Source organism: Clarias gariepinus, chromosome 21 (assembly GCF_024256425.1).
Source record: "Clarias gariepinus isolate MV-2021 ecotype Netherlands chromosome 21, CGAR_prim_01v2, whole genome shotgun sequence".
Classification (NCBI taxonomy): Eukaryota; Metazoa; Chordata; class Actinopteri; order Siluriformes; family Clariidae; genus Clarias; species Clarias gariepinus.
The window spans coordinates 14,929,245-15,048,056 of record NC_071120.1 but is presented as its reverse complement, the minus strand read 5'-3'; the positions used below and the strand labels follow the sequence as shown (position 1 = coordinate 15,048,056).

The following is a 118,812-nucleotide window of genomic DNA, read 5'->3' as shown; positions in this document are numbered from 1 at the left end:
TATGATTTTTTTTTTAAAGGGTTAATTGTTGCAGCAATGTGTAGTATGTTTACTTTAAAGATGGGAAGTGATGGGAAGTTTGAATCATTTTAGTGACTCGGTTCTTTGAATCTCGTTCATCAAAATGAACAAATCTTTTTTTGAGTCATTTAGTTCATTTCGTTCTTTTGAACAGAAATAAAATAAAATGTTGCATTTTCAATAAACAGACCTCCAATACGTCTACATACACAAATTTTGGGTATAGTTTCAGTAATCAAAATATTACAATGCAGCTCAGGACATATAATAATAAACAGAATGAGTAGCTCACCTCTTATATCTTCCAGTATGAGTCGTTTGTTCTTTTGAATCTATTGCACTGCAAAGCGTCTATGCGAGTCACGTGACAAAAGAACAAACGACTCGGAGTTGAAGAGTCATGGAGAAAGAATCACTCAATTCTGCTTCCTGTACATCACCCAACGAAGGTTTTGCGCATGCGCCCCCCGTAGAAAATGAATGAATCACTCTCCGAGACTACTTGTTCTTCTGAGTCACGTTAAAGATTCGTTTAAAAAGACTGACTCGTTTATGAACCCATCACTAGTGGCAGCATGGTGGCGTAGTGCTTAGCGCTGTGGCCTCACCCTTCCAAGGTCTGGGTTTGATTTCCCCATTGGGATCTGTGTACATGAAGTTTGTATGGAATTTTCTCCAGGTGCCCCGGTTTCCTCCCACAGTTCAAAGACTACCATGTGTATTAGGTTAATTGGCATTCCCAAATTGTCTGTAGTGTGTGAATGACAATCAGGCATTGACCTGGCAACTCCGAACCCCCTTTAAGTAACTGGCAGTGACTCACCATAAAAATATACATAAAAAAATGTCATTTGTCACACCACTGTTGATGCCACCGTCAGATAGAGACCAAAGAGGATTGTGTAGGAGTTGATTTACAGTAGAAATAATATACACAAAAAAAGTACACAGTAGTCACACCATGATTGATGCTATCATGGGGTCAAAAATGAAAAGAGCCGAAGAAAACGGCAGAGGATGTGGTGTACCATAGAAAGGAAACAAATAAAGGATTGAGTCTCCACAGGGATTGCTCTGCACGATACTTCAGTTTCTTACTGAAGAAAACCACCTACGCTTGCTGCACTACGGGAAGAAATTAAAGTATTGCAGAGCAGGCCCTGTGGACAAAGTTGTCAGTCTTGTTCATACAGTAGTTCAACAAAATCCAAAGTGTCTGGATGCTAATGGGGATCAATTTAAGCACCTAATCTAATCGCATAATTCAAACATGACTTTCAAGATTCAAAGAACTTTATTAATCCCAGAGGGAAATTGCTTATGCTTGGTTACAGGTGCTCACAGTTGTTATCCAAGGAAAGGTAATAAATAATAATAATCATCTAAAAAAAAAAAAAAGTTCCAAAAACAGTAAGTACCAACAGAATATGACTCAAGACCACTTGTAAGTATTTCACAGTAATCTAGTATTTGTATGTAATATTGTATTATTATCTATATAATCATATATAATTATGTATAATAATCTTGTATTACATATTTTATTGAGAAGTAGTATTGCAGTTATCATATTATTAATATGGGTAAGTATTAATGTCCTTTTGTGCAACAGTTAGTGAAAAATCCACATACATGTGTGCATGAGTTACAGAGAAAAGTTGTAAACTTTTATGGCCGTTGGGAGAAAGGATCTCCTGTGGCGCTCTGTAGAAAACTTGATAGTAATCAGTCTCTGGCTGAAACTGCTCCTCTGTTCAGCAAAGACACTGTATAGCAGGTGAGAAGGATTGTTCAAAATGGATTGTACTTTGGATAGAATCCTCCTCTTCGCTACTACATCCACAGAGTCAAGCTCCATGCCTAGCACAGATCCGGCCTTTTTAATTGACTTGTCCAGTTTGTTCTTATCAGACACCTTAATGTTATCACCCCAACAGCCCACAGTGTAAAAAATGACACTCGCCACAACGGTTTCATAGAACATCCACAGAATGGTGTTACAGACGTTAGAAGACCTGAGCCTTCAAAGAAAGTACAACCGACAAGGTTACAGCTAACCTTTAATGTTTATATAAATTTAGATATAACAATCTATAACAAAAATGTTACAATCAAGTTAGAAGCATACAATTTTCTAGAATGTCTTTGTTTGCTGTAGCAGTACAATTTCCCTTCACTGGAATTAAGAGTGCAAACCCACGAATCCTGTGCACAAAGCAAGCTTACATCTTTTATTGAAGATTGTTCTAAGAACATGTTTTAAATCTGGTTCCAATATTGTTCTATAGGGTTTGTTCTAAGAATGTCACTCCAGAGTCTGTCCAAGTCAAAATCTGGGTCCATGAATGATATGATATTCATATAATGGTGCAGCAAAGCTTTTTAAACACCTAAAGGAATGTTAGTGAATGTAATCCTGGCTGGGATGTCAGTTCATCACAGGGCACCATGCAAACATTCAAACAGAGCAGCAATTTATCTCAACCTGCCTATTTAGTCATGTCACTGTTTCCTTCAGTGTAGTAGGAGTAACTGTGTTACTGAATTATGGATTAGATTCCTACAGTATAAGAGCATATTGAATCATAGTTTCTGTTGAATCTTATCTTACATAACAGTACCTTACATAACAGCAGCTCTAAAAGTAGTGCAGACTGCAGAGCAAACAGCAAAATCAAAATGTTAATGTGTCCATTCTGATAAAAAAAAAAAAAGGTGCAGATCTGGGGGACTTGTAGACGTAGAGTATTATGATGAACTGGTATACAGTATTTACAAGTAGATTCCCCTCCTCTCATAGATCACTCAGGTTTGCTGACAGTGAAGTGACTGGTTGCTTTATTTCCCAAGTAGACCTCATATCTGTTTACGTCTGGCTTTAGTTATGCTCTTATAATCAGTCCTGTAGTTAGTCTGTTTGTACAGTACATTGCACAAAATATGCATTCACCTTATACATTATGTTAATGTGACCATATCTAACTCTCTTCTCTCTTTCTCTTTCTCTACATACAGCACTCCTCAGCTGCCCATGATCCAGACCACTTCTGCTCCTCAGATCTGTGTGACGTATCCAGGTGCCCTGCTCCTGTATAGAGATCTCAACGCATGGAGGACTCCCCATGTGGACTGCTTGGGATGGTTCCACTTGACCATGAAGATGGTCTTGGACTTGGCTGATGCAGGCATTTGTTGTCTTCATATTAACGTAAACACCTTTCCTGTAATACTGAATTAAAAAGCTGCTAACACACAGTATGACAGTATAACACATCAGCTTCCTAAAGTTGAGCAATGTGTGCAGGGCATAAGAAATTGGATGCTTATTAACTTCCTTCTGCTTAATCCAGATAAGACAGAAGTTCTAGGCATAGGACCGCATACAGCTAGAAGTAAAATTCTAGATTACACCGTAACTTTAGATGGCCTTTCTGTTCCATCAAGTGCAACAGTAAAAGACCTTGGTCTGATTATAGATTCCAGCCTTTCATTTGAAGCTCATGTAGATAATATTACCAGGATAGCATTTGTTTACCTCAGAAATATTGCCAAGATAAGAAATATATTGTTGCTAAACGATGCAGAAAAACTGTCTGGTTGTTCGGCTAGGTGCAAAAATAAGCTTCAGCTAGTCCAGAATGCAGCAGCGAGAGTCCTCACTAGAACCAGAAGATATGAGCACATCACCCCTATCTTATCTTCACTGCATTGGCTCCCTGTGAAATTTCGCATTGATTTTAAAATACTACTCTTGACATATAAAGCATTAAATGGTCATGCACTGCATTATCTGAGTAAACTGCTAGTGTCTTAAGATCCGCCACGCCTACTTCGATCAAAGGATGCAGGCTTTTTATCAGTACCGCGTATTATGAAAAATACAGCTGGGGGCAGAACTTTTTCTTACAAAGCCCCAAAATTATGGAATAGTCTTCCAAATAGTGTTTCGGGACTCAGACACAGTCTCAGTGTTTAAGTCCAGGCTAAAAAACTATTTATTTAGCCAAGCATGTTTATAAATAGATTTGCCATAGGTAAAGGAGCAGAACTGGAGGACTCATGGACGTAGAGTATTATGGTGAACTGGTATGTTTGGATGCTGTCTTCCTCACTCTCATTGATCACTCAGATTTGCTGACGGTGAGGTGATTGTTTGCTTTACATGTCAGGAAGCCCTCATGTTTGTGTTTCCTTCTGGCTCTCCCTTTTAGTTATGCTGTCATAGTAAGTCCTGCTGGAGTCTCTGCTTGCACTCTACAGTTAATATACATTCACATTATACATTGTGTGACTGTGACCATACCTAACTGCCATCTCTCCTCTTCTTCTCTTTCCCCCCCTCTTTCTCTTTCCTCTCTCCTCCTGTCTCCCCCTTTCACTCTTTCTCTCTCTCTGTCGAGCTACACATGTCGTTCCTGAGCTGCCAGTGACCCAGACTCCCTCTGCCCTCCGGACCTGTCTGACCCATCCTGGTGCCCCATTTCTGGTTGAAGATCTCGTCACATGGATGCCCCGTGTGTCTCTTTGGGATGTGTCTGGTGTCTGGGGATAATTCTCTCTACCTAGAAGATGGTTCTGGCCTCGACTGGTGTTGGCAACTGTTTCTCTGGGGACTTGACAGTTCGATAGTTCAGGACTGGAACTTCCTACAAGTCTACCTGGGTCTTCAATAACTACCTGGACTCCATATTAACATCAATTAGCATCAACTATTATAGCTGAACTGCCTGCCACCTAACACATTGTATAAATGCAGATAATTTACTGCTTTCTGTTTTACCCAAATGAGGATGGGTTCCCTGTTGAGTCTGGTTCCTCTCAAGGTTTCTTCCTATTACCATCTCAGGGAGTTTTTCCTTGCCACTGTCGCCCTCGGCTTGCTCACCAGGGACAAACTGACCATTTTGATTCATACACATTCACATTTCATACAAACTTAAATAATTCTTTTGATTGTGTAAAGCTGCATTGCGGCAATGACAATAGCTAAAAGCGCTATACAAATAAAATTGAATTGAATTGAATTGAATTGAGTATGACTGCAAATTAATCCCTGCTATTCGTTATCACCCATATGAGGTTCCCTGTTGGGTGTAGTCTCTCTTAAGGTTCTTCCTATTGTCATCTCTCGAAGCTTTTCCCACCCTCGCCCTCGGCTTGCTCATCAGTGACAGTCTGTGAATTATAATTTTAAAAATTTTCAAACTCATTTCCTTTTATTTTTTTATTCTGTAGAGCTGCTTTAAGACAATGACCATCATTAAAAGCTATATATAAATAAAACTCAATTGGATTTAATTGTATAATCGCAAAAGGCTGCAATTTATTACAGATAATATAAGCATATTTTGGAATTTGTGTAGAGATTGTCAATAATTTATGTATTTGTTTATTTTCTAAATACCTTTGAAATATTGACAAACATACTATTACTGAAATAATTATTTGCTGTTAGCAATTATTCCCAGTTCAGCTTTCCTTAATTTGCAATAGTTAAATATTGCATTTAAATCACAAACTAATGTCTCAAAAATAATTGTAATGTGATTTTTTTTTAACTGCAGCCCTATTTTTTTCTTATTTATAAGGGAGACTAAAGGAGGGGTAAATCTTAAAGATGCTATGCCATCTGATGGCAAGAACTAATTTATATCAATATTCAAATCACATTAAACTGTCATTCTTTAATAAATGTAAAATTGCAGTAGTATTTGCAACAAAACACCCCATTGCTGATTACTTTGTAATAACAGCACATGCCACAGTGATTTAATCCTTAAATTTCAAGCAGAAAAGCAGACGGTCGCAGACTGACAGTCACAATCACCACTCTTCCCTGCTGAAAACAAATGAACTGAAACCAGTTTCATAAATGTCAAACCCTTTTATTTGTAATAATACAAAAACAAGGCTTTCAGTTTCTGTGTAGGTATGTGTATAGCAAACACATTAATGTGAAAAAAGACACTTTTTTCACACTGCTTGAGCAGAGATTCTTTGCGTATAGGAAGCTGTAACGCTGTTTTATTTATCCAGGGCACCATCATTAAATATGACCAACACACAATCAAGCATTTTAACTCAGTGTTTCTAACATGATGAAAATCCCAAAGCTTAAAGTTGATAACCCCCTTTAAATAAAAAAAAAAAAAAAAAAAACTTTAAGCTTGAGGCAGCGCTATGGTTTTACAGCCAGTTAGTTCACATTACATTATGAGACACAGTGGGATTGTTATAACACAAAAACAAGAAATATATACTTTTGTGATGACATTAATAAGAATCTTTTATGGACAGGGCATGGATAAGTTTTGCATATTGTTCAAAATGTTAACTGGTGCAGAGAAAGAATGACAACAAACACTGATGATTGTTCGTTAAGAGAAAAAAAAAACCTTCAGGAATAAGACTGATGCCACATTTTTACTGAGTGGCGAGGAAAATGCATGATCGACAACGAAAAGTGATAATGCGTAAACTGATGTCCTACAGGAGGTCTTTCTTAAAAAAATCTGTTGAACTAGCCAATACAGATGCATTTGACAACACAAAACACGCTTTAAAAATAAATAAGACACACAGGTACTTAAGAGTGTTTAAATAAATCCAAATATTACATTTCAGTATGTTAACTCACTTAATGTGCAGTTCCACCATTTGTCATTTGTTATATATATTTCAGACTGTTACAAGATCTCACAACCCCCTGAGCAAACATAGCAAAAACCTTTTAAAATACTGAATGAGTCCAGAAAAGAAAAAAGAAAAAAACATCAAGGAGGATAACACGAAGTGAAAATCAGCATACACATTCACATCATGACCAGAATGCAGAAATCATGATTACTTTGGTATCCAAGTGTTTCTGATAAAGAGTAACTTATCCACAAGCCAGCTAGGCCATCACATGCGCAACCACAAACCATTATAATGGATTTTTACTCCCCATAGTGTCATGTACACACTCCGAATACGCAAGTGTTTGGATTTCCTAAAAAATGTTGGTTACAAGATATTACTATATACTTCCCTTACAATTCGGACAAAAGTGTTTTTTTTTCCCTCTTGAAACAAATATCTATTTTGTGAAGTGCCCACTAATACTGACCACACTTGAATTTTCTACTTCAGCATTATACGACAACTGCGATATCAACTTGGTGTGACTGGCTACTAAAATGCCAGGTAACCTAAGCTAGAATATCAGGTAAACATGCAAAAAAATAAAAAGCCTAATGAGACATGTGACCAGACATCCAGAGCGCAAATCATTTCTCTTTCCTTCAAAACAGGTTTCTCGAACGTCTACTGAGCAGCAGGAAACAAATAGAGCGGATCCAATTTATGAAAGTCGGTTGGGTCAATAAACACAAGTGTAAATGAAATGCTCATCTTCGCACCTAGACCTGAACATTTGCGATTCAAACTAAACAGGAACGGGATGAAAAACCAAACGTGTACCCTGTTCCGAGTGAAGAGGCAACGCCCATACATACCACATTGTATGATCTGAAATATAAAAGAAACGTGATCCATTACGAGGAGGAATCTGGGATGAAAAGGGCAATTGCATGATCTGTGATATTAATGCTGCTGCAAAGTTATCTCCGAACAAGTGAGTGAAAAGTCAGAAACTTTTCACAGTGCAGCTTTCCTTAATTTGCATATTAGATATTAGATTTTTTTTTGTCTATTTAAATTAAACTAATGCAGATGTACTATGGAACTCACGACTACTGAAGAAAAAAAGATCCTGAAAAAGCACCAGCTACAGGTTATGTGGTTTACCAGAAAAAAGAAAAAACATGACCTTGAATATTGTACCTTTCAACTTGAAACAAAGATATACCTTTGAAAATAATCCAAGGTACACGAAATGTCCAAGTTTGAAGGAAATAATACATGCACCTTTCTTAAGCTACAAAAGATGAACCCGTGTTGACGGCATCACCTCAATAGAAAAAAACAAAAACAAAGTATTACCATTATTTCCTGACAGTGTACTTACACGGACCTGAAAAGAGATTAGTCGCATTATTTCTGTCGGCACAATGGGATTGTACAGTGTTTCTGAAGCTGTCCGATACCGCAGCTCGTATAGACTTCCGAATGGAATATGACACATTTTTTTTGTTCTCACTCGTGTTACAGCAGAAAACAGTGCCAGCAACTTTAGTTGCACATATAGTACTCTAAATCGAAGTAATGTTCTTATACTGTATACGATAGTCAGCTGGAAACATGTTTTCTGATCAAATGCAACCATACGAAGAGACTAAGAAAAACACCTGCTTAGAAACATCTTTCAAGTGTTTCATGAAGTGTAAACGTTTTTTTTTTCTTTTCTCTGGATGCCTTTATGTTTACTAACATCATGGAGAAAGTATCTAAAATAAAATATGTACTTAGTATAATTAAAAACACCTCAAAAATTGTAAAAAAGAAAATAAGGGGAAAAAAAGAAAAGTTAAACTAGCATTTATCAGTTGTTAAGTTACTGTTTTCCTTTTTTACAAGTGTTCTGTCAATTATAAATAGATATATTTATTTGTATAAGATTCACAACTGAAAAAAATCCCATCCGGTTGTTATTATTATTATTATTACATTCATTGCTCGTTGTAATTCTACAACATAAAATCATACACAGCCAGCCACACAGCGCGCGCACACTCACCCACGCAGTCACTCATAGTCACACACGCTTCCCTTATTAGTGAATAAGCCTGTCCGGGTGCAGAAGCTCCGGAGAGAAGATGTGTTTCATGTGCGGTTGAGTGTCTGGAAGATTCTGGATATCTGGAGCATGACAGGGCCAGTCTCAGGGTCGTTCATCCACTGTGTGCTGTTCAGTGGATTCTCTAGCATGTCCTCGAACGCTGCAGGATTAAAACGCAACACGCCACCAGGATTAAAACAACACCGTTAAAAACAACCACTAGGCAACATCAGTAAAAGTCATATCTGGCAAACAAGTAGTGGATTTTGAGAAACCGCTTTTCTGTACTGCTCTTTAGCAAAATCAGTCACATTGCAAAGGGGAGCTGAACAGACATGCAATAATGCAGTATACTAAGAAGACAGGTCACCTCAAGACAGCACATGACCACCATGGACGCTGACTAACACTTGGCATGGTTTTATCAAAATGAATAGAAATACCAACAAAACCTTGTGTTGGTAATTTATTGTGGGTCAATACAAATTTATGCAAAACATTACAAACTCAAGCATACAGTGGTGGCAAAAAGTATAAGTGAAAGTTAGTGTTGTTTAATGAGAAAACAAGATAATATGTACAATTTGTTACTGTTCTTTCATGCAATGAAATGGCTGTACAACATCCATGTTTAGTATGAAGTACAGAAATTCACCAGAGTACATTATTTTACTAGATTCATTTCACAGTTTACTTGCAGAGGCAAACACCCCGGCTTTAGAAAGTGAAAGTCCTGGAACACATGAAAATGGCTGTAATTCCTTAATTTAATGTCACAGTTTTGTCAAAGCCCTTAAATTTAAGCTGAAAGTTTTCACCCAAATCTAGTGAGTGTTTTATTAAAAATTCAACATGTTAGTGTACAGATGATAAATGTAAAAAATAAAAAAAAACTTTATCTTTGTTCTAAATTTTTATGAACATTATTGTAATTCAGCTGACAAAAAAAATACAATCATTTTTCAAAAGAGAGATACAGTACTGTGTAAAATTCTTGAGCCCCGCATTTTTCTATAATAAATGAAATGATGTAGATTAAATGAAAGAAATAAAAACAAATGTTTTAAAGTGACAGGCTGCAAAGTCCCAAAACAATTAACAATTTAAAAACTGGTTCTTTAAGTAACCACCTCAGCAGCAACCTCATTTCCCCTCTCGTCTGTTCCAACCACTTAGTATTCAGCATCAACCAGTACACTAATCACAGGCCTGATCATCTGTCATCATCTGCACCTGTTTGTTAATGGTCCATGCTTTAAACTACATGCGCCAACAGAGCCAACCACTAAGCCACCATGCCGTCTTGGGGCTGATCACTGATCACAGAAATCAGAATCAGCCGAACTGATCTCTGATTCACACAGGTGTGTGGGGATTTTGGGGCTCCTGCATTTAAAGGGTTCCATTTATTGTGTAGTACTTTTTATTAATGTACTATTTAACGGGATGTTTAGTACATCTAACCAGTTTGTCATGCATGTCTTTATTCCAACATTGCACGTTATTAATACATGTTAATCCAAGTTATTTAAAATTAAACCAATTTTTCTTTTGGTAAATAGCTCTTACCAACACCAAAGTGTTTATCTAAAAATGCGTCTCTCCTGCTATACTCACTTGCCACAACATAAAGCACATAAAACAAGGCCTGCATCAATAAATTACGAATGGAAACTCTCATTTATAAATGAACATCATTCACTTTGTAATCGGCCAATCATGGCTACTCATTAGTAACCAGCTAGGGCAGGCATTTCAGCGAAGGCAGGCATTTAAGAGAAAATCTTTTGGAAGAAAGTCTTTCCCTCTAAACATGCAGAATGTGATCAGTAATGCTGAATAGTCGCTCAACGTCAACCTGCATGCATGAAGTGGTAAGGTAAACACAAGCTGCCTTTTCATTTATCACTTATTTTTGTTATTTTTGTTACAACAATAATTAGCCTTACTTACTCTTTGAAGAGAAAGGTTCAAACTTTTTGAAAGCTCCTGCTATAGGTGGTTGAGTGAGAGACGACTTACAAGAATTAGCTGCTGTCTTTGTGGATAACTCTTTATACTCAAATTATTCACGCTGCGTTGTTCTAAAGAGGCGAATAGGGTTTGTTGTGTTAAAGCCTTTGGCAGACATACCCACACATGGTTTGCTATAGAAAAAAAAAATGCATATTGCAAATTTGACCTTTTTTTAATGAACTTGGAAATATTCCTAGACTGGCAACAACATGTTGATGTGACTGTCAACTTGTGTTTTTTTTGTGCCATCACAACAGTACTGGTTTATGTGATCATCCAGTTAAAAGACAACCGATCTGAAAAAGTTAAGTGATTATAGGCCGATTAATGTGCTCTTGGATAAAACTGGCCAGGTTCACGGACTGGACTTAAAATAAAATACAAAGGACTTCCGGTTAGCAGCCACATGGAGTAGACGTGTAAGTTAGGTGCTCCGACAATTTTACATTCCTTCACTCCCTTATTCGTTTCTAAATGCTAAACTAAATCTTTAGGATACAATAACTTTGTACTCTTCCCCACGGTTACATACTTTTCACATTTAAAATGGCTACAAGGAGTGTTAAGGCCGGGAAAAAAGACGACACTGTGACCCCTCTAACAGTCGAGGCCATCTCTGCGCTGTTAGATAAACAACGTGAAGCGTTAGTGGCTGAATTTAAATCTTCGTTAAGTTTACTGGAAAGTAAACTGGACCAAATTCAATCCCAAGTAGAGGACCATGGACAGCGCTTACCTTCGTTAGAACTCGCTACAGATGACCTGAGCCAGCGTGTGACCGAGTTAGAGAACATCTGCTCCGGACTTCGGGAAAACAACACTAAGTTAACGGCCAAAGTCGTAGACCTAGAAGGCCGGAGCAGGAGACAGAACCTGCGTGTCCTGGGTCTTCCGGAGGGTACTGAGAGTGGACTCCCTACCGAGTTTTTCTCGAAGTTTCTGTGCGAGGTGTTTGGAAGTGAAACGCTCCCATCCCCGCCTGAGATTGACAGAGCCCACCGCATACCTGCATCCAAACCCGCTTCAGGTCAGCGACCTCGGCCGGTCATTCTCCGTGTGCACCGGTACCAGGTTAAAGACCTTCTGGTTCGGGAGGCTCGGCGGAGAGGGAAGCTGGAATACCGCGGTCAGCAGGTTCGTATCGTGGAAGACTACGCTCCCGAAGTTTTAAGCCAGCGAGCCGAGTATAGAGACGTTATGTCTGAGTTATACAACCGTGGACTCCGGCCTTCTCTCCTGTATCCAGCACGGCTCCGGATCACTCTCTCTACCGGACAGAAGAAGTGGCTTCGCTCGGTAGAAGAGGCGCAGAAACACATAGACAGTCTGCCGAAAACTACCTAGTGCACTATAGTTTTATTTCTTTTTAATACTACAATTCTCAGGAAAGTACCCTTTTTAACTTTAAATCCAGCCATTTTTACGTTTTTTCCTGGTAAGAGTATTGTGTTAAACACGTGTAGTTGTTGTTGGTTTTCTATTATTATTTTCTCTATTTCTAGTCACGTGTAATTTACATGTCTGTTTATTTTTTTAGAGTTACAATGTGACGTGGGGGGAGGGGGGTTGTTTTGTGTTTTTCTCTTATTGAGAGATTTCAGTATTGGAGTGGGGAAATGTTTTATTTATATATTTAATTCTTAGTTTTTGTAAACTGTGTCGGAGCAGAAGATGGTGTGGTTAGCGGCAGGAAGATTGGTTAGGTGGAAAATGGAAGGATGGAAGAGCTTGCTGCTTTGTTTCCTAGCAGCTATCTTTGTTTGTTTGGGGGTAGTGGGGTGTGTGGGGGAGGGGTGTGTGGGGCAGGGGTGGGGGTTCTCCAAAGCCAGTATTGTGTTAGTTCAGTATACACGGTGTATCTTTGATAGGTTGCTCTGTGTTTTACACTTCTGTTTTAGGACTGACGCTGGGCATTTCATTATTATTTATGTTTATCTATGTGCATCTCCTCTCAGGGAGAATGAATAGTTCTTTAAACTTTGTGAGCTGGAATGTTAAGGGTTTAAACCATCCGGTCAAAAGAAGGAAGGTGCTCTCACACCTTAAACAACTTAACACTGCCATCGCATTTTTACAAGAAACTCACATTCGCAGTTCCGATAATTCTCGTCTTATGTCGCGTTGGGGAGGGCAGCACTACCACTCGACCTTTCAGGCCAAAGCTAGGGGTGTCTCAATTCTCATTAATCCAAACATTTCTTTTGAGCAGCATAATATTATTGCAGATATACATGGTCGTTATATCATTGTTTCAGGGAAGTTATTTAATACTAATGTAGTGTTGGCTAATTTATATGCCCCTAATTACGATGACGTTTCCTTCTTTGAACATTTCTTCTCTGTTCTACCAGATCTGAGCTCATACTCTCTCATATTAGGGGGAGATTTTAACTGCTGTTTAGATCCATCACTTGACAGGTCATCTCCCAATCCTATACCTCTGAGTAAATCCGCCATGCTACTTCAGTCCTATCTTTGCAGTTTTGGTATCTCTGACATATGGCGCTTCCTTAATCCAAAAAAGAGAGAATACTCCTTTTTCTCACATGTTCACCATACTTTCTCCAGAATTGATTATTTCTTTTTAGATAATCAACTGATCCCCATGGTTAGCTCCTGCGCTTATCAGAGCATTGTGATATCGGATCATGCACCAGTTGTTATGTCTATAAAGCTCCCCAATCTTCCTCAAATTAATAAACATTGGCGCTTTAATTCTTCATTATTGATAGAGAATGATTTTAAAAAATTTATGGAAGACCAGATAGTTTTTTACTTGAACACAAATGAAACACCTGAAGTGTCATGTTTAACTGTTTGGGATGCTCTAAAAGCCTACCTCAGGGGACAGATAATTTCGTATACTGCAAATATGAAAAGGAAGGCATATAAAGAACGAAAAGATTTGACCAACCAAATTAAAGAAATCGATCAGCAGTATGCTCTATTTAAAAACCCTGATCTGTATAAAAAACGCATAGAATTGCAAACTAATTTTGAACTCATCTCGACGCATGTAATCGAATGCCAATTATTAAAGAGTAGGAGCCAATTTTACATTCATGGTGATAAATCTGGGAAACTTTTAGCTAATCAGTTAAGAGGTTTTAGAGCACAACAACACATTACAAAAATTCAGATGGAGGATGGTACCATTACTACCGACCATTCTAAAATTAATGATGCATTCAAGAATTTTTATTCTCGATTATATACTTCTGAGTTTCCAAAGGACTGTAATTCACTTGAGAATTTCTTGAATCAACTAGATATCCCAACACTGTCCCCTGATTTTAGATTAAGATTAGAAGAGCCCATATCACAAGAGGAGATTAGTTCCGCTATCTCATCATTGCAATCTGGTAAGTCCCCGGGTCCTGATGGCTTCCCTGTAGAGTTTTTTAAATCTTTCTCCTCATACCTTGCACCACAACTAGCTTTGGTTCTTTCTGAATCTTTTAAGCAAGGTAAGATGCCTGCGTCATTTAATGAGGCTCGCATCACTCTTATAGCAAAGAGAGATAAAGACCCAACAGAGTGCTCTTCATATAGACCAATCTCTCTTCTCAACGTGGATGTTAAAATCCTTGCTAAAGTCTTGGCTCGAAGATTAGAGATTGTTTTACCCTCTATTATATCTGAGGACCAGACCGGTTTCGTCAAAAATCGCTTTTCTTACTCTAACATTCGACGTCTTATGGATGTCCTGTACACACCATCAGAGGGGATCCCTGAGTGTGTCCTTTCTTTAGATGCTGAAAAGGCTTTTGATCGTGTGGAATGGGAGTATTTATTTAGGGCTTTAGAAAAATTTAATTTTGGTCCAAGTTTTATTACTTGGGTTAAATTATTATATTCAAACCCTACTGCCTCAGTTCTGACAAATGCTCAGCAGTCCCAACCTTTCAGCCTTCAGCGGGGAACTCGTCAGGGGTGTCCTCTTAGCCCATTGCTCTTTAACCTTGCCATTGAGCCACTAGCAATTGCATTCCGCAGTTGTAGGGATATATCTGGGATTTGGAGGCAGGGAGAAGAACATAAAGTTTCCCTTTATGCAGATGATCTTCTACTTTTTATATCAAATCCAATCTCCTCCCTTCCACCTGTGCTGTCATTGCTTAGTGAATTTAGCTACTTTTCAGGGTATAAATTGAATTTGCACAAAAGTGAACTTTTTCTGCTTAATAATACAGCAGTAACAACTGGTATGTACAATTTTCCATTCAAGATAGTGAAAAATCAGTTTACCTATCTCGGTATTACAATCACAAGGAAACATAAACACCTTTTTAAAGAAAATTTTACTAGGTTGTTAACCCAAACTAAAAAGGACTTGGAAAAATGGTCACCACTGTCCATGTCCCTGGTGGGCCGCATTAATGCCATTAAAATGAGTATTCTTCCTAAATTTTTATATCTCTTTCAGTCTGTACCTGTTTTCATTCCCAAATCTTACTTTGGTGCTTTAGACTCAATTATATCCTCTTACCTTTGGAAAGGTAAACATCCACGATTAAATAAGTCCCTACTTCAAAGATCTAAAAGAGATGGTGGCATGGCTCTGCCTAATTTTCGCTTTTACTACTGGGCAGCAAACATTCGATCTGTCATCTTTTGGGCATATTTTCATAACCAACCTAATCGGCCTGCCTGGGTGGAAATGGAGATAAAGTCTGTCAAAAATCTCTCTGTCTCTGCACTCCTTGGATCTGCACTCCCCATCCCCTCAATAAAATTAATCAATAACTCAGTTGTTAGGCACACCTTGAGAGTATGGGCTCAGTTCAGAAAGCACTGCGGTCTTCTGGGCTTCTCTCTGTCCAGTCCTATTGTCTCTAACCATCTCTTCCAACCCTCCTTACATGACTCAGTGTTTCAGGAATGGTACAACAAGGGTATCAAGCTTTGCAAAGATCTGTTTGTTGACCATAAGTTTGCATCGTTTGAGCAGCTTTCTGAAAGGTTTAACCTACCCAATTCAAACTTTTTCAGATACCTGCAAGTAAGACACTTCATTCGCTCTTTAATACCGAACTTCCCTGAAGCTCCTGCTGCAAATATTATAGATAATCTCCTATGTTTGTCCCCGCTGCGTAAAGGCCTAATATCCACTATTTATGGTGGATTGATGGGTTTGAGTTACACCCCTTTAAGTAAAATTAAAACTGCTTGGGAGAAAGATTTAAATCTCTCGCTGTCAGATGATACTTGGAATTCAATTCTTAAACTTGTCAATTCAACTTCCTTATGTGCCCGCCACTCTTTATTACAGTTTAAGGTTGTACACAGGGCTCATTTCTCCAAACTTAAACTTTCCCGTTTTTACCCAGACATTGATCCTTGTTGTGAGAAATGTAAAAGTGGAGAGGCGTCTCTTATTCATATGTACTGGACATGCCCGAATTTGGAAAAATTCTGGAGGGATGTTTTTAAAACCTTGTCGTACATATTGAAATGTAACCTTGAACCAGATCCTCTGATCGCTCTCTTTGGTGTCACTGGAGAGGAAGACAAGCGTTTAACTCCAGCTAAACAGCGTTTGTTATCTTTTGCGACACTCCTGGCCAGGCGTTCTCTTTTATTCAAATGGAAGGATGCCACTTCACCCACTCACGCCCAGTGGCTAAGAGATATTATGTCTTGTCTGTCCCTGGAGAAGATCCACTACTCAATCCATTATCCAGACTTAAAATTCCAACAGGTGTGGGGGCCCTTCCTTCGCTTTTTTCATATACATCTATAGTTTGATTCCTTTTCTATTTAATCGTTTGTTTGTTTGTTCTCTTTTCTCTTTTTGTTGTTGTACACAAAACTAAAAGACTTCCAGCTCCAGGTTCTTTTTTCTTTTTTTAGTTTCTCTCCTTTGTTGTGCCTGGCGTCTAGCCTTTCCTTGTACTTTTAAAGGTGGCTTGGAGCTTGGGTGGGGTGGGGTGGGTGTTATAGGGATTTATAAGGAGGTTTTTAACATTACATGTCTACCCTGTAATATCCCTGTTATAAAATCAATAAAAATATTGTTGAAAAAAATAAAATAAAATAAAAGACAAAAATTTGTCAAAAAAAGAGCGAAAGGCGAGAGTGTGTGTGTGTGTGTGTGTGTGTGTGTGTGTGTGTGTGTGCACGCCTGTGTGTGTTTGTGTTTGTATGTGTATATGTGTGTGTGTGTTTGTGTGTGGAAAGCCCAGAGGAGGAGGGAGTGGGATGGGGGTTTTAAAGGTGAGAGTGTGTGTGTGTGTTGGTGTGGAACTCTCTCGCCTTTACAGCACGCCCACCACCCCCTCCTCCACTTGGCTTTCCAAACACACACACACACACACACACACACTCTCTCTCTCTCTGCCTTACACAGAAACTCTGCTCTGTCGCAATTCTTTACAAAGGTAAAGTGCAACACGACAGGCTGATACAAAGAGAAAAAAATGGATCTTTACCCTCTAATGAGACTTGCTCTTGCTTTACACGCGCACTGTACAAACACGCTTGCAAACAAAATATGTTTTACACACACACACGGTCACAGTGTTGAAGCAAACAGTACACGAGTGCACGGATGTCGGTTATACCAGTAAGAGACGAGCACTAAAACCCAGCAGGGAAGACGATTACCTACAATATTGCAGTGCAAGAGAGAGAAAAACTGTTGGTTCAGTTGTGATCATGTGATCACAAGATCATGATCATGTGATGTGAACAAGAAGCGTATGCGTGATAACCAAGACAATGCTCGTTTTTCAAGTCAAAATTTATAAAAAATCTTGCAGAACACTCAGAAACCGCGTTACTCATAATCCGAGGTTCCACTGTACAAGAAAGTCTGTTTGCGCAAAAAAAAAGTTAAAATAATAAAATACCAACTATTTATTTGCCAGTTTAAAAAAGGAAATTGTGCGTGAGACCTATAGGAGCTTTAACATGCAAAAGTTTTAACATGCAAGACTTACCTAGAAGTGTTTTTGGGTTTGTGAGGCCGAGCTGGACCACAGGATTCTCCAGTATGGCTTGAAACAGAGGGCTGTTCGTGTCGATGCCCTTATCGAGATCCTCGGGTGAAGGCTTTCTGTCACCGAGCAACCACTCACACTGCATAAAAGCAGCCAAAGGGTGAAAAGCAGAAAGATGTGTTTTAATATATTCATAAATTAGTATCTCTATAGATAAAATGTATGTTTTTTTAGTGTACCTACAGAAGGACTGTTTCCAGTGCTAGAAAACTCTATTAATCTCAATGAGCACATACAGATCTATTCATTAATAAAAATAAATTAAAAAAATCGGTATACTAAATAGTTAGACGAAATTTGTGAACCTCAACCTCAGGCTCAACAAGATCTCATACTGATACGCTATTCCAGTGTGCAGTGTGAGATACAGCAAATCCTCAAATTACAAACGTTCCATTTCGGAAGCACGTTCGTAAGTCGAATTCATTCATAAGTCTGACAAAGTGAGTCCTACACCCATTTCTCACCTACCTTTGTAAGCGGCTTCGTGCGGTGGCAATTTAGAGCACGTTTTTGCATTTTTGCAGTAGTGATTACATTTCCAATCTTTCCACGCTAAAAACTAAAAATGTTTAATTGTTTTAATTGGCGGAACATCGGGTGAGGGGAATTCTGGTGGTGCAGTGGGGATAGCTGACCTCATTTAAAGGCAGCCCCAGGAAGACAAGGCTACATTTTGTCCTAGCTGTTTTGGGCTGTGAACTGTGAACTTGGAACTGTGTCTCATTGAGGATTACAGAAATTGGGCTTACAGTATTCACCATTAGGACAGCTTTACAGGTCAGCATACACCTGAGCTATTTCCGCAATTTACGAATATTCGTAGATCCACGGCCCCGTCCAATTCTTGATTTGCATGTTCCTAAGTCGTGGACTAACTGCACTGACTTTACAGCAAATTATACTGCTGTGGGTATTAATCACCAAAACTACAGTAATACAAAAGAATGCATAGTATGGTCAGGAAACATTTGTGATTTGAGGTGCACACATTGCAAGCAAATTCTACTGGGATCACTAATAATTTTTTGCAAATCAAGCATGAGGTTGTCCGAGCTTCTTTGAACAGGAACATTTGGAACAGTGTGTTTAAATAGCATTTAGACAGCTTTAAACAAGTACGCAAGTATTTACTTTCAACCTCAGAAAGGGAGTTAAAGAAATAGAAAATGTAGATTGTAGAAGCTGACTACAATTTCTCCCATTTGCTGTCAACCAATAAAACAATATAATATAAAGACAATGAAACATTTTAAAGAGACTAAGAGAAAGAAATATTAAGTTAGGTGTCTTAGTGGTAGGCTACTGTAAAACTCTGTCATGTTAATTGGAAGGCCCCAGTCCAATTCCCGGCCAATACTCAAACCCAGACATTCAATGCAGGGCATCCTCAGTTCGTGTCCAAGATAGAATGTGTCGAATGCCCAGAATTATGAAGGGCATCTGTTTTGAAACCTGTGCCAAGTTGTATGAGGATTGAATCGTACACATTGGCAATCAGCAATGGTGGGAGCAGGAGAAAAAACATGATGATGAAATATGATGGAAGAGAATCTAACAGTAGCCTAGTACACTATTACTTATTACTGCCATAATACTTCTGCAAGAATTAATCAACTATTGCGGAATAATGGCAATGATTTAGTAAATTCAGCTCACCCTCCTATAAAGAAACTACGCCCTAGCTGATCAAGCGCTCATCAGAAATGTTTTAATTTTATCCATTAAAAAAATTTGTCCTAGGACTACCATCAGAGAGCGGCATGTTGCCAATATCATGCAAGAAAATGGTCTCTGTATTTGGCAAACTCTGTCCCACATGCATAAATGGTGCTTAATTCCAGTTACGTTAGATGTGTCAGAGTTCAGTATTAACACGGCGTGCTTGCTATTAAACATCCTGAGTGACTTACAGCAGCATCCTGTTGATTGTTATTGACCCGGAGAGCGTCAATTACTTCCTTCTCATCAAACCCCATCTCCATCAGTGCAATCACTGCCTGTACATAAGACACAGTGGTAAAGAGATCAATCATTTCTAGATCTTGCCAACAGGAGCATAAAAAACAAAACAATTTAAAAGTCTGTGTACAGCCAAAGCATAAATGCAATTTCAAGAAAGGAAAAAGCCAAATTTTCACTAAACAACTGCTTGTGAAACACTGCACTAACCCGTGAGTCTGGTCTGAACTCTCGTTTCCTTCGAATCCTCTTAAAGATCTCGGTCAGCTCATCCTGCTTGGCCTCGTCCAAGCTGGCCTGAGAGGAGGCAGCGGCTGCTGCCTGAAGGCTCGGACCCATGGGAGATGGACTTACAGGTACAGGTGCAGGTGCAGCTGCTGCAGATGCAGCCGCTCCTTGAGCTTCCTGGCCTGGCAGAGGCGTGTCGACGGTGGGGTCGTCCACGTGCTCGATCAGCCATTCCATTGCCTGCGTCACGGACATGCTAAGAGAGAAGTGCCTGTGATTAGTGCACATGAACCAGATTATTCTGTATTAAATAAAATATGAATTACAGTTCAACCTTCGCACAACCTAGTCCGACTCGCAGTTTATATTCTTAAAACTACTTATGTTGCATAAGTAAGTTTAAATTAACCTTCGAATGAGATAAAGGACACACAGAGCGAGTGTTTGCTCACTGGTTAAGACGCAGTGCCTTGACAGCACGGTTCTCTGGGAAACCCATTTCAGTCAGCTGCTGCAGGGCATTCTCATCCACACGCTCCTCATCATCCTCATCCAACATCGCTAAAATTAAGAAAAATAACAGAGAGAATAATGGTAAACATTAATGGTTGAGAATGGCTGTAAAAAAAACAGGAAGCATTTGTGCCTGTATTATTTCATTCACGTACCATTGGCCTTTTTGAAAAGCTCAACAGCATCTGGATTCAAGGCAAGGAGTTTCTGGGCAACCTCAATTAGCGACACCAGAATTTTCCTTAGTTCTGTCTGGAACTGGAGAAAACAGCATACAAAACACATTCAAGTCCAACAAGTTGCATTTATTTAAATAAATCAATCTAATAACTGACACTGACATCAGTAAAAGCTGCATGATAATACTGTAGCTAAATGAGGCATGGTTTTCTTAATCACAATTATTCAGTCAGTTCAAATCAAGTTAATAAAATGTATTTATATAGCACATTAAAACCAACCACATGGTTAAACTACGTGCTTTACAATGTTAAAAAAGGTAATAAAAAAGAAATAATAAAAAAGAAATAAAACATTGATTAAAATCAAATAAAATAAGAAATAGAAATGTCACACAAAATTAGTATGATAAAACTGAAAAAAAAAAAAACCTAAAGACAAAAGCATATAAAACATAACTGTAAAATGAACATTTACTCTATTTTATTCGATTTTAAAAGAACATCTGATAAGAATACGTCATAACCAGTAGACACGTTAATTCACAGTATAAGCTTAAAAAAAAGTAAGATAATTTATAGTCTAAATAGTTTAATCAGTTATGATAGGTGTTCACGTCAAACTGGGACTTATGATAAAATTTTTAGTGAATTAAGACCTAAATCAGATTGTCATTTTTAAAAAACTTTAACAAAGGAGGGTGAGGACATTTAAAAGGATACAAACGTTTTAAAGAAGGTTGCACATCCATGAATAACTATCGCGGCTAAGGTGCTTACTGCACGAAGCCCACTGAAATTGTTCCTGCGAGCAATCAACAAGTGGAACGCCTGTCCCGCTTAAAAATCGACATATAACTTTTTGCAGATGCAGAGGAAACATTTGTCTGTGGGAACTGTACACACACAATCATTCAAAAACACCACAGGCACATTACAGAAACTCAGCTGGAAATTATTGCCACATTCCCCAGTACAGTCGTGACCTTGCACCAAGCCACTTTCTACATTTGGGTAATTAATGGAGTTCCTGAGAGGCCAGTGCTATAGATATGAGGCAGGCAGTCCGATCATGGCTCAGGCATACTGAAAAGACTTTCTATCTTATTTGTATCTAAGCACTAGTGAAATGCTGGAATAAGTTTATCAGTGAAGCAGGGGATGATGTGGAAAAATAAAGGTAGTTTTTTCTCTCATAACTGTGTTCCGTTATTCTGCACAATCAAAAGTCCCGGGTTGACTTCCCGCTGTTTTTCCTACAAATAAATAAATATATTCCTTCAAATAAATAAATATATGAATTAAAATAAAGCTGTTTGTTTGTTTTTTCACTTTGAAACAGAAGTTCAACTTTCAGCACCAGTTCCTGTCTAACAAATCTCCCCTGCTGTTCTTACTCACGTCTCTAATGTTGTGCTGCGTGACAGTGCGGTCAGAGTGACGAGTCGACAAATTTGCTGTGGCTTTGAGGATAGCATCTTTATCAGGAGCCTTGCTCTCCTGCTTCTTCTGTCAGAATAAAAAAAAAAAGAATGACAGACAATCATTTCTGAGTAAAATAGGATTTACAGGTTTGACTCAATTCACAATAAATAGCAGGATTTTTTTTGTGATGGTGCAAATCATGCATAGTTACTTTCTCTTCTGCAGATATCTCAGTCATTTTCGGATGTGGTAGTGGCGCTCTCTTCTTTATTAATAGTAAGCAGTCTAAAAAAGAAATCAAATAATATTAATAAAAAAAATAATAATTTAAGCTTTAAAGGGTTATGAGTAATATATTGTGATATACTGGAATATGTAGGCAGGGGTAATGGAAAGGAAAAAAGATGGTAAGTGTAAAAAATTATGCTGATACCTTTATCTTTAAGGTTTTCATCTGCAACAGTTTTGGTTTCAGTGAGAATCCTTTCTGTAGCTGCATGAATGAGTTTGTGGTGCGTGATGGTTTTGGGATCCTCAAGACTCCCCGGGGTGCACTGTCAATTAAAAAGATATATTAAACGACAGTAATTAAACAGTTTTTACATTATTACACTTTTTAAATTCTTGTCTTTATTAAAACAAAAAATATATATCTTTTTGAAACAACTATTTTATTTGACCACTTAGGACACACACCTATTTTCATTATATGACAAGGGGCGCTCAAATCAAATTCAGACTTCTGATTGTGCAGAATCGCAGAACTAAGTTAAAACTTCATTTATTTCTCTACGTAACTCATTGCTACATCAATGCACTTATCCAGCCGTCCATGAGTGTATGTACATTCCCCACAGACAGATTCGTCTCTTCTGCAAGTTGGCAACAAGTTATTGCCAATTTTCAAGGACCAGGTGTTCCACTCGCTGAACATTCACAGGAACGAGGGCAACGTGCTCCGAGCCACCTCTGTCGGGATTGTTATTCACAGATGTATGGCCTTTTTTTAAATGTTTGCACCATTCAAATCTTTTACTGAGGCTGAGAGTCTCATTACTGTACTGTGCTTGAAATCATCTGTAAATGTCAGTCGGTTTTTACGCCTTCATTTATCTCAGTTTCACAAAAAAATTTTAATTCAAGCCATTATATTTTGTCTCAAACTGTAAAACACACGCTTTCTTTTTTTTAAGCCAAAAAATAATAATAATAATTCTGACTAATCAGCATGCAGCGCACCCTATTGTAATCATCCCAGAAAAAAATTTTTTAAGTACACACATGAACATAATCAGTAAGAAATGTTCCTTTGCTACCAAAAAAAAATAAAAATAAACAGGTCCTTAAAATGCACTCATATCATAAGCAGACTTTGCATTACGCATTGGACCGAGTACAATTCTCATGCTGCCAATATAATAACAGAAATACACAGATCTCAGGGGACAGGGATCAGAGTGGATTATTATATTTAAAGGCATGTCACTGACAGGTTCATACTAGTGCCCTGGACATGAACACATTACAGTACTGTTATGATCACGACGAGTAACGCCGGTCCTGAACATTTTATTGGTTGATCAGTTGGAAAACCAGGACCTGGTTGGGATCTTGTGATAAATAAGTTGTAGTCTTAGTCTGTAGCAAAGGCAAGGGTACAGCTTGCTTAATTATAAATAGCACTGTGTCTACTCGCATACTTGCTAGAGTCTAAAAATACATTGCAATGACACTGGCAGATCTAGTGGGCCTTGCTGAAAGCTTTGGGATTCAGAGATGGATGTGAGCCAAGTGCACAGAACCAGCAGCACCTGACAGCTCGTCAGTTATCTCTCCATACATACAGTACGTACGTGCTTCAGGCATTTCTCCTTCAGCTTCTCGATAGTAGTGTCCTCCGTGACTTCCTCCAGCCACTCCGTGCCCTCCATGGTGCAGATGTGGATCTTCAACACGTTCCCTGCGAAGATCTTCTCCTCTTGCACGAACATGGCTGAGACCAGACTCTCCTGTCTAATGCGGCTAGCGCGCTAACTGTTTATTAGCTAGCTAGGCTACACTGACTCTCCTTCAGCCCACTACAGCCACACCAGCTCCGCGTAGTTATTGTTATCCGATCATTTTGCAGGCTGTAAAGTATATCCAGTCCTTCCTTAGCTCATTCCCTCAGCGGAACTTAATATCCCCGGCTCCCCCGAGCAGCTCCAGCTGAGAGCCGTTTTGTTTCCACCTGTGATACAGAGACACGGAAGGAGAGCAGGGCGCCTCATCTGCGCATGCGCGCTGTTCATACAGCCACAGTCCTACTCTACACTGTTCTGTATGGACAAAAGTATTTGGCCAAACATGTTAATTAATCAATTCAGGTGTTTCAGTCAGGCACATTATCCCCAGTGAAACCCCAGGCTCATGACTGGACATTGCTTTTCGATTTCAATTCCATCTCAATTCTATTTCTATTATTTGTACATACAGTAGTGTAAGCTTACAGCTAGACTTTTTATAGTTTCTATATTGTATCATTTTAATTTTTTATTCTTGTTTCATATTTTCTCTATTTTTCTTTTTTATTATTATATTTTTCTTTTATATTCTTTATTTGTATATTTAAATACTCTGTTTTTTTTTTTCATTTTTAAGTCATGGACTTCAGGCATAATGTAAATGTAAAAGCATTTCACTGCATATCATGTTGTGTTTGACTGAGTATGTGACAAATAAAATTTTAATTTTAATTTTTAATTTGAATTTGAAGAGCAATCTTAATGCTTCAGCATAACAAGCCATCTTGGTCAATTTTGTGATAACAGTTAGATTTTTCTGTTCCAACATGACTCTGCCCCAGTGCACAAAGCAACGACTATAAAGACATGGTTTGATGAGTTCCATGTGGAAGAACTTGACTGGCCCCAGCACAGAGCCCTGACCTCAACCCAAATATGCACCTTCAGAATTAATTGGAACGGAGACCTTCTCGTCTAACTTTTTCCCCTTATCATATAACACATTTTTCCTAAATCCATATAATTTTTTTTACCTGCCCACAGACAAAGAATTTGTGTAGTCCCTCCTCTCTACACTTTACACATATATCTGGTACATTGGGAGATATATGCCTTAGTCTAGCTAGTCGATAGCCATTTATATTGGAATCATAGTAGTTGATAATAGTTAATGGATTGAGTTTGAGCCTTAAAGCAGACTGTTTCCCAGTCTGCCACCTGAATGTCCTCATGTAAATATCAAGGAATAAAATGAAGAAAGCTGACCTTTAGCAGTCATATGAGTCAATTTTTGACGGTATCGACAGATGTTTATATATTGGCTAAATTGGATGTTTTAGCTTTGAGTATTTTTTTTAAGTCTTTTAGGAATACTGTATTTCTCATATAACTGGGTAAATTAATTACATTGACCTATATATATATATATATATATATATATATATATATATATATATATATATAAATCTGGGGACTTGATCCATAGGCATGTTTTTGATATCACTCAAAAATATGTCTATGATATACAGTACAGCATACCAAAACAAGATAGCATTTCTGAGATCTGGGTAATGCTGTAGCCGAAGCCAAACATATGTTAAGTTTGCGAGGGAGCCCTGATGTTGACATCTGTTTATTACTAACCCAGGCTGGGGAGTCTGTTTTAACTACGTAGTAAATGGCTGAGCTTGATTGAGCAGTTTAGTGATACCACTTCATGTTAGGAAGCTGGAGACACCTTTTCATAAGGTAATTTTTTGGTTGGTATTTTGGTCCCTCCACGTGCCACCTTGCACATTGGGCAACAGATGCTCCCCACCCTGGAGATATATTATTTCTGTGGCAGATACATAAGGGGTCGAGTTGCCAGACCGATCAATCACACACTACAAGCAATTTTGGAATGCCAAATAGCCTAACTTAATTTACCACCCATATGGTAAATATAATAGTCTAAGTTGAAGCCTAGCTTTTTTTTTATTTTTTATAAATATTCCAATAAATCCTTAATGTTGTGCAAGAATGTGACCAGATAATAGGAGTGGGAGCAGTTGAAATTAAATGTAAATATTTGTGTAATAGTGTTATCTTTACTATACATATACAACTAGTCAGGTATATGGACATAATGGTCCATTGATTTAACATCTCTTTTACTAAATGTGCCAAAGACTCGTTATTGGCTGCAACGAAATTTCCAATCTCTAGCATTATTTTAATTCCCATTTATGTAAAATATTCCTTAGTGACAGTAAAAAGGAGTATCTATAGTAGGTTTTATCATTCCTCTTCTTTTAAAAAATGTATACCGATTTGGAATTATTTATTTTGTACCCTGAGATGTCTCCAAAAACTTTAGCAGCACAGGGACACTATCTTTTATACTGTTTATCCCTTGAGCTGATTAAGTACACAAACGGGAAGACAGTTCACTTAACATTGTTCCAGAATTTAATCATCGACACCTTTCACAAGGAGGGAAAGCTACAGAAGATAATGTATTGAAACATATTCATATAAGAAGTTCACTGGAAGGGAAAAAGTGCAGTAGGAAAAAGGGCCCAAGCTCCAGGGATTTATGTTTATGTTATGGAATGATCCCAGTTTTATAAACATTTTTATTACCAGTTAAAAATATCTTGCCAGACACCAATTACCTTGACACACAACCAAAAAGGATGAGCAAGGGTACTTTCTTGGCAATTGCATCTGTCACAAATGGATAAGATTGAAGGGAAAAATTTTATTAAGCTTAACTATTTAATAGTGCAGTTAGTGAGCATGTGTGAATCGTACACAGCCCTCATCCAATTCTTTCACAGAAATCCCACCGCCAATATCCATCTCACATAATGTTTGTATATGATCAAAAGAAACCATAGTGTGCTGAGGAAATAATGAAACAAATTGAATAACCGTTTGTCTAGAAATGTTACGCTATTACGTGAAAGAACTTCAAATTTAGAAAAACTCTGTCTAACAAAATGCAGAATCTGAAGATAATAGAAAAATTGAGATTTGTGGAGATTAAATTTGAGGGGTTCAAAAGATCCAAAGTGTCAATCAATGTTTTATCTCAAACTGTTTTAATTTTGTCGTCCCTCCACCGTAAAACAAAAAAGAACTCAATGAGACCAGGCAATTGATTGTGACACATAGCTCTATTATTGACTGCCCAATAACAATGTTGGAACCCTGATAGGGTGTAATCTTTCGCTTGGAGCGCACCACAGAAACGCAGACACAAGGTGCGGTCTTACGGATAAAGGGTAATTTAATTAGGAAACATGGGAAAAGGAAAGGGTTTAAGAAGGGAGAAGGGAAAGAAGGGGAAGAAGGAAGTGAGGGTGTGCAAGTACAGGTCCAGAGGCAGATCCAGCTGGCAGGTAGGCACTTGGCTGGTGAGTGATGGTGGTGGGCAAAGTTGCAGAGTGGACCTTGTGGGCAGTGGCTCCTGCAGGCTATAATGTGCTTCTTGCAGTCGCAGCCAACTGGCCCTGCCTATTTTTACTACATTAATGTGCACTACTAAATGTCAAGAGAGATTAATGCTGAAGTAATATCTTTGCTTGGTTTGGAATACATTATATTAAAAATACAACATTGGAGAAAGAAAGACTACTTTGGATGAAACCATTTGATCTGGATACATTATTTCTGCCACATGTGTACTAAAATTTGTGGTTAACACCTTGGCCACAAGCTATTGATCAAAATTAAGCAGGCTGAGGGTGCACTAGGGTCTGGGAACTGTTTCTGGGAACTGTTTCTGTAAACACTTGGCCGTGGTACCAGTTGATTTTGGTCAGTGAGAATGCAATCATTCCATGCTCCGAAATCAGTCTCTGGACCACTTGCAGAGGTGGTCTCGGAAACTATTCACTCATTCTTGAGGACGGTGGGAGGGACATGTGTACTGTAGGCACTTGTGCTTAAAAGAGAAAGTGATGTAATAACTATTTGACTCTGATATAATATAATGAAGGCTCTGTATCCTACTTACCTTTTTTTTTTATATGAAGCATATGTTAGTCTCATGTAAAGATTGTGAAAAAATTGTGTTACAAATTTCAACACCAGAGTCATTTGGACCTGGAGTTTTCCTATTTGGGAGGGCTTTTATTGCTTCTTTCATCTCTTTTAATGTAAAGTCAGCATCTAACTTTGCCCTGGCCTCATTTCTAGGTTTAAGAAACACTTCTGTTAAAAAAAAATTAATTATCAAATCAGATGCATTACACCTAAATGTGTAAAGTTTAGTATACAGTAACATTTAATGTAACTATCATTCATATCTAAATATATCAGCTACATATATCAAGAATAACCCCATTAATGCTGAGAGAGCTGAGAAGCTGCCCGGTCTTTGGGTATTGAACTATACTGCCAAGAGTTTTTGTTTCGAGATATTAGATTATTACTTGTCTATTTGGAGCAGAGTGTGTAAGAGATGCTGATGACTGGAAAGTATGAATATATTTATCATCTAAAACCCTACATCACTAAAACAACAAACTTTCTGTTCACTTGGGTTGTCTCTTATGGAGACAAAAAGTAATCATTCCACTGGTGCTGGTTACTATGGAATGATCCACATGAAAGAGCTGGCTAAAAGCTATTTTTGGTGGCCGGGACACAGAGGAAACAGTGAAAAAATGTTGTTCATGTCAAGAGGTCAGTAGCATGTCACAACAAGTTTTACTTCATGTGTGGGATCAGTCAGATAAACCATGGCAGGCGCAATAGATTCTGCTGGTCTATTTGAAGAAAATATGTTTCTGGTGGTTGCTCAGAGTAAATGACCAGAGGCGTTCATCATAAGATCTACTACAGCTGAGAGCACCACTGAAAATCTGGATGAAACAATTAGTCTATTTTTCTTTAAGCCACTACAGGGTGCATGGTATGGTGAGGTGTTATGTACGAAAAAAAATGATTCTTTTAAACTATGTTATTTTACCATTTCTTCTGATAAAACTAACATTTAATCTCCAGTAACTAGAGAGAGGAAAGAAAAGTGAGTGTAATAGGTGCATAATCACTAAATATTAGTATCTCCTATAGCTCCCACCACCATTATGTATCTTCCCAATCACAACTGTGATTGGTGTGTTCTTATTAACTGAGATTAAGACTTTCCTTTTCTTACCATTCGAAGCATGAAGTAGTTGGTTAACCCATACCCTTTTCAATTTTTTTATGTTCCCTCTCCAACAAATGTGTTTCTTTTTGTAACACTATTTAACTTTTTCAGTTAGGGCAGTATCTTCTTCCTCTTTATGAGATGATTTCGAAGAACATGAACAAGAACATATGATTTCCCAAAGCAACATAATGAGAGAGTTGTGGCTTCTCCTCTCTGGGTAAAATGTACCATGTGCACCAGAAACTTCCTAGCTGTTTTAGATTAGTAAACTGAGTTTAAATTTAGATGTATGTTTCTGTAAGTTTTAATCCAAAAATCCAAATAACTTTACAGATCTTCATTGTAAAGGGTCTAAACAATGCATGTTCAATTAACTATAATCAATTAATTAACATGCACCTGTGGAATGGTCCTTAAGACCTTAACAGCTTACAGAAAGTAGGCATTTAAGGTCACAGTTCTAAAAACGCAGGACACTAAAGAGACTTGTCTACCGACTGTGAAAAACACCCAAAGAAAGATGCCCAGGGTCCCTGCTCATCTGCGTGAACGTGCATTAGGCATGTTGCAGGGAGGCATGAGGACTGCTGATGTGGCTAGGGCAATAAATCGCCATGTCCGCACTGGGAGACGCCTAAGACAGCGCTACAGGGAGACAGGAAGGACAGCTGATCATCCTCGCAGTGGAAGACCACGTGTAACAACACCTGCACAGGATCGGTACATCCGAATATCACACCTGCGTGACAGGTACAGGATGGCCACAACAACTGCCCGAGTCACACCAGGAACACACAATCCCTCCATCAGTGCTCAGACTGTCCGCAATAGGCAGTCCATGAGGAGGAGATGCACTGCAGTACTTCAAGCAGCTGGTGGCCACACCAGATACTGACTGGTACTTTTGTTGAAAGTCAGAGGACGTTTCTTTTTTTTGCAGTGTATATATATATATATATATATATATATATATATATATATATATATAAATTTTTTTAATAACATTGGGCAATTATTTTAATAACATTAGGCATTTGTCTATTTTGCCTTCTCGTTCTTTCCCCTGGAGTTTGTCTGACGCTGAGTCTCCTGCCAGGTCAGTAGGTGGCGCTGTTCATCATCTCCACTGAACTCTGACATGACAGAAGAAGACACGCAGCAGCAGAGAGCTCCTTGCAGCTAGCCGAAGTTACAGTGAAATGACTATTTTATTGTATTCCTCTTTATGACTATAAGTATCTGGAGATGTTAGAGATTTTATTTGGCTTGTGTTGATTTACGAGATGTCAGCTACACGGCTTTAATACAACACTGAGCAAATATTGGACATCTGAGCAACACAAATGTGTTAGTGTTGTGTTTATTAGCTAATAGAGCACTGTACAGGAAACATGTCTAAACACAAAGCATCCAAGAAGAAGCTTATTATTGAAGATGGTGAGTAAAGACTTTAGTTGTTTTGCACTACATGTTGTCTTTCACACACAGTGGGACCAGAGGAAGAGATGTCAAACTGATGGTCATTCTGTGTGATGCTTTTGGGATGAATATATATATAATGAATATAAAATTATCCGCACTTAGGTAATATTAAAACTTCTGTTGGCTGCATTGTCTTATCAGCTCTTTCAATTCAAGGCTACTGTCTCCCCAGTCACTGCTGTGTAGGTGTGAACGTGTTACATCAGTTCATTTGTAACTGCGGTGTGAGCAAAAATGAATGCCCCACTTACACGAAAGAAGAGCAGTGATTATTTTTTTGTGGTCTAGGTGTTTACCTAGAGCTGAAAGAACTCGCAGAAGAGCATAAACAGAAGCGTTTGGATATCTGTAAACAAAATTTGGACCAATACTCTAAGGAAGGTGAAAGTTTCTTAAAGATCATCATTACTGGTGATGAGACATGGATTCATCTCTACGGGCCTGAGAGTAAATGGCAGAGTACGGAACACAAACATGAACCATGAAAAAAATCCAAAAGTCAACCAGTCAATCAGCTGGAAAAATCAATTCTTACAGTTTTCTTGGATTCTCCGAGGTATAGAACATTATCAGAAAAAAGGTTCAACAATCAAAAGTACTCATTACAGTGAGATGCCTGTTGAAGAGCTAAAATCTAAACTTTGGATTAAACAGAAAGAAGTGTATTGAAAAGCAAGTAGATTGTTTAGAAAAAAAGTCAATTAAAATAAATTCTAAATAAATAAATTGACTCGCCCTTGTAGTCCTTATTGATCTTTTGTTCCCATGAGTTGGGAGTCTTTTACACTGTTAACACTTTTTGTACACCTACTACAGATGAGCTGAAAAAAGAAGGAGAAGAACTGAATCCCTTCTCCTTTAAAGAATTTATCAGGAGCAAAAATCATCACTCTGGCAGCGTCGAGCCTGTTGAGGTAAAAACACATTTTCTGTGCTTGACATTAATTGACATAATACAGTGGAACCTCGGATTACGAGCTTAATTCGTTCCGGAAGTGGGCTCGTATTCCAAAACACTCGTAAACCAAATTTAATTTTCCCATAGGAAATAATGGAAACTTAAATTATTCGTTCTACAGCCGAAAAAAATAAATACATAAATATAATTAATACAAAATATAAAGTAAAAATAAAACAAATTAACCTGTACTTTACCTTAAAAAAATTTCTAATTAAACCCCGACAGATAAGGGTTTTCGTTTGTGCATGCAGAGTGTATGTGTGTAAAATGTGTGTGCGCGCGCGCACACACACACATTAACGGATAGACCGTTTTTAAAACCATTAAAAAATTAGCAAGGAACATTCCTAGTCACACTCACGTGAGCGCATACTAACAGGATCACTGCTGTAAGTAAAACAACAACAAAAAACAAATTAAACAGCTCCTCACCTTTGAAAACAATCGCGACAGAGAGGAGTTTGTGTGTTTATTTGGCAACCTGAGAGGAGGGAGGATGAAGGTAGACTCGCTCGCGTTTACGGACCCCTTCTCTCAGGTTGCCAAACAAACACACAAACTCTCTGCCTTACACAGACACAAACACACACACTCAAAAACACTGCAGGCACTAAGACCCAGCAGGGGAGACGATAGGTCTCGGCTTTACAGCTCCCCTTCTCTCAGGTTGCCAAATAAACACACAAACTTCTCTCTGTCGCGACTGTTTTCAAAGGTGAGGAGCTGTTTAATTTTTGTTGTTGTTGTTTTACTTTACAGTAGTAATCCCGTTAGTATGCACTCACGCGAGTGTGACTAGCGATGTTCCTTGCTAATTTTTAAACGGTTTTAAAAACGGTCTCTCCGTTAATGTGAGTGTGTGTGTGTGCATTCACCCAGCAGGAGAGACGATTACCTACAATTCTGCTGCAAGAGAGAGAAAAACCGTTGGCTCACTTGTGATGACGTAACGCTCGTTGTTAAAACAAGAAGCGCATGCGTGAAACATGATACTCGGTGCTCGTTAACTAAGACAATGCTCGTTTTTCAAGTAAAAAATTATTTAAAATTGTTACTCCTAATCCGAGGTTCCACTGTATTTAAATAATGCCTCTATTTTGCATTCTTTTCTAATTTAATACACCAACTTTTATTACTTTTGCTGTAAATTATAAAAATCTTTTGTTGTTCAATTATTTATAAAATAAAAAAATCCCAGAATTTGAATGTGGTTCCAAACTTTTGGACTTTATAACAGATTTTACACATTCATTTTAGCTTATTTAATAAAAGTGACTGAGGGTTAACCAGAGTAAATAAAGATGCTACAAAGTGTGATACATAAACACGTGATACCTCCTATCCATCAATTTGTTCATCTTCTTTTTTTTTTATTTTTATAATTATTTATATTTTTCCAATTTTCTCCCCAATATTAGTCGTAGCCAATTCCTCCCCGTCGCTAAGGGGCTCCCACACTACTACCACTCAGTCGGGAGGGCGAAGACTATCCCGTGTTTCCTCCGAACCGCATGACGTCAGCCGACCGCATCTTTTCGAACTGCTTGCTCACTCGGAGGAAAGCGCTAGCCGCTCCTTCTGCGTGCGCGAGCTCACAGACGCCCATGATTGTCTGTAGAGCCGTGATTAATGTGGGAGCGCAAGTACCTCTCATCCCTTCCACCTGACAGAGCTCGGCCAATCAGCTCTCTCTGTGCCTCCGGCTGTGAGAGGAAAACAGCATCACCCGGGGTTCGAACCAGCGCTCCCCGGATGATGGGGCGAGCGCTTTACCACTGCGCTGAACCACTCGGAGGCTCAATTTGTTCATCTTTAGTAAGCGTTTTATCCAGGTCAGGGTCACGATGGATCCTAAGGTTATCCTTAGCGCGGGGGGGGGAATCATTGGAGGAAACTCCACACAGATGCATGGATATAAGAAAATACTCTATTTTGTGCCTATTGTACTTGATGATGATGTGATCAAAATAAATGGGTGTAATTGTTAAAATGAATTGTTAATTTGGCTGGCAACCATTAATCAGTCATAAGGCAAATATGTATTCTGAGAAGGAATTATAAACCACAAGAAGCTAAACACCCTTAAGAGTTAAACAGTTATGGTGTTTGCTGAGAGAGTTGCATTTTGATCTCATGACTCATTGGTATTTTTGTGGTGATGTTTTGATGTTTCTTGTTCTAGAAAGCATCTGATGGTGCTTGTTCAGTGGAGGATGAATACAAATACACCAGAGACTTTGAGAACTGCCTTAAGGCTGACTTTTTCACAGATCCCACCCTTCTTGACCAGTCGTTTGACTATAAACCCGAGGACGAGTGGACCGACAGCTACCACCCCTCGGCTATTGACGGAGCACATGATTTAGGACTGAGTGGCGCTCTGGATGGCGGCGCTTATTTGGATCACTCTTTACTGTCCTGTGAAGACAAGGACGAGACAGTAAATGAGTGGGAGCTGGGAGAGGACTTCTCACCACAGCCTCACTTCCACAGAAAGAGCACGGGTAGCTATGAAGGAGATGAAGAGACCTCGGTTATTGATCTCACCTTCCACTCGAAGAAAAGAAGTACAGAAAATGGAATAAGTTACCAGCAAAAGGTAACACGATCTTGAGTGGTTAATTTGTTACTCAGTGGTGTTATTGTGTCACATTTACACATAAAATATTTTTTTTAATTTTGTTTTATATCTCATGCTTTTCTAGCTAAGAGAAGAAAATTCTCAGCTTCGGAAGCATATCAGAGAACTGATAAACAAGTCCGAGGCTGATTCTTCTAAGTAAGATGCACACATGAATACATAAATAATGCCTCTGGATGATAACTGATGTACAGATATGCGAGGGCTAGTCAAAAATTGTCCGCACTCAGATTATGTTAAAACTTCTGTTGTCTGCACTGTTTTGTAGGCGCTTTCCGCTCGAGGCTACTCTCTCCCCAGCCACTGCTGTGCAGGTGTGAACGTGTTACATCAGTTCTTTTGTAACAAAAAAAATTTATGCCCCGCTTGTGATTTGCAAGAAAAAAAGAGCAGCATGCGTGATTAGTATTTTGTGGTCTGAGGGTGCTGAAACAGCTAATAGAAGATCATAAACAGAGGCGTTTGGATATCTGCAAGCAAATACTCTTTTGGATCAATGCTCTAAGGAAGATGAACGTTTTTTAAAGAGAATCATAAGTGATGAGACACGGATTCATCACTACAAGCCTGAGAGTAAATGCCAAAGTATGGAATGAAAACATCCTTGATCACCAACCAAGAAAAAGTTCAAAAGTCAACCATCAGCTGGAAAATTGATGCTTACAGTTTTCAAGAGGATAGTATTGGAACGTTTATCAGGAAAAATGTTCAACAGTGCTCGTTAGATATGCTTATTGTAGTGCTGAAGCCTAAATGTCGGTTTACATGCAGCCCTACAAGGATGAAGACTCACTTTTGATGATGGCAGCATTTATTTCGTGGCTCGCAGCTCAGCCTAAAACAGTTTTCAATGAGAAAAGGCGAAAGTTTGTTGACGGATGGATATAAAGTGTGTTAAAAAGAAAAGAGATCATGTTGAAAAAATATGTACAGTATTTGTTTTTTCTCAAAATTAATTAAAAAAATTCTACAGCCAGGGTGCGGATAATTTTTGACTCACCCTTGTATAATATTTGATAACAGACTGACTTTGCGTAACACTCACACAGAAGCATGGTTATTGTCCGCATGTACTGTACAGCTCTGATCAGAAAACATGTTTTTGGTGTATAGAATCAGAGAGCTCACAGACGAGCTGCACAAGCGAAATTTGCAAGAGGAGAGAGAAGCCAAAGCCTTAGAAAGAATGGTGCAGTCTGTGGAAGAAAATCTCCAGCTCATGACCGTATGCATGTTTTTTTTTATTATTTCAATTTACATTGATGTGAATACATCAACCCTCGCAAAATAGAACATCTCCGAGTTCGAATTGTGATTTCTTTCCAACATAGAAGCGCGCCGTTAAAGCTGAAAGCAGTTTGTCTAAATTGAAGCAAGAGGTCCATCAGCTACAGGTTTGGCTTTTGAATGCATTATTGTATCACATTTTTGCAAGAATTTGTTTACTTTAAACATGACAGGGCATGAATTCTCAAATGTGATTGGTGAGAATAGGTTTTTTTTTTTTTTTTTTTTTTGGCCTAAATAAAATCACAGGTGCACTGTTTATGTTCTTGTTTCTATGGTAATTGTTTATCACCTGGGCTTGTATGAGACTTTTAATCATTCTGTAAGATGACATTTATTGATATTTTTTGGAAGGAGTCTTCATTTTTTGCCCTTCATTCAGGAAATTCCTAACAAACGATAAAGGATATTTTTCAGGAGAGATCATACTAAATAGTAACATAAGGGATAGCCTGTTTAAGGTGTTGGACTACTCATCAGGAGGTCGTAGGTTTAAACCCCAGCACCACTGCTGGATAAGAGCGTCTGCCAAATGCTGCAAATGCAAATAAAGAAGTATATACATACTGTATATTTTCTTATACAATCTTATTAACAGAGAGAGAGAGAGGCTTGGATGTACTATAACTATAAGCAGTTAAAAGTTAAAGAATTGACAGTGTTGACAAATTGCTGTGAAAGACTAAGAGGAATAAAACACTTTGGGATGTCCTGTTTGTTGACTCTACTTCATTTCATGTCACATCATCTTTGTTGATTATTTTTCTATAACTTTACATATTTATTATTATTATTATTTTTATTATTTGAACTGCCTGTGTAGCAGCTCATACATTTTCCTCCTTTTTCCAGAGCCAGCTAGAAACATACAGATGTGAAAATGAACGTTTCCGTGCCGGAGAATCTGCTGCCATGAGCTCAATGAGACAGAATGCACAAGTGGCATCCAAGTACCTCAACAAAGTTGCTCAGGATGCTGAGACTTCCATTAAGTATGTCGGGGGGGGAGGGGGGGGAGAAAGATTGTAACTGATACTCATCATATCATTTCCTAAACTTTAGTGATTAGTCATATGACATGATGGATATTACTGAGTGTGTATTCTCTTTTTACAGGCAGTTGCTGACAGGTCGAGAGACTTTGTGCCTCGTATCAGAGCTGCTGCGGTCCATAGACAAGATCTCTGAGATTCCAAAATAGCACCTTCTCTAATTCACCTTGTCGTGCCTTAACCACCTCTGTTATTCTTTGCTTTTTCGAATCAGTTAATTTTTTTTTTACATACTATTCCTTTCTTCTGCCAATTTAATCCATGTTAATCTATATGGCTGGACGGATCACATGATTATTTATGGTTACATTGCAACATTTGTCTATGAAACATGCCATAAATCTCATCATAGTCATTTACTAAAGCATGCTATAAAGGAATTTTATCATGTTTGGTTTTCAACATTTAACTCTCTGGTTGGGAAGTTAAAAAAAAAGAAAAGAACTTTCCCCTTTTAAAGCAATCGTTCCTTCTAATGGTTGTCCTCATTTTAATTTCAGCTCCCCAGAATGGTAAACAAGTCTGTTCTATCGTTTCCAGGCCAGTGCCCCGTGAGAGCCGGGGTTTAATTTCTGACCCAAAGAGCATGTGCATCTCTGCTCTATAAATGAAGCCTTTAAAAATGAAAAAATTGTATTTCTTAGAAACAGCTGCCTTTATGTTCTATTATTCAAATGTGATAAACGTGTAAAGCTATGTAGTGTCACATCTTTGTGCAATTGATTTTTGTATAGCGATTTTAAACAGCATAGTGCTTTTATACATGATAAATATCTAAAAAAAAAAAGTCAGTACTGTGCACAAGTATGTATACTGTACTGATGGCATTTATTAAGCCATATATATGCAATATATATATATTGTGTAGAGACATAGACACATGATCAGCCATAATATTTTATAACTTGACCTTTCTGAAGTGACGACTTTTTTGGCTGAGGAGTGTGTGTGCGTGTGTGTGTGTGTGTGTTAATGTTTTAAAATAATTATTGTATGGTTATATTAACAGTAACTTAACTAATTTCTACATTTGAAACTTAATACAAGCTACACAAGCAATCAGCCATAACATTTACAATACTTTGACTTTATCTCCCTCTCTCTTACACTATATATACTGAGAGAAGGAAAGACCCCAAAAATTTATACAAACTTTAAGTTATCATCAAGCCTTTTTTTTAACTGGAATTTAATTATTCCAGTAGGTGCATTATTGTGTAGAACTGTATTATGTTTTCTCTAAGATGTCAGTAGTTGCATGATTGTCGATGCTCTCATGTGACTGTCAGGGGAATTTATATATTTTTCATGTCCCTCTGTGTATGAATGCACACACTTTCTAAGTTCCAAAATAATTCAGAACATATAATGAACAGTAACAACAAATTTCTACCTTTCTAACTTTATGTTTGGACAGTTTTAGAGAAATTAGCTGTTAGGTTGTTGCAGGGTGTTCTCTGTTGGTCATATCTCACACAGTGAATTTTTTGTAAATTTTTTTAGCAGAAACAGTCTGTGATCCCTGTAACTTTTTTTTTTTTACTTAAAAATTGCTGGATTGTTCAGACTGTAACCACAGTTTTGCAATTTAGCAAATAGAAAACATTCACATTCATCTGTACTTGACATATGCATAAACATCCTGTTTTTTTTTTTCTTTTCTTTTTTTTTGCTTTAACTTGATAATTTTTACTATGCTGGTTTGCTGCATACAAGATTTATGAGAATTTAATTACAGAAACTGGACATACGGTTACTGAGGGGTACAGGGGAGAGTGTGTCAAACAAAAACCATATGTTTTTTAAGCCTTCCTGTAATCTCACACCATTTTTGTGATTTTAATGAAACAAATGTACTAATTTTATTTTAGAAACTAATATAAAAGTATTTTGACTTTTTCTTTACTAATCAGCAGATATTTATGTGTTTATATTAGCAGACACTGCTATGACTAAAAAATATTGATATACTCTGTACGGCTTTCAATTTTTTTTAAGAAATGAAAAGTTGCTGATTGTTATTATATTAAACAGCTGTTGAAGTCTTGATTTTGATTGAGCAAAAGGTTTATTCTTTTTTAATAACAGCATCTCTGACAGTGCTTTCAGCTCTGAAGCAAATCACAGTGTTTGTATTAATTTTTGTTTATTAGTAACCTGTACATTGTATGACAGAGACTTGGCATAATCAAATTTAATGTCATAAACAGATTTTTGTAAAATGTTGCGATTTAACAAAAAACATAAGCATTGCAATTGTGAGCCTTTTTGTTAGGAGACATTAAGTTACATGGAAAAAGTCTCCATTGTCACTGCTTACAACTTGTATAGCAAAAGTGATACAACAGAAGGTTGTTTTCTGAACACTCCACAACCTTAGATGTAACTGTTTATGGTTAAAAAGACATATAACATTATAGAGATTAAACTACTGTTACTACACCTCTTTGATGGGTAAAGAGTTTTAAGAAATAGTTAAAAGGTTAGAGCAAAAAAATAGGATGATTAATGTAATCAGTAACATTATTATTTCAGGTTGAAGTTCACATAAATGTCCGTCTGTCTTTCTGTCCAATAGAACTCTCTGCCTAACTTATTAATAGAAAAAAATTTTGTAAGGTTGATTAACTTACATCTTGTTTATGCCCAGCTGCACTTTATTTGTTGTCAGCTAAATAAACCTCTTTAACACTTTTAACATTGCATTGTTGCAAAGAAGCTTTACAGAATCAAAAAGATCATTAGGGGAATGAGTATGAAATGTGTAAGAAAAGCAAGCGGAGGGCAACGTTGTCAAGGAAAAACTCCCCGAGAACACATTAGGAAGAAACCTTAAGAGGAACCAGACTCAACAGGGAACCTATCCTCATTTGGGTGATAACTGTTAGCAGGGATTGATCTGCAGTCATACTGTTTATTAGGAGGCTAAAAGTTCACTGTAACAGGAGGGCACTCACTCACTCATTACCGCTTAATCCTGTATTCAGGGTCGCGGGGAGTCTGGAGCCTTAGGGCATGAGGCGGGATATACCCTGGACAGGGCATCAATCCATCGCAAACTCCTTGCACACAGTGATGGGAATCGAGCCTGGCTGGTTATCAAACCCAGACCCTGCAGGTGCAAGGTGACAGTGCTAACCACTACACCACCGTGCCGCCTAACAGGAAAAGTTCTAGTTTAAGTTAATATAGGCGTTTAAGTTAATATAAAGTCCACACTAAAGTGGCAAAGGGGGTGTGGACGACTGTAAGCTCAGATTGATAAAAAAAAAATACAAATACAAAATAATCAACTGTACCCGACATTTCGCAAGAAGCTACATTACACCATACTGTTGATTATTCGTCTGTAACATGTCATTCTGTGTTTTATTTCTGAATTAAACATTTTTAGTATTTCCCTCAGTGACCTCGCACCTCCTGGGTTGAGGGTTCGATTGCTGCCTCAGGTCTGTGTGCATAGAATCTGCATGTTCTTTGTGGGTTTCCTTTGGGTTTTCTTCCACAGTCCAAAGACATTTAGATTAGGCTGATTAACATTCCTAAATTCCCCGTACTGTGTGTGTTTTTGGCTTGCAAAGGACTGGTATAGACTCTCCTTGTATAGACTCCTGATCCGGTATAGGATATAAATGAATAATTCAGTTCTCATTCTTTAACTTAAAAGTACTTTAAGGGGGTAATTAAAAGGCTTTGTCGAGACTTTTATTTTGAAGTCTGTTTACCCAACGGCGATACTGTGTTCCTGTTTCCCGGACGGTGTCTCGACGGTCTGTTGACGTTCCGTGCGCGAACTTAATAAAGCACTGTCAGTATGCCGGAGCTCCTTTTTTTACTTAACTATAGTTGAAGTTTTAGTAAAAGTTTCTATATACAGTATTAAAAACATACATTTTACTTTGTTTTTGTCCTTGTTGATAAGATTGTTTCGAATTCCGCGAAATGCATGCTGGGTAATATGCTAACTAGCTGGCTTGGATGTGTGCAGTGAGAGCGAGGAGACGGAGATGCGCTCTGTGCAAAGTGCTGCTGTGTCCTTTTCAGCATTTTTGGTACGTACAGTATTATTTTGAGCAGAGTTAGAGGTGATGTATCTGTGAAGAGTGTAACAGCTACTGAACTCCTGTCCCTGCTAGAGTACATAATTCACAGAAGGGATGGGAATCACCAGTCACCTCCCCATACGATATTATCACGATACTAATGTGCTGATTCGTTCAGTATTGCGATTCTATAAGTATCAAGATTTTGTGAATATCCCGATTCGATATTACATTTCCAATGATTTTCAAACCTTTTAAAAAGTGTAGGGAGTAATTAAATGTAGCCTTTCCTTATTACTTCAATTTTCTCACTTAAAAAAACAACCGCTGCATTTAAACAATACAAACTCACTTCGAATACAAGAGTTTAACATTGAGCTTTAAGTTAAATGAAGCTAAACAGATACATTGTTACTGAGCAGCACACATCCCTAACATTCACCATAATTATTATTTCGAAATAAATGTAGCTAATAATTCACTTCTACCACACAGGATAAAAATGTGTTCATAGTACAGAGTGCGCTACCTGTAGGATTATAAAGAAATGATGTATAATTAATAGTAGGCGTATTATAGAATACTGTAGTATTGTAAAGAAAAAAAACATTCGAACATTTACCTCCTCAAATGACTCCATCATCTTGAAACTCAACTTGACAGTAAGCATGCGGGTTGAGTGGCTGCGAGCGCGCGGGAACGTGCAGCTTCTAACATGCGATTTTAGACTAATTAAAAGTTGCTGTGTTTTGAGACTGGTGTAAGCGATTACACCAGTATTGAGATTACACCAGCGAGTTGAGATTAATTCACTCACAGAGTTGGGGGGGAAAAAGCAGATTGGACGTTTTTAACCATAAAATGCATTTCTGGTCAGTACATAATCGTTTATATCTGAGGCTCGACGATCACCGGTCACGGTCAGTCAAACTGAAAAGCCAATTCTGGTCACTGGCCAATCAACTGTATAGTATTTTTTTTTTTTTTAATCGATTTTGGAGATAATGTTCAGTATGAGATACAAGTTACCTTGGTTTGTAACTTTGGGAATGACTGGCTTGATGCAGTTGTTTCTACGCGTATATTACACACTTTTTGTGTCTTAGACAATGATTTAATTTTAATTTGACATATTTGTATATGTAGGTAAAGTAAAAAAATGGCATCAGAAGACCTGCTGGCTCAGAGAAACAAACTCCAGCATCAGATTCTGGCTCTGGAGCAAACTCTGGGCAATGACCAAAACATTGTAGACCTCCTGTCTTCAGACAACGACAGTGGTAAGTTGAGCATGATCACAACAAGGAGTCATCCAAAAACGTGCACAGTATCTCACACACACATACATCCTTACACATGACTTTCTCTCCCCTGTGACAGCTGAGGAGTCTGATGACAGTGGACACGCACAGGACAATGTTGTATGTACATTTATGTCCAAGATTAATAAAGAATGTTGCAGCAATTTAGGAAGGCTTACCTGTGTACACCTTGATCCCTTGCAGGCACACGAGAACCTGGAAGCAGAACGACAGCAAATACAGAAGGAGATAGAAGAGTTGGAGAGAACCCTTGGTGCAGACGCAGCTCTGGTGGATGCCCTGACAGGTAAACGTGGGCGTAATGTCACAATTATGAGAAATTATTTATTATAAGTAAATCTCCATACACTTTGATGTTAGCAGATGACATTGATGTATACAGTGGAACCTCGGATTGTAAGCCTAATTTGTTCTAGTGTGCTTGTATATCAAAACACTTGTATATCAAAGTTTCTCATAAGAAATAATGGAAACACAGATGATTTGTTCCACAACCCATAAATATTTATATAAAAATAAATAATACAAAATATAAGGTAAAAATAAAATAAATTAACCTGGACTTAACCTTTGAAAAAAATGACAGAGCAGTGTGTTTGTGCACATGCGTGCGTGTGTAAATAAGAGGAGAGGAGGCGGAAGGGGGCTACTGTGTATAACTTTCACACACATAAACACACGCACACACATACACACACACACTGCTTGGAAATACTGCTCTGTCGGGATTTTTTCAAAAGTAAAGTGCAGGTTAATTTGTTTCATTTTTACTTTACATTTCATATACTGTACACACAAACACACTAACGGAATCACTGCTCTGTCGGGAAATTTCCTTAACAAGGAACCTCTCTAATGACACTTGCTCACACACACACACATACTGACTGAATCACTGCTTTCTGCTTTAACCTCTCCAATGACACTTGCTTTTGCTTACTTACTTTACGAGTGACGCATGCACACTGATTTTTTTCATATGATAGGTTATATGGAGACAAGATTACATTCTAAAACTTTAATAAACTGTTTATCAATTATTTTTTAAAACCATCCTTGGACATGTCAGTTTTGGTTTGTGTTAATAGCTTTAAATTACATTTTCAGGATGACTTCAATATACATATTAGTAAAAATGTATGTTCTCCCTTAACTTGGCTTAACTTGTGTTTACATGTTTTCAGACAGCGAACATGGCAGTGTAATAGATTCTGTGAGTATTTGAATATCTGTACAAATAGAATCACTATTCATTCCTCAATTCATTAAAAATCATTAATTAGTTTTGATTTTTTGAAATATTAGGGTGGTGAGAAGAGTGATGACGATTTGGATCTTCCTCAAGATTTGGAAACCTGTCTTCAGATGAATTTGGTTTATCAGGAAGTGCTGAAAGAAAAACTAGCTGACTTGGAGAAGCTTCTTAAAGAAAACCGGGAACAGCAGGTTAAATTCTTTCATATAAATATAAAATAAACTGTGTTTTATTAACTCAAATAATCTGGTTTAACACACTGAAGAATATTAGATAAAAGTGTAAGACCTATTTATTATATATATGTATATTTTTTAAACAGAAAGATCTTGAGGAGCAGCTCTCTGGTCCTTCATACGTCAATCCTGGCCTCCCTCATCTTAAACTGTTCCTTGGCAGCTTTATGAAACCGTATTTCAAAGACAAGCTGACTGGTTTGGTAAGATCTGGAAGTTTTACATAATGTGAAAAAACATTTAAAGTGTTGTACCCATTCATAATCCCGATTAAATAAATGTTACTCTTTGTGTGCACAGGCCGATGAATTAGAAACTTGTCTACTGTATACATTTGTTTTTTTCTCTGTTTAGGGACCTCCAGCCAATGAAGAAACTAAGGAGAGGTTGACTAACGGGACGAAGCCATGTGACGAAAAAACAATAAGGAGATGTAGGTCACTGGATTTGTCTGGCCAAATTTCCGTTGACCTGCTTCATGTAGATAAAATTGATGCATAGTTTTGCTGTCTTTTAGGGGAGCCATGGCAAAAAACATTGCTTATCAACTCCGTAGTTACAGACACGATGAAACGCATGCTGCAGCCCAAACTCTCAAAGTATGTTAAAACATATCTACAAATTTCCCACCGTTGTGTTGTTTTGGAAATTACATTGAGGCTCCATGTTTATGGCTTGTTTTTATATGTCTTATAGGATGGAGTACTTAACTGCAAAGATGGCTAAAGCAAAAGAGCCTGAGAAAGAAGAACTACAAAACCAAATTACTCTCTTGGAGAAAGACATAGAACGAATAAGGTTCCTTAAATGAGTTGCAAGTTGTTTTCTTACTCAGCTGTAGGGGGCATCATTGCTTTGCTTTACTCAAGTATTTATTCTTGATTTCACTGTAAAACACATGGTGATCTTTTGCACCTTTTGTTTTCGCAGGTCATTGAAGGAAGATCAGCTGTATGGGGATCGCAATGGTGATCATGATTGGGACAAAATAGCGAATATTGATGTATGTCTTAAGTTTCTTGTAAAGCATATTTCGTTATTGACCATCGATAAAGTCAAATTTATCTTGCAAACCCAAAATACTTAACCTTATCCAAAATACAAATGACTATGGTTTTCCTAATTTTCTCTATTTGCCTTTGTCATTTTAAATAGGATCAGCAAATGAAAAACATGCAAATATAGTCTCACAATGATGTCAAATTAAATCAGAGAAATCACTGTCCTTTGTGTTTGTCTGGGACACTAGGTGTTGCATCACATGTTGATTTAAGCTGAATTTTTACTTTAAACACCTTCCACTCAGATCCTCATTATTAAATCTGAATATGATTATGATGCAGTTTGAGGGCTTCCGGCAACCTGATGATTTGATGAGATTCTGGCAGAATTACTTGCATCCCTCCATTAACAAATCAACCTGGAATCAGGAAGAGATTGCGAAGCTGGCAGAAGTTGCAGAAAAGCATAATTACTGCCACTGGGACCAAATAGCAGAATCACTTGGGGTAAGTGTAACAACAGACGCTGTTATGTTTTGTGTAGTTAGTAACGCATTGAGGATTGGATTTACTGAACATATCTCTTAAATGTGTGACTGTGTCACTGCCTGCAGTATATCCTGATTTATCTTCTTACTCTTTTTCTTTATAGACCAATAGGACAGCGTTCATGTGCTTCCAGACATATCAGCGCTACATCTCTAAATGTTTTAGAAAGAGAGCATGGACTAAAGAGGAGGACCAGGTGTTCAGAGATCTTGTGGACAAGATGAGGATCGGCAGCTTCATACCATATACTCAAAGTACTTAAAGATGACTTATTATATACAGTATAAAGCAGTCGTGGGATTTATTAACCGGCAGATTTAAAATTTTGTTCAGTTGTATTGATGCACAATGCAAATGCAATTGATGTATTTATTTTTTAAATCTCCTCAGTATCATACTTTATGGAAGGACGTGATAGTTCCCAGCTCATCTACCGTTGGACGTGTGTTCTGGATCCTTCCATAAAGAAGGGACCTTGGACAAAAGAGGAAGACCAGGTAGGCACTTTGGTGTCTTTGAACAAGAGAAAATCTTTAAACCCAAATTTGGAGGCCCTTGGACAGCGACTTTAAGCTCCACCCTATCCACAACCCCTTACCACACCAGTGTTGGAGTAGAGTCTGTGCTAAAAAAAAGTCTTGTTTTACCTACTTACTGTGACCCCATAATCAGCCCCCCCACCCACCACCACCACCACCAAACCACCAACACATTATCCATTAATATACAAAGGTATGCTAGATACAGAAAATAACCAGTATTACCCAATCCTGCATAATGTGTAATTTCTATTTTTATGTACTTCTGTATATTAAGTTCATCTACGTTTACACAGGGTCTTTTCCTCCTCTTTGTTCTTGTCTGTTTTTTTGTTTTTTTTTTGTTTACTGTCCAATGTCTGTCTGCTACTGTGTTCTTACTATAGTGTTTAGTGCTGCTGCAGAGCTGTAATTTCCCACAGAATTTAATAAAGATAATTTTATCTATCTTCTCCTAATTTTAAAGAACAGTTGAGGCAGCTGGGATAATGGATCTGGAGTTTACTATATAAAAATTGTCAATAAATACTAAGGAGCAAGTTTTTTTTAACGTCACATTGCGATAACTTGAATTTAATTCCAGTTGTTGTCATTGCAGTTACTGCTGAAGGCTGTAAAGAAGTATGGCTGCAAGGAGTGGTGGAAAATTCGCTTAGAAGTCCCTGGGAGGACAGACAACGCATGTCGAGATAGGTGTGCTAATACCGTCTTTTTTTTTTTTCTCTCTAGCAGGTGCAATTATATGAAAGTGTGTGTTTGTGTGTGTGTGTATACAGTATATATATATATATATATATATATATATATAGATAGATAGAGTTGTTTGATTCTGTAAATGTACAATAAAATAAAAATGCATTCCTTATTCACTATCCTTAGATATCTGGATTGCCTTCGAGATGATATAAAGAGAGGTGCCTGGAGCGATGAAGAAGTGGAACTGCTGAAACAACTGGTAGAAAAACATGGTGTTGGTGAGTAATTACTTTAAAGCTGAAGGTTTTGCTTACTGTCAGTTGAAGAATTAAAAACCCTCAGAAATTTTTTTCTGTATGCATTTGCCGGCTAACTTTTATTCCTACTGTGTATTTTTCCCCCATCATTGTTGCACAATTTCTTCAGGAAAATGGGCTAAGATTGCCTCTGAAATTCCAAACCGCGTTGACAGCCAGTGTTTAAACAAGTGGAAATGGATGATGCAGCTTGCTAATGTAAGTATTTGTCGAGTATTAGGTTGTATCACTGTGCTTTTGTAAAGCAGTTTTAAAAGTAGAGCCAGGTCTAATTTATAGCACTTAATGCTTCGTGTAAAGCTGATAATAAATGGATTTTACACATCATATTAAAATCATTGATATGGTGAAGCTGTCTGTACAGAGACACTGTATTTATTTAACATTAATGAAAGGAGTCTCCACTCCACAGCACTTCGTAACAGTTCTTCAGATTCTCTTTAAAATTATGCCCTTTTTTTGTCTTTGTGGCATCAGAAATTAACATAAAATAAGCAGTTGCCAGGATTTTTATATCTGTAGTGATTGTACTAGGGGCACAGTGTCATTCGGTATTTGATGTAATTGATCCCTTTTTGAAAATCAGCACTAGATACTACATATGCTTCACTTTTTTTCTATACAGAGAAAAGGTAAAAGGAAAAGAAGAAGGAGGAAGACATCAGCAAGTGGTGCGCCGCAGTTGAAGAGGAGGCGTTTGCGTCGGAAAAAGGTCAGCAAAGAAGAGTTTGGGACTGAAAGCGACACCTCCGAAGATGAAAAGGAACAAGTGCCGTACATGGACGATGTCGTTGAAGAGGAAGCAGTAGTAGAAGAAAATGTCTCGGTAGATGAGGACTGTAGATTAGAGTACGTCCAGCCAGATATGAAGGAGTGGATTCCAGCACGGAGGAACAATCTGGGACATTCTTTTGGAAATCTGAAAACCACATGGGTAAGATTGCCAACTGAGGCAGAAGGGTGTGACAGCGGTTCTGTACACATCACTGTGCTGGACAAATTGGGGAACGCTGTTAAGACTTACGTCGGTATGGAGCCACCTGCTTTGCAAAAATGGGTAAGTTACAATACTCGGCACCTCAAAGTTGCTTTTATTCCTCTTCTACACATTTCATTTTTAATTTATTATTGAGTGCATGTCATTTTTTTTAACCATTTATGCTCCTCAGGTCTTTCCAACTTTAATACTGATTAGTTTTTACCTGTATTTTACTTACAGAACTCAAGCAATGAGCATGCCATGATCATGGTGTCTGAATGTGACATTAAAAGCATGCTGATTAGCATGAAAGCATCTGTCATTAAAGCGGTAAGATACCTTAAGGAAACAAATACATAAGATTTTGCTGTTACAGGAAAATAATTCATAGTGCTATGATGCCGATGGAGATTATTTCCCATATCCTTCTCTACCACAGAAAATTGTCAACACATTCAAATTTTTATATATTATTGAGGCCATATCCTGTTTTTTAACCATTTTCTACCTTTAATGGTGTTGAGCATCTACAAGATTGGTTCCTGTTATTACTCGGTTATAGCAAATAAAACCTTCTATGTTAAAGGTAAAAACACAGAAAGGCACAGTTTTTTTTGTGACTAGTAACTGGACAGTCTGTTCTGAATGGCTGAAAACAGAAAGACAGGAGATTTCTTTTAAAACAAGTTAAATAAAATGATACTTGCAGAAATATTTATCAAAGAAACAGTTATGCATGGATCACCCACCATAGTCCACCAATGTGTATGAGTAATTACTATAACAACAATAAAGTATTAGAACCAGCTAATTGATATTCATCTGTAAGTTGAATTATGGGGAGAATTCAAAGCTGTGCTTTTGCCATTGAAATAAAAATATATTATTTTCCCACCAGAGGACACCAAAAACCAAAACAAGCTCATCTTCATGTACAAATCAGAACAGTGCCGAAACCAACGAGGAGGTGGATAAGAGTAAAATGGAAAGCGGTCAGAGAAAAAGGCAGAAACCTATTACCAAAGCTGTAGCCACCAAACAACTGAACTATGATCTCATGTTAGCCATCACTCCATGGGTTGGCAATGTGGTAATGCCTTTATCTTTCAGAGAGAGGCAGGTTTGTGAAGGTAATTATGTGATACAATGATAAAATATGAATTCCTTTGTGAGTTTTGTGGAAATTGTTTCCTTTCTTCAGCAGCGATGTTGTCTTTGTCTCAATACAGCGGACGTTGTTCGAAATAGAGCAGCAGATGTTCCGCTTTTAGTATCACCAGTGTTTTTGTTTTTTCTGCAGGTGAGTGAAAAATGCTCTTTCTAATATTACAGTATGTTATCATAATGAGTGTTAAAGATCGGCTACACTTTAAAAAGTGTGTTGCTTTGAAACAGGCCCTAAAAGTTGATGTTGATGGCTGCAAGAAAGTTATTGAAGCCCGCAAAAACAAAGTGTCCATGGTAAGTTGTATACCTTTTTTGTTATTTGTAGCTGTCTAAATCTCCCTCTCTCTCTCTCACTCTCTCTCTCTCTCTGCAACATTTGTTGTTTTATACTATTCAGAGCAGCAGCCTTCCTTCCTAAAATACATAGCCTGTAAAAATAATAAAAAATGTCTACTTTTTAAATGTTTATAAGGCTTTGCAGATGTTTGAAAAATATTCAGTGACATTTTGTTCTCTTCTGCTCAGACACCAGGACCTGAATCAAGACCGGATTCAGGTATCTAAGCTGTCATTTGTGTTTCTTTTCACATTCAGTTGCTGTAAATAAAACCTGAATAAAAACAAAAATCTGTTGTTTAAATTTTTTTTTAGTCAAGAAGCCCACTACAGGTTCCCGTCGCCGTGGTAACACCGTAGCGGACTTACTTGCCAAAAGAACGGAGCAAAGGAAACGTTATAGGTCCCTTCAGTCCCCTGTGTTTGTCGACTCTTTGTTGTTTCCGCAGACAGCCAAAATTGCAATTCCTCGAAGGCCTCAGCCACAAAAGAAAACAAAACAGGTCATGCAACCTGTTAATCAGAAGCAAAATGCTGCTGTGATACCCCAGACTTTTGCCACTTCACATAATGTGACACAGGGAATTTTACCTCTTCTACAGTTAAGTGATACATCAAAAAATTATCCACCTGTAGTCCTCCTAGCAATGCCAGTAAATTCTGGGGGTGCCACAGAGTCAGCATCATGTCCCACAACCTCAGCGTCCACAACTAAACCACCTACAGAGACAGTAGAGAATGTGAGCGCCCCAAAACGCAAGCACAAACCCACAATAAAAGCTCAAGCGTTGATGGAAAATAAAAGAGACAAGCTCTCCAAGAAAAAGCAGCTGGAAAAAAACAAAAGCCGAGCAGCTGCAAAACAACAAAAGGGAAGTGTACCCCAGACAGTGACTGTACTACCACAAACTACAGCCTGGATTGTCACTCCTGCTGGTTTAATGCCTGTTGCTGGAATTCAGGTGCAAGCCCCTGGCATCTCTGGTCCCCAAAACAATCTTCAGATGGTATTTCAACCACCTGTCATAGTCAACCCGAGTACTTCTGTTACACTTGATGATGGCTTGAAACTAAGCAATCCAGCACCGGATATACCCGGAAATAATATTATATCTCAGACTTCTGGATCGAATCGTGGTGAAAACTCTAGACCTTCCTCTGTCTCGGATAACACTAACGTCTCCTCATTTCCCTCTTCTTCTAACTTCCCCAGTGTCAATTCTGGTGCTGTCGCAAAGAAACCTGGTGTTCTTCAAGCTCTATCTGGCACAAATATGCCAACATCTATTACAGGATCTGTAGCCCAAGTTACTTCTTTTGAAACTGCATGTCATGAAAACAAACCTGTGACTACCACGAACCCCATGTCCTCTCTGGTTCGTGATTCATCCTCCAGTGTGGGAGCTAGTCAAAACCTTACAGAATCGTGTATTTCAGATACAACCGACAGCATTCCCAAAGTTTATGCTGCCACAAGCACATGTGTTCCTTCTGCCCATCCCTTGAACATTTCTGTTTCTGGTACTGTTTCAGGTCCTCAAAGCCAACATCATGTTTCTGAAGTTCAACCAATCATAGTAAACCAAAATGGCTCTTTGGCCCCCATAAACCCTTCAGGAGCCTGCCTAATTAATAATGCACCTTTGACTCCTACTGCAAATTTTACTAGGGTTTTAACTAACTCTACGTCACCTAATATCAGTGTTGCAGAACCCTGCTTAATTAAAAATGCCACGCCAACTTCTACTGCAAATGTACCTCCACCTAACTCTACCATAACTAAAATCGATATGACTGTACCACCATATTCTACAAACAGCCCTGCTACATCTTCATCTTATTTAATAATCCCCACTTCTGCATCCCCCTCTGTGTTAAATGCAATTCCACCATCCAGTATTGTGAACAGTTCTGTTCCAATCAGTGTAGGTGGCCATCCAACAGATCAGTTGTGTGTTAATCCAGCTATCACTCCTATGAACACTAATTGTCAATTTCCGCCTCAGACTATGGTGCAGCAGATGACGTCCCAAGCCAAAAAGCAACCTGTTCAGGGAGAAGTTACCACACCTAATCCCACACCAAAACCAATTACTTTTGATCCTAGCTTGATGTTCCTTGAGCCACCAAGCCAAGTCAATAATTGGAGAAGGGGGATGGGTGGAATTATACTGCCTAATCTGAAAGACAAAATACCTTATCTTCCCCCATTTGTTAGCAGTATCAATACACTGACCACCTTGCTTAAAGGACGAGATTCTTTGTTGATGTCAGCAGTACAGCTCCTACCCGAAGAACACAGAGATTCCAGTGACGATGAAGCCAAGATAGCTGCTGTCCGTAAGATAGTGTCTGAGAGGTTTAAAACCAACCAAGCATATTTGCTTATGAAGGCTCGCTTCTTGTCATGCTTTACCTTGCCTGCCCTCTTGGCCACTATCAATCCCAACAAAGAGTCGACTGATGATCTGGATCAGGAAGATGATATGGACAAAGTCGAGCCCAAACTATTTGGAGATGAAGCTCAACCACTGGTGAGTTTTGTGGGCTACTAACCTGGTTGTTAATGTTATGCATTTTTGCCCCTTTGTTTACAATTCATTGTAGTGTTTTACTTGACTTGACCAACTTTTTTAGGGGTCTCTGCTCAACGTGGAAGAAGGTGAATTAACAGCAACACAGTTTCCTGGGGTTGAACCAAGGAATGACAATCATATAAGTGCTACAATATAATAATAATAATAATAATAAGTATTATGTACAAATATAAATGTTTATTACTAGCAGCAATTTATTTGTATAATGTTTTGCCTGTGTGACTGTTCAGCTAAACATCTTCTTAAATATCAAGTTTGAAAACATGTAATGTATTTGTTCCCTGAGAAATATAATACTTGAGTATATAAAAGGTACATTACAAATTATTTCTTGCAATATTTTTCTAATAAAATAATTTAAACTAAATATTCTTCTTGCATTGCCTTTATTTTAACTGTATTTTAAAATAATTATAAGTTATTATAATATATTATTATATTAATTATAAAAGCGTGACTAGAAGTTGAAGATAAGAATAAAGAATGGGTTTAGAATTTGTGTGTTCATTTCCACTGGATGTCACGAGTTAAGCATTGGCACAACTGAATTGGGAAATAGAGGGAAATGAAAAAAAGGAACTATGGTTGATTTAGCTTGACCAACATTTCCTTTTTTGCTTCTGAAATACTGTAGTGAAGTCAGCCCTATTACCAGTTTCAGTTAAGAAGTAAAGATAGAAACATCTACACATTAGGATACAAGCGATGGCTGATGGACCAAACGCTGTTGAGTTTGATGACGATGAAGAGTGCTGGATGCAGCTGGATGACTTCAGAATGCTTCTCATCAAAACCATTGAGCCTTCACGAATTATACCATATCTGAGACAGTGTAGAGTGCTCAATAGCGAGGATGAGGAACAGATTTACAATGATTCAAGTTTGGTTATAAGACGGCAAAAAGTAGGTAGGTAACATTTACACTACCTGTATCATTAGCTTGTTCCATTTATTCAATTATATATTTCCTTGAGATATGTTGTGTTCTTTAGGTATGCTACTAGATATTTTACAAAGGACAGGTCATAAGGGCTATGTGGCATTCCTTGAGAGTTTGGAACTGGACTATCCTCAGCTATATCAGAAAATAACCGGCAAAGAGCCGTCGAGGGTTTTTTCAATCCTTGTAGGTAGGTTTGCTGTTGGTTAAAATGCCATAATGATAAATAAGTTTGTGATTTTATAATAGGAATGAGAAATAATAAAAGACAATGTTTCATTTAAAAACTCAATTGACGTGACTATTTTGTTGTGCCAATTAAGATACTGCAGGTGAGTCAGGATTAACCGAGTTTCTCATGAATGAGGTGACTCGGCTTCAGAAAACCCTTCAGGATGAGCGTAAAGCAAGACTGGCAGCTTCTGCACGTGTTGCTGAGCATGCTAACACAATTCGCCAGCTGCAGACTCGTGAATGCGAGCTTCGCAAACAGCAAGAACGTGTACAGCGTATGCGTGGAGAATGGGAACAGATGTGGGACGAGGTACGGCACTTGAAGGATGAGAATTACAAATTGATGAGTGACATGAACCGACTGTGTGAGGAGAAGAACAGCGCTCTCATGTGTAATCGGGACCTTCAACTGGAGGTTAGACCATTCAAGAATATAGTATATCTTGCAGCTATGTTTATGATGTATTTTCATAAGTAGCGAGAACGTTCTTCTGTTCTCGATCAGATTGAGAGGCTGAAGCACAGCTTAATGAATGCCGAGAGCAATTCAAAAATTCAACGAAAACGTACTATTACCCTTAAAAATGCTATGGAGCAGAGGCCTAGCCAAGAAATGATGTTGGAGCTTCAGAAAGAGAATGATCTACTGCAGGCTCAAGTGCAGGAGCTTTCTTCCAAGGTAAAATAATAATAATAAAAATAAAAGAATAATACAAAGGTTGCACTCAGGCCATAGACCCTGTAAAGTCAAATCGATGATTTTCCATAAGGTTAAAATTCCAGATGAAAATGAGAAACCAATAACTGAGTCACTAGAAGATATCAAGAAGCAAACCCAGGCACATCAGGAGCTGGTCAATGAGCTTTATGAATTACGGAGAGATCTACATGAAGCTGAGTATCTACGAGATAAGGTTTGTGAAAAAGGTTTACTTTTTTTTTTAAGACTGTAGGTTTCTTCATTATTGTCTATAGGAAGCTGTTTGCCTGCCTATTTATGAAAACTTTGTGTTTTCAGTACCTGGAAAAGAAGGATGAACTGGAACTAATGTGTGAGATTTTAAAGAAAGATTCAAAAATGTACTGCAAACGCATGGAAGACATATTAAAGCAGCTGGATGAAGTCATTAAAGAAAGAGACAAGGTAATAAAATTACTCATTTAATTCTGCTCCATGCACACGTCTGTCTCGCTGTAAGAGCGTCCCTTTTTTTTCTATTCATAAGGCCATTTCTTCACGAGAAGAGTATCACGTGGAGAACTGTAAAAACCTCCAGGATAAGGATGGTTACCGCAAGCAGCTCCGAGAGATAAGAGAACGTTACGATGAGCTCCAGGTCCAGCTCTTCCGCAGTCAAGGAGAAAGTCTTGCTCTTCAAGCAAAACTCCGGAAACAGAACCACTGTTACAAAACACTAAGAGTAAGCACTCATGATATTTGCAGAACTCAGTCACTCTTTTGGCATATGACATGTGCTTTGATCAGGGAAGTAACAATTTCTGCAACAAATTTTTAAGCATATGTATTCGTACTGGATGAAACAAAAACTCAATCTTTTATTTAATCCCTAAAAAAAAAAGTCTATTTTTTTAGACCTAATCAGCTGCTATGTATGTAGGAGGGACGATCAAGTCAAACTGGGACTTGTAATGAAATTTCTCATTCATGAAGGTAAAAAAAACAAATGGACATTTACAGAAGACGTATCACAATACGGTGATGAGTCTCTTAGTCGCAGTAAAACATGTGAATGGTGTAAACGTTTTAAAGAAGGCCGTACATCAGTGAATGATGAGCATGCCGAGGCGGCTCTGAGCCCACTGCAGTTGTTCCTGTGAACATCCGATGAGTAGAATGCCTGATCCGTGAAAATGAATTGCATAACTTAATCATCGCTTGCACATTACAAAGTCTTGGTTTGCCTTTATTTCAACCACAAGGCTACCACATTGACTATAGAAGATCCAATTGAACTTATTCTCATGTACACAAAACAGGATTATTCATATGAAGAAATTTTACAGCATTTGCTTGTTTGCATATGGATCCAGGCTTTTGAGGCACCTTATAGAATATAATATTAATATAGTCTTACTATATTATTATGTTTACATATTTTCTTTGTTTTTTCCTCTTCCAGAGTACAGAAGGGGACTCTTTTCAGGGCACCGTGGAGGTTAGTATATATTTTGTACCATAATTAAGTATACTGAGCAGTTTAGATGGCACAATTAGGCAGAAAAAAAATTAAGGTTTTTCACTTTTGAAAATATAAATTATATCACAAATACAGCAGCTTCTTTATTTTTTTTCCTTTTGTATAAGAAGTGATAGTGTAAAATTTTATGCTTAAATACGATCAGCAGTTCTGAGAGCTAAATAAGGTGAACAAAAACTGATGTGTCAGTCTTTAAAAATTAATCACACTGTAGTTACAGCAGTTTGTTCTCCTTTTTTGCATTTATATGAGAACTGACTATGCTTTTTTCCCTCTTTAGCTAAAAAGCCAGACAAGTGAGGAAGATTTCAAGGAAACATATGACAAAAGTACTTTCTTTTTGTGATTTTATTTCTATTTAATTGCATTTTATTTATTTTGTATTAAATTTGTATTATATTGTATTGTATATTGTATTAAATATTGCTAGATAGATATGTTAGAGAGTTTACATAAATACATATGTTCCAATATGTCTGTAGCTGGTCTTTGTTTGTACTGATCTGCTTTTCTTCCATAAATTCAGTCTCTTTACCATTTAATCAAACACAGACATTGAAATGTTTTGAAACATTTGTATTCCTAATTGCCTCAGTGGTAAAAGTAGTCAGACCAGACGTACCACAAAACCTCGTTCCTTTTTCTATGGTTGGTTGGTATTACAATAACATTTTTTAAACCTCAGGTATAAGTGATGATCCCCAAAGCCCAACCTCAGGGGAGTACAGTGTCTGCATAAGTATAAAAGACCCATGCACCTCAGACAACAAGAAAGAATCTTTTCGGGTAATATAAGAAGTTAATTATCTTTATTTTATAAATAACATTACCTGTATTACATTAAAAGGGGAATTGAGCAGTGCTGATTTGGATGTATTTCAATATTACTATTCTTTCTATTACAGGAGAGGATGTTTACTGAGGAGGAACTGTCATCCTGCCACTCACCCAGGCCGAGATGCAATTTTTATTATAGAAGGTTGGTATAGGCATTTTCTACGACATCGCTGACACATGTGGTGTTATGATACAATTATATGCAAATATACAACAGTTATTTCTGACTGTGGAATCTAATTGGACGAGAGGCCTTCCACAAGTGATGATATGGAGCATTACAGCACTGGGATGTTTAACAATTTGTATCACTCCACCTCACCTGTGTTCTAAAAATCTAAAAACTGTCGATCACCGGCATGGCTGAAAGCAGGTCGGTACTGTCCGCAGTACTGGAAAGAGGGGAGAGTAACTGCCTGCCAAAAAAACTATTTCAAAACCAGTCACAGAAGCACTTGCAACAAGGAAACATATCTGATTATGTTGTCATCTTAAACAACACTTTGTCTCTTCTAAGTCATTCCAAATTAATTGCCTCTGAACCGTCCGTGTTGATGTTGTCATGGCTAATGCGAGCTACAACACTAGTTAGCTTCTAACACAAGGCTGAATCAAGGGGACTACTTGTTGTGTGGCACAAGGGATTATATCCCCTACATAGCACACTAGCTTTCTATCTAACACTATTTGAAATTTAATCCTGGCACCCTGGAGTTAGCTAAAATTCTACAGTGGAAAAAAATGAAAATACTCGGACTGTAAGTCTCTTAAGTTTGTGAGGACTGTCCACCACCTCCATGGTTTACTTTCCTCACATTTCCTTCATAGCACCAGTAAGAATTTAAATACTTAAGATAAGATACTGTATGTGTTGGCAGAGGCAAACAACTGGTCAAATAAACAAGCAAATCATAGTCTGGTAATAATTAATTGTCCCCGTAAGGATGGGGTGCTGTTGTGCCAAATATCAGCACAGCTGTGATGCCTATGGCTGCCTGATTCTGACCTGTTTTTATATTCTCTTCTCACAACAGGAAACGTGCCTTGAGAACAAAAGCCACTGTTAAAGACTGTGCTAAAGAGTGCACACAGTGTGTTCTGGACAACACCAGTGCCAGTGATAACACAGACACAGATGGGATTTAATATAATCCTACCTAGGAGGTGCCATTTTGCAAATAGACCGCATGACCTACAAAGACTACAGATTTATTTTTGTTGTTGTCGTTGTTGTTATTATTATTATTATTATTATTATTATTAAGTTGTTGTTTTTAAATACATTGCCATTTGTGGTCAATTTGAAAGCCAGTTAGTTGCACTAGTCTTACTGAGTTAAAACATTTGACATATTAGATATCACACTGCCTGCTCAAAAAAATTGCAGTTTGTATTTTAATAAACAAAAACTTAAAAGCATTTGATTGGATAATTACTGCACCAATCAATATGCTTCAGCTGGCAACAATTCCTTTAATTCTAACTGATTCAAGTTTGTAGGTTCCCATTTTTTAATCATGCTAGATTTATCCTGTGGTTACTTGAAAGATATTACCATGTTTCAAAAACTATTGGCCGGCATTAAGCAAAGTGAATGACTAAGGTGATGGCTGAAAATACTGGAAATGGATTAAGAACTGCCCGACACTTCATTTTAATTTATAATGTTAATCTGGTTTATCTCAGCTAGCCAGCTAATTAGATTTCTTAGTTAGTTAGCTAGTCAGTTTTTGTTAATTTATGTTGTAAATTTATGTTATATGTAGCACCTTGGTGCTGGAGGAGTGTTCATTTCATCATGTACTAAACTGTATACTGTATGGTTGAAATGACAATAAAAGCCTACTTGACTTGACTTGACTTGATTAAAACCTAGAAGGATAATGCTGATATGTCAATCAAGAATGACGGTAATCACATAAACGTTTACTGAAGTTACATTGTGAACAATCAACAGTAGAAATCACAGCTGTCAGTACGAGCATTTCCACATACAAAGAAATGTGAACTCACAGGATTGAGAAACCCACTAGTTAGATTAAGCAGAAAAAGCTTCAGTTTGATCTAGAGTTGCTTCAGTTGGTCAGGTTAAGGTCACCACAAAACCTAGTTCCTTTTTCTATGGTTGGTTGGTATTAAATTTAAAAATTTTTAACCTCAAGTTTAAGTGATAATCCCCAAAGCCCAACATCAGGGGAGTATAGTGTCTGCATAAGTATTAAAGACCCATGCACCTCAGACAACAAGAAAGAATCTTTTCGGGTAAAATACCTTTTTTTTTTCTAAAATAACACACTGGTAAAATACTTTTTTTTTAAAAGAACCGTACCATAGCAGTGTTTCGATTAGTGTGTGTGTGTGTGTACACGCTCAAGTGTCATTAGTAAGGTTCCTTGTTAAAACTTTAGATTTTGTATAAATTATTTTTATATGAATATTTGTATATTTGTAGAAAAAAATCATCTGCGTTTCCATTATTTCTTATGGAGAAATTCACTTTGATATAAGAGTGTTTTGATTATTTATGCTCTCAATCCAGGGTTTACCTGTATTCCACAAATTTTCTGAAGATCCTATGACCATTCTTTTTCTTTCGTTTTAGTAACACAGACTGTTGAAATATTTGCACAAAGTCAAAGTCAGGTGTTACCTAAACTATATAGTTCAAAGTTAACCATTATTTTTAGAACAGCCTTAATGTTCTTATCCAATTAATACAGATAGTTTGTGTATTTTCTCTTGCTTCATCTGAACATAATTTGTAAGCATGGTATTTGTTTCCACTGTTAAGCTGATTACCACTGTTACCATATACATTATGTGAGTATGATCAGTTATAGGTCTCAGCTGTTACATGCCCGTGTGTGTGGCATGTAGGCGTAAATGCGCGGATGCTGGTGGCGGTGTGCACGCGCGCTCTTTCCTCTCTCTCTCTCTCTCGCTCTCCCTTTCCTGCAGGTGGCCCCGCCCTGATTGGACGTGCGTGACGTGCGCCAGGATTGGCCGTCGTTGGATCTGCGCGTCTTTTTAAGGTCGCGGAGGAAAGCCGGAAGCGCGCGCTGTGTGATGTTGTCTGGGAGATGTTGTTGGTGTATTACAAAATTGAGCTGTTGGTCGCGCCTGTGTTGTGAGCTTGTGTGGTGTGTGTTTTGGTCTTTTGTGTTAATGTTAATTGTTTGTAAATATTGTAAATAGTTATTTTTGTTAGTTTATACATTTTCGTTTATGGAAGCAGTAGGGGTTGGGTGCCATTTTAGTTAGACCCGTTTTCTCCTGTTTTGAATGTTTAGTTAGGGAGATAGTTTAGCCCTGTGTTTTTGGTTTAGTTTTCTTTGTAGCTTAGTTAGTTTTTGGGAGGAGATAGGGCAGGGTTTTTGTTTATTGTTTTAGCCTTGGCCCAACCCTGAAGCCGAGAGCTTCCGGTGCGTGTGTGTAAAAATAAAAGAGTCAAAAGTAAAGTTGGTTGTTTAAGATTTTATTATTTATTACGCCCTGGGACCCTAGACCTGGGGACGTAACACAGCAAAGCCAGATAAGCAAAGCCAGTTAAATAAAGGTAAGCAATGTGTTTAGGACATACTGTAAGAGACTGGATGCTTATCAACTTTCTTCTTCTTAAGCCCTGATAAGACAGAAGTACTGGTATTTGGACTACATGCAGCTAAAAGTTTTTAATCACACAGTAACTCTGGGTGGCCTTTCTATTTCATTATGTACAACAGTAAAAAGACCTTGATGTGATTATAGATGCCAATGTTTAATTTTAAGCTCATGCAGATATTACAGTATGTGCCAAAATATACAGTACTAAAATGAAAAGACGAATAATATTACCATGGTGTCATCTGTAAGTTTAGATTCTCAACCTGGATTCCTGGAGCAAAGGTTGCTGTGGACTTCTGCAAAAGGAGACGATTTGCTCTAAATATTGGCAAGATAGAGAATATTTTTTCACTAAGCAATGCAGAAAAATTATTTCATGCCTTCATTATCTCTAGATTTAATTATTGTAATACCTTCTTGTTCAACTAGATGCATAAACAAGCTTCTTGATAGTTCAAAATGCAGCAATGAAAGTCCTTACTAGAACCAGAAGATTTCACCCCTATTTTATCCACTCTGCATTGGCTTCCAGTGAATTTTTGCATTGATTTTAAAATACTACTATTGACGTATAAAGCAATAAATTGTCTTGCGCCAGAGTACCTGAGGGAACTGCTAGTGTCTGACGATCTGCCATGCCTACTTCGATCAAAGGATGCTGGCTATTTGTTAAGTACAGTGTATTATGAAAACTACAGCGGGGGGCAGAGCTTTTTCTTACAAAGCCCCAAAGTTAGGGAATAGCCTTGCAATTAATTTTCTAGCCTAAAAACCTATTTATTTAGTCAAGCATTTTTGTGTATAGATTTGTCTTAGGTAAAGGAGCAGATCTGGGGGACGCATAGACATAGAGTACTATTGTGAACTGGTATGTTTAGATGCTGTCTTCCCGACTCTCACAAATCACTCAGGTTTGTTACTGGGGGAGTGACTGGTTGCTTTATTTCCCAGGGAGCCCACATGTCTGTGTCTGGCCCTAACTTTTAGTTATACTTAAAAGTTTAGTCATAGTTAGTCCTACTGGAGTCCCTGCTTGCACTCTGCACTAAATATACATTCACCTAATACAATGTGTGACTGTAACCATACCTAATTGTTATTTCTCTCCTCTCCTCTATTGTTAAAAGCGGTATACAAATAAATTAGATTTGAACATTTGCGTGAATAGCTATTCACTAAGCACCTTGTACAGTAAAATGCATTGCATATTTTTACACATACACATTTTTTAAATATAAAGTTAATGTTAAATGTTAAGTTAGACTTGCAAGAGATATTAAATCGCACCACAGTCAAAAAAATCATGTTCATTATAGGATAGAATAAAATAGAATAGAATAGAATAGTATAGAATATACTGTCATTGAAACATGTGACATGTCCAACAAAATGTACAATGTATTACTACGTGGTACATGAGACCCTGGTTTAATCCAGTTACAGTCTGTGTGGAGTTTCTGTGCATTGTGTGCACAATAAAAGCTTCTTAACAATAAAAACTGCTTTAACATTGAAAACTAACTTTCTTTATCACTAAAAAACCTAATCTTAATTTTGTACCTCAGAGTGACTTTATTATTATTATTATTACTGTGATGAGGGAATGCTGCACCACCTGCTGGCGCACGTGCTTGTATTTTAAACCTGCTTGCCTGGTCACCATGGTAACGTGGAGAAGCTGGAGCTGCAAGCCCTCGACAATCGATTTACTGTCTTACGGCGTTAAAAAAACTCCACAATTACATCAGCAAGAAAAATAAAAACAAGAAACTAACTTTTTCTAGTCTCAGCAACCCACTTTCTCTTTTTCGTAGAGTAGCATTACGTACTTAACGGATTTATTATCACCGAACACTGTTAGCAGCTCAGCTAAAGGGAGTAATATTAGCTGGAGTTAGCCACTGAAACAGCCATGACTGAGACTCGCGTTGTTCCAAGCGGGAAGGTTTACAGACAGATGTTTGACGCTCAGGTAAGTTATTTTAAAGGTAATTCAGCAAACAAAATAAAATTTGGAGCATCTTCAATAATGATAAAAATTCAAATTGAACACACACAGTACCAGTAAAAACTCTGACACAAATTTATTTTCCACATTCTAGAACAATACTGTTTTTTTTTTTTTTTTAACACTTGAAATAACACATATAGCATTAGTTAATTAAGTAACAACAACAACAGTCAGTTGTTATTTTAAGACAAGAAGGTCAACTGATTTAGAATAGTTTTTTAAGAACAGTATTGTCAAGTGCATTTGGGTGATTCCATCTCAAATCAACCAGTGGGTTCCACCACATGATCACAGATTTTGCTGATTTTTTCACCAATTGTTGATATTGCCATGAAAATAAAACCCCCCAATTTTTTTGTCCCAACTCCCACTCGTTAAAAAATGGCAGCCATCTCAATTTTTGGCCTCAAAGTGCTTCAAGACATGCCACGCCCCTTTTTGAAATCCTCTTTTCCTTGATAACTCACTTGCTATATGTCATATGGAGATGAAACTTTATGTAAGTTTTTATGTAGATTCAGATTCTGCAATCGGAATTTGGCTATCTGCTGTGGTTATGGAGATATTTCTGAAAAACCATTTTTTGGGGGTACCCCTTTTCGACCCCCCAGAACCCAAGGTCTGCATGTATATATGTTACTCAAAAAATAGGGCTTACTTCACATCACCTTATCTTGAAAATAAATAAAAACCAGGGGTGTGTTATGCCTTGTTTTATAGAAATCATCAAAAATTAATTGTCCAGGTTTTGCAACATTAAATGATTTGACACACAGAAATGTACTGCAATATCTGTAGAATACTTAATGCATACTTATAAAATCTGCTCCTTTCAAAGTAAAAGTTACCTCAAATTCTTCTGTAATGCATGTCTAGTCAAAGACTGATAATGACGTTATTCATCTCTCTACACTAAAAGGACTAATCACAGTTTTTTTTCATCACCCTGGGTATCTGATTCTGAAAGAACAAAGCCCACAAAAATGAGTTCATGGAATAAGACAAAAAGGTACATGTACATGTACGAGACCTGTCAAGTTGCAGTGACACAAATAATATCAACTAGGAAAGGCATGCACTTTGTAGCTACCAAAGTCATTTTGATAGGAAATGCCTCCACAAATTTATAAAAAAAAATTATAATTCTTGTACTGGCTGGCTGCACCATCTGAGAAGTAATGCACATGATTTAAATTTGGTAGAAGAACTTTCAGTGGATTCATGAGAACCTTAATAAACTTGTGAACAACAATAGCATTGTGTTCCCTTTCATTACTGACAACACAAAAACTTTTGCAACTTAGTGAACCATCGTTTACACTACCACCCCTATAGTAAACCACGAAAGGATGCAGAATCACGTGGGATGTATCCCAATGAAAACCTTGAACAGCATCCTGACAAATAAAAAATAACATTCTGCAAAATCCATGAGGATAACAGCCTCCTTTCCAATGGGAAGTTCCTTTTTCAGTTCTTTCAAATAAGCAGCTTGGGCCTTGGCTGTATAGTGATGAGCTGTGCAGGAGTCACATTTTTCACAAAGTCTCATAATGAAATCCACTGCTTGAACTGAACAGTGTCATCTGGGTCCAAATCAGCATTTTCAAATATACCATCAAGATTAGGGCTGGGCCATATTATACCTTTCACGGTAATTCCAGTACAATGTTAGGCAATGATAAGAAAATGAAATATTGCGATAGAATATGGGTAAAACATGCATGTGCAGTGCCTTTGTTTCCAAACGCTTATGGCGGAAAAAGCTTGGCGGCGGCGGAGAATAAGAAAGGCGAAAGCGGATCGTTGTATGAAACAGATGAACCAGAATTGGTTTGTAAAAATGGTGCAACTTCAGTGGTGTGGAATTTGCATTTGCACTGTTAAAATTTTATATAGCTTTAATGCACATACAAACAGCTGCTTTATCTCGTGTCAATCATATCGTCAGTTATATCATTATCGCAAATTTTCAAATATATATCGTGATAAATATTTTTGGCCATATTGCCCTGCCCTAATCAAGATAATCAGATAGTTTTGATTTAGGGGGGCACTGCTCACACCTGTGCAACATATAGTCACGAGAATCCAAAGAACAGACAAGCTTTGCCATCAGGTCTTTGTAATCAGATTGTGATTAAGATAACAAACTACATTGGAAAGCTTCAGTTAATAAATTAACATAAATGAAACACACTCACCTGCTTCTGTTTTTCTGCACTTAATTAGCACCAAGAAAAAGATGATGCAATCACCAAGTTCCTTGAGTGCGAGGTCACTCATGGAGTTGGTAGGAGATAATTCAACTTTCTGATTAGTATGAACCTGAATGGTTCAGTTACAGGATACTGTTTGACAGTGATACATGTATCTTACATGTACCACCATAAAATGACACATTTACTGGTAGATAAGGCCTATTGTGTAGATCCATGTACATTCTCTGTATATAAAATGTGTATCAAATCGTAAAACATTTGCAAAACCTGGACAATTAATTTTTGATGATTTCTATAAAACAGGGCATAACACACCCCTGGTTTTTATTTATTTTCAAGATAAGGTGATGTGAAGTAACCCCTATTTTTTTGAGTAACATATATACATGCAGACCTTGGGTTCTGGGGGCTCAAAAAGGGGTACCCCCAAAAAATGGTTTTTCAGAAATATCTCCATAACCACAACAGATAGCCAAATTCTGATTACAGAATCTGAATCTACATAAAAACTTACATAAATATACCCAGTTTCATCTCCATATGACATATAGCAAGTGAGTTACAAGGAAAAGAGGATTTTAAAAAGGGGCGTGGCATGTCTTAAAGCACTTTGAGGCCAAAAATTGAGATGGCTGCCATTTTTTTACGAGTGGGAGTTGGGACAAAAAAATTGGGGGGTTTTATTTTCATGGCAATATCAACAATTGGTGAAAAAATCAGCAAAATCTGAGAGGTGATGGTGGAAAATTTCTCTTTCATTGGTTGATTTGAGATGGAATTACTCATTTGCAAAACACATCAATGATGAAACTAGAAAGACCATCCCAGGATCAAAAAGCTAAATCCAAACTTACCTCTGCTGCAGAGGTAGTTACCTTCATTTGGAGTTACCAGCCTCAAAAATCACCAATTTACATTACCACAGGTTAGAGCCGTTACGGAGGCTTTACAGAGCATACAGTAAGTAGCAGTGAGTGGTTAGCGCTATCATTTGCACCTCCAGGGTTGAGGGTTTGATTCCCGCCTCAGGTTTGCATTCATATAGTTTGCATGCTCTCTCTGTGCTTGCTGGTTTCCTTCCACAGTCCAAAGATATGCAGGTTAGTCAAGTCACATTTGTCAAAGCACGTTTAACACACCACAGTTGACCAAATTGGTGTACAATGCTAAAATAGCAGCTTACAGGAGACTATTGTATATTTTGGATGCCTTCAGTATTGTTTAACAATGTAGTAAGAAATACAAATTAGGAAAGACCATGGAATTAGAAGGTGTGTCCAAACTTTTAATTAACTTTCATCTTGCTGCACATAATAAAAAAAAAATCAAGTTTGTTTGCTTACTTATTTGTTTGTTGATTAGCTTGTGTTATAACCTTGCACGACCTGTATGTACTGTATGTGTTGTATCTGTACACCTATTTGTAATCATTTCAGATTTACTCGCTGAATCCTGTTAAAATAACCTCCACCCTTCTGGGAATGTTTTCCTCAAGTTTTTGGAGCATGGTTGTGAGAAATTATGTTCATTCAGTCACAAGAGCTTTATTGAGATCAGGCACTGAGGTGATGTGGCCTGAAATGCAGTCAGTGTTCAATGTGTTTGGGATCAGTATCCAATGCAGATCACTAAATTTCTTCTCCACCAGCCTTAGCAAACCAATACTTAATAGAGCATTTATGCCGGAACAGGTTTGTGGCTTTAGTTCCAGTGAAGATAAATTGTAATTCTACAATGTACACAAACAAAGTATACAAGTTTATGTTTCCAACTTTGTAGAAAGGGTTTGGGAAAGACACATATATGAGTGTGAAGGTCAGATGTCTGTAAACATTAAGCCATAGAGTATAGTGACTTTTCCTCCTCTTCTCTCTCACTCTTGCTGTCTCCCTACAACTCTCTACGTGTCTTTGGTCCCAGTTTACCAATAAATGTATCATAGTTTGTCTTATCTATATATGTCTTATAAGAGGATAAGAGGACAAGAGTAGATGAGATTAATGTTAGTGTTAGTGTTGGCTGGCTGATTACCGTGATGAAAAATATAATTATATATAAAATAATAATGTTGTAAAAAAATATAATATATTTTTTGTGTTTTGTTTCTCTGTAGGCTCACTTGTCACTGTCTCTTCATGACATAAGGAGAAGGCGTGCTACACATGCAGGCTGTCTGAGTGGAGATGACCCCATTAGCAGGAGCACAGATACTGGATCCCCTCAGCATCCTCTAAAAAATCAAACTGGGGATGAGGGAGACTACTCTGAGGTCACCATGAGGTACAGTGGTAACTGCTAAATATGGTGCAGTAACAATAAGCATAGACTGATCTCTTGTTCACAATTAATTGTGGTATTATATTACTGTGATTGGTTGAGGCAGATGTTTTGACCTTTCACAGCAATAGCATTTGCATGCCTACAGTAGCTAACATTTGTTTATTCATCTTGAGTAAATGCTTTGTTCTGGTCAGGTTTGCAGTGGACCTGGAAACAGTGTTTGTGCGATGGGAGTAAGCGCAGACACTTGATATAGTCATTCACACTGATGAATGTATGTACCTATGTGTGTAGTTTATATACAACAATCAGCCATCACATCATTCCCACTGAGAGGTGAAGTGAATAACATTAAGTATTACAATGGCATCTGTATGTATGCAGGATTTACAGGCAGTCCCTGACTTACGAACAAGTTCTGTTCTGGGAGCACGTTCAAAAGTCCGATTTGTTCTTAAGTCCGACAAAGTGAGTCTTGTACGCCTTTGACATAAAAGCATACTAAGCCACTTCACTAAATCTGTCCCTTTTCCTCACACTGTCATCATGTGTCCAAAGACTGAAATAACGCCTAAGAAAATGAATTTTACATGAGAAATATCACAGTGTAGTCTATGCTCCATTTTGACTCAGAACTGTTTTTCACTGTATTGAACTTTGAACTCTGTTTTGTTGAGAATTTTCCAAAATTAAAATTACTTACCATAGGGACAGCTGTACAGGACAGTAATTTTCTATCATCGTGCTTTCAGACTGATTCATTAAAACTGGTGAGGCCGCACCCTCATTTCTCCCGCACCCCCACACAGATACAACGGGTCGGACTTTGAACATTTTAAACATTTACTTACACACTGAAAATATTGTATATAATTGTAAATATTGGTATCTGTTGCACTACAGTGTCTGTTTTTTGTACAATACAAGTAATCTACTTCTGTGATTGAAACGGAAGTAGAACCGTGGTCTGTTCGTATCTGCAGAAATTCATAATTCGAATGTTTGTAAGTCGGGGACCTACCAAGTGAACATGGCACTTGTTAAAGGATCTCAGCCCCTTATGCTTGCCCATTTTTCCTGCTTCTAGCACATCAATTTTGAGAAGTGAATGTTCACTTGCTGGCTAATATACTGTACCGCTCCCCTTGACAGTCAATATGAAGAGATAATAAATGTTATGTCTGATATAAGTAATTTCCTTGGCAGAAACCAGCTGTTTTCAGGAACAAAGCCTGTGGTAACAGTCGACCAGAGTGTTCATGAGGAGATCAGAGGACTACCTGACAGTGTCGGTTGGTGGATTTGATACAAAACAATTTTAAAACACACATCACATTCACATTGTTTTATAGACTGATAGTAGTCAACTTTTCTGCAGTTTCAGCAAAGACAGGCTCAGACATCATTGAGAGACTCACAAAGAAGAAACAAAGAGAGCACAATGAAGCTGCCATTCAGCTCAAAAGAGATCTTACTGCTCTCAGTGTGGTATAATATTACTTTCAGTAATATTGTTAAGGAAACTAATATTATTGTAATGATAATGCTTGCCTTGTATTGTGACTTTAATTCAATTCAATAGCACTCTCTATTCTGTTTAGCGGTTTGAGTCATTGTTGAGAGAAACTGGAGAAGATTTCCTTCTCAAACTGTCAGAATACGATGAGGAGGTGGAGAGATTGATACAGAAAACAGAACATATTGGTGATTTAGAAGCCTTTAGCTATCAGGTGATAGCATGTGCGGATTGTCATGTACCTTCTATACAACAAATTGTTGAAATTGTGAGCTGTTAATGTCTTGTTTGGGGAATTCTTTTTAGGATCTACATGAGCTTTGGAACTCTGTGAGCCATGTGAGTGCTATGAGAAGAAATTGTATCCAGGAGCTGGATAAGCTGTTTGTCAAATATGAGATTGAACGAGCAGAAATGGTAGCATATAAAAATAAAAATAAGGTTTTTATTATTATCTTATCCAGACTTTGAGTGCCTACAGTATATACTGTAGATTTTTTTTTGTTTTCTAGATTACTGCATTGCTACAGAATCACTCAGTGAAACTCGAAAAAATCAGTTATGTGATGCCCAGTGATGTCCACCGGTTAATTAATAATGAAGCTATGGTAGGTCACTTTTTATATATATATATATATATATATATATATATATATATATATATATATATATATATATAAACTGTTTGGTCAAACATGTTTTGATACATTTTTGTGCTTTTCTTTAAATATATATTTTTTTAAAGATGATAAATCAAGCATTGCTAGCAAACAAACGGGCTGTGGCCAAACTACATTTGAACTTAATAGAGGAGGATTTGCAGAAAAAGTTTCTTTATCACCAGAAATGGCAGACAAAGCTTCAGGAGTGGAAAAAAATCAAGGTCACTGCTGCAGTCAGCCAGTTTATGTAAGTAAGTCAACTGCAAGACTGGTCTCTCAAAGCTCATAGTTGGCTTTAGCATGTTGGATCTATAAAAAACTGTAGTGTTATTATGGGTACAACAATATTATAGTAACACAACATACTGTCTTGTTATTCTTCGTCCCCAGAGGTTTCATGAACAGCCCTGAGATTCAAAACCCCAAAAATGTACGAGACACTTTAAACACCATGAGGACAAAACAAGAAGCATACAAAGAGCAACGGCTCAAAATCCTTGAGGAAGTCAGGTTAGAAAAGTTCAAAATTTCTTAACAGTTTCAAACAATTTCTTAAAATACAGATAAATAAAGGTTATCTATTTGCTTATTTTTTGTTTCTACATAAAGAAATATGACTCCACCCCTCTGCTCGCAATCATCTGCTGCTAATTGGTTCTCCTCTTTATCTGCAGTTAATGAGCAAATTGGTAAAACTATGTTACTATACACATACACAGTGTGTTGTTTGTTTTTAAATCATGCTATAGACATAAGTTTAATTGCTGACTTTATGAGTGTGTTACTGTTTATTAGATTGCATGCACAGTGAGACCATAACACAACTGCGTGAATATTATATGAATACCTGGCAAGACTGTTTCCTAGAAGTGGAACGTTTTAAGGTTTGCACCCTAATTTTTGATTTCGTGTTTTGCTATTTTATTTGATTGTATGACTTTGAATAAATTAGCATGATGGATTCACACAGAGAGAAGTATCTAACTGTGAAATCACCTCAGACGAGATACAGGACATTGTTAATAGTGAGATGGTGCCTCTTATTGGCAAGTGCCAGACCCAAGCAGAGGAGAGTTTAGCAGCAATGGAAGTAAGTTAATACTATATATATAATATTATCTAGATCATGTGTCTGTATTATCTAGACAGCAATATACTGTATATGTATGTGGAAATACATAGTAAAACTTGCTGCTGTAATAATGAATGGTGGATTTTCTTACTGTACATTACAGGAAGCATTTGAGGGTTTGGTCAAAACTGCAGCACCCTTGAGTAAGTCTTTGTTAAAGTTTGTTCATGGGGCAGCTAATGTCTGGGAGGTGCACTGCGCAGGTCTGCAGAGGACAGAGCCGCAGGTGCAGCGTTGTCTTGATGAAGTCAGCAAGAAATATGAAGAAAAAAAACAAGTGAGACGGAAATGGTGGAACAAAAATAAAAGAAAATAAATAAATAAATTAATTAAAGTGAATAAAAAATAACTGCAAACCAAAAAACTGACGTTAAATTAAAATAATGTTTTCAGTTTCACGTCTGAGTTTTCTAGTTTCATTTCTAATTTTTTTTATAAATCTTTTAATAATAATAATAATAATAATAATAGTAGTAGTAGTAGTAAAAATATCATATTCTGCATATTTCATGTACAGAATATAGTTCATTTAAACATACACTGATAGACACTTTCTCTCTTAAGCACCAATCAGCAATTATAGTCTAATACTCGAGAATCTAATTAACTGTACGTAAAACTGTTTTGTTTGATGCTTTTTTATAAACCCTTAAAGAATGAAACAACCGATTAAGAAATATGGACATAATGTTCTTATTATAAAAAATAATGTTTTCTATGCAGGAAAAAATTAAACAGAGCTTTCCAAAATACTTGAGAATGAAATCTGATGAATGGAGTGGAGATTTTCTGAGCTACGTATCTAATGACGATGCAGCCATGTAACGCTGCCCACGCAGTAGTACAGTATGTTTGAGTCACAAAGACAAAAGTAAAACTCGAAAATTAAGGAACGAAAGGGGAAAACTGAAATGAAACTAAAAAACTCATCAGCAATTATCAACTGAAGCATTTAGTTTCAGTTTTTTGGTTTATAGATTTTTTACACTTTCCATGCATTTATTGATGTTTACATTTTTTTTTACATCCTTTTTGGCAAATAGTAGTAGTGCAAAAATGTTATGAACTTGTTAATTTGACATCTGAAGATGCAGATGAATGCATGGTGGTCTGGTTGATGTTTATAGAAAAAAGAGGCTCAGCTGGATGCGTTGATGGACAAACTCAGGCAGGAAAGCACAGAGGAGGACCTCAAAGCTAGACTGCAACAAATACTCAACCTTTTAGAAGAAATTAAGCAAGGGTAATGAAAAAGGATTTATTTATGTCTGTTATATTCACCATAAATACAGTATATTAGTATAATTAATCAATCACACAGCATTGTAGTGTATTCTTCTTCTAGAAACGTTTTACATGATTTCTTCTCTGCTTTTGCAGATGTGTTAATTTTTATAAGGAAGGAGTTGATACAGTGGACACTTACCCTGTAATGGTCCTAAAGGAAATACACACATACAGCATAGCAGTCAGTCAGTACTTCAACGTCAATGAAATATACAGTCAGGTACACTTCAGGCGATCACCGAGTCTAAATGTAAGTATTATTTGGGACTTTGACTAATTCTATGTCTGTTTGTATACTCTAGAACCCAGAGGAGCTTCAGAAACTTTATCCTTCACTTATCATCGGTGAGTTAGAAGATCTTAGTGTTGCAAATATATTAAGTATATATATTAGGTGCAAGAATAACAACGTCACCCTCATTAAATATTTGCCCAGGTGCTTTCCAGGAAGTTACTCCTCAAGAACACACTCCTGGTTTAGCTCATGCTGAGGTACATCTTTTATGAACCCCCCCCCCCTTGTAGTCTAGTTATCTTTTAAAAAACATGTGTTTTTAATTCCTTACAGGAGTTTAGAGACACACAGAATGATGAAACTTTCACAACAGTAAAGGGAAACATCTACAGTTGCCCTGTAATGCAGTGTGATGATGCTGAAGAGCATTTGAATGCTATGGAAGTAGAAATGCTTTTGTATCCAAGTCTCATAGCTGAACTGCAAAGAGAGTAAGACTAATATTTCTCAAAAACTGGGTATACACCTACCAAGTGTTTTACACTAATTAACCTTAGATTTGTGTCTCAATGTTATAGTGTGAGAAGAAAATTCTTTAATCACCTTGAGGAGAGGAATCAGGAGGTTCTGAATGACACAGTGGCCATCATGGAAACCAAGAAAGAGAAGCTGAAGGCTGAGTTGGATCTCCACCTTCATGTTCATCAGCTTCGAGCCAAAAGAATTAAGATGGACGTTTATAATGTCAGAGCAGGTGGAAAATCATTCTTTTATGTGAATGTTTGGTTTGTGTTTTGAATGTGTTAATTTCAAATCCTGTTCATCTTTTTTTGTAAACTGTCTATGGTGCTGTTAGTTGAATTGGTCTTGCATCAAGATCATGTGGATCGACACTGCAAAGGTATTCTACAGGCTCTATCTGATTTCCGTAATGACTTCAACGACTTCCAGGTCACAAAGCGCAAAATAAATGAAGAGTTTTGTACTAAAGTCTGTGGCATGGAAGATGCACTATACAGTGCAACCAAGTCTGAGACGTAAGTGCTTCTTTGCGAACAGCAACGGCATAAAATCATTTTGGCTGTGCACTAATACACTTGGTTTTATGTTCCATGTTTTATCCAAGTGCTTATGTGTTTAAAAGGTTGGTGAAACTCAGTGCTTCACTACAAATCATCTTGGCTGAACATTTAGATGACATCCAGGAATCACAGAGGCAATTTAGACGGGATTTGGAGAATGGATTTAAGGGCCTTAGAGAGGCAAATGCACAGTTGCTGAAAAATTTCAAGTATGTTAATAATATTTTTCTTCTTCTTTTTTTTTGACAATATTATATTTGCGTTTTAGACAACTTCTGATACAACCTTTATTTGTACATGCATAATTACCATTCATGTAAATATAATAATTAACATAAACACAAGAGCAGAGCTCACCCTGTTTTTACTAATGACAAATAATAACAAAATAAATCTTAATATTTCCAATTGTTTAAAAAAACAAAAACATATATAGTAGACCCCTCACATTTCAGCAACCACTTTATTATACAGTATATTCTCAAGGGACAATACTATAGAATTGAAAATTTTATATACTTTATCCAAGAGAACACTCAATGTGCAGCTTGTAAAGCAGTTTTATCAGTTACTGTCCTCTAACAATAACTCAATATACAGACTTTATTATCTAAATAACTGGCAACGAAAATGAGTACACCCTAAATGATCATGTCAAAACTGCATCCAAAGTGTCAATATTTTGAGTGAGCACCATTGTTTTTTAGCACAGCCTTAATCCTCCTGGGCCTGGAATTCACCAGAGCTGCACATGTTGTTGCTGGGATCCTTTTCTACTCAGTCATAATGATATCACGGAGCTGCTGGATGTTAAACACATGGCACTTCGCCACCTCCCGCCTGAGGATGTCCCACAGGTGCTAAATAGGGTTCAGGTCTGGAGACACACTTAACCACTGAGAAACACATGAACATGATGAATTACTTTGCATAGTTAAAGATGTACAGCTGTTATCACGTAGGGTGTACTCACTTTTGTTGCAGCTATTTTGACAATGATGGCTGAGTTATTTTCAAAGGACAGTAAAGCTGTACTGTTATACAAGCTGCACATTGACTACACTAAAGTATATCCAAGTTTATTTCTGTAGTATTGTTCTTTAAGAAGATATACTAAAATTAGAGGAGTGTAGTCATGTTTATGAGTAGGTGTATGTGTACATAAACAGTATGTATAACAATAAGAATAAAATAAAATCAAACTCAAAAGGCTGCATGATTCATAGAAATTAGTTACAATAAATTAGTTTGTCTCATAAATCCAAATCTATTACATAGTTGGTAAAAAGGTGTCCAAATATTTTCCAATACTTCTTGGTTACTCTTTAATATACATGTTCTTTTTTTTAACGGAAGACTTGATGACATTTGCCTTATCCACTGTATGACGGTTGGTCTTTGGACCAGCGGTTGGGGTTTTTCCATAACAGTGCAATCAGGTTTTTTTGTTAGCAAACCAAGATCTATAAATATGATATGCTTTCATTTTTATCTGTAGAAATTTCCTAATATACTAAGTAGAAAAAGCTTAGGGTCTAGTAAAATTGATCCAATCAAAGTTTTGATCCCTTCTGTTGTTACTCTTACCCTTTTCAAAATGTTTTAATCTTTTTACACTTCCAAACACCATGAAAAAATATTTGTATTTATGTAATATTTATACATACATCCAATTATTATTATTATTATTATTATTATTATTATTATTATTATTATCAATACTACTACTACTACTACTACTACTACTAATAATAATAATAATAATAATTTAATAACTTATTTGGGGTAATGTACATGTGCGTTAGTCATTTATATTGTGTTAACTTGAGCCCTGCATTTATTGTTTGTTAATTCTAATATAATTCCTTTTCTTAAGTAATCTTTGTGATGATTTTTGCTGCTGTTAATTTTAATAGTCTGTTAAGTATAAGTTTGTCCTTAACAAACTTTTAGGTTGAAGGAATAAAAAAAAAAAAAGGTTTTGTTGATTGACTTGAACCCTCAGTTCTTTGAAATAAATTATAAAATCAAAGTCTATAACCATAAATCCTAAATCGTATTAATTCCTTTAGATTTCCATATTGTAAAAGTGTCTACTTTTTTTTATCTGCTTTTCCAGGAATAAACAGGTAACTACACCATATCGCTGTATTGTGATAATAAATGTGGTTCTTTTAAAGATTTTTTTTTGCATAACATTTAATACATTATCTGGATATAGACATATATGGGAAGATACAATCCTAATCCAAATGATTTTATTTTAGCCCAGTGGGGAGGTTTATTTGCTTTAAAATAAAACATACCAGTATACATACTGTAGTTTACTGGCCCAATGTTGCCAGTATATATGGGGGACATTTAAATCCCCCATGATCATATAGCAAATACAGTAACGATAACTGTAATCTGGCCTTCCTGTTATTCAAAATAAAATTTATGAGTAAACTCTTAATTCTTGAAAATAAATTTGGAGGAAATGGCAGAGGAATATTTTTAATAAATGTAGTGGTTTGGTAATATATATATATATATATATATATATATATATATATATATACAAATTCTCCCTGTTTCAGATTTGGTAATGGCATCTATCTAACACTTCATTTATATTTTTTCATTAAAGGTTCATAATTGGCTTAAACAATATGTTCTTAATTTTTACAGGATCTGTTTTTTCAAGATATGTGAATTCTTCTACCGTGTTTAAATCTGAGGTTTAGTCCTTCTTTTTATTTGTATTCTTTCAGCAGTAGTATAGAGGACATCAATTCCTTTATTTATATTCTAAAATGTAAAATTCTTTTATTCACTTTAACAAGGCTGGTATTGACTTATTTAAATTTGACACAAATAAAATAAAGTCATCAGCAAATAGCGATATTCTATGCTCCACCTGCTCTACTGTTACTCCTTAAAATCCTGGGTGTAAATGTATAGTTAATATAAATGTTTTATTGTTCTTGTAAACAAAAGTGGATAAAGTGGACAATCTTGCTGGCAGCCCCTTCTGTTTTTTATTGAATTTGAATTACTCCTATTGGTTAGGATTTCTGCCACAGGATTTTTATATATAATTTTAATTCATTATTTAATGAAATTATTCCGACACATTTTTCTTCTTTTACTCTGAAACAATTCTGTGATTTAGGAAACAAATCTGTGAGCATTCTCTTTTCTTTAAAGGTTGTTTGCTGAAGGAGGTAATTTTACCCCAAAAGAGATTACCCAATACAGGAAGAGTCTGGAGAAGATCGCTAAGCACATTGACTCAGCTGATGAGGCGCTAATGCTGGACATGGAGGTCGCAGAGTCCAAATGCCTAAGCCAAGTACAGTATACACTATGCAGAATGCAGTCTGAGTAATAACGATGCCTACAGTAATGTCTACTAAATCCTTTACCCAATACTAAATAAACATAAAAGCAAATTTTTTAGGCAAAAGACGTAACCGGTAAGTTTGAAGAGAAGCTCCAGGTTATGAAAGTGGATCTTATGTTTCTTGAGAAAATCCAGAGAGTACTCGCAAACACCCGTATCCAGATTAAATCAGAGGTATTTCAAATATTTTCTCAGTTTTTACGAAATTTTTACAGCCAACATTACTCTAACAAAATATAGTATATCTGCAGGCCATGAGGAGTAACACTCAGAAAAAAATGATTACCATTGTGATGAGTGAACTGAAAGAAAAACTCGATGCCTACACACAACAACACAGTCTGGATACTAAAGTATGTTCTGCTTAAGTGATCACGAGAAGGCCTTGTATATGGAAAATATAAGTAATTCTAATGTATGCACTTTAAATGTATGCATTACAGGTTACATCTGGTGATATTTTTGGTTTAATAACTTCACTGAAAGAAGAACTCAGAAAAAGATGTCAGTACCTGGACTGTTATCTGGTATGCTAGTAGACAACTACTAATTTGTACTTAATGTGCTAATGTGTGTTTTATGAGGATGATGATAATGCTTACGGCCATCTAAGTCATAAGCATTATCATCACCATCAACATTGTCAATGTTTTGCAGGACACTTCTATGGCTGTTTCGTTGCCTGACACGCCTCTGCAGGGGGCGTTTGCGCTTGCTGCTCGTCCACGGTCCCGTAAGCAGGAGAATGTAGGAGGCCAAGCTGCAAATCCCCTTCTCCAGCCCAGCTGCATGGGAGCTGCATTTATGGATGACAAAGCTGTAGAGGTGATCAGAGGACTGTTAAGGTAAAGAGTGCAAAACACCTTGCCAATAGAATATCCAGGAATTTGAAAAAGATATTTCACATTTATTTGATTTTAAAAATAATTAGAGATGACTAATCCAACATGAATAATAATAATAATAATAATAAATGCCTAGAAAAAAAGAGATTGCTCTTGCTCATGTTGTTTGATAAATTCTAAACCACAGAAGCTCTTTCTTAAGGGGTTTCCGCATTTCGGTAATACCCTCTCACATGGAATATAATGTTTTTCATCTCAAAATGAAACTGAAAAAAGGAAGAAATGGTTCAAGACACAGAGACTTTGAGACACTTGAGACTCACATGAGACTTTTTTTATTTCCACATTCAGGATAAGGAAACCTCAGACCTTCCAAGAGGTCAATGAAGATATTAAAGAGAAAAACGCAATAACAGGTACACCAAACAGTTAGTCAAAGAGTGATAGATAAACTACATATCATTCTTAAAACGCATGATTTTACTAAGATCTTACACAACTGTTACGTAATCTGCCTTTTTTTTTTTTGCAATTTTGTCCGCTTCCTAAAGCTTCAAAAAGCCATGCAGTATGTTTTAAAAAGGAAACTTATGGTGAAACATGTAGATAACGTCATCAAAGGGACATTTTACATTTAAGCCGAGTCAGATTATATAGTTGATGATCTTTTCCACAATTCCAAAAATGTATGTAAAATGTTTGGTCATGTCTAAAACCTAGAAAGTTAGTTAAGCTATTATATGCTTTATAAACACTGCTACTGTGGTTTATTTATTAATTCATTTATTTATTTATTTTTCACATCATCAGTTCCGGTCGGTCCAAGTTCTACTCCAGGGTCAGGGCAAAGGTCAGCGAGGACTCTGAACTCCCTGTCTGGTTTAGAGGCCCCACACAGGAAATCACCTGAGTCAGTTACTTCACAGAGGTTTGTTTTCACCACACTAAAGTTTAGAAGAATACTTTTACATGAAACATCACTGTCCTGTGTACTTGTTTAAGGAACATATTCAGTCGCCATCTGTCTAAACTTAAACTTTTGTTTTGTTCAGTTTGAGGAGGTTGACCAAACCCACCCGGTTTGATAAGCGATTCCAAGTGTTCGGCCCTAAACCTGATGGCCAACAGGAAAAGTAAATGTTAACCTGTTTTGTAGATCACATTATCCACTTTAGCAAAATATATTAGATTGCAATACAATGCTTTTTATTGATGTGTGATTAAATTGTATTGTTACAGCCTCAGCTTTAAGGGTTTGATCACTAACATTCTGTGGGAAGCCAATGAGCTTCTCCTTCAGGTGGCTGAGGTATGCCTGTGACTTTAAATACATTTTATTGTACAAAAACAAACAAAACACTTAAATGTGAGAAACCAGTTCAGTGCTGAAAATAATCGGATTAAGTTTCCACACTATAAGGACTACTACAAGAAAAAGGAGCGCCGCTTGATCATCCGTCCTCAGTATATTCAGCAGTCCTTTGAGCTGTGTGCTGAGGACCTGAACAACAGACTCCTGGTCTACCAGAATCAATCTCATGAGTACCGCCGTGGTTGTGTACAAGGTGAGCCTGTACCTTTCATAATGCTGAGAAACTACTACTACAGTAATAGTTTATAATTATTACACTTTGTATTGTATCAGATCACTGGCCAGCTGTACTCATCCTGCGCATTTTACTAAGCTAGTAAATTATTTATCCTTTATGACACTGTTAAATAATTTAATAGTTATCTGTGGCCAAGAGTTCAGGAAAGCACAACTGGCCCTTATCTCTGGGTGGGAAGAACACCATTCGTCTCTTCTTAAAACAAAACAAACCCGGACAGTGATGGGTATCCAATACTAAGTATTGTAGTAAGCTGTAAACTGGGTTGGTGGGGAATGAAGAGTCTAGAACTGAGGTACATTTATAGTATTTATGTTTACAAAAATCCACTTCATGCAGAACGCACATTGTACAGCAGCTGTAACAAATGACAAGTTGAAGGATAACCAATGTACCAGTAGGCGCCCTAAGAGAACTAGACAGCACATAAAAGAAAGCTTCTACACCCTCCTCTTCATCCCCTTTTCCTTACATACTGTAAATTTTCCAAACGTCTTGAATGAAGGTGTGAGATGACGTTTCTTAAGTAGATTTCAATTGCATACTCCTAACTGCGTATTAAAAAATGTTCTGTTGAATTTTGAGATAAACTAATGATTTTTCCAAGGTCGATTTTTTTTATTATACAAGAGCGTTTTTCATTTAATTTTCAAAGTAGCATATCTTCTCTTCCTGTGGGCAGATTGCGACGAAACAAAGCATATGTGTTACCTCAAGTTCAGCCAAATACGCAACCCTATTAAAATTTGTTTAGTAGTTTTTACATGATGTGTACAGACAAACAGACAAAAATTCCCCAAAACATTTTAATGTGTCCTATTACTCATCTTACGTCCCTCCAAATAATTTTTTCTAAAATATCTTCAATGTACAGACACGTCAATTTCACAGACATATAGATCATTTGTTAAAATTTTATTCCAGATTTCTTCTTTAACATAAAATTATTTTTTTCATTAAAGTATTAGATTATTAGATTATTATGAACAATAGATTATTGTTTGTATTTTATTACTAGAGTTCTGTAAACAGCTGAAGACCATTGAAGAGAATATCTGTGAGATACCTGAAGTGCTTCTAACGAAACTGCGGGATCAGCATTTGGAGGACCTGAGTCAGAGTTTGACACTCATCCGCCAGCAGTTTGAAGAGACACAGCAACAAAGTGAACAAAAGAAGGTGATTAGGAGTACTGACTGTATGCGATGACTATTTATTACTTGTGCAATGTTTTAATAAGGTGTTCGCTCTGTCTCCTTAGAGAAAACACAGCAGTCAGCTGTGTGTACGTCTGAGCCACCCGGCTTGTGAAGAAGAACTAAACAGGCTGATCACGGCTGAGGATGACAGGCAGGAAGAGCAGAGGAAGACTATTGAGGATACCAAAGTGAAACTCCAGGTCATACACACTTCACACTGCGACTGTTAGAACTAGGAATGGGAATCCTAAAGGACTTTCTGATACAATATGATCACAATGTGCAGATTCGATTTATATTGTGATTCTGTTAATATCACACTTTTAGAGAAACTTAGCAAATAATTTGCTACCGCACAGAATGTTGTGCTGTATTAATAGTTTAGAGTGCATCTGTAAGATAATAGCCTAACCCTGCAAAACATCATCACCTCACATGCAAACATATACTGTACAAATTATATATGTAAAAAAAATCACTACATGAATTGCCACACAAAAGAATCAGATATATAACAGAAATTTTTTTTCCAATTGTGAATGGTTTCTTTCTAAAAGGTCTGTATTCAGAAGAATGCAGATGACTTTGTGACTTCACTTGCCACATTGACAGAAAACTTGCTCTTCCAATTGGACAACATCCTGACCATTGACGAAATCCAAGATGGAGGTAAGTAGTCTGTGTTGAGCCATGGGTTGTTTTAGAAAGACGATCCAGTTTAGTAACCTGAGAAAACTCTGTTTGCAGTGGTAGAACCAAAACAACAAAACTTCACAACACTTGTTCGTCAAATGCAAGCGGCTATTCTACCAGAGGAGCAGAAGAAGAGACCTTTATTATTGGAAAAAGGAAGAAGGTTCAGATTGATAAAAGAGATCTTGTATAACAGGTGCAGTTGGTATTGAATGTAAGGTTGCATTGAGCATTTTGTTGATTTTCTGTTTACAGAGTGTGGCCAGGAGTTACTTATTTTGGACCCACCGATTGTTCATCTGTCAAGCAACAGAACCGACAGACAGCCACAGTCACTACAGCTAAAGTTACACAGTCACAGCTCAAGGTTATGGAGGTTCGAAATATACTGCATCAGGTACAGTAAATGATTAATAGTGCACATTTATTCATGTGTTAAGAATTTCCCCACAGCATAAAATGATTGTTGTTAATTGTCAATCCCAGAGTTACGAGAAGAGGATAATGGATGAGTTTGAAGATGTGGAGGAATCTAGGCAGAAACAGGAGGCAGAGTTGTTCTGTTGGCAAGAGCACTGGAGAAGCCAACTAAAAACTCTCTCTACACTCAACTCAGAGTAATTGTGCTGCACTAGGTGACATGTCAGCTGTGTCAGGATAGTACTTTATCCACTTAAAAATGACTAATTTTATGTGCTAAGAGAGAAAAAAAAGGAAACCAACATTTTTTAATGATATTTATTTAAATAACAAAACATTCAAATGCTAATCTCTGTAGTGACATTTTTCCTAAATATAAATGTTAATATCTTTTGATAAAAGATAAATCAGAATGAACAGTGTGTACGATGATATATATATAAAAAAACCACTCCATTTATTTGCTATTTTCAAGTATCATTGATTATTTTTGTGCAAAGATTAACGATTGCTTGGTACAGCAGTACAAATTCTCAGCCACATTACAAGTACAAACAGTGAAACTGTAATGATTTCATGGTTAATTCACAGTGATAAAGTTGCTATCTAGGACCTTAGATAACACAAATGTTTATATAAAAAATATTTAATACTTACGTAATAGAAAAAACTACGTTCCGATTCAGCAGCTATTAAAAATATAACCCTACCATATTTTAGGCACATTAGTTAACAGGATCATGGATAGTGTTCTTGCATTATTATAAAAGAACTACATGTTCAACTAAGTACCTTCTTATAAAGCATCTTAAGCACATTCTAATAAAATCATGATTTGACTCCACATCTTTCATTTATATAGATCTGAATTTCCTCCTTATTTCAGTTTTGTGTTACTAGGAAAACATTAGTGTTCACAGTGAGGAGCGCTGCAGAGATCAGCGCTTATGGACCAGTATATCCCAGGTGTCTCTCCATCGCAGTGCGTCCAGCTGCTCTGAGGAGAGCTCAGACTGGCCATACGTGAGAGGGCTGAAGGTGCGATAACAAATGTACACCGAGCACAAAGCTGCCAGGATCACTCCACCAAACGCCTTCTTGTACGCGGGAGATCTAGGGGTGGGGGGGAAAAAAAGATTCTACACAAGCAGTTATGAGAAACCAAAGATGACATTAATAACATTTTTATCCAGGGTCACCTCAGTGTGTGAGTGTACAGATGCTCCACAACAACAGGGATCTGCAGAATTTGGAAAGTGACAGCTGGAAGATAGTGGTATAGAAACAGGGTCTTCTCCATCAGGAAGAAGGGCAGGTAATTAACAGCCCATCCTCCAGAGCACACAACACCCGCCAGCACCAGCTGCTCCCAAGAATCTAAAAATGGACAAAACAACAACAACACAATTTTACAGATCCATCGTGATCCATAACAATTCTTACAAAGACTTATGGATTTATAGACATTTATATAAAGAAAAAAAAATCTGATCGGGCTACATATCGGATAAAACAAAAGTCAATGCTTCCCACAAATAATGGGACACGAATATAAAGTAAATATTGCAATTATTTTATTTTATTTAGTTTTTTAGATAAAAAAGTAACAATCCACTATTTTTTTACCTGCGCTGCCTAACCTTGAAAATTTATTTTTAATAGTAAAATCACGTACCTTTAGGGATATCCTCTATTTTCCTCCGGCGTCTCAGGAGATAAGTGAAAAACAGGACCATGTAAACAATAAGTGCGAGGTTTGCAAAGGTCCAGGTGACGATGTTTCCCATCAAGTGGATTTGGGCCTGAAGATAATGATGGGAGTTCATATTACACACATAAATACATACTGTATATGATTTTTCAAATGACTATATGGAGAAATGAATAAAGAATATAAGAACATACGTTACTTGATGGATGAAGCCAGTATGCAATATTGGTATCCATGGTAATCCATTCCAGGGGTAAGGAGCTGTATTTGTGTTCTGACTCTTCATTTCTTACAGTCAGCATCTTCCACTATAACAAAATAAACATTTTAAGCAACTCAAACTCACAGAACCTCATAAAATCAGTTTTTCGTACTCACCTGCAGTTCAATAAACTTGGCCATAAATGTGAGGTTTCTGCTGAAGTCGACATGAGTTGGGGACTTGAGTTCAAGCTCTCTCTCCCGCTGTTCCTGACCTGTAACAACAGAATGCTCGGCTCAAAACATTTTTCTCTGACCTCTCCTTTTTAACAAGATGTTTCTGCTCACTGGTTGTTTTTCTACAATACTGTGTAAAAGACTGTTGTAAGTGTAAAAAAGCCCCATGAGAACAGCAGTATCTGAAAACCAGTTCTTCTGTAACTAACATGCCATGGACAAAGTCAGCAGGATCACTTTTCTTCCTTTCATTCTCTTGAGGTAGTGGTTTAAATTATAAACTTGAATGATGTAGCTGAGAAACCATCAGAGCCAGAGTTATCACACTATGCTGACAACGCTGACATTTCTGCATCTGGGGTTTCTGGTTCACCCCACACTCATGTCTGGTTTAAAATAAATACAGAGAGATAGGACAGCAAGCTGCACTGATGATCTCTGAAAGAAAGACTCTCTCTTACTTCTACCATAGCGATGTTCTTCAACATTCCACACACCACTCTGCTGGTAGCCTTTATAGAGCTTATCACCCACCACCTCGAGCTGGTGAAACCCCCACTCTGGAAGAGACACTCCACTCAGCTATATGAGGCAAAGCATAAACCATATTTTAATTTATTTTATGTTCTAATATATAAAATATAAATTAATACAGTATAAAGTACACACACAAATCTCAAACCTTTAGCACTGCTGAGGTGTTGACGTGGATCAGCTGCACTTCTGACAGAATAGTCTTCCACACGTCTCGGTCAGACTCACGGTTTGTAATGTCCTGAAAAGCAGACGGAACAAATTTAAGGTCTCAATATCAATGTGAACATATAAGTCAGCTCAATATATTTAATTTATACAATGTTTACTAAGAAGTAATACGTTTCAGAGGCCCCTTCTCATAACCCTTATTCAGAATTACAATTACGAAAAAGAAACAAGAGTAACACCCTGATAGTTGGATTTATTTATTTATTTATTCAATAAAAAAATACAAATTTTTTTTTTAAGTATAATTAGTCTTTAAATTACTGTGTAAATCTGAACAGCTCAATGGGAATGTCAAGTACAGCTTAAGAGGCTTGTTCCTACAGTACTTAGGGAGGGTCTTATTTCTTTTTATATAAATGTTTTTTAAAAAACGACAAAACTAGCAAGCTAAAATATTGTCAAGTGCATTTGTTTTAGGTATGTTTAGATCTACGTGATTAATATAGATCTAAAAACACTTTCTGTCTAGCCTTCTGACTTTTTATCAGTTCAGGAAACTCACCACTCTCCAGAGGTTCTGAGCTGGCATGGACACATTGAAATCGATGTAGCCAGACACTTCCTGGGAGTGAGGGCTCATGGGAGCTGCAACATCATGCCTACAATATGCAACATCAGCGTTACTTATGAGCAAATTAACTGACGCCTACGTGTCACATTGTGTAAGTGGAGTTTAGTTACGTGTTGAGAAAACGTGAGGTCATGCCATGCAGCAGCTGTACAATATCGCCATGTCTGACGGGTCTGGGTGGACTGCTTACCACAAGGCTCTGTCTAAAACATCACAAGGTATAATTACTTCATCACTAAATCACAAGACATGCAGAAGGTTCTGAAAGTTGGAAGTCATGCATACTTTCTTGGATCTTTGATAATCCACCAGTTGTTGATATCTTTGAAAGGGTAGCATGTCACCTGCTGCTGGTGCGAGCTGCCGCGCCCGTTTTCATATCTTTACTCGGTTAGAAAAAGGGAAAACATTAATAAGGTAGCCAGGTCCAATTTCTTATTTTATGCATCATAATGGTACTAACAACAACGTGTAACAACTCAAAGATCTTTGACCTGATTGGATAGTTGGCCTTGTGAGAATGAAGCCAGCATGGAACAGGTTTGCTGGAACCACTACGGAGAGTGACTTGGGAACCGAACGCCACCTCCAGAGGCTGACCCTGTGTAATTCTGGCCAGGCCACCCTGTTCATTACAAAAATACCAATGCTAAATCCATGAGTTACTTACGATGTTAGATGCTGATTTTATTGTAGTATTGATTTCAAGCAAGATGTTCAATAGCCAGAATAATAGCATCAGACTCGAGTGACGCTGTTTCAACATGCTGCTGATGTTTACTTCAAAGTACATGAGACTATCCACAGCAAGACATTTGCAATCTAACAGGACTAACAAAGACGCAAAGTCAATTAAATTCAAACACAGATGGGTCCAAAGGTCTGAGTCCTCTATTTTTTAACAGAGTGTTTGAATAATTTAAACACTTATCTGTCTGGATTTTTTTTACTTTTTTCAAAGGTAAAGAGCAGGTTAATTTGTTTTATTTTTACTTAATATTTTGTATTAATTATTTTTATGTGTTTATTTTTTTGGGCTATGGAATGAATAATTTAGGTTTCTATTATTTCTTATAGGGAAATTTGCTTTGATTTACGAGTGTCTTGAAATATGAGCCCACTTCCGGAATGAATTATGCTGTGTATATTAGGGATACTTTTTTGGTTGGGATAAACCCTTACGTTTAATAAAATTAAACAGTGAAAGAGCTCCTTCATGCAGAAAATCTGACTCAGTATGAACAGTACCTCTAGACTGGCCTGAAAAGCGCTGCTCATCAGCTGGTCATGTGGCCCGCTGCGGTAGAGTAAAGACAGATGTATGTAGAAAAATCCCAAATACAGGAAGACTGGGAGCACCACTAGGGACAGGAAGCGAGCCACCACATGCAGCAACACTCTCCCCTGTGGAAGACGGAGGTGGCAGGACATTGTGTCTGTCAGATGATGCTTTAAGCCAGCTATAAAATGTGAACTTCTACAGGGGGGACAGGCTCTAAAATCTCACATTGCTTAAGGTTTTATCTCCAATGACACGCCAGGCGTGAAACGCTGCCAGACTGAGTAGCAGGAAGTAGGTAAAAAGACCCATGTACTTCACTCTAAGGAAATAAAGTAGATAAATATTTACATTAAAATTATACAATTTACATTAATATCAAAAAGATGTTATGTACAGTAGGCACACTGCAGTACCCTATGTATAATAAATTATACAGAAATCTTTAATAAAAAATACTAACAACACCAGAAAAATGTATTCTGAGATCCAGTATCGGAGTATTTAGCACTATCATACTGTCTCATCTCCCAGGCCTATGGCATATGAGAGCTATAGACAAAGTAAAGCAAAAGTGGGCATAACTTTTTTTAACAGGTCGTTCAAATGCGTTAGTAGAGTAACTTTCTCCCTATACAAACGTGCTGCTTTGCTTTTCTTGAAACTTCTTTATCTCTCTTTTCACATTGCTCGTCAGTGGAGTCATCTCCATAAACTTTTGGTGGGAGACCATCAACTGTGATAAAGGGGATTTTTATAGAGGATGTGAGAGTTTGGTTCAACGATGGTGCAAATGCGAGGCTTGTGAGAGAGTAGTACCTAACAGCATGTGCTGTGAAACTGTAAACTGTGAACGACCTGTCAGTTAAGAAGTCCTCTTTTGCATAATTTCCAGTAAAGCTCTCGTATTAAATTATAATATCGAAAATAGCTTAAATATGTATTTAATAAACTATAAAACTGCTTAATTTTAAGTTGCTGTAATTCATTGTTTCACTTACCCCACTGCAAATGTACAGCTGGCTCCAGAGACAACGAGCCATAACCACCTGCTTAAACTTAAAAAAAAAAAAAAACTTTATCATTACATACTCGTGTCATATTTTTGTAGTAGCATTACCTTAACGTGACAGCCTTAATCTCAACTGCTTTAGACCAGCTGATGGTCATGTCTACCTGTTTGGCGAATTGTGGAAACGCAGGTAAGACACAACAGCAAGCAGCAGGAAAAAGATCAGCACTGCCTCCAGGAGCATGAAGCGAGACTGCACAATCAGGGAGTTCTCTGTTGAAGAGGTTAACATCCGTTACGATAAGTTATGATATGTCGACTGATAAGACGACAGAAAATATCAGCATTTACCCAGAATGAGTAGCAACGAAGCTCCGAGTGCAGAGAAATGAGAATATCCCAGCTCCACCATCAGGAGGTAGGCGAGGGGAACGGAAAATGCCCCAGCCAAAGCAGGGATCACACGCAGGGTCCATATCGGAACATTACTGGTGTATGCTTTAACATACATAACAGGAAATAACAAACAAAAAATGAGAGACGAAGCAATAATTACACTTCTTTAAAACAGAAGGGGAAAGAGCATTTTTCATATAGGTCAGCTTAATTGATTTAAAATAAAATAAAATAGTGGAGGAAAAAAAGAATTTTTTTTTTTTTTTTTTAAACTATATAAAGCATAATGGAAGAAAAGTACACAATATAGTCAAAGATAACACTTGTGCAAATTTAGTCCTCCTTTGCTGTTCTAATAACCTCAACTCTTCTGGTCAGGCACTGAAGTCAGATGAGGAGGCCTGGTGCAGAGTCGGCACTCCAGTTCCTCCCTAATGTGTTCAGTGGATTTAAGGATCAGGTTTTTCCATTCCAGCGTTGACCAACTATGCCATGATGAGCTCACTTTGTGCACAAGGGCATTGTCAAGCTGAAACATGTTTGGACCTGATTGTGAGGGTGTCCACATATTTTTGGACATAATGTATGGTCTATTACTTAAAATACGAAAATAGAAAATGCTCGCCCTATCATCTGGAGATCGCAAGTTTGATTCCAGGGTGATGCTGTAACCTCTCGCAGCCAGAGATCTAGAGAGAGCTGATTAGCCGAGCTCTCTGAGGGGAGGGACTTAGCGCTCCCACATTAGCCACGGCTCTACTGCCAATCAGGGGCGTCTGCAAGCTCACGCAAGTGGAAGGAGCGGATAGCGCTGTCCTCCGAGTGTTACACCCCCAACAGTGTGTGAGAGAGCAGTTCGTAAAGATGCACTCAGCTGGCATCACGTGGTTCGGAGGAAACACGTGATGGTCTACGGCCCTCCCAACTGAGTGGTAGTAGTAGCCTTAATGTGGGAGTCCCCTAGTGGGGGGAATTGGACATGACTAAATTAGGGAGAAAATCGGGGAAAAAAAACCTTTTATGATATATGTTAATGAAAGTACATGTGTAAAGATTAAGTATTAATAAATGTCTTTTTGGTTAGACTTTGCAGAAGAAAAATGATCTCCATATTTATCACTCAACTATTGAACCTTTACACAAGTTAAAAAGAACATTTTACCTGCTCCAATTCTGTTCCAGATAAAATTGCCATCAAATCCCCCGAGAAAACCTGTTAAGAGATAAATTTAACATAATGTAATCAAATTACTGAATGTAACATGAGAACAGAACGTCATGCCTGTGGTTTTTAGTCATCCAGATGACATCATTTCCCTGCCAGTGTGCAAGGATGAAAACGGAAACTTTTTTTCTTTCTTTTTTTTCTTACCACTTCAACACTGCGGTCATAAAAAAGAAGTGATTTTCTTCCTCATGTGATTGTTGTCATCTTTGGACATTGTTTGTAGTTCAGTAGTGACTCCTGAAAATGCCCTCACACACAGCCTTACTGCGGTAACTACCCTGTGGTTTATTTTGCACGAAACCCTATAGATTGATAAAACAGTTAATTACATTTGATTGCCACTGACTATTATTCATGAGTAATGTGTATGACCTGAGTGCCCTTTAATTCTATTTGAGGTGTGAGTCAAAAGACCAGCTATCAGATATCAAACGACCAGTGTCAGTTTCGAAGCTTTCTTTGAATGTGGTCACTGTAAAATGTAAAAAAAAGACCAATCATATATTTTTTTTATATCCACCAGAATCCAATCTGATCAGTAATCAGCAAGAAACAATTGAAGTGGTCATTCGGCGCACCACAATGGCTGGGCCTGAACTGGGAGAGAGAGACAAACATCTACACACACACGTATGATGAATGTTTAGGCTTTTGGCCAGGTGCTCTGTATCACATGCATGTCCCATATATCAAGAGGACCAATCATTAACGTGTAAGTCATAGAGACACTGGAGACATCCAGACTTTAGAAAATAAATCAGCATTTTCCAGGAAGACAAAAGGGTCCATCAAACATCAGATATATGGATATATATGACATGGCCATTAGGAAGTGTTACCATATAAGGAATCAGGAAACGAAATGAATGGCTTGTTTTATGGGTATTACATCACTGTTTCCTACCTCCTAGTGCCAGGATCATGTGTCCAAGAGGTGGTCCACTCTCATCAATAAAAAACACCCTTTTCATGTACAGAGACACAAACTGTCCATAGTAAACCTCATCAAAGCTGTGAAACAGAAAGACAGAGAGAAAGAGATGTATGAGATGTATGATTATAAACAGTCACAGAGAGACTGGTGATGTAATGCAACACTCACACGACAGCTCTGGGAGACTGGATCCCGTACAGTCTGGTCAGGAGTCCAGAGACTGTGACTGCAGCCAGGAGCACATTGATGTCCACTTTCACCGTTATTGGTAGTTTAACACCGTGCATGGTGCTAAACATTGCCTGCTGTTATTCAAACAGTGTTGTCTGCTTCAGCCTTTCATTAGTGACCTGTACATTCACCTGGCACACATTAGGGATAAATGGATGAGCAGGACAAGATCAGAACAAGAACTCTAAGTTTTTTTTATTTTCTGCATATGATGATGAATAATCTTTGAAAGTAATTTCATTGATTTTGTTTTGTTTGTTTATGTACTCAGGGGTATTTTTCTTTTAGAACATGCTACACCTAAATTCTCCAATAAGAATATATACTATAATAGAAGATAAATTACTCCTTTAGCATTAAGATTGTTTTTTCGAATGAATCTATTAATTCGCGCTATGGTAGCATTTTTTCTTTTTTGATAAAGCAGCATTTAATTATCAGACCCCAGGTGTCTCTGCACGTCCCCTCTGTCCCTCTATCGTCCAGACGAGTTTCCTAGAGACGCGTTCAGCTCCGCGGACTGTTACCTCAACCGCACAGGTCCTGGGAATTCAACTTTAAGCGCGAAAATAAACACGCAAAATCAATATAGGTTTAAAGAAATCCTCTAACAGAACGTGTACCCGCTGGTTAAAGGAATAAGTAAATAAATAAATAAACCAAACAGCAATGTGTTGGACAAACGAAGAGTCTGACTTCCGGTCAAAACCGGTTAACAATTTCAAAGTAAAAGTATCAAAGGGGCGCGCGAGCCTTTTTTCTATTAATCCAATTCAACTGAGGATCAAACAAACCTGAGTGAAGAGATTTGAACTATATTTCGTGGGTGAGGATGAGTGGGGGTATTTTTTTTTAAAAAGAATTTATATGTAAATTTATATATATATAAAATAATAATTGGAGAGGCACAGTGGTGTAGCGGTTAGCACTTGTGACTAAAAAACAGGCATTCATGAGCTCAATGCACGCATCAACGCAACAGCTTTACTTTCTACAAAAATTAGAGGTGGCAAATAACAAAGTATAAATACTCTGTTACTGAACTTAAGTATTTTTTTGTATCTGTACTGCAGATAATCATGTATCATGTGATTATCACAACAATCATGTATAGTGTAGTTTAAAAAAACCCTGGAAGACAACCCTATTACAACAGAAATGACTAAAATATAAGAGTATAATACATATACAAATATTATATATACATATATAAAGAGAATGAAATGTGCAAATTTATGTGCAAATTTCACTAAATGAGGATGAATATTAGTGGAGAGAGTACAGACAATTGTGATGTGCAATGAGTTATGGGCATTGAAAGTGACAGCAGTTAGGAGCATGAGACTTAGCAACATCTTTCTAAGCAGTGAAAAATTTACCAGCAGTGGTAACTGCACAAGAGAGCCGGAGTGTAAGGTTTAATGGATTAAAGTAACAACAGGAACAGTAACAACAGTACCAGACAGTACTTTAATTCGTCCCAAAGGTAAATTATAATTTACAGCAGCCAGTTAACATATTATGCACAACATTACAACAAACAAGGTGTGCAAGACGTTTGGAAACACAACCAAAAAAAAAAAAAGGTAAAAAAGAGAACACCTAAAATATAATAGATTGAACATTCATGCAGTCAAATGGATAATCTGGAAATTGTACATTAATGTGCCTTAAAACGTAATAGAGTACACACTGATCCTATGTACACTGCCTGGCCTATAAAAAAAAAAGTCAAACAATGTCACAATGCAATGTCACAACCTTTATTTCCGAGTCGCATTAATTTCTCACTAAGATCTTGCATTAATAAAGGGAGAGTCAGACCGATGCACATCTTTCTCAATGGGGTTAAGGTCTGGACTCTGTGTTCGCAATGTGTGAAACTAATGTCTTATGTTCCCCAAACCACTCTTTCATAATGTGGGCCTGGTGAATCATGGCAATGTCATCTTGGAATCACCCACAGACTTGTGTGGTAGGCACTATTCATAACTGGTGCATTACTTCATCCACTCCTCTTCCTACCCTGATGAGCCCATCACTCTAGAACAGGGTAAATCTGGCCACATCAGACCACATGACCTTTTTCCAGCGCTCCACATTCCGTTCTTTATGTTCTCTAGCAAACTAAAGCCTTTTTTCCAATTAGCCTCACTGATAAGTGTTTTTCTAAAGCTACATTGCTGTTTAGTCTTTACTATTTCACTATTAAATAGTTTAACTAGTGGTGAGTTCTACTGTTGTTTTTTTTAAACAATATTATTTACCTTATAACTGTACCATATTAATCACTGCAGTAATTATCCAATAAACCCTCTTAGCTATTTGCTTAGTTAAATCCAAGTGTTGACTTTTTTTGACCATGCAGTGTATACAATGATCATACAGTTTGTACGGGTGAATACTTTACTGTACATTAGGGTGCTTCAATGAGTTAATAATAAAGTACATTGGGATATTAAAGAAGATCATGCACATGATCATCCTAGTCCAGTCAGGTGAATAATCTAAAGAAACTGTATACTTTACTAGGGTGCACCATGGGATATTAACAGGTTTAACAATATGACTATTAACTACAAAAAGTACATGACCATATGTAGAGTGATGTCAGAGGAGATCCTTCTCCTGACAGTGAGGAGAGTTATTGTAGAGTTAAATGGCTGTTAACAGGGAAGACTTCCTATATTCTTTGTCACAGTGGTGCTAAGGAATTCTCTTCCTAAAAGTGTTTTGCGTTCTGCCCAGCAGGTTGTGGAGGGGATGTGAGGTGTTCATGATGTTCAGAGGAGACCCCAGTACCAAACTAACCTTCCTGATTAATTTATTTAGCTTCCCAATGTCACTGTCTCTAAAGCTGCTGCCCCAGCAGATAGCAGTGAAGAAAATCACATCTGTATGCCTTTAGCTGGCTCTGGAAATAAAAGAGGAAAATTTAGGAGTTGTTTTACAAGCAATACACAGCAGTTTTTCAACACTTACAATGGTGTATTGTACATTAACTTTAAAAAATGGATAATGAGCCCTCTTTCTCCATTGTCATTTTTTCCTCTTTTTTTCGTTTTTTCTACATTTATGTTTTCTCCTTCAGGTATTGTGTTGTATATTGCTCTATTCATTGATAACCTGAAAAGCATGGCAATTATCAAACCAAATGTGTAACTCTCTGTGAAACTAAATAAAAACCAACATGAAAGCAGCTGCATGGGGCTTTTAGAGGCAGGGCGTTTACACATTTAGAGGTAACGGCGCCGAAAGCAAAAAAACAAGCATCCATGAGCTCAATGCACGCATCAATGCAACAGCTCTACTTTCTACAAAAATCTGAGGTGGCAAATAAAGTATAAATACTTTGTTGCTATATGCAAGTTTTTTTTTGTATCTGTACTTTACTTGAAAATTATGTTTTTGATACTTTTTACTTCTATATATTTTTATACAAGACTTCTACTTTTACTCACTATATGAGTCATCTGAAAAGACACAGCTCCCTTGAAATCAAACTAAAGTGTATTTTAAAAAAAATTAATATCATGAAAAAGCAATTTTATGTCGTAAAGTGAGACTCCTTCCTTCTGGCCTCACCCAGGACATCCTGGTGCACTTTGCAGTCAGTCCTTCATCAGAGTGCAAGCACAAGGAGCTTGCCTGTCTGCCCCACAATTCTGCATATAGACATCAGGCATCAGGCTACTCCAAACATCTTTATGCACCATGTTGTCTGCATTTTCTGTTATTAATAAATTTGCACCCTATATTTTCATTGTCAGGTTTATCCTTTACATAAAAAAGTCCTTGAGTGCAGCACAGTTATTCTGAGTTGAGTGAAGAAAGTTTTTTTTTAATTGGCTTCTCCAGTGCTCTTGCCAACAGAACAGTTCTGCCTCCTGTTTCTGCCTAGATTTCTCCACATTCTCAAACTCATCCATGATCCTCCTCTCGTAACTCTGGAGCCAACAGATACATGCAGTTAACAACAACATAATGGTTCCATGCTGTTAGAAAATTCTTGCTGACAAGGATTAGTGTGGTCTGCAGCCTATAAGCATAATATTCATTGTTTACCTGATGCAGTGTATCTCGAACCCCTATAACATTAAGGTGGGCTTTTGTGGTTTTCACTGTAGTGATGGTGGCTGTCTTTTGTTTCTGTTGCGTGACAGATGAACTACCGGTGTATTCAATGTAACTGACTCCTGGCCACACTCTGTAAAAAAAGAATTAAGAAAATGCTAAGTGGAATCTTACATGCAATATTAACTGCACCTGTTTTACAAGAGTTCTTTAACCAGTCTGAACCTTGTGCCTTTTTCCAATAAGGGTCTCTTCTTCTGCTCTTCTGGTGGAATACCAGCTTGTCTTTGACGAACAAGTGTTGTGAAGTTTTCTCGCTTTGGTTCTACCACTGCAAAAAGAAAGTTATCAGGTTATTGATCAGTTTTGTCTTTCTAAAACAACCCATGCCTCATCACAGACGACTTGCCTCCATCTTGGATCTCATCAACGGTCAGGATGTTGTCCAATTGATTGAGTAATTTCTCTGTCAATGTGGCGAGTGAAGTCAGAAAGTCATTTGCATTCCTTTTAATGTAGGCCTTTTAGAAAGGAAACATGCAGAAACATTAAGAAATTATAGTTCAGTGGAACTGAAACAGTAACATCGTGTAACAGTGTGAAGTGTGTATGACCTAGAGTTCCAGTTTGGTATCCTCAATAGTCTTCCTCTGCTCTTCCTGCCTGTCATCCTCAGCTGTGACCAGCCTGTTTAGTTCTTTTTCACAACCTGGGTGGCTCAGACGTACACACAGCTGACTGCTGTGTTTTCTCTGTGGAGAGAGGAAACAACTTCTTAAAATATTGCACATAAAATAAAATGGCATTCGCTTGCAGTGTGTAATTCTAATCGCCCTCTTTTGTTCACTTTGCTGCTGAGTCTCCTTAAACTGCTGGCGGATAAGTATCGAACTTCGTCTCAGGTCCTCCAAATGTTGAACGCGCAGTTTCGTTAAAAGTGCTTTAGGTATTGTACAGACAATCTCTTCAACGGCTTTCAGCTGCTTACAGAACTCTATACATAGGATAAAAACAATAGTAATCATTAAATAACTTTGTGTTCTTTGATAAATTAAGCATTTAAATCAAATTATATGAGTACAAACCTATTTAAATTAGCACAAAGTATATTTTAATAAATTAACAGACCGAATAGATTTTTGTCTTAGACTCCTAGAAATTAAGTTGCCATTTCCCACTCTTACTTCAGTTCCTACAGCACCAGCGGTTACACTGGTTTTCATTGAACCTGCCATACGTTAAGGCTACCTTTAAATGTGTAAATTGTTTATACTGTACTTAAATATGTTAATAAATGGTAAAAAAGTTCCAAAGTTTCTTTATTCTCCACAAACCCAGCATTTTATCTAATTTTATCTCATTTTACTAATCCTCTACATAGGCACTATGCCCCTTGGCCAGAGTCCAAACAGAACAGGACCATAAGACAAATACAGTGTACAGGTTTTCTTCGCCTCCAGAGATCTGGGACAGTTGTGCTTTTATTGAGTCCTGAACACAAATAACTATTATGGAATTTATCAGTGTTATTAGATTAAAAAAACTTCACTGATGCACCAAATTGTACACTTCATGGACATTTTTTAGAGCTAAAAATGATTATAGGGAATGTAATACGTACTCAGTAGTAGCTTGAATAAATCTAAGGTCATTTCTTTTTTTCTGGTAAGAAAACAAACTGTGACTTTCTGCAGTTTCTGCAGGGCAGCTGTTACAATACTCACTCACTTACTCACTCACTTATCATCTAACCCGCTTTATCCTGTACACAGAGTTGTGGGGGGCCTGGAGCCTATCCCAGGAGACTTGGGGCAGGAGGTGGGTATGCCCTGGATGGGGTGCCAATCCATTGCAGGGCACACATACACACACTCCTTCACACACTATGGGCAATTTGGGAACAGCAATTAACCCAATCTGCATGTCTTTGGACTGTGGGAGGAAACCAAAGTACCCGGGGAAAACCCACCAAGCTCTGGGAGAACATACGAACTTTATGCACATAGACCCGGAGACAGGAATCGAACCCAGACCATGGAGGTGCAAGGCGACAATGCTAGTCACTGTGCTGCCCTGTTACAATACATGGTCAAGAAGTTATAAAAGAATAAATAATTTTTTTATCGGTCAGAAAGGCAGATGCTCACCTTGTACACAATCATGATGCTACTCTCGAGAATGACTCTGGTAAACAAGGAGTTTCTTGTTTAAGTCCTCAGCACACAGTTCAAAAGACTGCTGAATATGCTGGGGACGGCTGATCGCGTGGTCCTTTTTATTGTCCTGAAGGGGAAGTGACTCGGTGTGATTATGATTAGTACAGAATTGGTTTACAACATTTAAGTTTTTTTTTTTGTACTACAAAAAAAACCTTGGATTAAAACCTTGGATTGCAAGCATAATTCATTCCGAAGGCATGCTTGTAATCTAAAACACTCATATATCAAAGTGAATTTCCCCATGAGAAATAAGGGAAACTCTGATGATTCGTTCCACAACCCAAAAATAATTATATAAAAATGATTATTAATACAAAATATAAAGTAAAAATAAAACTTTACTGCAATTTACCTTTGAAAAGAATCGTGGTTGGTATGAGACAAGAGAAGAAGGAGGAGGGGGACTAATGTGTAGGACATTCACACACGCGCACACATACATATATACTGTACTAATGGAATCACTGTTCTCTGACAGAGAGTCAGAGACTGTGGAAACTACAATCTTAACAAGGAGCCTCTCTAATCACACCTGCTTTTGCCTCTTTTTGATGTGACGCATTGCTACAGCCTTTTTGACCACCTTCTTTTTAGTGGCCATTGTTGCAGTATGGTTACTTTTATTTATTTATTATTAACCTTTATTTAACCAGAAAGACCCCATTGAGATTAAAAACCTCTTTTTCAAGGGAGAACTGGCCAAGATAGGCAGCAGCAAAATGTCTCACAGTTACAAAAATTACTCAAACACAGACAACAACAACACACATGCAAAATAAATAAAATAATACAAATAAAATAAATTTTAATAAAATAACAATCAATCTATATGAAACAATTACATATTATGGACTTAGTCTCAAGGATTCGTAGTTTAGATTTAAAGGCACTTAGTGAAATGAATTCAGTCAATTTCCATTCCTTCTGCAGTTTGTTCCAAGCCATGGGTGCTAAATGGACAAAAGCTCTTTTACCAAGTTCAGTTCGGGCAAATGGAACAGAAAGCAACAAGTAACCATGCGGACGAAGAGAATACCGACCAGCATGTTTCATTACAAGCAGGGAACATATATAAGAAGGCAGCAACCCAAGTATCGCCTTATATAGAAAACTATATAAATGAGAGTTCCTTCGATTTACCAAAGCAGGCCATCCTACCTGAGAATATAACTCACAATGGTGAGTCTGAAATTTACGGTTAGTGATGAACCTCAGTGAAGCATGATAAACAATATCAACTATTCGAAGACATTGAGCAGAAGCATTCATATATAGAATATCACCATAATCCAACACAGGCAAGAATGTTGCAGCAACAAGCCGCTTCTTTGTATTAAAAGAGAAACACAACTTATTTTGAAAATAAAATCTTAGCTTTAACTTTACATTTTTCACAAGATTCTCCACATGTGGTTTGAAAGTGAGCAAGTCATCAATTAAGAATCCCAGATATTTATAGGTGTGAACCAACTCTATTTTATTACCTTCAAGAGTGGTTAATGATGGAATTTTTTGGGCCAAATTCCTTGATTTAGAAAACAGCATAAGCTTTGATTTGTCTGCATTGAGAACAAGTTTAAGCTGAAGTAATGAGTGCTGGACAGCAGAAAAGGCTTTCTGCAAGGAGTCAATGGCTTGGACAAGAGTTGAACCACAGCTGTAAATAGCTGTATCATCCGCATAGAAGTGCAAGTTTGCATCTGGCACATTTAGACTAAGATTGTTTACATATATAATAAATAAAAGGGGACCTAATACAGAACCCTGTGGCACTCCATTGTGCACTGTAACAAAGTTGGAACATAAACCATCAGATTTTATGCACTGAGACCTGTTACTGAGGTAGTTTGAGAACCATGCCACTGCTCTCTCAGAGAGTCCTGACTGGGAGAGTCTAAGTTTTAAAATACAATGATCAACGGTATCAAATGCTTTTGACAAATCAATAAAAAGGGCTGCACAGTGTTGTTTTTTATTAAGTGCAATAGTAATATCATTTACCACTCTGATTGCAGCTGTGATAGTACTGTGATTTTTCCTAAAACCTGATTGATATTCAGATAAAATGGCATTGGTGTGTAAAAACTCCTTTAACTGCTCGCACACAAGAACTTCAAGAACTTTGGCCAGCACAGATAGATTTGATATTGGTCTATAATTAGTTAACACTGCTGGGTCGCCTCCTTTTAATAGAGGAACAACATAAGCTGATTTCCATACTGAGGGAATTTTATTCGTATCCAGTGTAAGGTTAAAAAGTGTTGTGAGAGGCTCCGCCACAAAGTCAGCTGCCAGTTTCAAGAAGTAAGGATCTAATAAGTCCGGCCCTGGAGATTTTCTAGGGTCTAACAATTTAAGAGCTTTACAGACCTCCTGCACAGAAAAAGGAACAAAATTAAATGGCTGACCAGTGTACACCGGAAGATTTGTGCTAGAATTTACAGAGACTGGGTTCAGAGAGTCAAACAAAGAGCCAGAAGATATAAAGTGCTTGTTAAAGCAATTCATAATCTCCCTCCTATCATAAACAGGAACAGAATCCTTCAAAACATAGGTGGGTAGAGTGTGGGAGCTTTTACTCACTGAAAAAGACTTAATTTTCCAGAACTTCTGTGGATTGTTTAGGTTCTCAGTGGTGACAGACAGATAATATTCTGATTTAGCTTTCTTAATAGAGGAAGTACATTACTAAAGGACAGTCACTACATTTGGATGCAAAATAAAAAAAAATGCTTTACAGACGTCAACTATACGAGTGACACACACACTGAGACTGAGCATGGGAGACGATTACCCACAATCCCACAACGTGAAAGAGAGGGGAGTACCATTGGCTCAGTTGTGATCACATGACGCTTGACAGACAAAGCATACTGTATACAGTACGTACTACCGTACTCATATTTCAAGACCTTGCTCGTTTATCAAGTTAAAATGTATTAAAACGTTTTGCTTGTCTTGCAAAACACTCACAGACCATTGGAAGTCACTTGCAATCCAAGGTTTTACTGTATATTTAAAGAAGAGACAGGCATACCTGAGCCAGCTGGAGGAGAAGCTCATTGCCTTCCCACAGAATGTTAGTGATCAAACCCTTAAAGGTGAGGCTGAAACAATACAAATTAACCAGCCATTAATAAAAAGCCTTATATTGCCATAATACATTCTGCTAAGGGCAAAATGCACTACAAAAAAAGTTAACATTTACATTTGCTGCTGACATTCGGGTTTAGGGCCGAACACTTGGAATCTTTTATCGAACCGAACACTAAAACATAAAGAATATAAAAATTTGGACATATCAACAGAATACTTTCTTCGAAGATGTATATAAATCAAAAATGTTGCCTGTAAAAGCATCTTATTGCTCTTTTTCTTTTGTTCTTGACCCTTGACGAGAGCTTGGCTTACCCCGAGCTGAAGGGTCACAAAAGAAACATCAATATTTAAAAGGGCAATAATTCTGTACGTACTAGAGCTAACCAAATTTTTACATTACTTTTTTTTTTACTAGTGCAAAAGTTAAATAATTTATTATATCATATGCATGATTACCTGTAAAATCTCACTAAACTACAATGTGAAAAGCTATTTTCATTACATGTTTAACCACATAATCCTTTTGTACAACATTTTAAAGAGCCTTTTGAAGCTTCAGGAAGTGGACAGAATCTCAGAAAAAAAAGTTTAAGTGTTAGATGTAAGGTTATAAAAGAACTTGAAATTGAAATGATTAAAGCATGCAGTTTATGTGTATAGAAAATATCTATGTACCTGTTACTGTTAATAACTTTTTCTCTTTAAGATCTTCATTGACATGTTGACTGATTGGAGGTTTGCCTGTCCTGAAATTTGGAAATAGTCCTGTGTAATGTGGGTTTTTATTTTGAGACAAAAAAAAAAAAACATTGTGTTCCTTGTGGTTGGGTATTACTAAAATGCTGAAACCCATAAGGAAAAAAAACAGTACTTGAGTTTCAAATTTACTGAACAAAAGTTTCTCTGTTTATTTCTAATCATTTCTGGTGTAATTATTTTTTAAGCATATAAATATGAAGAAATATCTTTCTTTAAATTGTTGCAAATGATGCTGTCAGTGTGTTTCTGCTGGTGATTTTTCTTTACCTTATCAGTCCTCTGATCACCTCTATAGCTTTATCATTCATAAAGGAAGCTCCCATGTGGCTGGGCTGGAGAAGGGGATCTGAAGCTGGGTCTTCAACTTTCTCCTGCTTATGGGCTCGGAGACAAGCAGCCACTGCAGCTGGCCCCTGTAGAGGTGTGTCTGGCTGTGGAACAGCCACAGATGGGTTCTGTATTTAAAATATAACATTGACAATGATGATAAGGACACAGATGGTCATATTTATCCTTATAAACTTCATAGAACAGACACTTTAATACATTAAAGTGGTACCTGGCCATATGAACAGAGTGCCTTAAGAACTGAAATTTTGCAAGAAATTTGTATAAGAAGCAAACCGTATGGAAGCAAATCAGTCTCATTAATAATTCACACAAAAGACACGATGCACACGTGCGTATGCCAATTCACGTGCACGAAAATAATATATATTTTAAAAAAAAACTCACGTGCACAGAATAAATATGTTCATAATATACGTTTCACAAATGCAAAACACAATTCACAGATGTACAACTGTGTACAAGATTTTTGAATGTTTTAAATTCACGAGTGTATTATGGACTGTGAATGTGAAAATCGTGTTTCTTGTGAATATCCCTGGATTTGTGGGTGTGGGTCTGTGTGTTTGAGACTTTGCTGGCACCCACGTGGGTCACTCGTACTCTTTAGCCAATCAGATGAGGCCTCACTATTCAACCAATCACAGCCCTCCAGCAGCATCAAGTAGCTCAGCATTACACACCGGCTGCACAATCTGAGTTAATTACAACAGAAATGAAGGAAACTGTGTGAGATGAAAAACGACTCATTTCTCTTTCCTGTATATATCATACGGAGGTTGTGCAATGTTTTGCGCATGCGCGCCCAGTAGAAAATGAACGAATCACTCTCCGAGACGACTCGTTCATCTCAGTCATTTTAAAGAGTCGTTCAAAAAGAACGAATCGTTCACGAACGACCATCACTAGTTGTGTCACAGTTTTCACCTGTGGCCGGTGTTCCGGGAAATTCAGTGTCCCTATGTTAACCCGGTCGTGCGCAGTGCGCGCGCCGATTCAAATCATGACGTCACTCGCTACCTAACGCGATCATGGAAATGGGACACTTTCCTGGATCTCGCCCTAATGTCTGTGTTTGTGACGCAGGTGCTTCACACACACAATAAGACGTATACACATTAAGAGGCACACACACACACACACACACACACTCTGCTCTCCACAGAAATCCTGTCGCGACACATTTCAGAGGTAAAGTGGCGGTTCATTCGGTTTGTTTTACTTTACAGCAGTGATTCTGTTAGTTTGCGCTCACACGAGTGTCATTAACGATGTTCGTTGCTAATTTCAAATAAACAGTGTAGCGGGAGAGAGACGTTGATTTATGACATCTGTTTACGGAAGTGTAGTCCAGTGCGGGAAATGCATTGTGGGTAATGCAGTCCGGTGTGTGTGAACACGAATGCGAGATGTAAACTAGGATATTATGGAGCGATATCCCGGACAATATTCAAAAGGAATTGCAAATTACATTTGCAATTGCGTTTCCCATATGTGGACGAACAAAGTGTGCCATAATTCAAATGCAATTGCAAACTTTGCATTACCGTTTGCTGTTTCGCCTTCGTGAACGCACAGTGACTGCCAAATTTCAAATGAAAAAGATAAGTCCATTTGCATTTGTATTACAAGTCATGAGCCTGCCATATTTAAATAGCAAAATCAATATCCACGTTTGCTTTTTCACTTTCTCTGCGTCGCGCGTCAAGCCGGCCAAAATTCAAACGCAATCGCTAATCCATTTGCAATTGCATTTCCAACACGTTACACAGAAACCTGTCAATCAGCGTCAGGGGCGGGTCTATACTGTGGGGCGGGACACTCATTATTTGGAATTAATGACATTCATTCTGTCTGGGCTACAGGGCAAATCCAGACCTGGCTCTAAGGTTTGATCAAATAAATCCAATCTCAATCCTGTGCAATAATGTGTTGGAGACTCAAGATGGCGCCAGTTTGTGTGTGTGTGTGTGTTTGACAACACAAGCTCAGTCGTGTGTGTGTAGATGGTCAAAATGAAATAATATTAATTTGATCATATTGCCTGGGTTGTGCTGAAAAAAAGGATATGACACAATGCTAATCAGAAGTCTTAGACCACAGTATCCAGTCCTAGAGATGGCAAAAGTTGAATACAGTATTATCAAAAAAAAATAAATAAATAAAAAAATAAATCACATACACAGTCATACACAGTACGATATGCAGTGAAATGCTTATATGACCGCTCGTGACTTTAAAATCTAAATTATCAATAAGAAATAAATTAGGGAATTAAATAAGAATTTATTTTTTTTTAAACTTGCAGAGAAAACTAGAACAGCAAAATATAAAATATAGGATATAATATTTAAAAAACTTAGCTGTACAAAATATAATGTAAATATGAAAAATATGGATTATAATGTAAATATGAAAAATATGGAAAAATGTGCAAAAGCATGCAAAATGAATTGAAATAGAAATGTCCAGAAATATGCGGGGTGAGTGCAAATGTGCATGAATGTTCAAATGTATAATGTCCAGAAAGGGACCATAAATGTCGGGTTTAAATGTGAAACTGCAGTTTCCTTGTATTATATCAAAAAACATTCATAAACAGTTTTCTACCTAAATAGTAAATAGAAACTAATAACCCTGTGGCTATAAGAGTTTCCTCAGGTAACTTCAGCAATGACTGAATCTCAAGTATTTTATTTCTCTCTTCTCTAACGGGTGAACGATGACACCCAACCGTCCTGTAGGATATTTTAAGTATCTTCTGCTGCTACCTGCTGCTCTCGTTCTGGGTTTCTTTTAAGAGCATCACTTATTACAAGCTTACTACAAGCTGGGGATGGGGACAGGTTATTAACAACATCTATCAGATTCTGATGTCTGGGTGCCGAGTGGGAGCTTTGTAGAAATAACTGAAAAGAACAAAACCTTTGAAATACCACCAAAGGACAAATTAGGAATTATATAGAGACGGATGTACACAGAGAAGACGACATAACCATGTTCTATGAGAGTGTAAGTTAACTTACACTCTGGTTGTTCATTACCATTAACTGTAACATATAGACATAGCTGTCAATCAACTATACCTCAGTAAACACATCGCGTTCGTATCTCTCTCACCCTGCCATTATATACAAAGATAAATCAAAGTGACATTAAGTAAACTAACCATTCAGATACGTCCTGTCCAATTGCCGAACTTCTTCGGGGGCGTCATCTTGTTCCTGGTCCGACTCAGGTTCAAATTGATATGGTTGCACAGATGTGTCTTCAAAGCCTCCCGCTGCCATACTTTCATCAAACAATACCCTGAACTGTTGTCAAAGCTATACCCCACGTGTGTTGTGAAGACACGCTCCACAAAACTGGGGGGGCGGGCTCAGCAGAGGTCATTAGCATTTAAAGGAGCATGTACTGAAATAGGTTGCTGAGAACAGAGCTACTTTTTACCAGGTAAAAGTAGTGTTTTTTTACACAACCATTGAGAATTTTTAATTAAAGTATATTACAAACTTTTCATTAGGACCCTAAAGAATCATATTAACTTATGAAAAATTGGGACTGGATGACCCCTTTAAGCTCCTGCACTGGTCTATAGTTGTTCACCAGGGCGTTGTTTGTGTCATACTTCACGTTGTGGAAGGCATCAACCTGTACAAGACAACAGAAATACAGAGATACAAATAGTTTCCATTGACAGACAATTATTTTAGGCTACAGGTACATAGCATCACATAACCAGCTCGTTAAAATGACTGAGTCAAAGATTAGTCTCACTTGGGCTTGACTAAGTTGAATAGGCGTCTTAAACACGATCCAGATCGCTGACTGACAGCCGGGTTTGGTCATAGACCCTTCATAAGAATAGTAGTCCTTCAAGTCCACCTCAGTAAGGAAGTTATTCAGGGTGATGTTTACTTCCTTCTTTTAGGCTGGACAAAGAAATAAAAAATAATGTATTATAATAAGTTACTCAGCCATAACGTTCTATCACTTTTTGTCACTAGATGATTTCTTGTCTAATACTAAAGTTATATCACAGAGAGTGAAAGTACATTTTCTTTTCATTTTTGTGAAGCTGCTTTGAGACAATGACCGTTGATAAAAGCGCTATAGAAATAAAATTGAATTGAAAACACAGGTATCCTTGCACACTTAATGCATGAAATCATGCAGATGTAGGTCAAGAGGCTTTAGATATTAAATGATGATTAAATGATTAAAAGATGACTGCAAGAATAAAGCATGCACTGTAAAAAGTGGGACTGGGCTTAATTAACAATTGTTAAATTAATACTAGTAACAAGTACATAATAAAATTTACTTACTGCATTCTGGAGTCAAATTAAGCTGATTTAAACAAATGCTGATTATTTATTCATTCCATTTCAAGTTAATTTTTCTTTTTCAGTTTAAAATCAGCGAGGAAAAAATGGGAAAATTTTAATTAAAAATTTCTGGCTGTGTCAAAATCTAAAATCTTTTGTAAATTTAATTATTTAGAGAGACTAGGTTCTACTGCCATGCAATTTCCGCCCAAGTTTTTACATCCAGACAAGGTGCCACATGCTGCAGGATCTGCATTTTTCTTAATGTGAGATTTGTTTAGTTAGTAATATGAATGTACAAATAATTTTGTAGCAGTTAATTTTTTTTTACAGACGGTTGTGGAATATACACATTTTATTGTGTGGCTAAATTCAGTTAAGCTATTTCCTCTCAGTCTGTTCTAAAGCAAAGATGTCCTCTCAGTCGGCTCTGTTTTTATTTGGCTAAAAGACGGGCTTAGCATGGTAGTTGTGAATTTTATTACAATGTGTGTTATATAGTATATAATATTCTTTAAAGAGGCAGTCGAGCTAGTCAATGTTTCAGAGTGTTAGCGTTAGCTTCCCCTCCCCCACTCTAACAAGTGATTAGCTGACCTTGACACTGAGTGCCTGACTGCAGCAGTTAACCATTGCTCTTAGAGGTGAGTAATTAACTTAAAGATTTACCTTTTGTGTTTTTAATTGAGCTCAATATAAACTATTAAATTAAAGGGGACACGTGTAGTAACAGAATATTGTATGTTTCTTTATGATGAATATGGCCCACCTTTGTAATAGTCTCATAATGCTGTTTGCTAGTTTAAATGTTAAAATAAAAACTCTTGATGTTTCAAATGAAACATATTTTGCAGTATATTCTTTTTTGATACGCAAAGTATACAGTTACTGTCCATTTTACCAGCTTCTGATGCTGCACTTGGAAAATGTTGGAAAATGTTGATCGCGTCTGCAAATAAATGTCAATGTTACAAATGTTAAATGATATTCCTGTCGTTTTTATGTTAACCCAGCACAAGCATTTAAGTAACTTAGAAATATTAATTTTTTTTCAATGAAGTCACATCCAATATTATTGAGTAGATTTGATTTATAATTTAACTGTATTTAGGTGCAGATGAAGATTTATCTGTAAAAGTAAATCAGGTTCACTTAAATATTTAATTAATGTTAGTCAATTTCTCTCAAATATTCAATAAAAATAAATCAATCTCTTCCAAATTTCTCTCAGATATTCATTGAATGTAACACATTTTTTTAGAAAAACATAAAACTGTTTTTCTTAAAATGATTTAATTTAGCTTAAAATATTTATGCTGAATACATTATATTTTCGACAGTTAATATTAAAGCCAACACAATAAAAGACTTGATTTAATTTACAATTAAATATATATTTTGTCTATACATTTAAATAATTTATTCTATGTTGCTTACTCATTATTATAGTAGTAAAATATACTTTAATATGTTAGGTGTCACTTTGTTGCCATAATTTTTTTAAGTAAACCCTAGGTCAGATATTTTTTACAGTGTGTGTACAGATGTTCCTACTGAAGTGACATAAGTATACAATACTTTGCAAAAAGTCTTGAGCCACCCTGCATTTCTTTGTATTTTGCTCCCACATATCCAGACTTTCTTGTATATTATTAAGGTGGCCTTGAGGAATAATTCTCCAGGCTTTGACAGGCTGTTGCCTCACATCTTCAATCCAGTCTCTGTACAGTATCTGACCAGTTTCACAGAAATGGCTTTTGTTTGTTAAGACACAGTGACTTTTAAAAATTTAAATATTAAAAAACATCTGAGGCATAAACCAGTGAGAAACAGGTGCAGATGATGACAGATGATCAGGCCGATAATCAGTATACTGCTGATGCTGAATGCTGAGTGGTTGGAACAGACGAGAAGGAAAAATGGTGTTGCTGCTTTAAATTATACCTTTAGGCTTGTCAGAGTAAAACATTTCCTCCAATTTGTTTATTTTAATCTTTAATTTAATAATTTAGAGGTGGCACTGCACTGTATGTGTTTATGGTCATATATCACTTTATTCATGATATTTTTGTTTCACTGATTTCTACCTGATATTCTTGTTAGGTAGCTACAATAAGTTGCAGATAATAAAGCTGCCTCATAGGATTGCTAAAGTGATGTCTACTTAATCTCATTCTAACTATGGTATTATTTAATAATTACTCACATATTTCTATTCTCAATTTGCCTATTAGCAGCCTAGAACTACTTAGTACAGTCTTTTAGTTAACTGTATGTTTGTTTCATCAATAAATATAGCAAAAAACAACTATTGTACATGTACAGGACAAGGCCAGTCTGGAGACTCAAACTGATTGTTACGTCATATATAAATATGACCGAAAGTTTTAGGAAAAGCAAGTGTTATATTGAAACATGCCTACCTGGTTCTGTAATCGCATTCACATATTTAACCAACTCAGCGTACTTCGGGTTTTAAGTCCCTGTCTGGAATAAGAAATACCAAAAATAATAAAGTTAAAATTAAACATATGTAATTGAACACCAACAATTCTGTCAAGAACAGTAATCAAATATTTAACCAAAGTTCTGCCAGAGGCATGTTGATGGCTACCAAAAGTGTTTGCTAAAGGTGAAACTTGCTAAGGCACATTCATCCAAATATCAGATGTGGTGTGTGTAATATATATATTACAGACTTTTCAAATTTAAAATCAAATTAAAATTAAAATTTTATTTGTCACATACACAGTCATACACAGTACAAAATGTAGTGAAATGCTTACACGACCGCCAGTGACCTTAAAAAGAGAATTAAAACTTATAAGTAATAAATATCAATAGAAGAAATATGATAGAAAATTTAAATAAAAATTTAACTAGAAAAAATAGAACCTGAAAATAGAAATATACTGTACACATAGAACTATAATGGTGTGCAAGTATGCATAGAAAAAGTGACTTTGTGCAATGGTTATTAAAGTGACTTTGTGCAATGGTCCAGAATGTAAACGTAAACATGTAGTGTAGATGTGATGTTCGTGGAGTTGTCCATAGTGTCCATGGATGTATAAAGATTGATTGATTGATTGTGAGAATTGTAAAAATATTGTGTTAGTTTTGCCTAGTGGTGTGGTTGAGAGACCTTATCGCCTGCGGGAAGAAGCTCCTCCTCAGTCTCTCTGTGTTGGCCCTCAGGGAGCGGAATCGCTTCCCAGACCGCAACAGAGTAAACAGTCCATTGTTGGGATGGCTAAGGTCCTTCACGACCTTCCTGGCCTTGGTCCAGCACCGCTTGGTGTAGATTAAGTGCAGGTCAGGGAGCTCGATGCGGATGATGCGCTCAGCTGATCGCACCACCCTCTGTAGAGCTCGTCTGTCCTGCATGGTGCTGTTCCCGAACCAGGTCGTGATGTTTCCCGTCAGGATGCTCTCTATGGTGCAGGAGTAGAAATTCCTGAGCACCTTGGAGGGCAGTCTAAAATCTCTCTAGCGTCTGAGGTGGTACAGACGCTGCCGGGCCTTTTTTACCACGGTGTTGATGTGACAGGACCATGTCAGGTCCTGCGTGATGTGAACACCGAGGTATCTGAAGCTGTCCACTCTCTCCACTGGGCTCCTGTTGATGATGGGGGTCTGGTAGTTCCTCACCTGCTTTGTACTGAAGTCCACTATCAGCTCCTTTGTCTTGCTGACGTTCAGGAGGATATTGTTTCTCTGGCACCAGTTCTCCAGATTTCCAACCTCCTCCAGGTAGGCCGTCTCATCGTTGTTGGTGATCAGGCCCACCACGACAGTGTCGTCAGCAAACTTGATGACGGTGGTGGAGTTGGTAGTGGCCACGCAGTCAGAGGTGTACAGAGAGTACAGCAGGGGGCTCAGAACACAACCCTGGGGACCTCCAGTACTGAGAGTGATGGAGGCTGAGACATGGCCGCCCATCCTTACTGCCTGTGGTCTGCCAGTCAGAAAATTGGAGATCCACTGACACATGGATGAGCTGAGTCCCAGGTGCTCCAGCTTGGTGGTGAGTGTGGAGGGAATTATGGTATTAAATGCAGAGCTGTAGTCGATGAAGAGCATTTTCACATAATTCCCCCTCCGAGTGTCCAGGTGAGTGAGAGATGTATGGAGGAGATGTGAGATTGCATCGTCCGTGGAACGGTTTGGACGGTATGCAAACTGTAGTGGGTCCAGTGTGTCTGGTAGTGAAGAAATGTTAGTCCCTGACCAGGCGTTCAAAGCACTTCATCACTACTGAGGTGAGGGCTACAGGGCGATAATTATTGAGGGAAGCAGGATGAGGTTTCTTTGGGACAGGAACAATAATGGACTCTTTGAAGCATGTGGGGATCACCGACTGAGATAAAGAGATGTTGAATATCTCAGTGAACACAGGTGCTAGCTGGTCTGCGCAGGCTTTGAGAATACGGCCTGAGATGCCGTCTGGTCCTGCTGCTTTCCTGGTGTTCACTCTCTTGAAGGCTCTCCTCATGTCGTGCTCGGTAATGATGAACGCGCTTCCGGTGCTGGCAGTGACTTCCTGTCTGCAGCCATTAGCGCCGCTAGCATTAGCATCGCTAGCGTCTTTAGCTGCAGCCTCGAAGCGAGCATAGTGTTCAGCTCATCTGCCAGAGTCACGTCTGCGTTTATCATACCGGATGTTGGTGCTTTATAATCCGTTATTGTCCTTAATCCCTGCCACAGGCTCCTAGAGTCACTCTGTTGGAGCTGTGACTCTAGTTTCCTCCCGTAGCGCTGCTTCGCCTCCTTCACCGCCTTCCGGACGCTGTATGACGCAGCTTTGTACGGTTCCATGTCCCCCGACGCGAGTCCCGTGTTGTAGGCAGCGGTGCGAGATTTCAGAGCGTCGCGGATGGTTTTATCCACCCACGGCTTCTGGTTGGGAAATGTTTTAATAGTCTTTTTCTCCACGGTATCATCCGCTAGTTTCCCAATGAATCCCACAACCGCTTCCGTAAACACGCTGACGTCACCATCGGAGCTGTTTCTGAACATGTCCCAGTTTGCGTCATCGAGTGCGTCCTGTAACGCGGCCACCGATTGGTCCGTCCAGCGCGCGACCTCCCTCTGAACCGGAACTTCCTGTTTCATCCTTTGTTTGTATTTTGGCATGAGGAAGATGGCGGCGTGGTCGGATTTACCAAACGGAGGGCGAGATTGTGCCTTGTAACCGTCCTTGACTGTGGTGTAGCAATGATCCAGTGTCCTTTCGCCCCTGGTGGGGCAGGTGATGTGCTGATAAAAGTTTGGCGCTGCACGTTTGAGGTTGGCACTGTTAAAGTCCCCCGCCACAATAAGCGCAGCGTCCCGGTGTTGTTTGTTGTTGTGTGAGTGCCTCATGCAGCTCGCATAAAGCAGTGTCCGTGTCCGCTTGTGGTGGAATATAAACGGCGCTGATTATGACCGATGTGAACTCCCGAGGAAGGTAAAAGGACGACACATGATGGACAGTAGCTCCAGATTTGGTGTGCAGGAGCGTGTGAGAGGAACAACACTCGCGCTGTTGCACCAGCTGCTGTTCACCATTAAACACACGCCGCCTCCCCTTGACTTCCCCGAGTCTCGCGTCATGTCCATGCGGTGAACCGAGAAGAACTCGGCCGGCTGGATGGCGTGGTCCGGCACCGCTGGGTTCAGCCATGTCTCGGTGAAGCAGAGGAGATTGCAGTCCCGAATGTCTCTCTGGAACTTTATCCTGGCCCTGAGGTCATCGAGCTTGTTTTCCAGTGACTGGACGTTGGCGAGCAGGATGCTAGGCAGAGGTGTGCGGTGTGCACGGGCTCTCAGCCTGTTTCTGACGCCGGCTCGTTTCCCTCGGGGCCGCCGCTTCGCGTCGCGTCCTTTGTTTTCCCTCAGGATTTCACTCGGCCAGCTCGGATCTGGAGTTAAAAACGTCGAATTGTGAGTACATTGTATACCAATAGAAAAACGAGTGTCTCTATCATAACTAATTTACTCCATGGTGGTAATTTGACTGGTTTTAAAACGGTAAAAACTAACTTAAAGAACAAAAACAAAGAAAATCTGGTCGGAGCAGTCGTGACGGCAGCCGACCTCACCGGCGCCATCTTGGAACATCTTGGAGTTCAATCCTCCAGTACATTTCAAGAAAGGTGTATTCAGGTCAAATGTTCTGGTCGCTGATGCTGGCCCAAAACAATACTAAGACATTTATGTAGTTTTCCCATTACATTGTCACCTATGGGTGTGATGGTTAATTGATATATGATAGAAATAATGACTTTTAAACAATAAATAATTTACAGTAAAATCGCTTAAAATTACAGCAGACCATGAAAAGCAAACCTCAAAGACAAACGCCAAAATTGGTACTCCAGTTGGGTCGTTCTCTGCTTCTTCTATCTTGGTGTATGTGTCCTTTAAATGCAGGACTTGCATCTAAGAAAAAGAGAGATTACAAATCTACAGTACCAGTAAAATGTTTGGACACATCATCTGATTCAATGTGTTTTGTGATTTATTTCTTACATCATTTAACATTAATGGAGATTTCATAAAACTATGAAATTACACATATGGAATTATGTAATTAAATAATAAAAAAAACAGTCATTAAGACATGAAAATAAGTTGTTCTGGAATAGTTCTTGCATGAACAATATTGCCAAATGCATTTGCAAAACCCATAAAGCACCATAATAAAACTGGCTACCATGAAGAAAGTTTAGAGTCGTTATGAAGTCTTTACAGAGCATAAGTAGCAGACACGTCTCAATAAACTGTTTAAAGGAGATTACTGCATATTGTGGACACCTTCAGTATTGTTTTTCTATGTAGAAAGAAATAAAAATCAGGAACAACCATAAAATTAGATGGGGTGTCCAAACTTTTGACTGGTAGTGTGAGTGTGTGTTTAGATTAGATAAGATAAGATTAGATTTAATAAGATTAGATTTGACTTTATTGTCATTGTGCAAAGTACATGTACAAAGCCAGTGAAATTCAGTTAGCATCTAACCAGAAGTGCATAAGTGGCCAATTTAAAATAAATAATGTTAACAAATATAATTCAAATACTTTATACTCACTACAGTAGGCTATTTGCTACCAGTACAATATGCACATATTGTGTGTTTATCTTAAATAGTGTGCCAGACACCAGATATAATCTTAGACAGTCATTTGTAGGGTTTACATAATAAAGACAACGAATGGCTGTCGCATGTCCACCAGTAAATGTAGACATTTTAATGTGGACACGATGCTCAACGCATTCTTCACCATTAATATGTAATGTTTAGCTCTGAGTCAAAGTTGTATCGAATCTTTAACGATTCGGGTTAATTTGATTAACTGAATCAAAATTTAGCAATTATGAGCAAGGTAACCAGATCTGGGCAAATGTTTAGGCTTTAAAATACATGACCAAGACAACAGTTCTTTATAAAGAAACGAGAATTTATTTGACTAATCTACGATACATGAAACTACGCTACTTAAACGCACGCACGCACACACACACACACACACACAGTTTTGAAAGTGAAGATGAATGAAGTTATTTTTGTACTGTTTACTAGATCAATGAAAGTCACAAGAGCAGAGTCTTGGGTTTAATCTTACGGTTTAGTTATGAAACGAGCACCAACTTCAGCAAGGTATGCAGCTTTGTTTGTTTACTTGCGTTACGTTTCGTTCTCATCCGTTGGTTCGCCTCCAGCGAAGGGAATCATGGCGTTGCTGATTGGTTGGTGCGCTGTTGTAGAGATGACGTCTGTCGGGAAAGCCCTTCGGTGAGGCGTTGGTTGCCTGGTTACCGATGGCTGCGCTCTGGAACTTCTCCTGAGGGTTTCTTCGTTGCGGGACTTTGGAGTTCTGGCATGAAGTCTCGTTGAGAGTTCTTGAAGAGCGGATGACGGCAGTAGTGGCGAGGCGCCCGCAAGGGCGGAAGCCCGAGCTGCTTGGAAGATGTTGTAGGTTGCAGTCGTGATGTTAACTTCTTCTCTTTGAACTCTTACTCCTTAGGGTTTTTGTCCCTTCGGGGACAGTCCGTCCCACGGGTGATTGGTCCGATCGGATGTGGTTGTGGGGCTTAGCGAGGTTTCCCCTTTTGTGCATAAATTAGTGTGTGACGTGGTCGTTCTCCTCCCAGCTCGGGGTAAAGCTGTGAAACTGTCTGCTTTGTTTCCCGGATTGCCAATTAACACCCTTGGTTTTAGGGGTTATTTCAAGGCGTCTGGACTTATTGTATGCCTTGTGAAGTTTCCTGCAGCTTCGTCTCACAGACGCTCATATCTCCTAAGATTATCGGGATGGCGCCATGCATGCTGGGATAGGGTCTCTGGCATGTGATCCATTGACTGCTGTCTCTCTCTTTGGGGGTGCCTTGTTATTCGCTACGTATCCCCCTTTTGCTCGGTGAGGTTCCCGTTGCGAACGTGAGCGGGCACTGAAAGAAGAAGTGGAGAGAGAGAGAGAGAACAGGCACACACACAAGACACAAACAACAACTCCATAACCAACTGAATCGTGGTGCATAACCGAGTTAATTCATACGGTCGGGTTTAGAAGCTGTTATAGTTACAAAGGGGGCGGGGCCAATATCATATTAAACTGTATGGATTAAGAATGGGATGTTACTCAAGTTCATATGCATGTGAAGGCAGACAAGCGAATACTTTGGGCGAAATAGTGTATATGATAGGATAGTGGAGCAGATATTCTCAACCTTAGTCCTGGAAGACTACTGCCCTGCATAGTTTACTGTTTTGCCTGCTCAACCACTCCCACGTCAATTAAGAAAGACAATTAATTAGTATTCTAGTTAAATCAGGTGTGCTGAGAGCCGAGAAAACACTAAAATGTGTGTTAACTGTAGTATAGTGTGGTATGGTATGGTACAGTATAGTATAGTATGGCATGGCATGGTATGGTATGATATAGTATGGTATGGTATGGTATGGTTAAAGTAGTCCAGTCTTGAAATGGCAAGTAACTGAACACGCTCCGGAGTGGCCTGCATGGATAGAAAGGGACAAAAATCCTTTTTGATGGTGTAAAGGAGAAAATTAACATGAGTGGGTCAGATTAGTGAGGGGAAAAAACATATTATATTATCTACTCTACCCTACTATATTACACCATACCATACTCCATACTGTATTATCTACTATACTAGACTAGACTATCCACCATACTATACTACACTGTATTATCTACTATTCGATATACTATATACTACTACATACTACTATATACTATATCATTTACTATACTATACTCCATCATCTACATTACACTAGTCTACTTTATTACACCGTGCATACAATACCATACTTCATTCTGTATTATCTACTTTACTCTATACCATACCATGTTATATATACCACACCTACACTGTTTTATATACTATATTATATACTATAATATGGGAACCAATCCTGGGAGAGGACGCTGGCGCTTATGGCAAGCCGTTTTAACATTTAATGGCAAGTCTGGATATGTATTACAGATATCCGTAATTCAGTTCTTCCTAGGCAAAATGAAAATTTCAGATATCCACAATGGCATTCCTCCTATCAACAACGTCGTTCTTCCTAGGACGAATGATGTCACTTTTCCCATTCATATCTATGGAGCTTCCCTTTACAGATATCTTTAACTCAGTTGTAGATATCCACATTGTGAAATGTGGATATCTACAGGTAAATTATGACTATCCATAATTCCTGTTAGAGATATCTACAATTTAATTCTGACTAGTCACAATTCCAATTCAAGATATCATCAACTTCCCTCAATTAAAGATATTTATAATGTCCTTTTTAGATATCTTAAATTCTATTGTAACTAGTCAAAACTGAATTATAGATATCTTGAACTGGTATTGTCACTAGTCAGAATGAAATTGTAGATATCTCTAACAGGAATTGTGAATAGACATAATTTAGAATTAGATATCTGTTATCAAATTATAGTGTCTTTAAATGAATTTAGATTAGAGATATCTCAAATGAAAGATATCTTTAACTTTTATTCTGCCTAGTCAAATTGTAATTACAGATATTTTAAATATAGAGTTTTGACTAGGCAAAATAACGTTGCAGATATCTGTAAATCTGTAATTGTGTCAGAAGTTACGGCAAATAGGAGGACGGGACGGGTTTGATATTGGCGGGAGCGGCTTACTGTTCAAATACGACGTGAATTTTTTCCACAGCGAAGCTCTCGTTCCCCACAAATTCCTTGATTGTGTACGAGTTCTATTTCATGGCATTTTCTAATTATTTTGTCTACAACAGCGACCGCCATTTCTTCTGCTAACTGTTCAAATAATTTGTCTGTTGGGCAAATATCCAATGGGAAGTCTTTCACGAGCAACGTCGGACACAACGTTTACGATAACTTAAACTTAAATTCTGCATAGGCAAAACTCAGTTATAGATACCTGTAATTGTCATCTAGAATGTCTGACGAGTCGAATATCAGTTTTAAGTGACGTCATTGCAGATATCCATAATTCAGTTTTGACTCTTCAAAACTTAATTGCAGATATCCGAAACTGAATTACAGATACAGTATCTCTAACTGTCATTTTGACTTGTCAGAATGTAATTACAACTAGTCAATAATATGTTGTTGATATCTGTAAGGTTCATCCGGATAGTCAACATTTGCCATTAAATGTTAAAACGGCTTGCCATAGGCGCTCGCTGTTCGCCGCTTCGGACTATTACGGACTATTTTAGTAACCCGAAGGCTGTTTTTTAAACTTTAGTTTAGTTTTTTGGCGTTTTTCAGCGCTGCTAAGACATTGAGTGCTTCCTTGGACGTCCGCTCTGTGGTCTCGATACACTGGAGTTTTTGAGCCTGGTTTTCGCTGCCTCTGCAGATATTTTTGGCTGCATCTCTGCGTTTGGCGCGTGGCTAGCTTGTTTTGCTAGTTTTCCGGCGACCGGCATGAAGCTAAAATACACCATCCCGCAGTTGTTAAGTCATAACAATTATTTCATTCCAACGTGCATTGCAGCCATGAAAAAACTGAGACTTATGCGCCGACCGCGTTATGTCCATAGAAGTTCTCGGCGAAAGTTTGTTTACCATCAGCCTGGCTGTTCCGCCTTCTCCATTCCATCTGTATGGGCCACTGTAGCTCATCAGAGCGACGTTACTCCAGGTGTTTGTAGCATAGGAAACACCGCAAGATTTCTGTCGGACAGCTTCGGAAATTTTCCCGAGGATGCCACTCACCAAGCAGGACAGAAAACGCGGAGTGGATCTCACTGTATTACGGCCATTACAGAAATTTACTACACCAAAAATGCTCAAAATAGAACTTTTTAATTCACAATCTCTCACAAATAAATCAGTCCTTATACAAGATCATATTATGGACAAAGGCTTGGATTTTTTATCCATAACGGAAACATGGCATTAGCCAGAGGTTTTTTTGAGCACTAAATGAAGCTTGCCCCCCTGGTTATAGCTACCTGGAGAAAGCCCGCAGTACTGGACGTGGTGGTGGCTTAGCTGTATTATACCGACAGCAACTGGATCTCTCTCCCCTCACTGTGCTTACACTGTCTTCATTTGAATGCCTTGCATTTAAGTGTAAAGCCCCTCTCCCCATGACGATGCTGCTTATTTATCGACCCCCTAAACCAAACTCAGTGTTTATCTCTGAGATGCATGATTTTCTTACATCCATCTGTACCACTTCTGCCAACATTATTATACTCTGTGACTTTAATGTTCATGTAGACACTCCTTCCTGCCATTTGGCAGTTGAGTTTTTACAACTTCTGGACTGCCTCAATCTTCAACAGCATGTTGATGTTCCCACACATTTCAGAGGGTATATCTTGGATCTGGTTATTACAAACTCTGTACCCATTAGCAACCTTTTTGTGTATGATCTGGGGGTGTCTGACCACAAGGTCGTTTCGATGGAGCTGTCACTCCCTTGTTCCCCCACAAAAGCAAAACAACAAATATGTTACAGAAATTTGAATAAGATCAACCCAGATACTCTGAGCAAAGATCTTCAGCATCTCTCCTCTGTTGAATGTTCCTCAGTCACTGAGTCAGTTGACTTCTACAACCAATCCCTCAGCAGTCTCCTTGATTTCCATGCCCCTGTCAGATATAGAACTGTCTGCTTCTCACGTTCAGCCCCCTGGTATACATGTGAGCTGCGGAAGATGAAGACAGCTGGGCGTGTTCTTGAGCGACGTCTACAGGCCTCAGGACTCACTGTTCATAAGCAAGTTTACAGAGAACATCAGAAGGCATATGCAAGAGCATTGAGAGCTGCAAGATCACAGTTTTATTCGAATATCATTAACAATAGCCCTGGAAACTCAAAGCAACATTTCTCTACTATTAATTGCCTATTGAAACCACAATTTCAATCTCATCTGGAAGCTACAGAGGAGAAATGCAATAACATCATTACTTTCTTCAGGAAAAAAGTGGATACCATCCGCTCGTCTCTATCGAGTTCCTCTGCACTACCTGTCCTGATGGATGACCCACAGCCAAGGAATTTGCAACCTTTCAGCTGTTTCTCTAAAGTTACGCAGCAAGAGGTTGAGGTCATTGTCAGAAAGATGAATCCATCAAATTATGCTCTGCACCCTTTTCCTACAGTTTTGGTTAAATCCAACCTTTGTGCTATAAGTCCCTTGATTACCAGGATAATAAATCACTCTCTCCAGACTGGATATGTTCCCGCTACATTGAAATCTGCTATCATCAGACCATTTAAAAAAAAAAATCCACCTTAGATCCAGAAGTACTTGCAAACTACATGCCCGTTTCTAACCTCCTGTTCCTTTCAAAAGTGCTGGAAAAAGTACTTGCTGCACAGCTTCAGTCTCATCTAAAACAAAATAATTTGTTTGAGAAATTCCAGTCTGGTTTCCGCCCCTGCCACAGCGTGGAAACAGCTCTGGTTAGAGTCACGAATGACCTGCTGATGTCGGCTGATGCTGGTTTTCCATCGCTTCTCATCCTGTTGGACTTGTCTTCGGCCTTTGATACTGTTGATCACAACATTCTGCTTCACAGATTACGTCACACTGTTGGACTCTCTGACTCTGTTTACAACTAGTTCTCATCATATCTTACTGAAAGAACGGAGCATGTTGCCCTGGGAGAGGCTAAATCCGCTATACACAATGTCACCTGTGGTGTTCCTCAGGGCTCTGTGCTCGGTCCCATTTTGTTTATATTGTATATGCTTCTGTATCATCAGCCAGCATGGTATTTTATTTCATTGCTATGCTGATGATACTCAGCTCTACCTCAGGATAAATTCAACCTCCTCGTCTACTCTGCCATCATCCACTTTGACCATCTGTTTGGAGGAGATAAAGTCATGGATGAAGCAAAATTTCCTGCAGCTCTAAGACTGAAGCTATTTTAGTAGGCATCCCACACCAGGTTAGGACATCTAACATCACCAGAATTACCTTTTCTGGTCAGGATATCCCATTGTCTACATCCGTTTTAAACCTTGGGGTTAAAATGGACTCTCATTTGACGTATGAGGCTCATGTCAAACATTTGTGTAAAATGTCTTATTTCCACCTCAGGAATATAGCAAAACTGCGTCCAGCACTCACGTTTGCTGATGCAGAAAAGTTAGTCCATGCGTTTGTCTCCTCCAGGCTAGACTTGTGCAATGCACTTCTCATTGGGACTACTGGAAAAACCCTTCAAAAGCTGCAGTATATTCAGAACAGTGCTGCTAGGATCCTGATGAGAGGGCGTAAATACGACCATATTACGCCCATTCTTAAATCTCTTCACTGGCTCCCTGTTTTATTTAGAATTGGTTACAAGGTTGCCCTTCTTACCCACCAGTGTATTTATGGGGATGCCCCTCCCTACTTCAAAGAACTTATTTCCTCACATACGTCCACACACAACCTCCGCTCTGCATCAGTACATCTTTTGAAAACTTCATACCATGGGAGATCGAGCTTTTTGCTCCAGCTGCACCCAGACTGTGGAATGCTCTCCCTGAGTATCTGAGGACGCCACAGACTGTTGATGCCTTTAAACTTAAAAGTTTTAAGGTCTTAAAACGTATCTTTTTATCAGAGCTTTCGGGTCGAATTAATTTAGTAGCACTTTGAGACTTGTTTCAAATATAAAGTGCATTATAAATAAAATATATACTCTATACTATACTATACTCCACCATCTACTCTACTTTATTACACTATACCATGCTCCATACTGTAGTATTTACTTTACTCTATACCATACAATACCATACTGTATTATCTACTATACTATACTATACCATACTATACTATACTCCACCATCTATGCTACTCTACTCTGTTACATCATGGCATACTATACCATACTCCATACAGTATTATCTACTTTACTCTATACCATACAATACCATACTGTATTATCTACTATACTATACCATTCTATTCTATCACTAGATCCAGAAAATATGATCATATAACACCTATATTTACATTTAGGCATTTGGCAGACGCTCTTATCCAGAGCGACTTACATTTTTATCTCATTATACATCTGAGCAATTAAGGGTTAGGGGCCTTGCTCAAGGGCCCAACAGTGGCAACTTGGTGGTTGTGGGGTTTGAACCTGGGATCTTCCGAACCGTAGTCCAATGCCTTAACCACTGAGCTACCCCTGGCCCTATGGCCCTATGAGGTTACCCCTGACCTATATTATCGTCCCTGCACTGGCTACCTGTTCAGTTTAGAATTAATTACAAAATAGTACTACTTACATACAAGGCTTTAAATGGTTTAGCTCCCACATACCTAACCAGTCTTCTGATACGCTATAATCCACCACGTTCCTTAAGATCACAAAACTCCAGACTTCTGGTAATTCCCAGAATTTTAAAATCTACAAAAGGGGGGAGGGCATCTTCATATTTAGCTCCAAAACTTTGGAATAGCCTTCCAGACAGTGTTCGGGGAGCAGACACGGTTTCACAATTCAAAAGTAGACTCAAGACGCATCTCTTTAATCTGGCATACGCGTAACTCATCCCATAACCTCATACTCCAGTACACCTATCCTGAATGGCAACTACGCTAATTCTCTCCATCTTTTCTGTATTTTTCTACCCATCCCGAGGCATCTGGAGATTGTGCCAGCTTTAGTAGACAAAGGCCAACCCTGCGAGGTTTCTGAGGCATCCAGAGAAGGACCAGCTCCAGCTGGATTCTGCTTTATGATGGCTGGAGCTACACATCCTGCTCCTGTGCATCCAGTGACCCAGACCCAATCTGCCCTCTGCACCTACTGACTCCCTGTGCTGAACTGGACTTCATGTTAATCTACACAAC

At 37.8% G+C, this 118,812-nt stretch overlaps 6 protein-coding genes across 9 annotated transcripts; 4 read left to right on the top strand and 2 right to left on the bottom strand.

Moving 5' to 3' along the window:
- Nucleotides 1–8,463: 8,463 nt before the first annotated feature.
- On the bottom strand, nucleotides 8,464–24,310 carry ubac1 (UBA domain containing 1). The gene is made up of 10 exons (XM_053481341.1): nucleotides 23,918–24,310; nucleotides 22,498–22,618; nucleotides 22,276–22,349; nucleotides 22,041–22,148; nucleotides 20,616–20,718; nucleotides 20,400–20,508; nucleotides 19,930–20,203; nucleotides 19,671–19,757; nucleotides 17,698–17,836; nucleotides 8,464–8,900 (listed from the first exon to the last, which is right to left on the bottom strand). Exons 1-10 carry the CDS (start codon nucleotides 24,053–24,055, stop codon nucleotides 8,785–8,787), a joined length of 1,269 nt encoding a protein of 422 aa, XP_053337316.1. The 5' UTR covers nucleotides 24,056–24,310; the 3' UTR covers nucleotides 8,464–8,784.
- A 6,053-nt stretch (nucleotides 24,311–30,363) lies between these two features.
- entr1 (endosome associated trafficking regulator 1) lies at nucleotides 30,364–38,667 on the top strand. Its single transcript, XM_053480498.1, has 8 exons — nucleotides 30,364–30,650; nucleotides 31,512–31,609; nucleotides 33,839–34,255; nucleotides 34,362–34,435; nucleotides 35,411–35,522; nucleotides 35,629–35,691; nucleotides 36,437–36,576; nucleotides 36,701–38,667. The coding sequence occupies exons 1-8, from the start codon at nucleotides 30,605–30,607 to the stop codon at nucleotides 36,783–36,785; spliced, it is 1,035 nt and encodes a 344-aa protein (XP_053336473.1). The 5' UTR covers nucleotides 30,364–30,604; the 3' UTR covers nucleotides 36,786–38,667.
- A 1,698-nt stretch (nucleotides 38,668–40,365) lies between these two features.
- On the top strand, nucleotides 40,366–52,012 carry snapc4 (small nuclear RNA activating complex, polypeptide 4). Of its 4 annotated transcripts, none has more exons than XM_053481507.1 (26): nucleotides 40,366–40,444; nucleotides 40,625–40,688; nucleotides 41,826–41,959; nucleotides 42,060–42,100; nucleotides 42,185–42,287; nucleotides 43,186–43,214; nucleotides 43,307–43,447; nucleotides 43,579–43,695; nucleotides 43,847–43,925; nucleotides 44,010–44,091; nucleotides 44,189–44,290; nucleotides 44,423–44,495; nucleotides 44,836–45,000; nucleotides 45,146–45,296; nucleotides 45,433–45,539; nucleotides 46,180–46,274; nucleotides 46,461–46,555; nucleotides 46,704–46,792; nucleotides 47,220–47,651; nucleotides 47,814–47,903; nucleotides 48,472–48,703; nucleotides 48,803–48,873; nucleotides 48,969–49,034; nucleotides 49,266–49,296; nucleotides 49,392–51,610; nucleotides 51,714–52,012. In XM_053481507.1, the coding sequence occupies exons 3-26, from the start codon at nucleotides 41,839–41,841 to the stop codon at nucleotides 51,807–51,809; spliced, it is 4,827 nt and encodes a 1,608-aa protein (XP_053337482.1). In that variant the 5' UTR covers nucleotides 40,366–40,444; nucleotides 40,625–40,688; nucleotides 41,826–41,838; the 3' UTR covers nucleotides 51,810–52,012. The 4 variants fall into 4 exon arrangements, with proteins under 4 accessions (XP_053337482.1, XP_053337484.1, XP_053337485.1 ...); XM_053481509.1 differs by having other exon boundaries at nucleotides 40,384–40,444; nucleotides 40,559–40,688; XM_053481510.1 differs by lacking the exon at nucleotides 40,625–40,688 and having other exon boundaries at nucleotides 40,389–40,444.
- A 295-nt stretch (nucleotides 52,013–52,307) lies between these two features.
- On the top strand, nucleotides 52,308–57,758 carry card9 (caspase recruitment domain family, member 9). The gene is made up of 12 exons (XM_053480442.1): nucleotides 52,308–52,580; nucleotides 52,666–52,803; nucleotides 52,937–53,262; nucleotides 53,353–53,526; nucleotides 53,618–53,761; nucleotides 53,866–53,991; nucleotides 54,074–54,268; nucleotides 54,989–55,024; nucleotides 55,347–55,395; nucleotides 55,752–55,852; nucleotides 55,972–56,045; nucleotides 56,938–57,758. The coding sequence occupies exons 1-12, from the start codon at nucleotides 52,379–52,381 to the stop codon at nucleotides 57,047–57,049; spliced, it is 1,677 nt and encodes a 558-aa protein (XP_053336417.1). The 5' UTR covers nucleotides 52,308–52,378; the 3' UTR covers nucleotides 57,050–57,758.
- A 3,479-nt stretch (nucleotides 57,759–61,237) lies between these two features.
- Nucleotides 61,238–80,396, top strand: LOC128509440 (coiled-coil domain-containing protein 180-like). Its single transcript, XM_053481180.1, has 37 exons — nucleotides 61,238–61,478; nucleotides 65,853–66,019; nucleotides 67,226–67,311; nucleotides 67,398–67,507; nucleotides 67,621–67,749; nucleotides 67,842–67,952; nucleotides 68,048–68,143; nucleotides 68,281–68,444; nucleotides 68,588–68,707; nucleotides 68,807–68,886; nucleotides 68,993–69,081; nucleotides 69,168–69,287; nucleotides 69,433–69,606; nucleotides 70,457–70,572; nucleotides 70,710–70,836; nucleotides 70,919–70,961; nucleotides 71,053–71,108; nucleotides 71,185–71,342; nucleotides 71,430–71,605; nucleotides 71,708–71,888; nucleotides 71,996–72,142; nucleotides 75,123–75,267; nucleotides 75,376–75,492; nucleotides 75,570–75,671; nucleotides 75,762–75,845; nucleotides 75,976–76,163; nucleotides 76,515–76,579; nucleotides 76,974–77,091; nucleotides 77,216–77,296; nucleotides 77,403–77,472; nucleotides 77,584–77,728; nucleotides 78,792–78,952; nucleotides 79,035–79,172; nucleotides 79,530–79,641; nucleotides 79,720–79,828; nucleotides 79,921–80,062; nucleotides 80,152–80,396. Exons 1-37 carry the CDS (start codon nucleotides 61,419–61,421, stop codon nucleotides 80,284–80,286), a joined length of 4,422 nt encoding a protein of 1,473 aa, XP_053337155.1. The 5' UTR covers nucleotides 61,238–61,418; the 3' UTR covers nucleotides 80,287–80,396.
- A 319-nt stretch (nucleotides 80,397–80,715) lies between these two features.
- pomt1 (protein-O-mannosyltransferase 1) lies at nucleotides 80,716–89,303 on the bottom strand. The gene is made up of 20 exons (XM_053481179.1): nucleotides 89,094–89,303; nucleotides 88,588–88,781; nucleotides 88,390–88,496; nucleotides 87,420–87,470; nucleotides 86,213–86,359; nucleotides 86,026–86,134; nucleotides 85,851–85,907; nucleotides 85,078–85,171; nucleotides 84,819–84,974; nucleotides 84,065–84,195; nucleotides 83,856–83,951; nucleotides 83,681–83,773; nucleotides 83,502–83,598; nucleotides 82,917–83,009; nucleotides 82,696–82,816; nucleotides 82,175–82,272; nucleotides 81,991–82,104; nucleotides 81,761–81,887; nucleotides 81,285–81,462; nucleotides 80,716–81,198 (listed from the first exon to the last, which is right to left on the bottom strand). The coding sequence occupies exons 2-20, from the start codon at nucleotides 88,716–88,718 to the stop codon at nucleotides 81,024–81,026; spliced, it is 2,175 nt and encodes a 724-aa protein (XP_053337154.1). The 5' UTR covers nucleotides 88,719–88,781; nucleotides 89,094–89,303; the 3' UTR covers nucleotides 80,716–81,023.
- Between the last annotated feature and the right edge of the window lie 29,509 nt (nucleotides 89,304–118,812).

Bases quoted from the DNA above. Each gene is read 5' to 3' on its own strand.
- ubac1 (XM_053481341.1), bottom strand. From the start codon at position 24,055: ATGTTCGTGCAAGAGGAGAAGATCTTCGCAGGGAACGTGTTGAAGATC. The intron at 20,204-20,399 runs GTGAGCAAACAC...CTTCTCTCTTAG, and splicing joins AAGGCACTGCGTCTTAACCA to CATGTCCGTGACGCAGGCAA. The intron at 8,901-17,697 runs GTAAGTCTTGCA...TTAATCCTGCAG, and splicing joins AAACCCAAAAACACTTCTAG to CGTTCGAGGACATGCTAGAG.
- entr1 (XM_053480498.1), top strand. From the start codon at position 30,605: ATGTCTAAACACAAAGCATCCAAGAAGAAGCTTATTATTGAAGATG. The intron at 30,651-31,511 runs GTGAGTAAAGAC...CACCTACTACAG, and splicing joins GAAGCTTATTATTGAAGATG to ATGAGCTGAAAAAAGAAGGA. The intron at 31,610-33,838 runs GTAAAAACACAT...TTCTTGTTCTAG, and splicing joins GCAGCGTCGAGCCTGTTGAG to AAAGCATCTGATGGTGCTTG.
- snapc4 (XM_053481507.1), top strand. From the start codon at position 41,839: ATGGCATCAGAAGACCTGCTGGCTCAGAGAAACAAACTCCAGCATCAG. The intron at 42,288-43,185 runs GTAAACGTGGGC...ACATGTTTTCAG, and splicing joins TCTGGTGGATGCCCTGACAG to ACAGCGAACATGGCAGTGTA. The intron at 43,448-43,578 runs GTTAAATTCTTT...TTTTTTAAACAG, and splicing joins AAGAAAACCGGGAACAGCAG to AAAGATCTTGAGGAGCAGCT.
- card9 (XM_053480442.1), top strand. From the start codon at position 52,379: ATGGCTGATGGACCAAACGCTGTTGAGTTTGATGACGATGAAGAGTGC. The intron at 55,396-55,751 runs GTACTTTCTTTT...TTTAAACCTCAG, and splicing joins CAAGGAAACATATGACAAAA to GTATAAGTGATGATCCCCAA. The intron at 55,853-55,971 runs GTAATATAAGAA...TTTCTATTACAG, and splicing joins ACAAGAAAGAATCTTTTCGG to GAGAGGATGTTTACTGAGGA.
- LOC128509440 (XM_053481180.1), top strand. From the start codon at position 61,419: ATGACTGAGACTCGCGTTGTTCCAAGCGGGAAGGTTTACAGACAGATG. The intron at 75,493-75,569 runs GTATTTCAAATA...GTATATCTGCAG, and splicing joins GTATCCAGATTAAATCAGAG to GCCATGAGGAGTAACACTCA. The intron at 79,829-79,920 runs GTTCAGATTGAT...TTCTGTTTACAG, and splicing joins TTATTGGAAAAAGGAAGAAG to AGTGTGGCCAGGAGTTACTT.
- pomt1 (XM_053481179.1), bottom strand. From the start codon at position 88,718: ATGTTTAGCACCATGCACGGTGTTAAACTACCAATAACGGTGAAAGTG. The intron at 85,908-86,025 runs GTAGACATGACC...TTTTTTTTTAAG, and splicing joins TTCCACAATTCGCCAAACAG to TTTAAGCAGGTGGTTATGGC. The intron at 83,599-83,680 runs GTAACTAAACTC...TGCATATTGTAG, and splicing joins ACCTCACGTTTTCTCAACAC to GCATGATGTTGCAGCTCCCA.